Genomic DNA, 144,179 nt, shown 5'->3' with positions numbered 1-144,179 from the left:
GGAGCATGTACATGTAATATAGCCATGCAAGGAGCATGTAATATAACCATGCAAGGACCATCTAAATATTGCCATGCAAGGACCATGTAATAGAGTCATTCAAGGAACATGTAATATAGCCATGCAAGGAGCATGTACATGTAATATAGCCATGCAAGGAGCATGTAATATAACCATGCAAGGACCATGTAATATAGCAATGCAAGGACCATGTAATATAACCATGCAAGGACCATGTAATATAGCCATGCAAGGACCATGTAAGATAGCCATGCAAGGACCATGTAATATAGCCATGCAAGGACCATGTAATATAGCCATGCAAGGAGCATGTAATATAACCATGCAAGGACCATCTAAATATTGCCATGCAAGGACCATGTAATATAGTCATTCAAGGAACATGTAATATAGCCATGCAAGGACCATGTAATATAGCCATGCAAGGAGCATGTAATATAACCATGCAAGGACCATGTAATATAGCAATGCAAGGACCATGTAATATAACCATGCAAGGACCATGTAATATAGCCATGCAAGGACCATGTAAGATAGCCATGCAAGGACCATGTAATATAGTCATTCAAGGAACATGTAATATAGCCATGCAAGGAGCATGTACATGTAACATAGCCATGCAAGGAGCATGTAATATAACCATGCAAGGACCATGTAATATAGCAATGCAAGGACCATGTAATATAACCATGCAAGGACCATGTAATATAGCCATGCAAGGACCATGTAAGATAGCCATGCAAGGACCATGTAATATAGCCATGCAAGGACCATGTAATATAGCCATGCAAGGACCATGTAATATAGCCATGCTAGGACCATGTAATATAGCCATGCTAGGACCATGTAATATAGCCATGCAAGGACCATGTAATATAGCCATGCAAGGACCATGTAATATAGCCATGCAAGGACCATGTAATATAGCCATGCAAGGACCATGTAATATAGCCATGCAAGGACCATGTAATATAACCATGCAAGGACCATGTAATATAGCCATGCAAGGACCATGTGATATAGCCATGCTAGGACCATGTAATATAGCCATGCATGGACCATGTAATATAGCCATGCTAGGACCATGTAATATAACCATGCATGGACCATGTAATATAGCCATGCTAGGACCATGTAATATAGCCATGCAAGGACCATGTAATATAGCCATGCATGGACCATGTAATATAGCCATGCTAGGACCATGCAATATAGCCATGCATGGATATACTGAAGGGTTGTGTGTAATTACAAAATAATTTTCTTCAAATGACCTTGAGTTATCAACTAACAGATCAGAATTACTTGCTCCATAACTATGTTGTAATGGAGAAATATTTGGCAGCCATTTTTTTTTTAGTTGACCTACTTTAAGTGACACTTCGCTAAATCATTTGAATGTGAAAATGAGATTTTTTGGTTTTGACATGGCTTAGGGGAGACTAAAAATCAGTAATTTTGATTGAAATGAGAGTCATGTTTTATATTGCCATTGTTTATGAACCAGAATATTATTAACCTTTTTTGCCTTCACACAGCAATATGAAATTGTGCATGTTTACCTACGAATATTTTGATTTGATAGGCAAGCAGAAACAAGAAACAATGTTCTTGGCATAACCAGACATAACGTAAATATGTTATTTCCTATTGTACTACATGAAGATAGAGTTGACAATGTGTTTTGATGATGTGAAAAGAACAGAAATTTAAGACAATATTTGTGTGCCAAATAATGTACTAAAGATACATTATATAGTAATTTAAACAATGACTGTCATGAAAAAGGGAAGGTATTCAAGATAATATGTAACATAGCTGCAATAGCAGGGATATCAGTCAGTGGAGTGATCAGACAGCTGTGATCAAATATGGAGACAGGTGTCAACAAACAAACAAGCTGAAACAATAATAGCTTCCGTCATGAAGTAAAAATATATGGTAGCTTGGTCAAATTTACAACATCAATTATCAGTTGAATTTTGTAAAATTAAATTTCAACTGATAATTGAGAGAATAAAAGCAGCCAGTAAGCTAACCCAACTCATAATCTGAATCAAGTTACATCAAAGTGAAGTTCAAATCCACCACCAAATAAGAAACATTTTGTGAGAGACTTGCTTTTGCAAGACAGGGAATACACAAAATTATGTACCGGTACAGTGAGTTATCACAAATGCCATGAAATTATCGCAAAAAACTAGTTAAGGTCTTTCAAAAGAGAATAGATAAATTGTTAGAATTACACAGAGGAATGAATAAGTTTGCTTTGCTGGTTTTCACATACACAGCAGTAGATAGATTATGGTTTTCACATACACAGAGCAGTAGAGATAGATTGTATGGTTTTCACATACACAGAGCAGTGGAGATAGATTGTATGGTTTTCACATACATAGAGCAGTAGATAGATTGTATGGTTTTCACATACACAGAGCAGTAGAGATAGATTGTATGGTTTTCACATACACAGAGCAGTAGAGATAGATTGTATGGTTTTCACATACACAGAGCAGTAGAGATAGATTTATGGTTTTCACATACACAGAGCAGTGGAGATAGATTGTATGGTTTTCACATACACAGAGCAGTAGAGATAGATTGTATGGTTTTCACATACACAGCAGTAGAGATAGATTGAATGGTTTTCACATACTGTACACAGCAGTAGAGATAGATTGTATGGTTTTCACATACACAGAGCAGTAGAGATAGATTTATGGTTTTCACATACACAGAGCAGTAGAGATAGATTGTATGGTTTTTACATACACAGAGCAGTAGAGATAGATTTATGGTTTTCACATACACAGAGCAGTAGAGATAGATTGTATGGTTTTCACATACACAGAGCAGTAGAAATAGATTGTATGGTTTTCACATACACAGAGCAGTAGAGATAGATTTATGGTTTTCACATACACAGCAGTAGAGATAGATTGTATGGTTTTCACATACACAGAGCAGTAGAAATAGATTTATGGTTTTCACATACACAGAGCAGTAGAGATAGATTGTATGGTTTTTACATACACAGCAGTAGAGATAGATTGTATGGTTTTCACATACACAGAGCAGTAGAGATAGATTGTATGGTTTTCACATACACAGTGCAGTAGAGATAGATTGTATGGTTTTTACATACACAGCACTAGAGATAGATTGTATGGTTTTCACATACACAGCAATAGAGATAGATTGTATGGTTTTTACGTACACAGCAGTAGAGATAGATTGTATGGTTTTTACATACACAGAGTAGTAGAAATAGATTGTATGGTTTTTACATACACATCAGTAGAGATAGATTGTATGGTTTTCACATACACAGCACCAGAGATAGATTGTATGGTTTTTACATACTGTACACATCAGTAGAGATAGATTGTATGGTTTTTACATACACAGAGTAGTAGAAATAGATTGTATGGTTTTTACATACACATCAGTAGAGATAGATTGTATGGTTTTCACATACACAGCACCAGAGATAGATTGTATGGTTTTTACATACTGTACACATCAGTAGAGATAGATTGTATGGTTTTCACATACACAGCACTAGAGATAGATTGTATGGTTTTTACGTACACAGCAGTAGAGATAGATTTATGGTTTTCACATACACAGCAATAGAAATAGATTGTATGGTTTTTACGTACACAGCAGTAGAGATAGATTGTATGGTTTTCACATACACAGTGCAGTAGAGATAGATTGTATGGTTTTCACATACACAGCAGTAGAGATAGATTTATGGTTTTCACATACACAGCAGTAGAGATAGATTTACGGTTTTCACATACTGTAGAATACTTTATTTTCGCTTGTAATTTATTTTCGCTATTTTCGCTGAAGGGATGTTTCCGTGAAAATAAAATCCAGCAAATATACTTTTTTTCCTATATTTCACATTAAACTCATCAAAAATCAGTGAAAATAAATTCCACACAAAACGCCTAAAAAGCCTTTTCAGCGAAAATTTATTCCAGCGAAAATAAAGTATTCCACAGTACACAGAGCAGTAGAGATAGATTTATGGTTTTCACATACCCAGAGCGGTAGAGATAGATTTATGGTTTTCACATACACAAGGCAGTGGAGATAGATTGTAGTTTTCACATACACAGCAGTAGAGATAGATTGTATGGTTTTCACATACACAGCAGTAGATAGATTGTATGGTTTTCACATACACAGAGCAGTAGAGATAGATTGTATGGTTTTCACATACACAGAGCAGTGGAGATAGATTTATGGTTTTTACATACACAGCACTAGAGATAGATTGTATGGTTTTCACATACACAGCAATAGAGATAGATTGTATGGTTTTTACGTACACAGCAGTAGAGATAGATTGTATGGTTTTCACATACACAGAGCAGTAGAGATAGATTGTATGGTTTTTACATACACAGAGCAGTGGAGATAGATTGTATGGTTTTCACATACACAGTGCAGTAGAGATAGATTGTATGGTTTTTACATACACAGCACTAGAGATAGATTGTGTGGTTTTCACATACACAGCAATAGAGATAGATTGTATGGTTTTTACGTACACAGCAGTAGAGATAGATTGTATGGTTTTCACATACACAGTGCAGTAGAGATAGATTGTATGGTTTTTACATACACAGCACTAGAGATAGATTGTGTGGTTTTCACATACACAGCAATAGAGATAGATTGTATGGTTTTTACGTACACAGCAGTAGAGATAGATTGTATGGTTTTCACATACATAGTGCAGTAGAGATAGATTGTATGGTTTTTACATACACAGCACTAGAGATAGATTGTGTGGTTTTCACATACACAGCAATAGAGATAGATTGTATGGTTTTTACGTACACAGCAGTAGAGATAGATTGTATGGTTTTCACATACACAGAGCAGTAGAGATAGATTGTATGGTTTTTACATACACAGCACTAGAGATAGATTGTATGGTTTTCACATACACAGCAATAGAGATAGATTGTATGGTTTTTACATACACAGCTGTAGAGATAGATTGTATGGTTTTTACATACACAGCAGTAGAGATAGATTGTATGGTTTCACATACACAGCAGTAGAGATAGATTGTATGGTTTTTACATACACAGCAGTAGAGATAGATTGTATGGTTTCACATACACAGCAGTAGAGATAGATTGTATGGTTTTTACATACACAGCAGTAGAGATAGATTTATGGTTTTCACATACACAGAGCAGTGGAGATAGATTGTATGGTTTTCACATACACAGAGCAGTAGAAATAGATTGTATGGTTTTCACATACACAGCAGTAGAGATAGATTTATGGTTTTCACATACACAGCAATCGAGATAGATTGTATGGTTTTCACATACACAGAGTGTTAGTCAAGGTTTTCATATATGTATATGTAGCATTAACATCTCCCACTTATGTATGGTATTTATAAATTCAGAATACCTTAGTTTTCATTCGGTATTGATCAACCACAAATAACGTCAACTGAATACAAATGAATAAAATTAATTGTCAGACAGACAGCATGCAATCACTGGACAGTTAAATTACATCACAGTCAGAATACGGAAGATGGCATGCAGAGCTAATTTCAAAAGTAACTGTCACGAAAATCTGTTAATTGTTTGCATACAAATGCTGATCTCTAAATACGCGACGTGGGCACACTGCACAATAAAAACATCACTCTATCACGCTTTATCCAAGACCTAAATATTTATCATAATTTCTGTGTCTTAATATCGCTGAACTATGTATGACATTAAATTTACAAATTTTGACAAAATACTCACGATTCAAACAAAAAGTTATGGAAGGAAGAAATATTGAATTTGTAAAACAGATACTATAATGTACATACATAATGACAGAGTACAAAAAGTTACAGTAATAAATTGATTGATTGTCAAAATAATAATTTCACTCATCTTTATTTAGTGCAGAATTTAATGGGTTCACACATAATGTACATGATGTACAGTCTAAAAGAAAATGTACACCTTCCACAAATTTAGTTAAATATTCATCAATTAGCTTAAACCTGACATCCTAAATTTCTTCTCCCAAAGTATTTAGACAGTTTTAGCCTGGTTTTAATTCAGACTGGTAAAAGCTCAAATTTAATAAGGTTTCTTGTTTTAGATGAGGTTAAGTTCAGACATGTTTTTTTTACTGTAAACACTATGCAAACAAATTTTATAAAATTTCATTCTTTTGGCAAAAAATTGTTTAGTTTTTAGCATTGACTTATCTCTGGCAAAATAATGTGTATTCTTCCATCAATAACACAATAACACATCAATTTCCGAAAATTAATACGCACACTGTTAAAAAACAGAGCTTTTGTTTTTACCCTGCATTCAATGATGACACATATTAGAGGTTGTTGGCATGGCAATAGTTGTTGTCATGGCAATAATATCATTCATGCCAGGAAAAATTTAGCTTGGTCTTAACATTTTGGCATTCATACATATGGACATACATTTCTGATAATGTTTCACTGTTACTGCCTCGTTGCTATAGCAATATAATGTGCAGTAGTTTAGATAAACCTGAAATAGTTTAGTATTTTACATCACTAACAAAAATAAATTGTTCCATTGTGGATAAAATAACCCAATTGCAAAAATGAGCAGGCTGAGACCAGTATGCACATCAGTCAAGGAATGAAACAAAATACAATTTGAATTATATTTTCATTATTAATATTCTGACAAGCTACCCCCCACACATACATACAAACAAAAACTAGTCAACGCCCCTGCTGTCACAAAAAATGCAATGGTCACTTTTGCAGACACCCCCCCCCCCTCACCAGGCACAAGGTTTTACCTATTCAATGGCCAAACAAGATGGCCGCCACAATTCTCATAAATTCAACAACTGCTACAACAGGAAGCATAAATGCAACTCACAGTAAACAGCTGACATCAATAAACTATAATTACACAGTAATGACTGCCAATCATTTTGTCAATGCAGTCAATAAAATAAAACATTTTTTTAATGAAAATATACATGTAGATGTAGTTTGATCATTGTTTGATACGTAGAACAAAATTCCAATATTAATTACAAATAAATTCTTTTTCCAATATCAAGAATGAACAATGTAGTCTTCAACAATAAAAATGAATTTTATATGTAATGAGTAATGACTAAAAAAAGATGTGCCAGTTCAAGATAAGTGCCAGAAATATCAATGTTGAGGTTTTTCAGGATTTACGTGTATTGTACTGTCTGTATATGTACACCAAGCTGTGTACATGAAATATGTCACTATAAAAGACTTTAACTCAAAAAATGCATTTTTTGGTTTATGTGCATTTTCATTAAAGAAACACTTCTAATCGAGTAAATACAGTAACTCAATAGATATATACATCATTTTATTATTGATCTTGACATGAAAACATAATCATGCAATCATCGATAAGTGAACTTTCTGTGTTAAAATCATGTTGATAGCTTTAACACACTCATGAGAAGGTAACAACATAATGCTAACAAAGAAAGGTCACAGGTAGTTTTTGTTGCGTCAATAACTACTCTAAGCCTCAAATTCAGAACATCAGCCTATCTTCCCTGAAATCGTTGCTAAGCAACAACCATATGAATATATATATATATATATATATTAATAATAGTGATGATTACATAAAAAGTATAAAGCATGTCACATTTTAAAGCTCAATTTTAATTGCAACAAAAAAAAACATTTTTTTTATTGCGTCAAATTTCAAATAACGCATTAAAACAAACATCTTAAGTTTTTTAATTCAAAAATATTTTATAATTTAGTAAATTGACAAAGTGGACATAGAACACATTGGTTTCCATTATTTTCTCAGGTTACCTAGGTAACAACCTTTCATTTTAATTCAGCAAAAAAATACAAGCGAGGGCAAGTTCTATATATTCATGGTTACATTTTGTTGAGATTTTTTTTCTCTCCTCCAGTTGATGTAATATCAATCATTTTATTTTAGACAAGCAACCTCTCGGCTGAGATAGCTCCGCTGTTAGCAATGCACATTTCAATTAAAGAACTGAAGATATCATTAGCAAATGAACAATATGTATATTATCAAAGCAAAGGACCTTGCTGTTTTCAACAAGAATTCAAAAATATCACTTTTCACCAAAAATGACAAAAATAATCATCAAAATTAAGTAATTGAAGATATCACCACGAAATTAACAAGGTCCACATGTAATACCTATATATGTAATATAAAAGCAATCAGACTTGTGGTTTTTAACAAGAAGTCGAAAAGCTCACTTTTTATCAAAAATGACAAAAATATTCACCAAAATTAAAGATATCATTACAAAATGAACAAATCTGAGAGAGGTCCACATGTAGTACCTATGTATGTAATATAAAAGCAATTGGACTTGCGGTTTTCAACAAGAAGTTGAAAATATCACTTTTTACCAAAAATGACAAAAATATTCACCAAAATTAGAGAATTAAAGATATCATTACAAAATGAACAAATCTGAGACAGGTCCAATTGTAGTACCTATGTATGTAATATCAAAGCAATTGGACTTGCGGTTTTTAACAAGAAGTTGAAAATATCACTTTTTACCAAAAATGACAAAAATATTTACCAAAATTAGAGAATTGAAGATATCATTACAAAATGAACAAATCTGAGAGAGGTCTACATGTAGTACCTGTATATGTAATATCAAAGCAATTGGACTTGCGGTTTTTGACAAGAAGTCGAAAATATCACTTTTTACCAAAAATGACAAAAATATTCACCAAAATTAGAGAACTAAAGATATCATTACAAAATGAACAGATCTGAGAGAGTTCCACATGTAGTACCTATATATGTAATATCAAAGCAATTGGACTTGCGGTTTTTAACAAGAAGTCGAAAATATCACTTTTTACTAAAAATGACAAAAATATTCACCAAAATTAGAGAATTAAAGATATCATTACAAAATGAACAAATCTGAGAGAGGCCTACCCAAGGTACATATACACCAAGTATCAAAGCATTCAGGCTTGTAGTTTTCAAGAAGAAGTCAAAAAAGTAAAACATTGACACGGACGACGACGGACGACGACGGACAATCACTCATAAGATAAGCTCCGCTCGACTTTAAGTCGACAGCGGAGCTAAAAATAAATAAAATAAGGTAATATAATCTTAATTGATCTATGTTTTGTTTGTTAAAACAGACATAACATGTTGAATATATTGACAACAAATTTTGCAATTGCAAAAGTTTGAAGCAGTTAAGATTTCTCTGGGGTTCTACGACACAAAGTATCAGTAATTTTAACAAAACTTTGCCTTCATAAATGCCATAAAATCACAGAAATTTCTAGCAGTAAAAATTGAACGATTTATAATATGGACTATTGACTAAGAAAGATACAAGAATTGTCTCTGACAATGGGGTTGTATCCTATCATAGATACATAACTGCACAAACAAGATAAACCTCACAAAGTATTCCCAAAGCAGACTGAGAAAAAATATTTCCTTTTTATAATAATGGTATGTTGTATATTTTTAACATACCAACCCCTGCCTGATGTTTGGTCTAGATGGCATCACCGAATCATCATATTCGAGGTCACGACAAAATCACCTACAACTGAAAAACAAAATCAATAAACGCCTTATTTTAATTTCTGTGCCTCGGAATAATAGAGCATTTTGAACAAGCACAAATGATATTTTTGTCTGACTTTTGTATAAATATTTAGTACAGCTGTTCCTGGATTGGATATTTATGTTCTATACACACAACATAAATATGTTATTGAAGCTAATATTAGGAAGTATGATTTACAGCCATTACATTGTATCTCAATTGCTTTTACACAGCTAATCTTGGATACAGAGATACTATGACAGCTTTTCCCATAGTTGTAACAATTTGTAATGTTTTTCCTGTAATTTCTGTTGACTTTAAAGAAAATAAAACAGGTATTTAGAAAAAAAAACAAGAATTCAGTAAGGGCAGTAATTGACACATAATGTAATTATTAATTGTGGGTTTAATTGTAGTGTTGCTTTCCCACTTATGCCAGACATGTCAAAAAGCTGTTTTACAAATCTGCATAATAATAACAATGTTGATTCCAAAATGTTTGTATGGTTTCAAAGCATATGTTTAGCTTTACAAAAGAGATGTCACAAGGCAATTACATTGAGCTATCATAAAATATAATATTAAAAATTAATTTCCATGTCTCAGCAATTTCAAATTATGCCCAATTAATGGAAAATCATCAGCCTGTATCTCCAAAGTATCAGCCTGTATCTCCACAATATCAGCCTGTATCTCCACAATATCAGCCTGTATCTCCACAATATAAGCCTGTATCTCCACAATATAAGCCTGTATCACACAATATCAGCCTGTATCTCCACAATATAAGCCTGTATCTCCACAATATCAGCCTGTATCTCCACAATATAAGCCTGTATCTCCACAATATCAGCCTGTATCGCCACAATATAAGCCTGTATCTCCACAATATAAGCCTGTATCTCCACAATATAAGCCTGTATCTCCACAATATAAGCCTGTATCTCCACAATATAAGCCTGTATCTCCACAATATAAGCCTGTATCTCCACAATATAAGCCTGTATCTCCAAAGTATTAGTCTGTATCTCCACAATATAAGCCTGTATCTCCACAATATCAGCCTGTATCTCCACAATATCAGCCAATACAAATGTATCAGTACAAAACAGTATATTATACACTATGACATTCATTAACAAAATTAAAAAAATCACCAATAAACATAATGTCAAATCCTTGAATGCATATTTTGATAATCTGACAATTGAGAGACAAGACACCATCACAAGTGAAAAATAATATGAATAGATTCCCTGAAGAGATGTCCTGCAAAGCTGGTTTCATTGCTGGCAATCATTAACAGCTATCAAAACAAATCACTTCCGTAGATGATAGGAAGACTGACATAACAACCAAAATATACCACATTTTTTGCAAGTATTAAATTAATTTGTTTGCATTATACAAAATTAATTACATTATTACATTATATTTAGTAAACATTTCAAAGACTGACTTTCTGTTAACCACACTGATGTCATTGTCTGCTATTGGGATTACATCTTCTATTATTGGAACATAAATTTATGATGCAACAAGTGAAAGCATTCCTGAATAAGTATCAAAAATATTAGGAGCCATCGCTTTAGAAGCAGATGTGTCATCTGATCATGGCAGCCATCTTGGATATTTCAAACTCTTGTCATAGCTGAATTTATGCTCAGCCCTTTAGCACAGTGATCAAATCAAATCCTTTAGCATGACAATCAAACTAAAATCGAGAGAGATGAAAAGTTAAAAGATTTCAGTCTGTTAAATTGTCTAATTCTTGAACAAATTAAAATACTGGAAATCCACTGTAAGCTTGTATTTTTAAATCATTATTTTGTTTCTAACACTTAGTGTATGCCAGATAACTGCCAATATTTCACACTCTGTACAGTGATTAAATTATTCAAATTAAACAGAACACTGATTTGACAGTAAACTGTTGTTTGTTTTTTTGAAAATTATTTTTTTTTAAGTTTAGTACTGGTATATCCACAATCATATATGTTTGATTAAACAAACTGAAATTAATATGTTGATGTTATTCAAAAAAAATTGTTTTATTATGTCAGCCTTATGAATTGTAAATTTTCACATTGAAATTACTCCATATGTTACTGGAGGGCGACTGTCACTGGCCAAAGACTCTGCCAATAAAAGCCACTTGGGAAACAATAATTCTTGTTATTGTCCCTCCAATATGAAACAGTCAATGTTATTGGTCAACGCTTGTCACATGAACATTTGATAAATATTGACATGAGCCTCTTAGCATATTTCTTCCCTCTGGCATTATTTAGTGCATTTGTGGTCTATGATGTTATAACATCCCGATAGTATGATTGTTGCAGACAATAAAAAGATAACTTTTGAATGTGGGTAATTTAGATTTTAAATTGAAAAGTTCTCATTTTTGCTTTGAGTATTACCTTGCTTACTGCCTGGTGTAATTAGTAATTATCCTTGCTGTGAGTCAATATAAAGAATTATCCACAAGTAGATGTTATTGACCTTAGCCTTCAGCTTTGACCAATAGCAGCAACATGTGGATGATATCAGCCTCAGACGAAGCTAATAACTATATAAAATCATAAGTCATAATCAATAATTGTTTTATCATTCAGAAAAAAAAAGAACAAGAACAAAAGTATATGGTGAAACTGTGTAACAAACCAAACCTATGGAGAAATGCAATCAAAATTGCCATCTTGTTATTGTATGCAACAAACTAATCACCCTGGATGTTATATCAATGTACAGTAACACACAAGCATGGGGGAGGCAAGAAATAAGCTTGGAGAGGCTAATATCAATATTTATCAAATGATCATGGGACCACTTTTGACCAATAACATTGACTGTCTCATAATAATAATTGTAATAAACTATTTAGGTCTGTAAGACATTAGGATGATATTATTAGTGTATAATAAGATAGATTGGTTAAACAACTAAGGGGTTTTGTAGTCAATGGTTAAACTCAAAAACTCAACAACAACAAATAGCTATGCCAATAAAGAAATTTAAAAAATTGAATGAAAAAAGCAGACACCTTGCATCTCTTGCATGCACGCTTAGCAACACTGAGTAGGTTTTTAACCAGTGACGTGATTCATGCAACTAGTATCTCTTTCTGGAATAACCAGATTAAGCCAATCAGAAACTACTATATTTGCACAATATGCAAATGAAATTTTGCAGAGAGAAAACTATGATTCGTTTTGTTATTATATTTGCCATTTGTACTTTTATTTTTTAACAGTATGTCAAAGTGTGACTGTAACATAAAACTGGCATTGGAACGATAAGGCTAAACAGAATTTATATAGTGACTATCGACAACACATTGTCAGGTTTGCTAGGTGGTGTGATTTGCTGTGCGTTCAATCACGCCGAGCACAAGGACATACCACAAACTTTGCAAGAAACACAATTCATTGATTCCTTTCACGATCATTCTCAATTTTTTAACCTTATTCATCATTTAAGAAAAAAAATATAAAACTATTTTGTAAGCAAGTCTACATGTACAAATTAATATGTTTACTCTCATCCAAACACTATCATAATTTTTGCATATTCTACACATGTACAATGTACTATCTACATGAAATGAACTTATTATTACCATTTACATAAATCTATAAATGAAACAGGGTTATTATTTCCAAATAAAAGAAGATGATGAGTCTGTGATCCTTCCGGTTACTATTGAATAGGAGATGAGTTAGAATTATTAATAAGTGTCTGAAAACCTACACACATCAAAACTCAGAATTGCCATCCAGGTCAGGTTCAAAACGAGTTTATGTAAACTCACAGCCAAAATATTAGAGTCATATGTTAGAATGGATGAACAGCACTGAATATGATGCTGAAGTAATAGGATATGCAACAGTGGAAATAGACATAATACCAGTAGTAATATTTAGTTTATACATAAGTAATTCAGCACCCCTCTCTATCTGTCTATGCTATGCCACTGAATCAACCCTTACAAATATACCGTCTTGATCTGTCTGTGGTGTCAATCAAATCCTCCCCAATGCTAACAAATGTAATCAACTGAAAATAGGAACAGGAATATATAATAAAGAAAACAAAATATTGAACATTTATGATTAGCCTATTAACTAAGAAGTCTGTCAAACTGAAAACTGACATGAGTCGGTTCAATAGCAAACACTGAAATGAGTTGGCCATTTTGAATCAGAACTTAAAACAAATACCATACATAATATTAATAAGCATAACATGACGTACAATGTACTTATAAAGATTGAGACAAGACTTCAGAACAGCATTCATTTGTACACAATTTTATTTGGCATTTTGAGCCTGATCCAAACGCACACATCAGCAAGAAAAGATATTTTCTTTTCGTTTACATTTCTCTTCATCTATGATATGTGTAATGTTTATATACTCAGCATAATGTCATTATTTTATTATTATCAGGTATGTGGAGTATTATCAGGTATGTGGAGTATTATCAGGTATGTGGAGTATTATCAGGTATGTGGAGTATTATCAGGTATGTGGAGTATTATCAGGTATGTGGAATATTATCAGGTATGTGGAATATTATCAGGTATGTGGAATATTATCGGGTATGTGGAGTATTATCGGGTATGTGGAGTATTGTCGGGTATGTGGAATATTGTCAGGTATGTGGAGTATTATCGGGTATGTGGAGTATTATCGGGTATGTGGAACATTATCGGGTATGTGGAGCATTATCGGGTATGTGGAGTATTATCGGGTATGTGGAATATTATCGGGTATGTGGAGTATTATCGGGTATGTGGAGTATTATCAGGTATGTGGAGTATTATCAGGTATGTGGAGTATTATCAGGTATGTGGAGTATTATCAGGTATGTGGAGTATTATCAGGTATGTGGAGTATTATCAGGTATGTGGAGTATTATCAGGTATGTGGAGTATTATCAGGTATGTGGAGTATTATCAGGTATGTGGAGTATTATCAGGTATGTGGAATATTATCAGGTATGTGGAGTATTATCAGGTATGTGGAATATTATCAGGTATGTGGAATATTATCAGGTATGTGGAGTATTATCAGGTATGTGGAATATTATCAGGTATGTGGAATATTATCAGGTATGTGGAATATTATCAATTATGTGGAATATTATCAGGTATGTGGAGTATTATCAGGTATGTGGAATATTATCAGGTATGTGGAATATTATCAGGTATGTGGAATATTATCAGGTATGTGGAGTATTATCGGGTATGTGGAATATTATCAGGTATGTGGAATATTATCAGGTATGTGGAATATTATCAGGTATGTGGAATATTATCGGGTATGTGGAGTATTGTCAGGTATGTGGAATATTATCAGGTATGTGGAGTATTATCAGGTATGTGGAATATTATCAGGTATGTGGAGTATTATCAGTTATGTGGAGTATTATCAGGTATGTGGAATATTATCAGGTATGTGGAATATTATCAGGTATGTGGAATATTATCGGGTATGTGGAGTATTATCGGGTATGTGGAGTATTATCGGGTATGTGGAGTATTATCGGGTATGTGGAGTATTATCGGGTATGTGGAGTATTATCGGGTATGTGGAGTATTATCGGGTATGTGGAGTATTATCGGGTATGTGGAGCATTATCGGGTATGTGGAGTATTATCGGGTATGTGGAGTATTATCAGGTATGTGGAGTATTATCAGGTATGTGGAGTATTATCAGGTATGTGGAGTATTATCAGGTATGTGGAGTATTATCAGGTATGTGGAATATTATCAGGTATGTGGAGTATTATCAGGTATGTGGAGTATTATCAGGTATGTGGAATATTATCAGGTATGTGGAATATTATCAGGTATGTGGAATATTGAAAACATCTATGCAACAAGTTTCATTGAAATCTTTTGAAATATCGACAGAAAATCATAACATTGGCTAATTACTATGCAAAATTTTCAAACAAACTAGTCAGGCCTGCAGATTATCCCCCAAGCACTTTTCATTGAATTTGGTGATATAAGAATAAACTGACTAAACCCTGACCCTTACCTAAAATACTGTACCATCTAAATATAACACCTCACATGCAAATAGGATTAACGTAAAAGCGACATACAAAAACAGCTGCAAATACAAATTTTCATAAAAGCCAGAGGAAAAAACAATAAATTATATTAGGCAAAAAAAAATTTGGGTTTGCTTCTCATCATCGCACATGATCTTTTGAAACCTACATCTCATGCATTTTTTTGGCAATTTTATGTACTGGCAAAGTGTGCCACATATGTTTTCTGTTTCAGAAGATTTGAAATGGATGAATAAATAATTATAATAAAAAAATAAAAATAATTGAATGAATGTATAAATAATTATTTAATAAATGTTAAATGTTACATCCAGTACCTTTTTGTTTTGTTGTGATATTACTGGTAAATAATTTTGATACAAAAAAAATTAAACCATGTCACCATCATCAATTTACCCTAGGACAGGAAGCAAAACATTTATTTGTTGCCCTTAGACTTAAACTACATTGTACATTCTGAAAGACACTGATGAAACACATCTACATCTACCACCATGTACATGTATTTCCAACATGAAAACCCTCAAATCATAGTGCTATGAGTCAGGCTGAGAACTCAGCTCCAGGGTGGTGGGCTGAGAACTCTGCTCCAAGGTGGTGGGCTGAGAACTCTGCTCCAAGGTGGTGGGCTGAGAACTCTGCTCCAAGGTGGTGGGCTGAGAACTCTGCTCCAAGGTGGTGGGCTGAGAACTCTGCTCCAAGGTGGTGGGCTGAGAACTCTGCTCCAAGGTGGTGGGCTGAGAACTCTGCTCCAGGGTGGTGGGCTAAGAACTCTGTTCCAAGGTGGTGGGCTGAGAACTCTGCTCCAAGGTGGTGGGCTGAGAACTCTGCTCCAAGGTGGTGGGCTGAGAACTCTGCTCCAAGGTGGTGGCTGAGAACTCTGCTCCAGGGTGGTGGGCTGAGAACTCTGTTCCAAGGTGGTGGGCTGAGAACTCTGCTCCAAGGTGGTGGGCTGAGAACTCTGCTCCAGGGTGGTGGGCTGAGAACTCTGTTCCAAGGTTGTGGGCTGAGAACTCTGCTCCAAGGTGGTGGGCTGAGAACTCTGCTCCAGGGTGGTGGGCTGAGAACTCTGTTCCGAGGTGGTGGGCTGAGAACTCTGCTCCAGGGTGGTGGGCTGAGAACTCTGTTCCGAGGTGGTGGGCTGAGAACTCTGCTCCAGGGTGGTGGGCTGAGAACTCTGTTCCGAGGTGGTGGGCTGAGAACTCTGCTCCAGGGTGGTGGGCTGAGAACTCTGCTCCAAGGTGGTGGGCTGAGAACTCTGTTTCAAGGTGGTGGGCTGAGAACTCTGTTCCAAGGTTGTGGGCTGAGAACTCTGTTCCAAGGTGGTGGGCTGAGAACTCTGTTCCAAGGTTGTGGGCTGAGAACTCTGCTCCAAGGTGGTGGGCTTAGAACTCTGCTCCAAGGTGGTGGGCTGAGAACTCTGCTCCAAGGTGGTGGGCTGAGAACTCTGCTCCAAGGTGGTGGGCTGAGAACTCTGTTCCAAGGTTGTGGGCTGAGAACTCTGTTCCAAGGTTGTGGCTGAGAACTCTGCTCCAAGGTGGTGGGCTTAGACTACATAGTATATTTTCACATGTGTAGAAATGAATTACACAACTAATGACATGATTTTCAATAAAAATTATAAAAGTTAGTGGGGTGGTCGATTGTCATTCTCAAATTGAATTATTATTTTTCAAATTTTAAAGAAGTTTTGAAGTAGTCGAGAAATTTGGCTGGTTACCGTACTGCTTACTGGCACATTTTTAACAATTACATCACTCCCGGCCTTGTAAACACAAGGACAGTTACATGCTTTCAGAATGATCTGGTATCTGCATAGAATTTACATGTATCCTCCATGCTGGTCACATTTCCTAGGGACAAAATATTGCTGATATCGCTGTGTTACGGCTCAAAATCACACTTATGAAATAGCAATTATATTAAAATATTCAACAATTCTATTCAAAATGTTTAGCATGCTGTGTTCAGTGTCACACGTACAACAATTTATTTCATTGTGAAGACAAAACTTTTTGCCTGACTGGTTTAAAAAAAGATTGACATGCAGGAACGTCAATTTGGGCATGTCAGCTCAAATTCCTATCCCACATGCTAATAGTGTGCCCCCTAACTTAGTATCTTTTATAAAATAAATACTTTGTTGCGATAACAAATCTGCTCATCACAACAGCCTCCAAAAGCAACTTTTAAGAAAGATTTACAGCATTTAAGGGTTTCACACAAAACTGTGTTAAAATGTCATTATTTCAAAGTTTGTTACAGAACATTTCATTAAAATTATGTAATTCACTAAAAATGTTGGACTATATCAAAACTACAACTGTTGGAGAGACAACCTAATAGATGACCTAATAATGAGCTGAAAAATCAGCTTTGATATCTTTTGTTGTAAAACCCAAGAGTAGTGACATTCATTTAAATGAAATATTGTTTATAAGAAATATAACAGGAGGTCGCTTATTTTACCTGCTCCATGTTTTATCAGTTTTCATTCAAAATGCCTCATTAACTATTTAAATACCTTGAATCTGAATTTGAATGTTAATGGAATATATGAGAACAGTTATATTAGGCCATTCAGCCTCATTTACACCATTCATTGGCTTAGAAAGAGCCAAACTTACAAGCAAACAACTCAAAACAAATCTACTTTTGAAAATAATAACAATTTCATTCATGCTTTAATAAGTTGTTGTTCTTTCAGTGAAGTATCACAATATTATTGTCTAAGATATCACCATGATACAAGACAATACTATTGTCCAAGATATCACCATGATACAAGACAATACTATTGTCCAAGATATCACCATGATACAAGACAATACTATTGTCCAAGATATCACCCTGATACAAGACAATAGTATTGTCCAAGATATCACCATGATACAAGACAATACTATTGTCCAAGATATCGTCATGATACAAGACAATACAATTGTCCAAGATATTATCATGATACAAGACAATACTATTGTCCAAGATATCACACCATGATACAAGACAATACTGACATTCCTACAACCACATATAGCCCACCTAACTTGCTTACGTTTATACGACCACTTATAGGCCACCTAACTTGTTTACATTTATACAACAACATATAGGCCACCTAATTTGTTTACATTTGTACATGTGTCCAGTAACTGGTTTTTAAAAAACAGTTATTCATACCAAAATACAAAATAACTACATTGTTCAGTGCTGTTTTTATTAAATATACATGCATGTGTTGCTGTGAATTTAACAACTCGTGGTAAATATTGGCACATCAGATTTTGATCAAGTCTTGATTTGTGAGCACCATTAGTTATCAGACATTTGCATGGAGGTCAGAGAGTTATCTTATTTGCATGGAGGTCAGAGAGTTATCTTATTTGCATGGAGGTCAGAGAGTTATCTTATACAATAGTATATATATATTAATTATTTGTCATATGACATGGCTACATCATCTACCACAACATATAGACGGCTGATGTTTAAGGTTTTCTGTAATCTAATTTTATAAGTGTTTTTGAACTTAAAAGTATCAACTTCATAATAATAATAAAAACAAAACTGTATGACAATTATTATTTTATAATACATCAAACATGGTATTGCAATTCATATAATTAAACAGTCATATAGATATATACAAGTTGTCTCACAAAACTAAGCAGTAAAAACAATTTTAATCAAGCAGTTTCTATAACAGCAGACAACAGTGCTGTCAGTGCATGATATCAGTTACTTTTCTTATCAGAAAAAATATTTTTAAAATGCTAGGAATTGAAAAATTTCAGGGTCTTTAATTAGTGGTGAGTAAATAAATTTCCTTGAAGTCAATTAGGAGTGTAAACTTTCTTATTGCAGTATTGCGGGTCTGCTACAGACCCTGACTCAAGCTCATCCATGTACCATGCTTATTAATTTTCATATCAGAAAAAGTACGGTAGCTACGAAACATCAATGACTTCAAAGAAAATTATATACAGAACATGAATTACAGGAAGCCAGCTTGTTTGTAGAATTTTAACATAAAGATAACAATTACAAAGGGTTTCTATGCTTAATACTTGGCTAGTGTATAATAACCTAGAGTGACCTGTTAAACAAAGATTGGGCTGCTAAGCTTTAGGGGTGACCACTATAAGCTGAAAAACTCATCACAAGTAAATACAGATACAGTAGAAAAGTATAGACGACCCACCCACACCCCCCAAAATACACATGCATACTCGTACTCTACTACAATTTGATCAGTTATCCAGCATGTGACCGGGGCACCAAACCGTCTCAGTCCAGTGAAGAAGAAGTAATTACTTGGAAAGAGAATGGACAACAATAGACGTAGCGGCTTACATGAGGGGAAACCATTGAGAGTACAACGAAAAGCAGTCAAGCGTATACAATAAGCGTGTATCAAACTATTGTTATAAGTAAAATACCATTGACATGTATGTTGGCAACATCATCCATCCATGAAAGACACTATCAAGTTAGTAAATAATTCCTTCTCACCTTCATAACCAACTCCCACAATAAAACACAAGTTTACGGTTTTTCAGTTTATCACCTTATTTTTTTGAAAGCCAGCTAAAATATATGCACGCATGTTATTGTGACTATGTCCACTAGCTGCTTACAAAGTACAATGTACAAATAATAGGGGAAACTTATCAAAACAGGCATGTTATAACTATTGACATGGAATCTGATTAGGGGAGGCCCTTACACAGGGGGAATCTGTAAAAAAGTTCAACTAATGACACAAAGGTCAAATGCTGCCAGTGAATGGAAAGTACGAGTAAACCAAAGCTGGGAATGAATTAATGACGATGACAACAGCTTCCACTATTACACACCGTCTTCTACTGGATGTCAATGTGGCAACCATGGTTTTTTTTTATTATTGATATGACAAAAGGCAGGAACAAGAATTGGTCGAAACCTCCAATTTACTTGTCTTGCCTTAAAATAGAATGGGCAAGGACGCTTGATTTAGGTTCATTTTGGGGTGAAACATGAATATACTATACAACAAAATATTTATGCAAGAATTTACTTACCAGATGGGCGTTAATTTCATTGGAATCACCGTGTGGGAAGGGGGTCCACACTGCCAGCGCCACACAATTTGCAAAAATTGTCAGTAGAATGAGGTATTCAAAGGGCGTGAGATAAAATACAAAGTTAAGGGAATTACAAGGTATGAAAAATAATTTCACAATATACATTCATTCCAATTTCGTAACAAGGTATTTCGAATATGGTACGTTCGTTCGCTGATATATTTGATGCTGTCCATTGTTGTGAGACGTTTGTTTACAAGATTATAACAACAAAGCTTCGATTCGATGGCAAAGCAAGCGAGAAGCGCACGACAGAATTAATGCCAATCAAAACTAGGCATGTAATGTTAATAACAGTTTTAAAACATTTAAATTTTCTAAAAGATGATGATTCCATATGATGCATATTAAAAAGGATATTTCCATTCGACGATGCTTATACAGAGTCGCCGGAGTGGGTTGTCTAGGGTGAGACACAAACATGCTCTTGGCGGTCGAACCAATGTAACTTGGTGGTGTTTGCTTCTACTTTTTTGGCACGTTTTGCTAGTCATCGTGGCTGCTGTTGTCGTTGCTGCCAACGTCGTTCTCCATGCACTACTAAGGCCTGTGCCTGTCTCTGCTGTAGCCGAAACTGTTGATTTCGGTATGCTATCGGACTGGGTTCCTGGACTAGCCGCGTAAGAGCCACTGCTAACAGCCCGGCTGTCATTATTTAATCCTGAATGCAGAGAATAACAAGAGAAAAAAAATAGAATCGTCATCAACTTCGCGTTATTACAAGACAAAGTGAGGCAGGAGGGACGGACGCGATCGCGAAAACAAACGGAGGTATGAAGCCGGGCATGAAACGCGACAAGCGCTCGATAGCCAACATTTTGCTCCCTTCACTGAGGCGGCCCCATTGAAAATCACACTCATATTGGCATCGCTTCACGCACAGATAATCACAGCAGACGAGATGGACAGATAGAAAATACTCTTTACCCATCGTTCGTATATCCATGGCTGGAACGTGGAAAGAAGAAAAACTGTGATTTCTGAAATACACTCGTTGATTACTCTCTTACGATCTCCATATTTTCCTTCAATCTGACATGAGTTACATCCGGGCACTCCATAATTACGAAAATATTAAGAGTGGACCATTTTAAAATAGGGGTGGATAAACCGATATCATAGTCCACTTTCACTTGTGATATACTCTTTAGTGTGTTTTTTTAAGAACGGAACGTGGTTATTTCAGGACCTTTGTTCATTTTGGACATTCATCTAGTAACGCGTGCCGCGCACAATAGAGAAGGACACTCACACAAAGAGCACGATTCGCCACAATAAATAGAAATGTGCGTCCGCTACACCCCTTCGTTCCAAATGACGGAGACAGTTCCATAATGAAGCGTCGAAGACATCGCAGCGAGCTCTCTCATACTAACAGCGAGCGTACTTATTTACAGCCAAATAATATACCGAAAACTGATTGGGGCCCAGATAACAAGTAGAAAGACGATTTTCAGTGCTCACTGACTCCGTGCAAAATACAAATATTCCTTAACATGCAATTATCATATTATTATAATTTACTTGGCATTTAGAGTGTCATGAAGTGAATTGAGCTGAGAATCTGAGCTCATTACCAATGACTCGCCGTGGTGAGAATCGACCAGACGCATGCGTCTTGAAGCAAGGGGCCCATGTATGTGAAAGCAACGTCTTTTAAGACGGTATGTGTCTTGTCGAGATTAATATGTCACAACCAACAGCTGTGGTGCTGTTGGTGACAAGACTGGTCACTTGCATGACAGCACATTTAAAATAGCGCCATGTATTAGCAAACATCACCATAAAACAAGTAGAAGCTGTCAACACAGATGCAGTCAATGCGAGTATTTTTTCTTCTCGTAATAAAACACGTCTAGCGCAGAATTCGGGATTAGATTTATTTCACGGAGCCGGGATACATCTCTGTGTGTATTTGAAATTTAAAAAAATACCGGCATATTTGGAGACGTTGAAACAGAGGGCGCTAGATCGTTACATTCTCTCGGGATGGCCATTATCCCCAAAGACAATTTGAGATTGTCATAATTAATTCGAAGTAACTAGTTGAGCAGACACAACATATTATATATTTTGTTTTTAATCTGTCATTTTCTCTATGGAACACATGCTAATAATTGACGTAAATGATACAGTCAGACCAATGCATAGCACTGCGCATGTGCACCACACAGACGATTTATTGCTGATTCTGTTTAAAAGGACAATAACATGCTCGCGTTTACAATGGTTTAGATTACTCATATATATAGTTTTCGGTTTATTCGAACATTTTGACAAAACAGATAACTTAAAATGAGAGTAGAAAACCATCTTACTAATCGCAGCGACCAGTCAAGATGGATATTGAAACGCCCTCATAAATTGGCCGTCATCAGAAACGGATAGCTACACTTCGAATTTACATTTATAAATATTTATAAAACAAATTACCGTAAACCACGTCCATGGGTAATTTGAAACCATTGTAAATGTAATACATTGTTTATATTTATTCTGGTTTTAAACCAACACAATATTGTCTTTGTGGTTGGGTATTGTGTTAGGAAACTAACAAATATTTTACAACGTTATGCCACAGTCACTCTACCTACTAGTAGAGTGACTGTGGTTATGCTAAATTTCAACAACAAAAATGTGGGTCTAAGTTCAAAGTTGTCCATAATTTAACCGGTTCTTCTCAACGGGAAATAAAAAGAGGCATTGACGGTTTAAAATGTGTGTGCTTGAAAAACATTTATTCATTGAAATATTTTGTATATAAAGTTCTCCCTGCCTTGATATAGTGCATAATAGTGATTTCAAACCTCGCATTCATAAATATATACATATGACGACATGCCATTCATAGGCGTGAACCATAACGAAAACTGAATAATTGTAATTTGAAATAATCAAAACAAAGGACGACGCCACATGTAACCTAAAGATTACATCTGTCCATCAAAACAATCATGTTATATAGAAACACAATTATACACATTATTACAAGTTAATATATTTACAATCCCGCGTCAACCAAATACAAACACATTCGGTCCTCGATTACCACCACGTACACCTCGTATTCACACCTGGAATTAAATGAATCTCGACTTGTATATATATAATACGCAATATGCACGTGTTCGTGGTCCGTGCTAACACGTGACACGTCATTAGTACAAATGTTTACATGCGAACGTGACGTAACGCGTACATTTGTTAACAAATGATACATAATATATGTACTGTAGAATACTTTATTTTCGCTTGGAATTTATTTTCCGTGTCAATGCACGACACGTTTAATGCATGGCACGTAGTGTGCATCCACTGACAATGTATGGGGAATCATTATAAGCACTCTAGCTTAATGCAACTTTTGGATTCTGCATACGAAAGATTCAGCCTATCACAACGTATATATTTTAGCCAATCAGATCCCCTCCTTATTGACCTATTACAAACATGTAATATATCCTCTTCCCGCCTAAATTCAAGAATGCACCATTCCCCTATAAATGGAGAAATTGTCCTTGCACTTGTCAGATGCTGTTTATTTTAGTGTAATAAACCTCGTTACTTGCTCAAGCCACTGTTATCTCGCCTCCGTTATCTATATCGACCCGAATCTCTTCTATACAATTCTACACACAATGTCTGTAATGTAGACCTAATGGGAATGCATCATACCTAGTGTACATCTATGTTAATGCACGATACCTAGTGTACACCTATGTTAATGCACGATACCTAGTGTACACCTATGTTAAAGCACAATACCTAGTGTACACCTATGTTAAAGCACAATACCTAGTGTACACCTATGTTAATGCACGATACCTAGTGTACACCTATGTTAATGTACGATACATAGTGTACACCTATGTTAATGTACGATACATAGTGTACACCTATGTTAATGCACGATACATAGTGTACACCTATGTTAACGCATCATACCGAGTGTACACCTATATTAATGCATCATACCTAGTGTACACCTATGTTAATGCACGATACCTAGTGTACACCTACGTTAATGCACGATACATAGTGTACACCTATGTTAATGCACGATACCTAGTGTAAACCTATGTTAACGCATCATACCTAGTGTACACCTATGTTAATGCACAATACCTAGTGTACACCTATGTTAACGCATCATACCTAGTGTACACATATGTTAATGTACGATACCTAGTGTACACCTATGTTAATGCACGATACCTAGTGTACACCTATGTTAATGCACGATACCGAGTGTACACCTATATTAATGCATCATACCTAGTGTACACCTACGTTAATGCATCATACCTAGTGTACACCTATGTTAATGCACGATACCTAGTGTACACCAACGTTAACACATGATACCTAGTGTACACCAACGTTAACGGGTGATAGCTAGTGTAAACCAACGTTAACGCATGATACGAAGTGTACACCAATGTTAACGAATGATACCTAGTGTACACCAACGCTAATGGATGATACCCAGGTGTACACCAACGTTAACACATGATACCCAGGTGTACACCAACGTTAACGAATGATACCTAGTGTACACCAACGTTAACGAATGATACCTAGTGTACACCAACGTTAACGCATGATATATAGTGTATACCAACGTTAATGCATAATACGTAATACCGTTGAGGCACCATGTAATGTAAACATGTGTTACGTATGCTATATAAAATAATATAATAATAATAATAATAGAATATAATATAACAATGCGTAATGTGCACCCGTGTTAACGCTTGATACATAATGTATATCCGTGTTAACGCGTGCTACGCAATGTGCAACTGGGCTAACGCGTGATACGTTTTGTGCACCCGTGTTAACTCATAATACGTTATGTGTACCCGTGTTAACTCATAATACGTTATGTGCACCCGTGGTAACTCATAATAAGTTATGTGTACCCGTGTTAACTCATAATACGTTATGTGCACCCGTGTTAACTCATAATACGTAATACGTACCCGTGTTAACGCGTGATACGTTATGTGCACCCGATTTAACTCATAATAAGTTATGTACACCCGATTTAACTCATAATACGTAATACGTACCCGTGTTAACGCGTGATGCCTAATTTGCACCTGAGTTAACGCGTGATACGTTATGTTCGCCCGTGTTAACTCATAATACGTTATGTTCACCCGTGTTAACTCATAATACGTTATGTGCACCCGATTCAACTCATAATACGTAATACGTACCCGTATTGACGCGTGATGCCTAATTTACACCTGAGTTAACGCGTGATACGTTTCGTGCTCCCGTATTAACTGATAATACGTTATGTGCACCCGTGTTAACTCATAATACGTTATGTTCACCCGCGTTAACTCATAATACGTTATGTGCACCCGATTTAACTCATAATACGTTATGTGCACCCGTGTTAAATCATAATACGTTATGTGCTCCCGTGTTAACTCATAATACGTTATGTGCACCCGTATTAACTCATAATACGTTATGTGCACCCGTGTTAAATCATAATACGTTATGTGCACCCGTGTTAACTCATAATACGTAATGTGCACCCGTGTTAACAAGTGATGAACCTGTCAGACAACAGCGCTTTTTTTTAAATTTAGAATAACTTTTACTTTCAATGAGAACAACGATTTCCGCCTCTTTGAATTTGCAATTTATGCTTAATGGCATAATGAGTAATTGCCAAACAATTGAAATGTCTGATTATGTTATTTCTTCATCTTTTTTTAAAAAAAATCATGCTGCCACTTAACAGTTTTAAAATCATAATTTTAGTTTTGTCCTTGTACACAATGAGAAATGGTCTCGACAATGTTGTAATCTTATTGTGCTTTCTGACAGTGCAATGAAAATTTATTTCTAGCGGACTATCAATATGTGGGTCGCAGATATAGGACAAGTCACGCAGTTGCACACAGTCCATCAACAAGGGAGGGGTGTTGGTTACAGTGAGTCAATGCATTCGCTAATTGTTTGCAGCAGTATAGGGACTCAGATACTGGTCATCATTAAAGCTTCAACACGAACGAACTGCCACGATGACATCTGTTCTACAAGATTAATGTTGAGCAGGTGTAAGCAGGTGTTCGTGGAATGGTGACAGGGTGTTCCGGGTGTAGAACTGTTTGCTACGTTGCTCGTTGCGCAATTTTTATACATATCCCATAATTCCATAATTATATAGTTGTTATTGGGCGTTAAAACGGGAGAACGTTTATGTAAATTACAAATGTAAAAATATGATGTAATCCATGCATGACTATACAATCTGTGTATCCAGATACATAGTATGTGTCATACTAATGATATTAGGTAATTATGTTACATTGTCGTAGTTTGCAAAGTACGATGTAAAAGTTTAATCGTCAGAATTGGTATTTGGAGTAATCTGAAAGGTGGGCGGAGGCCCGTCAAGTGTCAGATATTATGAAGGCAATGTGATTCAACAGTGTTCGCTGTCAGGTTTTGCTAATATCGCAAGGCATTGCCGTTGAGGGCGCAACAACTATCAAGCGTACACCGTGACGGCGGTCGATAATTTAATCAATTTCGACGCACATTTCATTAATTCTATATAAGCTCGACTAATTATCTTAACAGGAACTAAAGTATATATTATATATGTGTAAACGTTTGGATAAAGAGTGGAACCTAGAATTGACGTCATACCGGGGGTGGCCAACTATTAATGCGTCATGGATTTATTCAGTAATTCCATGGACTATAACGTATATTGTATCCATCTCATCATTCGGTTTGCTCAACCCGTGTACGTGAGGCAATCGTCTGATACTATTGTTTACATTAATAATTAGTATTTTTTTCTATTCTAATTTTAATTCATTGAATAAATGTTCTGTGAGACTATGCTAAACTGTATTGTGTTCGACATAGAAAAATTGCTCCAGCGTTAAAAAGCTGTGGATGTCATCATGATACATTCACAGCAGCGTTTTGGGCAATTTTAGTTGACAATTCTGGGCCATGAAAAATGTCATAATAATATACATACATATAAACTTGCTGGAACATTGAGCTAATCTATGTGTCACCTAAATTTAGTTTATGACGGCAATGTACTTTGAGGGGCGTTTGTCTGTGTAATACGTGTACATCTGTTTTTATATTACGACGTCGTACGCTTAGTAACCGTGCCTTGAGTTACAATTGTGAACAAGATACTAGTGATGTTGCTTGACTGAAAACTGATCATAAATAAGTTCGCCCAAAATGTTATCACAACTCCCTTTGATACATGTAGCTAGTTACTATCACGAACCACAATTTTCTAAAAATTACAAATCTATCAAGTTTATTTCTAGACATGAGGGCTAATCCTGTGGCATCCTGACTTGATTGTGTCTGATACACAGGGGATATATATATATATAACAAGGCAATTAAGTCTCATGAATATATTATTATCACTTCTTAACTATAACGGGTTCTATTCGGTGCGGTGATTTATAACATATCAGTTCAACTGATTAATGTCAATATTGTCAACTATTATCATTGTTAATTTCTTTGCTCCAGTGAACACTAAAAGTACATTGTATTTTTATTTCATCATTGATTCTTCATGTTGGTATTGTGTCGTCGTGCTCATTGTGTCTGGGCGTTTCATGAAAGAATAAGTTTCGTGTATCTATTTAGTTTGCATCTTTTATTGAACACTGTACTTCTTTAAGAAGTGAATTTTTGATAAGTTTAAATAGATTTGATTAGTTGTTATAATGTCAGTTGAGTGCCTTTCTGATTCGCAGTCGATTTCTGGTACACCATAAATCAACAACAGTTTAAATGTACATCTTCAAGTTCAATCACAGATTCTTCACTACAGACATCACCAATGTAGACATGTATTTGTCTTATCATCTTTTCGAACCTCAGTTTTACTATTAGATTTATTTTAAAAAACACTCATAATTTGTGTATTCAATAATTTCATTTAGATAAGTTATCAAGAATTTGATTTCCAGTGAAATACATCAACGTATATGAGACACTTATCCGTAACTAGCCGTGCATAATATGTTGTTGTTTTCAAGTCGTTGATACATGCGATAAGTGCTGCTTTTACAGTGTGACACTTGTTGTACATTGCGGTATATATAGTTGTAGATGACAGGTTTTCAGGTTTGCTACATATTTTTACTAGAACCAAATTCGCTGTTAAACACAATACCATATTATTTTCATCAACTGACGCTGTTACCCCAGTATTTAATATAATAATAACTAAAATATGCAACAAGAAATTTCCTCTAGTAACTTGAAGGTTTGTTATAGCCTATAATATCTAATCGTGTTTGCATGTTCGGATATCATGTATTTGAAGCATAATTATAATTACGTAGTTTGTTTATTCCAGTAACGGTGTTTATCTCAATTTACACAATCAATGAGATGCATCATGGGTATGCCACCATACCCAGTAAGCTTGAGGTTCAAATGTTCAACTTTAAACTTTTAGTGTGAAAAATAACAGTGTCCCAATCTCCGAATTTCTATTCGTTGTCGTACTTTGGTTGATTCGGTGATAATATTGACTCACGCTACAAGGTATTTACCTAATTTTATTAAAATCAGATGTTGTTCGATTAGTATTTTCATACATTATTTTATTCTCACTGTATTTGTTTATTATTTCTGTATTTGTTTATTATTTCTGTATTTGTTTTAGCTATTACACATATCTTATCGTGATATTGTTTTATGTTATTTTCAACTATCGGTTTCGCGTTACCAATACTTAAAAAAAACGAATGACGAATACAATAGAAAGAAAATAAGAAATAAGAAAACATAATAAATAAAAACATTAAGCTCAAACATATTTGAGTCACGTTGGTAAAGCCCGGTGGTAAAGCTCGCTAATAGTTGTATGTGGGCAATGCATCCAGTTCCTGGCTTTAATGTGGAGACGACGTTTTAGGCTAAAATTGACTACTAGCACAAGAGTGGGCCATAGTCGATTGGTATTGCAGTGCCGAATAGTGATACTAATACATTGATGGATGCAGGTGTTCGGAGGGTGGGTGGCTTTACAATGAGAGTATAGTGTAGACAATACGAGTATTCGAGATGTACAAGTATATCGCCCTCTTGTGTCCTGTTTTTATTTTTTTTTCATTAACTTAGGGAGCCCAAAACACTTTCAACATGGCAGCGATGGCGGAAGGACGTATGAATTTAGCTGCATTGCAGCAACAAGATCCCTATATCACAGACATAGTCGAGACTGCCTCGCAAGTTGCCCTATACACTTTTAACGCAGGAGCTAACGAGTGGGTAAGTGTGACACAAACGACAACACACCAGTCTCATGTTTACTTGTGAAAAAACACCGAATGACTCAAACGTGGCTCGCGGTTCATCTACTAGTATTTTTTGCCAGTTTTGGTTGCGCGTTTCAATCGAAACTTAAATAGCGGTTCTCCGATCAACGCATAAGTTTTAGTTAGGTCTTTTGTGTAACAGTACACAGTATTGGCTGAGATTCCTGTGTATACATAACTGCTAGTCGTACGCTTTGTTATTTCTTGGATATACCTTGAACGAACCCCTGACAAGTAACTCTTTGTTGATAACCACAAACAACACAGCGCCCCCACCGAGTTACTTTAATACTTCTTTTGAAAATAAAATAAACGGTGAGGACCAACTAGAGATTCTTAAACTTAAACTTATACTTGTGTTTTAACATTTGTATAAAATCTGAACTAGTTTTGTATGACCTTGACTTTTAAAATGACAAAATCTACACAACTGATTCGCAATTTCCAGTCAGAAATTAGTGTCACTCTAGAATCATGTAAGCTGGCATGGTATATTTGTATGTGTATCTCCCATAGAGGGAGTAAACTAGCATGGTATATTTGTATGTGTATCTCTCATAGAGGGAGTAAACTAGTGCAGTATAGCAGTATGTTTTGAAACTATATTGTGATGGCACTGTTCTTCTTATTTTTCAAATTGATGTTGAGTTAATTAGTCCCTGTTCGGACGCAGTCCAAAAATGGGGACTTATGTTTTGACCCTTGTGCATCTGTGCTTCCCGTGCGTGGAAATGCCTGGATGAATCATAATCAAACTTCACACATACATCATACAAGATATTATACATATGCACATCAATTTGTTTCACAATCTGATTCAAAATGGCCGAATGGTGGCCATTTTTGTGCTAAAAAAATCATCAAAATCAAGCATTTCTCGGCTGTTTACATATGGATTTTGTTCAAACTTGGTTTATAGATTAGACATTATGGGACCTTGATGCAAACAATTTTATTTTTCAGATTGGATGCAAAATGGCTGACTGGTGGCCATTTTGTTTTAATGAATGGGCTTCTACTAAAACTGATTATGTTCAAATTTTTGCTTTGACTGATTATATTCAAATTTTTAATATTCATTATACATCATGTCATAGATATACAGATATATTGGTTTGACGATCCTCTTTAAAATGGCCGAATGGTGGCCATTTTTGTGCTATAAAAATCATCAAATATCAAGCATTTCTGGCATTTATGGATGGATTTCGTTCAAACTTAGTACATACATTAGACATTACGGGTTCCTGATGCATATCATTTTATTTTTCAGATCGGATTTAATGATTGGGCTTCTAGAGCCTTATCTCTGACATGCTTTGACTGATTATGTTCAAATTTGATATATTCGTTATAAATCATGTTATAGATATATACATGTATTCAAAATGGTTGATTTTGTTTTAATTAATGCTGCTCCCTGCCAATATCCCCCAACATGACAAGTACTTGTTTGACGATCAGATACAAATGTCAATCATTTTAATGTTAAACAATCATCCTAATCATATTCCTGACATGGTTATATTCCAGCTATATTACTATAAACAAAACTATATATCTTAAATTTGATAACTAACTGGGACTGTGCCATGCCTGGCTTGTTAAAAAAAATGTTTGATGTATACACTGATGTATTCACAAGTACAAGGTTTATGGGATGTACATTTGTAGAAACAGAAATTAAGATCTAATAAAGACTGTGCTCCAGACAGTCAATTTTGTCATTACCATGAAGTCTGTTGTATTGTCACTCATTGTTACTTTCTACCTACAATGTACACTTGTGTGTACTTTTCCACTCACATCTCTGTATTGATAGATTGTGTCTGTTGCTGCTAATATGACCTATGGAATGTTTTGTTGTTGCTCTATTCTGTATCTACATTGTATTTATCCACAGTCCTTTTTTGATTTATCCTTTCACTAATGGAAATGAAGAGGGATGCACTAAAGGTCTCATGCCACTAATTAACCAATGGCTGCTCGTAGCTCGTAATTTAAATGCCTTGAAAGAACCAATGAAATTTTTTAAATATTTTTTTTCTCAGGTGCTCCCTGTTTGAGAGCGTAATCACCTGGGTCAGAGGTGAGACCAACATGTGGTCTTTTGTTTACTACATAGCGGCTGTGTACCTGTGGGTTTATTCTGTGTATATTTGGATGTTCTAATCTTGGTGTTTTTCCAGTGATTTCTCTAAGTGCAATCTAAATACAGTAGGTGTGTCTTGTTTACCTGAGATTTGTAAGAGTTTGAGCTGGCCAACATGTTAGTTTTTTTCATATGGTTGATTACTGGCATGTTGATTTCCTATTTTTGAGCCATGTTTTCAACTTTCTTCATCATTTTCATATAGCAATCACGTCATATGTTAACATTGTCGTCTATGAAAATTCAATTAGTGGTATGAGCCCTGAATAGACAAAGGATACATGTTTTCATGGTAATCTACAAAGATTTCTGTCGGCATGACAACCTGATTACATGTTTCATGTGTGCATTGAATAACAGATAAAATTGCAGTTGAAATTATTATGTGAATACATGTATTTCATTACGTCCATTGTTCATGCACAGTCATAGAGGAACTGTGCTTCATGCCATGGTTTTCTCTTTCAAGTTCACTTAAGTATTGAATTCAAAGTAATGAGCCCCCTAGCTTGACTAATATATGCTCATGTGATAATAATTGCTGCATGTACTAATCTGCATGCCCTTGTTTCTTAAGTCATGTTTATTTATTTTTCCCAGTTCCCAATGATGACATTGATAAAAGATCAATTCTATTCATATCAGCACTTGCACATTTTAACTCCTTATAACTAAATCTCTATATGGGAAAGCCACCATATTTCATCTTTTTATTTAAATTTCTTTATCAAAATTGATAAAATACTGCATGCAGATTATAGCAAAAGCTATGGTTGAACTTATGTGATCTTCTGCTATTTAATGCCTTGTATGGTTTGGTGACTTGATAACATGTCAAAGTCTTCTCGCTCACTTTATGACCCAGCATTTGTATGGTGTCTCGGTAACAATACAATCTATTGTTAACACTCATTATTTGCTGAACTGAGTACACGTTGTGTACATATTTCGTTGATGCTATATTTTGATTGCCATTTCTGAGAAGCAATCAGAGAGAACAAAAAATAATATTGTTTTGATTGGTAATGTGTGAAATCCTACAAGTAGAAGTGGATTCTAACAGTGCAGTGTTTTGCATTAAATATCAATATTGTAGCTTTTTGATATTCCAGTTATGGAACATTTTACTGAATGTTGACGTAAATTCGCCCTGGGCTGTTAAACGGCAGTTTGGGTTTATAAAAAATAAAAATGGGACTAAGAAGTTGTTTTTTTAATATTTTGGCGTCATTTTTCGGACATTTCAATCCTTCCTGATGCCTAAAAGAGTCTATTTTTAAGTTTTTATTCAAGGGTATGTTTATTGTGACTAGCGTGAATGGGTAAGCTTCGTTTCGACAATGACCTGTTATCACTGTAAACAATGTTAAATTATTCTTCTAATGGTCAGTTTATCTTTTAAAAACAAACTATTTTTTGATTTGAAAAAAAAATCATGCCGTTTTCCTATGAAAATATAAGCCAAAAGATCATACTACAACATCGGCAAATCTCTTCCACTTTGCATTAATAACATTAACATATTTAACACGTTGGCATCATCCAGCATTTTAATTGGTTAATTAGCGATTTGACCTATTACCGTAGGTCAATTCGTGCAAGAGAACGAACATGGCGGATACCCTACAGCATTGTACATTCAATACTGTGTACATGTACCCCTTGTAAATTCACAGTGACTACAATATAGGTTTAACCACAGACCCCTGTACTAGTAGTGAATTACTTCAATACAGGTACAGTGTTTAACCACAGACCCCTGTACTAGTAGTGAATTACTTCAATACAGGTACAGTGTATAACCATAGACCCCTGTACTAGTAGTGAATTACTTCAATACAGGTACAGTGTATAACCATAGACCCCTGTACTCGTAGTGAATTACTTCAATACGGGTACAGTGTATAACCATAGACCTCTGTACTAGTAGTGAATTACTTCAATACGGGTACAGTATATAACCGTAGACCCCTGTACTAGTAGTGAATTACTTCAATACAGGTACAGTGTATAACCACAGACCCCTGTACTAGTAGTGAATTACTTCAATACAGGTACAGTGTATAACCATAGACCCCTGTACTCGTAGTGAATTACTTCAATACGGGTACAGTGTATAACCACAGACCCCTGTACTAGTAGTGAATTACTTCAATACGGGTACAGTGTATAACCATAGACCCCTGTACTCGTAGTGAATTACTTCAATACGGGTACAGTGTATAACCATAGACCCCTGTACTAGAAGTGAATTACTTCAATACAGGTCCAGTATATAACCACAGACCCCTGTACTAGTAGTGAATTACTTCAATACGGGTACAGTGTATAACCATAGACCCCTGTACTCGTAGTGAATTACTTCAATACGGGTACAGTGTATAACCATAGACCCCTGTACTCGTAGTGCTTTACTTCAATACGGGTACAGTGTATAACCACAGACCCCTGTACTAGTAGTGAATTACTTCAATACAGGTACAGTGTATAACCATAGACCCCTGTACTAGAAGTGAATTACTTCAATACGGGTACAGTGTATAACCATAGACCCCTGTACTACATTTGTAGTAGTGAATTACTTCAATACGGGTATGGTGTATAACCACAGACCCCTGTACTCGTAGTGAATTACTTCAATACAGGTACAGTGTATAACCATAGACCCCTGTACTCGTAGTGAATTACTTCAATACGGGTACAGTGTATAACCACAGACCCCTGTACTAGTAGTGAATTACTTCAATACGGGTACAGTGTATAACCATAGACCCCTGTACTTGTAGTGAATTACTTCAATACGGGTACAGTGTATAACCATAGACCCCTGTACTAGAAGTGAATTACTTCAATACGGGTACAGTGTATAACCACAGACCCCTGTACTCTTAGTGAATTACTTCAATACGGGTACAGTGTATAACCATAGACCCCTGTACTAGTAGTGAATTACTTCAATACGGGTACAGTGTATAACCATAGACCCCTGTACTAGTAGTAAATTACTTCAATACGGGTACAGTGTATAACCACAGACCCCTGTACTCGTAGTGAATTACTTCAATACGGGTACAGTGTATAACCGTAGACCCCTGTACTCGTAGTGAATTACTTCAATACGGGTACAGTGTATAACCACAGACCCCTGTACTAGTAGTGAATTACTTCAATACAGGTACAGTGTATAACCACAGACCCCTGTACTAGTAGTGAATTACTTCAATACAGGTACAGTGTATAACCATAGACCCCTGTACTAGTAGTGAATTACTTCAATACAGGTACAGTGTATAACCATAGACCCCTGTACTCGTAGTGAATTACTTCAATACGGGTACAGTGTATAACCACAGACCCCTGTACTAGTAGTGAATTACTTCAATACAGGTACAGTGTATAACCACAGACCCCTGTACTAGTAGTGAATTACTTCAATACGGGTACAGTGTATAACCACAGACCCCTGTACTAGTAGTGAATTACTTCAATACAGGTACAGTGTATAACCATAGACCCCTGTACTAGTAGTGAATTACTTCAATACAGGTACAGTGTATAACCATAGACCCCTGTATTAGTAGTGAATTACTTCAATACAGGTACAGTGTTTAACCATAGACCCCTGTACTAGTAGTGAATTACTTCAATACGGGTACAGTGTATAACCACAGACCCCTGTACTAGTAGTGAATTACTTCAATACAGGTACAGTGTATAACCATAGACCCCTGTACTAGTAGTGAATTACTTCAATACAGGTACAGTGTATAACCATAGACCCCTGTATTAGTAGTGAATTACTTCAATACAGGTACAGTGTTTAACCATAGACCCCTGTACTAGTAGTGAATTACTTCAATACAGGTACAGTGTATAACCATAGACCCCTGTATTAGTAGTGAATTACTTCAATACAGGTACAGTGTTTAACCATAGACCCCTGTACTAGTAGTGAATTACTTCAATGCAGGTACAGTGTTTAACCATAGACCCCTGTACTAGTAGTGAATTACTTCAATACAGGTACAGTGTTTAACCATAGACCCCTGTACTAGTAGTGAATTACTTCAATACGGGTACAGTGTATAACCACAGACCCCTGTACTAGTAGTGAATTACTTCAATACAGGTACAGTGTATAACCATAGACCCCTGTACTAGTAGTGAATTACTTCAATACAGGTACAGTGTATAACCATAGACCCCTGTACTAGTAGTGAATTACTTCAATACAGGTACAGTGTATAACCATAGACCCCTGTACTCGTAGTGAATTACTTCAATACGGGTACAGTGTATAACCATAGACCTCTGTACTAGTAGTGAATTACTTCAATACGGGTACAGTATATAACCGTAGACCCCTGTACTAGTAGTGAATTACTTCAATACAGGTACAGTGTATAACCACAGACCCCTGTACTAGTAGTGAATTACTTCAATACAGGTACAGTGTATAACCATAGACCCCTGTACTCGTAGTGAATTACTTCAATACGGGTACAGTGTATAACCACAGACCCCTGTACTAGTAGTGAATTACTTCAATACGGGTACAGTGTATAACCATAGACCCCTGTACTCGTAGTGAATTACTTCAATACGGGTACAGTGTATAACCATAGACCCCTGTACTAGAAGTGAATTACTTCAATACAGGTCCAGTATATAACCACAGACCCCTGTACTAGTAGTGAATTACTTCAATACGGGTACAGTGTATAACCATAGACCCCTGTACTCGTAGTGAATTACTTCAATACGGGTACAGTGTATAACCATAGACCCCTGTACTCGTAGTGCTTTACTTCAATACGGGTACAGTGTATAACCACAGACCCCTGTACTAGTAGTGAATTACTTCAATACAGGTACAGTGTATAACCATAGACCCCTGTACTAGAAGTGAATTACTTCAATACGGGTACAGTGTATAACCATAGACCCCTGTACTACATTTGTAGTAGTGAATTACTTCAATACGGGTACGGTGTATAACCACAGACCCCTGTACTCGTAGTGAATTACTTCAATACAGGTACAGTGTATAACCATAGACCCCTGTACTCGTAGTGAATTACTTCAATACGGGTACAGTGTATAACCACAGACCCCTGTACTAGTAGTGAATTACTTCAATACGGGTACAGTGTATAACCATAGACCCCTGTACTTGTAGTGAATTACTTCAATACAGGTACAGTGTATAACCATAGACCCCTGTACTAGTAGTGAATTACTTCAATACGGGTACAGTGTATAACCATAGACCCCTGTACTTGTAGTGAATTACTTCAATACAGGTACAGTGTATAACCACAGACCCCTGTACTAGTAGTGAATTACTTCAATACGGGTACAGTGTATAACCATAGACCCCTGTACTAGAAGTGAATTACTTCAATACGGGTACAGTGTATAACCACAGACCCCTGTACTCTTAGTGAATTACTTCAATACGGGTACAGTGTATAACCATAGACCCCTGTACTAGTAGTGAATTACTTCAATACGGGTACAGTGTATAACCATAGACCCCTGCACTAGTAGTAAATTACTTCAATACGGGTACAGTGTATAACCACAGACCCCTGTACTCGTAGTGAATTACTTCAATACGGGTACAGTGTATAACCGTAGACCCCTGTACTCGTAGTGAATTACTTCAATACGGGTACAGTGTATAACCACAGACCCCTGTACTAGTAGTGAATTACTTCAATACAGGTACAGTGTATAACCACAGACCCCTGTACTAGTAGTGAATTACTTCAATACAGGTACAGTGTATAACCATAGACCCCTGTACTAGTAGTGAATTACTTCAATACAGGTACAGTGTATAACCATAGACCCCTGTACTCGTAGTGAATTACTTCAATACGGGTACAGTGTATAACCACAGACCCCTGTACTAGTAGTGAATTACTTCAATACGGGTACAGTATATAACCGTAGACCCCTGTACTAGTAGTGAATTACTTCAATACAGGTACAGTGTATAACCACAGACCCCTGTACTAGTAGTGAATTACTTCAATACGGGTACAGTGTATAACCACAGACCCCTGTACTAGTAGTGAATTACTTCAATACGGGTACAGTGTATAACCACAGACCCCTGTACTAGTAGTGAATTACTTCAATACAGGTACAGTGTATAACCATAGACCCCTGTACTAGTAGTGAATTACTTCAATACAGGTACAGTGTATAACCATAGACCCCTGTATTAGTAGTGAATTACTTCAATACAGGTACAGTGTTTAACCATAGACCCCTGTACTAGTAGTGAATTACTTCAATACGGGTACAGTGTATAACCACAGACCCCTGTACTAGTAGTGAATTACTTCAATACAGGTACAGTGTATAACCATAGACCCCTGTACTAGTAGTGAATTACTTCAATACAGGTACAGTGTATAACCATAGACCCCTGTATTAGTAGTGAATTACTTCAATACAGGTACAGTGTTTAACCATAGACCCCTGTACTAGTAGTGAATTACTTCAATACAGGTACAGTGTATAACCATAGACCCCTGTATTAGTAGTGAATTACTTCAATACAGGTACAGTGTTTAACCATAGACCCCTGTACTAGTAGTGAATTACTTCAATGCAGGTACAGTGTTTAACCATAGACCCCTGTACTAGTAGTGAATTACTTCAATACAGGTACAGTGTTTAACCATAGACCCCTGTACTAGTAGTGAATTACTTCAATACAGGTACAGTGTTTAACCATAGGCCCCTGTACTAGTAGTGAATTACTTCAATACAGGTACAGTGTATAACCATAGACCCCTGTACTAGTAGTGAATTACTTCAATACAGCTACAGTGTTTAACCATAGACCAGGGATCTAAAACATACAGATAAATGGAAAATGCATTGAAATCAATATTTTATGAGTGTTTTTGTCTGTTGGGATTTTTTATTTTCTCATTCTTTGAAATGATTGATTTTGTTGTGACAGGATGTCAGAACATTGATTTATATGATGGAGTAGTTTTATATGCAGTGTAATTCGTATTTAATGCCCACACAGAAATGGACATGAAATCAGTCTCTTTAGCTTGTTTGAAATTACAACCTACATTGTATAAACCCTAATTAGTAATTAATAATGTTTAAAATACCCTTAAAGTATTGGTGGGTTTAATTTTAGTGGATTTAATGCTGGAAAGATATTTCAATTGTTTTTAATTCACTGATTTGCAGAAAAATCAATACATTCTATACTAGTAGTTAAAATTGCATATTCATGAGTTTTAATTTACATATAAGTGAAAATATAACCAGTATTAATAAGTGTTTCTTGATAGTTGAAAAAAGCTAGCAGTTGTCACGGTTACTAGTAACCGTGCAGTTGTCAAGGTTAGTGTAAGTACATAATGTACTATGGCATGGAATGAATCTTAAGACAATGAATGGGTTCCGTTGTAACCAATTAACTAATTATCTATTTTGTATATCTGCTTGGCTAATATTGCTGTAATATTGGTAAGATGGCAATGAGAAGTTTGCTCTATTGTATGCATTATTACCATGGCAATACATGAATGTGTTTACATGGCCCATGCCCCAAGTGTTTACTGGAGCAGAATGCATATACACGGCCACTTTTGCTGGCTTCAGCTATAGGGCTCTGATAAAATGCTGCCGTGTAAACGCAGAATATATAAATCCAAAATTACATTTGTTGAATATCTAATCATTAAAGAATTGCTTATTTTGACAACACCTAATAATTAAGTCAAGCAAATACAATAATTTCACAATTTATAAGGTTGTCATTCCATAAGAAAGGGGAGGAGTGGGATTTTCAACATACACTCTGGTGTTTACTGTTTAAAGACAGTACCAGGATGATGACGTAACAACGATAAACGCTGTGTTTACTGCATAATCATTGCCTTTTATTTGGAAACTGTTGATCTGGTTAGATTGGCTTTGAACATATAGTCTATGCATTGAATACATTGTGTAGACCAGGCTATTTGTTTGATGTCTGTGAAAAGCTGTATATATCAACAATAAAGCCTTTCTTTGGATAACAAAAACTCACCTCATCATCTCTTGGATTTAAGGAGTAATGAAAGCATGAGACAACCAGTCATCAATACTGAGCACTATAGGAAATTAAATCAGTGTCATCAAATCATGGATCAGTTTCAATCTGCAGTCGTGGTATATTACATAACCAATTTAAAAGGTGTCTACAAAATACAGGAGTCTGCCAGCATAGAATAATGATAGCACAAAAGTGTTTATATTTTATACCAGTTTGACTACTGTTGAATACTTTATTTTAGCTGGAAATAATTTCTGCAGAAAAGAAATTTTGGCTGTTTTGTATAAAGTTTATTTTTACTGATTTTTGATAAGTTGAATGTAAAATATAGGAAAAAAAGTATATTTGCAAAATTTTATTTTTCACTGAACCATCTCTTGAGCGAAAAAAATTCCATATTTAATAGTAATTCTGATTTTAGACTAGAGTGGTCAGTTCTGATTTTAGACTAGAGTGGTTAGTTCTGATTTTAGACTAGAGTGGTCAGTTCTGATTTTAGACTAGAGTGGTCAGTTCTGATTTTAGGCCAGACTGGTCAGTTCTGATTTTAGACTAGAGTACTCAGTTCTGATTTTAGACTAGAGTACTCAGTTCTGATTTTAGACTAGAGTGGTCAGTTCTGATTTTAGGCCAGACTGCTCAGTTCTGATTTTAGGCCAGACTGCTCAGTTCTGATTTTAGACTAGAGTGCTCAGTTCTGATTTTAGACTATTGTTTTTTTTACAAGTCATACGATACACTGTTATGGGAGATGATTTATATGTGAAATTGTTGTATAGAAATTTAAAATGGTAATGGCTGCCTGTCTGTGATGAGTAGACTACAGTGTGATTAGCTGACTGCATCATTTATGTCAGCAGCTCATCCTGTGAGACAGAATGTAGACATTTATCCTTGAGTAGTAGAAATGGGTCAGCTATCAGCCAGGGTCCTGCTTCCCTGGATACTGAAAGCAATGATAATCTCAGTCACAGGAAGGTCAGTAATGAATATCTATCATGACAAAGATTGCTCAGTGATTTAAACACAATTACATGTGAATTAGACACTAAAAAACAATCATCATTCTGGGAACGGATATGCTTGTATGACTCTTTGGTTATTAGTTTTGCCTGAAAATGACAGTAAGTTGTCATCCCATTAAAATTTGAATTTTCCGTTAAGTTTGGTTAGCAACCGGTTGCTAGTCACGTGATACAGGTCAAGCTTTGATTCAAAATGGTGCTAAGTCGTGTTGTGCGTTAAATTCCTGAATGATTTCTTGCATCTGTTTCCTGTTTTCAACAATGACTGACTTCTTTAAAATAATCATGACTCAGCTCAAAGACTTGTCTCGGTAATTTCAGTGTTTCATCATTCAGCTATAAACAGAATTAGCTTCTTGTAATCGCTAAAGCTCTGTGCTCTGATTTGTTACGCCAAAGTCCTAAAACGTTGTCGCAGCAAGACTTATCAAACTGGTTACTCTAGTGATTTAAGTATGCTTATCTTATGTTTTCAACTATTTGACGTTAGCACTCTCTATTAGCCATATTAGCATATACCGGTACATTGTACCATGGAGCTCCATGCATATACTAACTCAAATTTGAAATGGCTGATGTTATAGCCAAAATAACTACTGATAATATAATTTTTTTCATTCATAATAAATTATTATTACAATAACAATTTATATGTAGCTAATGATAACAATGTGGCAAATAACATAACGTGCTAGTCGCTACAGTGGCTAATGATTGTCATGACCTAGCGCTAACATATTATTTAATGTTGATTCGACTGTGACCGAAAGAAGCTAAGGGCCTACAAAGCATTCAGAGATTATTCAAATTATGTTGCGACTGGAATGTGGTCCTGCAGTACACAGCGATTATTGGTTCGGTGACAACCTTATTTTCTGTCATACCGTTTAACTCCAATTGTAGCTCTAAATATCACCGATATTGTCACATGATGCAATGTAGGGCAATGTAGTTGCCACCATATTGAACTGAAAGCTTGACCTGTGTCATGTGACTAACCTGGTTGCTCAGGTGTGTATATAGTGGTCACGCATTATCTTACAGCTTGCAGAAAATGGATTATTGCTGTGCATGCAAACATTAGCTGAGATGTTAATCCCATGTGCTACCATGCAGCAATAGTTGCGTTCACGCACAGCTCCTTAGCACGGGCTAAGAGGTCAAATTCCTTAGCCCGTGCTAAGAAAACGTGCGTAAACGCTTAGCACGGGCTAAGGAATGCTAAGTACGGGTTAAATTTGATCCGAATTTAAGACGCGGTCTAGACCTTAGCACGGGCTAACGAAGTATGCGCGAACGCTTAGCCCAGGGCTAAGCGCCCTCTGCAGCGACCTTTGGGTGTGAAAATTGTCCCATGTTCGTATAACGACAATATTCCACCAGTCATTACTCCGCGCTCGCTTCCACACTGATAGGGTCGCTGTGTAGTAGAGCGTACAGCAGCTCCAATCGTAGACACAATTTGGTTCGCTGTCTACGACATGCATTAATAAAACTCTGTATTCTGTTATGCCGTTGTATTCTGTTTCTGTGCATCCAAATAAGTTGGGTCAGTCTTCTCTCGCGTTCCTGTGCACGTTGCTTCAAAATTAGAACGAAACATGCCAGCAGCAGAAATAGAACCTCGCGCATGTCATCCATTTTTCGTTCGTAAATAGCGGCTTACCAAAGGTCACCGACTAATGGCACCCCTTAGCCCGTGCTATCGACTGGCCCTCCATGTGCGTGGACGCAATTGGGTCTAGCCGAAATGCAAATATGCTAGATAAGCCTAAATCAGCTTAAATCTCAGCCCGTACTTCGTGTAACGTGAACACAACTAATGTCTACTTTTAATCAATGTCATTAACAGTGAAGATTAACATTTTGATTTGATTACGCTATATTTCCTGCTCAATTACCAGACGCTTTGGCCCAGGCCCAGCTCCAGACATTTCTGAACTGGCTTTTTTCAAAGGAATCATTTTCCGTATTTTTTTAATGCTTATGCGACCACAAAAGTATTTTAAAAAATAAATAGGAAATGTTATTTAGGTAGACACAAGTTCAGTCAGTCAAAGTGTCTTGTCTGGTTTTCAGAAAAGACTGCAGTGAAGAACATGTTTTTTTTAAAACATTTGCAGAGAAGTGTTTTCCAGCCCAGTAATTCACTACAAATTAACACATTCAAAGGGTCATTATTCTATGACTGTTTTTATATAAGCTGTAGATTAAGTACATCTGATAAAACACAATAAACAATTGCCGGTAAATATACACTCCATGTGTCTCCAAAAACTAACATTATGCAAAAGCATAGCAATGCTATAGGCTGACATGTAGGTGTGAGTGGCGCCCTCACAGGCTGAACGGCATCAAACACAACTAATGCCTGACAGAATAGTGTAAGTCTCGTCAGCTAGAACAATACAGCGAATTGGCAAAGTTCATGCCTTCTTGAAATGAGTTTCAATGAATATTCATTTTGGTGGTCATAGTAAGACCATCAATCAAAGCTGTGTTTGTATTGTCCGCAAAAATCTGACTGTTTTAAACAAGATGATAAACATTGGGTGGAAGCGTATCACATAAGTTAACAAACAAACTCTGCTGTGAATGGTCACTATTTGATAGCTGTCACTATCTGACGTTCCTGAAATTTGATGTGTACCAACAAGAAATCGTTGGGGGAGGGGAGTGAAAACTATATGTCAGGCATGTTGGGTTTGGAGCACAGCGAAGGGCGCAACTTGCATGACCTTTTCATCAGGATAAGCAATACTAGTTTGTTTAACTATGCCCATTTGAGTAGCTTTTCGATAAAATTCATTTTTTTAATTATCTGTAGTAATTTATCTAATTTTATCTAAGAAAAGTTTTCATGCAGTAAACAAAAAGATAATCCCACTTTTTGCTTACAAATAGTTTTGAGCAATATTCAGTTTTGATGATCCAAAGAAGACAACATTGAATATTGGCTGTTAAGATGTTCATTCTGTTTTGCATGTGCAATAATTAAATTGAGGTCACTGGGTTTTTATTATTGATTCCAAATTAATGAGTTCAATTCACCATCACATGACCACATTTTGTCAAATCAACATGACAATCTTAAACATGAGCCACGTCATTATATTTATCTATTAGAAGCACTTCATATTTATTGACTTAAAAATTAGCTCTCTTTATATACAACAACTGACATTAAACTAAATATCAAGAATACATTATTTGAAATCATTTTAAACAACTCAAAACTCCGCCATTGAAAAACGGCCAAAATTTGCATTCACCACCTGGTCATATTACTGCTACATGTATATGTATATTTCTCACACAGTACTCTTAATAATATCTGGGTTATGCCACACACTGTTATGTACTTCCAATCATTTGCTTTGCTTACAACTTTAATTAAATGTCAACTCTGCCTGGGCAATGTATATAAACTGCCTGGATTGGGTTCTCCAGTTGATTGGTGATTCAAATTAAACTCCTTGTTCACCACATTCTTGTCATCCTGAAGACCTATTTGATTACTGTAATTTGTTAGGTCAGGCATTACATTAACGAAAGACAATTTTCTAAAGAGGCCAGCTCAGCTTCTGCTGGCAATGTCAGAGTTTATTTGAGAGATTGAAACTTGAGTGGATTGCTTTTTTTAAAAATTCAAATCACCTATTTTTTTATGGTGAGATGGTATTTTGAAATTCTTAAAAGTAACAAGCAGCCTCTCGGCTGAGATAGCTCCGCTGTTAGCAATGCACATTTCAATTAAAGAACAGAAGATATCATTAGAAAATGAACAATATGTATAGTATCAAAGCAATGGGCTTGCTGTTTTCAATAAGAATTCAAAAATATCATTTTTCACCATAAATGATTGTAGTTTTTAACAAGAAGAAAATATCACTTTTTACCAAAAATGATAAAAATATTCATCAAAATTAGAGAATTTAAAATATCATGAAATAAACAAATTTGAGAGTGGTTCACATGTAGTACCTATATATGTAATATCAAAGCAATTGGACTTGTGATTTTTTACAAGAAGTCGAAAATATCACTTTTTACCAAAAATGATAAAAGTATTCACCAAAATTAGAGAATTAAAGATATCATTACAAAATGAACAAATCTGAGAGAGGTCCACATGTAGTACCTATATATGTAATATCAAAGCAATTGGACTTGTGGTTTTCAACAAGAAGTTGAAAATATCACTTTTTACCAAAAATGACAAAAATATTCACCAAAATTAGAGAATTAAAGATATCATTACAAAATGAACAAATCTGAGAGAGATCCACATGTAGTACCTATATATGTAATATCAAAGCAATTGGACTTGCGGTTTTTAACAAGAAGTCAAAAATATCACTTTTTACCAAAAATGACAAAAATATTCACCAAATTTAGAGAATTAAAGATATCATTACAAATTGAACAAGTCTGAGAGAGGTCTACCCAAGGTACATATACACCAAGTATCAAAGCATTCGGGCTTGTAGTTTTCAAGAAGAAGTCGAAAAAGTAAAACATTGACATGGACGATGGACGACAGACGGTGACGGACAATCACTCATATGATACATGTAAGCTCCGCTCGACAAAGTCGACAGCGGAGCTAAAAATGTCTTTTTTCAATATCCAAGATTTATTTGGTTTACTCATTTCAAATTAATGAATAGTCATCACGTTATTAATTATTTTAATCATGTTATTAAATTTACCATTAACTGTTTGTTAGCCTAAATTCTTGCTCACTTCCTTTGCTTATCAGCAAAATGACAGTAATTACTTTATTTACTTTCTGCTTTGATTCAGATATGGCTAAAAGTAATAAAATACCGATAGTATATTTGCCCTTTTCAAAGCGCACCTCAAATAGAAATGAGTATAAACCCAAAATTTCAAGTGTAGAATCATTAAACTATGATTTATTTTCCTCATAGAAACCTGTAATCTACATAAGCACATAATTGTTGGAATACTGTTTTGAAGAAAATGGATAGAAAGATTTTCAAATAATGTGAAAACAGAGAATGATGTCATATTAATGTTTTAAAGGATTTTTTTATATGGAAAACATTAAACAAATGAAATAATATTGGTGTGTAAACAGTTGTAGTACTTGACTCAAGATCTATGAAACAGGTCAGTACGACACAGCCTTCTGATTGGTTAATAAGACTTAACCTGTCACATCAGATGATGTTGTTTCTAGTTAAATTGTGCAGAAAAATATCATGGCTTAAGATACTGAAAACTTTTACACAAACCCTATTAATTTTTACATCATAAATTAACATGGTATGTAAATAATATTGTAATCAAATGTACAAGTTTTTTTGAACGTTTTTATTTCTTTTTTCCCCTTTATCTCGCACATAGTGAACGAAAACCGTAATATTGATAGTATTTTGAGTGGGTGTTCATCTAAGCGATGAGTCTTTTTTTTGTGAGTGTGTTAAAATCTTAATAATTTTAATTTTCTGAGGTGGTCCTCAACCCTATATGGTATACACCCACTTCTTACTTTTTCAAATTTTACATGTTTAGCCCCTGGCTCATGATCGGTGGTGGAGTTGGGGGGGCTGAGGGGGGGGGGGGGTATAGTATGACAAACATACACACTGTATTTGTTTTGTAATTCAGCTGAGATTGTAACTTAATTAACAAATGGTATAACTGATTGAGATTTATTCATACTATTTCAATGTCAGACATGCACCAACAACACATTTTATTTGCCTTATAAACAATCGAACAAACAAACAAAATAATCTGATCTGATGCGGTTTAATATATTTTGGTAGAAAACGCCAATCGGTCTTGTTTCGTACCCAAATTAGCTTTTACATAGTATAAATACGTACATTTGCTATAAATATCACTATGGGACTTGCGATTTGACGTGTGTGTATGCATCTATATCTTGGACTGTGGACATACATGGATGATCATGTACAAACTACAATTACATCTTGGGATACATAATGTGTGTTACGATTCAGGATGGCAGAATGGCATCCTATTTCCATTTTTCTATTTTTCCATTCTGAAACCTGAAACTCATAGTCAGATTTTGTTCATACTTGTTACATACATATACATTGAACTTTATAAGACCTTGATGCACACAATTTTGTTTCGCCGATCTACATTATACATTTTTGTTGTTCATCCTGTCACACATTGACATGCACACATTTCAATTTGGGATTTGAGATTGGACAGCAGGGACTGGTCATGTTATGACATGACCTGTTCACTAATGGCTTGAGCTGTACACCCAATCATAACTTAAACAACAATTTTGAAAATACTCAAATAAAAACTGACTAATTTAGAGTACAGACAAAAACAATTTGTCACCTCAATTACAGATATTAATCTCCTTAATAGCCTCGGCCTCCATTGACATGACATACAAGACAATCAGCAAAAGGTTATGGGGTTATGTAATAATGGCTGCATGTAGAAAATGTTTCCTTGTATATGTAGGATGAATGATGTACATGAGAATAATTTGAAATATGTCTGCTATCTGGACTAGACAATCTAACAGCATCGCGGATAAACTGATCTTGACACGGGGTCACAGAAAAATGTTTTAGTCTGCAGTTGTTCTTACTTATGGCATGGAACTACATACTTACTGCACACTAATACGTTCTCACTTATAACAGTCTGCTACTTATTATCAGTAATTTGGTTAAAATTTCAAAGTGTTTCATAATGACTTAATACAGTGATGTAATTTATACAGAATATACTATTATAGTATACAACGATGTGTATCTGTATCATATTCTCTCTTTTAGAATCGCATAGAAATGTATTTTGGAACAGCAGAATTATAACTTTATTAATTTGATCATGGGCACACCTCATTTACATAATCACATGCACTACTAATAGAACAAATACAGTACATGTATGTAGCTCACTAAAGGGAGTTGTATGTACTGTCTTTAATATCCCAGTCACTGCAAGTACTGTAAACATATTAATTATTCAGTGAAAATCGGTAAATGTAGTTTCCTGTTAAGTTTGCTAAAACACAGTGAAATTACTAAAAACATTGAAAAGGTGAAAATAATGAGTTTTACATATAAACACAGACATGTATATGTACCTTCAGACACATTAGCTATGTTCAATTCATGTTACGTGATCTCAGCACGTGCCGAAATTTTTAATCTTTCATGTTTGGATTAGGATTACAGCAGTTGCGTTCACATTATTCAAGACCCACATCGGACTCACTTGGCTCGTGTAATCACGTCCTCAATCGTTGATCTGTTAGTTGACCAAAACATGGAAAACGATATGCATATGATGATTATATCCAATTGTTGTTATGATATTTATTACGAGTCATCGTGCACATGAACGGCAAAGAAGATTCGAAAAACAAATCGTATCAATTGCATTTGCATTGCAAGAAAATACCGATTGCAGCAGCACTTATACATGTATATGCGTCCCTGACGATGGTTTGCGTTCATTTCATTCATTACTACAGCATTCAACCATATATAGTTTTACTTCCCTCCATTGTCATGTCACACTAGTACATGTATCAATCAGTTATATGTTCTCTTAAATTCACCACCAAGGGTGTGATTTTGGTTCATGTCAAGCGTTCAGACAGCAAATCTTGAAACGTGCTGAGTTGCGGTCCCAAGCATCACGTGCCGACTCTGCCTGACCATTCACACACAGGTTTCAGCATGTACCGACTCGGCCCAGAGTCTCAGCACATGCCGAGATATCTACCGTGAGCCCCACTGTGCATAACTGAATACAGTGGATGCGCTTCTCAATTTCCACAGAATTGGACACTGAAAGTAAGCAAACTGTACAAGCCATGTAAACTTAGCAACACTGTGCTAGCTATTAGTGTGTTGTACATGTGAATGCTTTTAGTGATTTCTCTATACTTAACAACCAATCTTGTAACATCTCCAATGTTTACCTTAGAACTCCTTTTACATTCTTTTTATAACACATTATTTTAATTTTGGTGAAACCTGTTTCTGATTTTTGACTCAGTGTGAAACACACAATAACAGTTTTTATGTGTGTTTGCGTATACTAGTATTAATTATATGTATAATAGATAATATATAATACTTTGGTACTTTAGTATTATTATGTGCTTTTATAAATAACAATGGTACATGTAATAGTCATACAAATGTATTTTTGTGATCAAAGATACAATAAATGAAATTTTGGTTTATATGTACTTATAACTATATGAGATGCACTTTTAATAGAGTAAATACGGTAAAAAATATCTGATTAGTATTGGTAGTTTTGTCATTATGGTTCGTCTTACATGTATAATGTTTATATTGTTGTAGCAGGAAAATTAGTGGGTTCAAAGGTCACAGTGATCATTTTTCATCTGACAAATCATTTGAAATCTGCTTATAAACAAGTGATGACTTTCTGAAATGCAGTTTATTTCATCTTAAAATCTTAATGAATTTAGGTAATATACACTGACTATAAAAACATTTAATATTTATACCGGTTTGTTGTGTCTTGCAAGTTGTTGGACTAAAAACTTAAATTGCTTAAATTTCAATGATATTATGCTAGGAAAACATAATGTTCCCAGATGGAAGAGCTCTACAAATGTCGGAAAATGCAATTTACAGTTTTTTTTATATAATACTTTTCATTCTCTAGATTCAAATGTTCTTCAGTATTATGTACATGTAGGCTACCATCTTGATTCTCCAGCAAAGGCTTATGGGTAAAGTATGACATCATATCCACTGTTGTAAAAAAATGAGAAAATGATTTCATCTATAACTTCGAAGTAGGATTTTAAGTTGGCTGAAAGTTTATTATACGGTAGCATATAGGTACTGGTGCCAAACATACATATAAAATAGTTGTCATGGCAACAGAACTGAAAATATTGATTTTTCTACCAAATGCTAAATTCTTCTTGTATTTAAACAATTTATTGATGAGAATATGTTATACAGATTATATTTAACTTGTTAATCACAAAAAGGGACAAAAAATGTAATTCTTATTTCGAACATCACAAATAATGATTTTTACATTTTTGCAATACATTTACTTTTTGTATATTTGAAACATTCTAAATTCCATTTTTATAATTATATACATAATTAATATGCACACCGAAAATTTGAACTAATTCACATCAGTATTTCTCATGTTATAGCTGAAGCTGATTTTCTAAATTTTTCACAACAGTGGATATGATGTCACAATTTACCCACAATCCTTTGCTCGAAAATCAAGATGGTGGACTAGATAATACTTGAATATCTAGAAAATGAGAATTTATCTAAAAAACTGTATTTATGGAGCTCTCAAATCTGGGAGAATTGTGTTGTTGGCCCAGACTTCCCCTTTAAGATGATTCTGGTTTATAACTTTATTGTTGGCCTAAAGCAAAAATTATATCCAACGACAGAAAACTATTTTTTGGTACTTTCACATATAAGAGCTCTTTCTAAGCTTCCTTTGGTTCTCAAAATTTATTTGGCTTCCATTTTCTCACAGACTTGCACCTAATCCGAGCACCTAATATCTTAGCTAATGTACCAAGCAAGCCTCATTATCAACATTCATGCAATATATTAATTCCATTCTAATATGGTGGAAAAATTACAATTTAATTTTGGCGGGAAAATGATTGGTACTGCTACAGTGGGAATCTATAGAAAATGACAGCAGTCTGCTGATATCCATTAGTCTTCAGATGACTAAGTGAAAATGGCTTTTACCAAGTTGACATTACAAAACAAGTTGAAAAGCCTATTACATTGGGAGTCAACACATTTATGGTTGCTATGGAATAAAACCAGCGCAAATTAAACAATTTTCCGCAATTATTTATGTGAAATAAACTGATTGTGAATTAGGTCAGACATGAATAATCTTTACACGATTCACGTAGTGATGAAATTCTACATTACAGTATTGAAATCTTCTAATTACTCCACCATCTGTTATTGTATTCAAAGCTTTTGTTTATATATATATATTTAATTTCTATTGATTTCCAGCAAATATATGTATGTTTGCATGTCTCGTCTTCCAATAGTATTGCTTTTTACATTATTTGGCTGTTGGACAATTTTACGCAATTCGTGTTACATTATTCTATGAGAGACCTTGAGATTAATAAAAAAGATTAAAAGTGGAAATTAGTGTTATACAGTAAAGTATTATTTTTAATTGATATAATCACAATGCCAAACAATCACTGATAAACACATGACAATCAGTCTAGTTTTCATTAAGCAGTGTAAATAAATTCTCCCCATCAAAATTATGTATTTTCCTTGCTGAACATTGCAGAGATATATGCATTTTGTTGTACACTTTTGGAACTTCAGATAAATACATTACATATAATATTGACTGAGAAACAAAATTAATAATTATTTTTAGAAATAATTACTTAGGACCTAATTGATCTTAATATAATACTACTACTGTATAATACTACTGTCTTATTAGGATGAAATGCAAAAATGATTGAACATATTCATTCATCGCAGGACTTTTCTAGTTCTAACAATTCATTGAATGGAAGTATTTCCACTATTTCAGAACCAGACCTTAGTCATATACTTTGAAATATACATGTATACTGAACATTATTAAACCTTAAAGGTGATTACATTTTCAGTTACATAGTCATTTCTTTAACATATTTCTTTCTCTTATAGTTTACTTGCCTCGTTAAAACCTAGCTGTCAATGCAATTTATTAAAATCATATTCATGAACATTGTTACTGGATTTTGATTTGTCATAAGTGTACTCTAGATTTTACTGCTGAATGATGACAAAACAATCTTACAATGTCACTTTTTTACATTGTAAAAATTGCAAGATTCGTTTTACAGTAGCTCTTTCATTAATTGGACAATAAATAAATAATATTAGTTGAATTATTAGACAATTAAAGGGCAACAGTCGTCATGCCGCGTCCTGTTCGATTTGGGACTCATAGTGACGTATACAGCGCGTGTAAAATACACTTTAACTGATATTGTGTTGGTCAGACGTAACATGATTGTAGCATTTAAGGTGTCAATGCTAATTTCAGTAAACAGACAGTATGTGAAAAAAGTAAGTGAAGCATGAAAACAAATACAGAAAGACTCACTACTATGCAACTATAAATATTCATTCACTAACAGATGTGACTTTGGGAGAACCACCTGTGCTTTTGTACAGGTGAGCCTGGTAGAAGCCAGGATAATGCATTCAGTTGTCATGATGGTCAGACTGCCCTGTCACATAGTCTGAAGTATGGAATATGGTTTCTATGGCAAAATGTACTGTATGTTTTCACACACACATAAACAAGACTATGTGGTTTATTTCTTCTTAATATGAAAAAACATCACGGTGGATACAATCTGCATGTGGTCATTTCCTGGCAGGTAGTTGAATTGCTAGAGGAAAATATTGTTTTTTTTTCCAAAAGGTGGTCAATAATGTAGCTGGCATAAACATGACATTAATACTAGATTGTATTCTCCTTCATAATATGATAAATGTGTGACCATACATTGTATTCTCCTTCATATTATGATAAATGTGTGACCATACATTGTATTCAGGAAATAGCCAGTCATAAATTATCCAACTTTTAAGTGCTGTCACTTTCAATTTTGTTCCTTGTCCCAAAAATGTTCTTCAATTTGTTATATTATTATAGATACATGACTGAAATCATTCCAGTCAATTTTAACAAATCATTATTTCTCGTCTCCTGTCAAGTTTTAAATCAAATTTGTGATGATATACAGTGCCTGTAGATTAAGTTTTTTGTGTTACATTCATACAATGCCTGTGGAGTGAACAACATCTATGCAATGTTTATAAAGTGACAATTTGGGTTCAATCACATGCAGTTATGTCCTCATGTACATGTATCAGAGGAATAACTAAAGTTGTGTGCAGGTATTTCTTATTACGCCACTGCTGGTGGTAATCAGTATGCAATTGAGATAACAATGTACTCTGTAGTTGAAGTGAATAAATCACCTGCTACCCATATCAGACCTCAAATAAAAGTGTATATTTTTACATGTAAAACAAGTATCGGCAGAGCTATCCATCAAAACACTGGGAATTTTGATGGGTTGCAACCTTTTTGATTTACCTATTTATGTGCCAGAACAGGGGCTTATAAATTTGGTTCTGTGCATCCATGGCCATTTCTCGGGCATGAATAAACTGATTTCAAAAGACAAAGTCGACACAGCATGGCTGTTCATATTACTGATTGTCCTTCGTCGTCGGCAGCGGCTTCAACTTTACAATTTCAACTTCTTCTTCGAAACCGCAAGTCAGAATGTTTTCAAATTTGATATGCAAGTACCTTGGATGGTTCTTTCTCAGATTTGTTCATTTCATGTCAAAATCTCAAATTCTCTTCTTTTGGTTAATATTTTTGTATTTTTTGGTAAAAAGTGATATTTTCGACTTCTTGTAAAAAAAAACGCAAGTCAGATTACTTTGATATTACATATATAGGTACTATATGTGGACCTCTCTCAGATTTGTTCATTTCATGATGATATCTTTAATTATCTAATTTTGGTGAATATTTTTGTGGTAAAAAATGATATTTTCAACTTCTTGTAGAAAAACCGCAAGTCCGATTACTTTGATATTACATTTATAGGTGGTACTGTATGTGGACCTCTTTCAGATTTGTTCATTTCATGATGATATCTTCAATTCTCTAATTTTGATGATTATTTTTGGTGAAATGTGATATTTTTAAATTCTTGTTGAAAACAGTAAGTCCTGTTGCTTTGATACTATACATATTGTTCATTTTCTAATGATATCTTTTGTTCTTTAATTGCAATGTGCATTGCTAACAGCAGAGCTATTTCAGCCGACAGGCTGCTTGTTAAAAGGTGTAATGGGTAACAGATCATTTGTTTTCTACCTATTCATGTACTAAATTTTCTATCACGCTATATCAGTCATATTTGTAAGCTGTTTGTGTTTTATAATCATATCGCAAGTGATTGAGTTTTGAAGTAAATGTTGCTTTCTGACAAAAATCGGTGTTTTTGTAGTCTCAGATTTTTACTCAAAAAATGCAGTCAAAAATTTGCTGGTTTTTTGTGAGCTTAACTAAAAAAAAAGTTTGCATGTGATTTATTCAAAACTGATACACCTTGCATTTGGATCAAAACTATATTTTAAACCCTAATATTTGTAACTATCCTGTGCTTTATATTACCTGACTGAAGGGTAAGGCTATAGTAGTTTGCCTATGTTTTAAAATTAATTATTCAAATGTTTTTTGATGGTACATAAAAATGCATGTTTGAGTGTGGTATCATTTACTGTGTAGCATCAATGGTTTTATTTTACTTGGTGATATTTGTTGAAAGTTGTGTATCCTGGCTGTATTGCTGTGTCTGCGTACTTTATGTGCTTTATTTAAAATGTACATGTACAGTTTTATTTTTGTACATAATCTGGATTAACTGTATTTACAAAAACATGTGACAGCATTTAGCTGATTATGAATATTTTTTGTAGTACACAGTTTTACATTTATTATAAACTAACATGTTTTTGGTTTTCTCAAATGATTGTCATTGTATAACAGTGGATTTCAATAGCAAGTCCATAAATATATCATACAGGAAATCTCACTGTAAGGTGAAAAAGTTAAGGGTTATAGTATATGCTACTCGCTTCCAGTAGGATTAATATCAACATTACTACTTGTGATTGATATATACCCTAGTATTATGTTATCATACCACATCAGCTACTTTACAGTATACTGGGATATTTATTGCTATATTTTTTTCTTGATGCTTGGCTCAAGAAATTCTACTTAACGTCAATTCAAATGTCCTTGTGTAAATTTTGCATTCATGCTTGGCTGCAAACTGCTTCATGATCTAAACCTTGAAATGCTGCCGCGATAAGCTCTATAAGCAAGTTCTTATGCCATGTATTGTCAGTTTGTGCAACATCTTGTTGCAATTCATTTGAAATTTATTGTTAGTTTGCCTAGTTACTGTAATCTTAGTACCCATTTAATTTAAATTAAACTAAATCACATTTCTACTACATATTAGGGTAACGTATAATGCCTGTATACTGTAAAACGTGTCTTTTTCGCGAGCATGTCTTTTTCGCGAATTTAGAGAGAGAACTGATACGCTAATTCATGATGTCGCTAATGACTTTATTATAAATTCAAAATGGCCGCCGAACAAAGAAATCAACAATGACAAGATAGGTTCGCTAAATCAACATTTCGATATTACGCCATTTTACCACAATTCGCTAAAATTGCATGCTGCTTTTTCAATATGTTTACAGTAGTTTGTATATACATTTATTCTATACTGACTTTAATGGTACATGTACATGTATATACATATCAGGAAGGGTTTCACTACATTTAGTAATTTAGTGATATTTGATAGATGCTAAACTAAAAAAAGAATCTTCATAAATATTAGAATTATTTGGTATTCATTATAATCTATTTGTGTGAATGGTTTACATGAATGGTTGGTACATCATTCTGTCAGCTAAGTAATTAATAGGTTTCAATTGCTCAATATTAGTGTCTGACTGTTACTGAAGACAAGTTGTGAACTTTAAATCTCATTTATTATTCATTCAGGAATACGCCCACCCACCAACTATGTGCAATTGTAGTTCATGTTTGATAATTGGGTTCAGCAGACCTGGCTGCAGAGAGCTTTAAATTGTCATTACCAGTGAACATAGACAGTCACTTGTGTGTGTGGTCTATTAGGCAAGGTCATTGAAGACCTCAGTGCAACCAAGTCACTTCTAGCACAATTGATTTTATGTTCTAATCTCTCGCATATTTATGATATTTGTTTTCTTAAGATGTCCATATCTCCAATTTGCTCAGTTTTACCTTCTATTTCTCTCTAATTTTTTCATTTGAATGTATGCATTATAAATATCTGATTTTTATTTGTGCATGTGACTATAGTATTAAGCATAGTTTACTTGTATTGACAATTATTCCAAAACACAAAATATGTACCTTTTATGATTGTATTCTAATAGAATTGTACTTTTTGATCTTTGACTACTATGCTAGAATAAAAACACAAATACAAATTAAAAGTATTACAGTCAGTGTATGTCTTATCAAATGTTATGCAAAATATTATTAACTCGTTGTTTTATTTTATTTTTTTAATTAATGTTTGCTCAATTAAAAGACAATCAATTATTTGAAAAAAATGATTTGTTTATTTAAGTTTAATTAATATGAATTATTTATAGCCTTGTCTGGATATAAAACACTTAATGCACAATCAGTGTCTTGACTAGTTTTTCACTTTTATCTTTTACAGACAGTGTCTGATTTCAAACATGTCGTAATTTATGCTACACCAATTGCCTTTAAAAGAAAAGGAAATTTATAAAATTTTGCCTTGAAAATGAGTGGCCTCTCAACTGTAAAGTTCAAGCACTGTTATTCATTTAACAAAATGTGAAATAAATATAATTCTGTACAATAAAATCTCATGTCTACATGTCTACAACAGCTGGTGTATGTGGTCATTCACATCTGTGTCAAAGTATTGCTCTATTGCTTGGACATAACAGGATGAAAATATACATATATTGTGTTTATAGCATAAAGTTAAAGCAACACCTTCCAGTTAAGCCTAACCTCATAACAAATTTACTTTCTGGATTAAAATAACAATGGATAACAAAAGATAGATTAACATTGTAAACAACATAAACAATAGTGTTGAGGGATGGTGGTGCAATCCAGAGGATTGAGCAGTTCCCCTTTAACAGACAGTGACTGTGTTTCCTAATACTATGATAAATGTCAAAGCTCTATGTCATTGTTGAGTTGCTTAAAGCTCATCTGCTTACTGATTAATGACTATTATCAGTATGCAAATTATGACATGGATGAAATCCTGATATCAGGTGTATCCGTCTGACTTATCAAATACCCGTCTTTTCATCTCAACCTTGTAAATGCTTTGTCCTTGCTAAGTTGATATAAAAGCGAATCAGCTTTGAATATATTGTTGTGTGTGGTTGTTGAGATGAGACTCCATATTGTCCCTGGTTTGCTACTGACCTACATTACGATTTTCATATCATTTTATGGTTTCTACTCATTATGCACTGATTACTGAACACATACAAAGATAAATGCAATCTGTTTAGCTTCATCCTTTCTAGTGACTTTTCTGTAAATACCATGGAAAGAGGTTTCCATGGTAACCATAGTTTCCACAACGTTTGGCTAACATCAGTCCTCCTTGATGGTTATATCGCCTGTATGGTACAAAAAACCAGTATGTTTGAGTATTCCCAAAGGATCTCTACGTATATGGCTTGTTTCATCAGGATAGCAATCCCTGAGTGGTTTCGTAAAATGATGAGCATTATTTGTAATTGGAATGCATTAATTTCTGTGTATTGATACAGGATTCCTTCAATATTTAAATTTTGTTATTGTCATCTCCTTTGTGGTTTTCTTGGCATCAATTTTTGTACATTTCAATATTATTGCAAATTTTTTTCTATTGTTTTAGGTGCAGCAGTAATTTTGCATTATAATTGTTTTACAGTGGTAATATTCGTAATGGACTTTGATGATAAATAAAGAAATTTCAATTAGGAGCATGCTACTTGAGTATCATCATATTACCCAGCTCTAGTTTAGCCCAACATGGCTAAATCCATGTAGTCTTCATGTAGGCAGCATTCACAAAGAAAGTGAAATTTATCCTCAATCTATTTTTGTGTATTTTTCAGGCTAAACATTGATGATCTTATTTTTTATTGTTATTCATTTTCTGTGATGGGCAGGTGACTGTATATCATACTTAACATAAATAGTATTAAAAATAATGTAATTATGCTATACTTTTCATTCTTATCATTAATACAGCATATCCAAATTTTAATTTTTCACAGTGTCACTTTAAAATCAGTATGATTATTAGAAACAAATATGAAAAGTTGAATGAAATAGTGCCCACTCAGATAAAATACAAGTGGTGGCAAAGACTGGTTATAACATCTATACTTCACTGTTGCTGCAGTTTTAGTTGATTCAAATTACATAAAAAAAATTTTTGATTATAAATTAAAAGTGAGTAACTAACAAATATATTTTAAAATATATAGTATTTAAGTGCCGAGAGATCATTATCTGACAGTGGTTTATATATTCAAATTAATCTCTACATGATGCAACCATTGTAGTGTGTGAATCAATACCATGATCAGCTCACCACACACTGCGTTGATTATATCATATATTTCACTGTGTCTGCATGCTTTCTTTCTGTTCCAATATCTTGCCTTTTTGGATGAGTGGTGAATAAATTCATGGAATTCATGTTCAATTGCTTTTAAAAATTTAAAAAATCTTATATGTTGAGAACATTAAAATTGTAGCCAATTTGTCTCATTACATTTTATTAAAGTATACTTGTAATAATACAAATTGCATTTTAGCTACTTCATTGAGACCCACTTTATTTCCTCATTGACTGTATTAATCCATCCACCATCCATTTTTAGCTTTCAGTGTCGCTTCTTTTTTCCTAATCAATTTGCAAGAGGCTTTGTTAATGGAATCTGCCCAAATGCCTGGCCAGGCACAATGGGAGATGTCTTTTCATCAGTATTTCCACTGACATAAAATAATAATCATTTAATGTAAGCTTCAAGGTCATCCCATGGAGCAGAGTGATGGTATACATGTCAGTTGAATATAAACATGTAGAGAAAATAAAATATTACAGTGTTCGTTCATTATAAATGATGTTTTTCTTTTCTTCTCTGGTTATTTTTCAGGAGAAAACTGAAGTTGAAGGGACCCTGTTTGTGTATACAAGGTAGGCGGATGAGTTGAATGCCAGTGGGCAGAAACATGTGCCCCGCTGACTGCCTCATTAAACAAATAAGAGCACTGATCAGTTTTAGGGGCTCCCTGAAGAGTCACGGGGCTACTTCTCTAGTTATGCTCACAACATTAGAAAAAAACAAACAAAATTTTAACATGCAGAGAAAATTCACTGTTTTCTTACCACATTACATTTAACTAATCTAATTCAGTAATGACAGGCTTTGGATATTTTATTAAATTGGAAAGTCTCCATTTCTCTCCTTCTATTCAGCATCTATTGTGCACAGTGCAAACATTGACAGTGTCAAATATTAATATTAATAATTTGCTTGATTGATGATTGTTTTTTTTAAAGATGGCAGCGACTGTGCACTGTCTATGGTATATTTTTATCACAGTATTTTGTTATCTGAATGTGGTCGTAGTAATTTAAACCGCTCAACCCGACACCATGCCTCGGGCAGTCAAGATTAATTTATTTGTGAATTTTCACTTTTCCCTTGCCACCATACTTTTTCCTTCCCAGCATTGCTAGCATTGTCGGATGACATGGAAATCTGTGATTCACAAAAGGAAAATGATTTTGAAAATGGCTTGATTTTAACAGAAGTTGTTGAACATACCTGAAACAATTGAGCGTATAGCATGCTGGCTACCACACTGTGTATATCCTAGAGATTAGTAGCACTGACTAGTATCCATACTATAACCTTCACAATTAGAAACATCCACAAGATACTCCAACCCCCTGAGGCTCATTTATGCAAATCTGCAAGGGTCTTCTCTTCACCAATCACAAACAACCTACAATTGTTCTATGGCAACCACATCAAAGCATTGTTCTGAATGGGTATGTTCATACAGAGTCTGGGGCCACTATTCTTTATGCTGGCTGTCGTATACCTAAAGTGTGGGCCTACCAGCATGAATTGCGTTTGTAGCATTGCAGATCTTTTGATAGGAAGAAGTAAATATACAGATGGAGGGGCCATGAATATTTACCAGCAGCTTGAGAATATTGAGCTCAGTTATCCTCAGTTAAACTTGTAATAATTCAGCTGTGCTGCTTTTCTGGAGTCTACCGTATGTAGGACATATGGCTGCAGAGCATCAATCCATTTTGCTGTACTTCACTGCTCTCCATAAAATATAGTTTTATTTGGACACAAAGGAATGCCTGCTATTTTGCTCACTATTTCATGTATGCAGACTTAACCCAAGTATCTCTTATCATGTAATTTGTTTGTTTTCCTGCATTTTAAAATTGCCCTTAGGTAAAAATCATGTTAGGTAAATTGACAAATTGGCAAGATAATTAATGGGATAACTAGTATTGATTACTACCGGTATCCTGTGGGTATTGTGCTCAGCTAATGTATTCTCTTGTTCACCTGCAATATATCTGTATTATTTTTTGGCTTATGAGGACTTGATCTAATCTTGTATATAGAAAAATATAGAAAATTTATTCAGAGTTAGATATTGCTGATAAATCTAACTTTATAAATTATGAAAATAAAAATTGGTGTTTGATTTTTATGGAATTTATTGCAATGCTTTTGGCCATTGTTATGGCTGATAATTTTGTTTTGACAGTGTGTAATTTCCTAGTATATTTACAAAACAGTTTGATTTTATACGTTTTGATCAGAACAGCTTGACAAACCAGGATCGACTGCTACTGTCATTCATGCCTGATTGGATGCAAATTAAACTACATCCTCCCCGGAGGCGATACCAAGAATAGCTAATAATTTGAATTTTTATGACATATCAAGTTACAGAATACTGACAGAATATACCCACATATTTGGCCATGTATATTATTACCTAGTTCTTCACCATTATTAATTTTTGTTATCAATTTAATATTTACATTAGACTGATGAATGACCCATAATTTTTCACGTTTAAAATTTTACCTGTTTCTATGTATTTTTTTGATAATTCTTGACCAAATGTTTTATTTTGTGAAAGATAACAACAAAAAGTGACTTTAGTTCTCAAAGATTCAAATTCCACTTTTCTCAGTTAATAATTTTCAATCTTAGCTTGGTCATTGTTTTAAAAAAATATTAAAACAATGAATTTCTTCTTGTTCAATTAGTTGTAAAAGGTCGCAATACAAGACCATCTTATATTATTAATAATTCCAAAGATTTGGTTTAATTTTGTTGAGATAATATTAATGCATAGAAACAAGTGTCAAAGAAAATGATATGTTGTACTTTATGGCAGGATGTCACACGCAACGTAATACTACCGTAATTGGTATAGTACAGGTGTTATGGTTCAAATACCAAAATGGCTACAGTAACATAAAGACTTCCCTGGCGGCGATAACATACGAACACGGAGCCAACAGATGAGGTTTCAACTGGTACTGGTATTATTATACTCTGCAAACATCAAGTACAATAACGTGGTAAAACTCCAAACCTCCAATAACTAGATACTTAAACTCCAACACAATTCAACGAGATCTCCGATCTGAACTCAGTGCTGAACAACTCCCCTATATATACCTCCACTGTCTATAAATAGACTATTACATCAGCATACATAATGAGTCTGGCACTTACTACAAATTTCTAGAATGTTCCATTACCTTCTATTGCCTCCTACAGTGTTATATTACCTATTCAACCAGTTTCTAAAAAAAATCTAGAATATTCCACCCAGACACAGTACGGTTCTAGAACATTCTCAGTGACACGGAAGTGGTAAATAAGTCGTATGTAACACAGGATGTGGTTAATTGTAATACATATGTGTAGTTTTTAAGGGGTGAAAACATTCAAGGTGTCTCAAAATCTGTAATATGTATTCTGGATGAGTCCACAGCAAAATACTGTATAACAATACATTTGTGTGATTTGATTGAGTATCAGGGCCCCCTGGAAAAATGGTCATTGCTTGTACCGTTTGGATGTAGTCTGAAAATAGGAACTTATGATTTCATCTTTGTACATTCATGTGTATTTGTGTTTGTACCTGTATTTCAGACATGCCTGGGACACTGATTTCATTCACACACATATCATACATATGCACATGCATGTATTTCATGATCCTATTCAAGAAGGCTGAAAGGCAACCATTATAGTGCTAAAAATTCATCAAAATCAAGCATTTTTGTCATTCTGCAAATGTGTCTCGGTTGTTTATTTTTTTCAGATTGGATTCTATTTGGGTTGACTAATGGTCATTTTGTTTTCAACAAATGCTGTTTTTTGAGTCATATTGTTAACATAGCTGCACTGATTTTGTTCAAACTTTACACATGCATCATGTAACACATTTGCATGTGCATCTGTTTTCAGATATGATTTGTCCAATTCCAATCTAATTTGGTAGCCAGTTTTCAGATATGATTGGTCCGGTTCCAATCTAATTTGGTAGCCAGTTTTCAGATATGATTGGTCCGGTTCCAATCTAATTTGGTAGCCAGTTTTTCAGATATGATTTGTCCGGTTCCAATCTAATTTGGTAGCCAGTTTTCAGATATGATTGGTCCGATTCCAATCTAATTTGGTAGCCAGTTTTCAGATATGATTTGTCCGGTTCCAATCTAATTTGGTAGCCAGTTTTCAGATATGATTTGTCCAGTTCCAATCTAATTTGGTAGCCAGTTTTCAGATATGATTGGTCCAGTTCCAATCTAATTTGGTAGCCCGTTTTCAGATATGATTGGTCCGGTTCCAATCTAATTTGGTAGCCAGTTTTCAGATATGATTGGTCCGGTTTCAATCTAATTTGGTAGCCAGATTTCAGATATGATTGGTCCGGTTCCAATCTAATTTGGTAGCCAGATTTCAGATATGATTGTCCGGTTCCAATCTAATTTGGTAGCCAGTTTTCAGATATGATTGGACAAATTTTGTTTAACCATGGTACATACATTGCACAGAATTGAATCATTTTGTTTTTGAGGTCAGATTTTGTTTTTAATGAAAAATGAGGCCTGTTCCTTGGCCATATCTCTGACATGCCTTGATGGATCATTTTCAAACTTCACATGTATGCTTAAATTCATTCATCATGCCACATATATGTATACACAAAGATATGCAAATATCACTCATTTTAAAGCTAAATACACATCAAAACCAAATTACAACTTTATGCATAAGTCAGGTATAATTTTTTTTCATTTTGATTCAAGTTTCGATTCAAAATGCTTACCATTGCATTGGGGACTGTGCTTCAGTATTTTCTGTTACACGTTACATGGTAATTTCTGTTACATGTTGCCATACTTCCCCCGAGTATAAGCTCCTTCCCGAGTATAAGCCCAGGGGGTTTTTACCGGGCGTTGACGACATTTATTAAAATATGCTTTTAAAAAGTGTATTTCATTGCATAATAATGGTGATTGGTACAGTAGTTTGGTTCCTGCTTTTACAAGAAAACTCCATTAATTTCAGAGTGCATGGCCGGCGAACGTACGAAACATGTTTCGCACCTTTTCTATTCTGTTATTTACTCACGATGAATCTCGATGTTGCAATACTGAAGTAATTAATCCATATTCTTTTTGAGTAGTGGTTATAGAAACTCCAAAAATGGTCATTGAACATCGTTTTACTTTTCTGAATAATCGTGTCCATTGAGACCTTTGTGAATGGGATGTGAACGAGCAAACTATTCTTCGACATGTCTTGTTGGTGACCGTGAAACGTTTAAATACTTCCTCCACCCTCAGTTTACTTTTTGAAAATTGCGAATCAACAACTTTAGGGGAAAAAATCACTGTTTTTTGTTGAAATCAGATTGCATTTTAACATCACTGTAATTCACTTCCGCATTGCGTTGAAATAATTACTTCGTCAATAATTGGAAAACTTCGTCTGTACAACACAGCATTTTGATTGGTTAACGAAAGACATGACCTATTAGGTCAAAGGAAGTTGTTCAGGTCAAATAATGATGAAAAACACCATGGCGGAAGTGAGTGTGCGAGCGATCAAAAACATTCCACAATGAAGATAATGATCTTGCCTTCAACAGTTTTCCCACAGACCCTACCCATTTTTGCACTATGAATTCAGATGTTATGTAAACCGTATTGTAATAAAATGTGTGTATTTTTATGAACGTATTTGTTTCTTCATTGTAAAAAGTGTCGTGGAAATCAAAAAGATGTAATATTTCTCCGAGACCGGCGCTGTGAATGAAAAATTTAATTTTGATGATTTTTCAAGGTTGGGAAGAGGGTTACAATTTTAAACCCCCCAACAAATTATCTTTTCTGAGGTGGTCCTCGAATATAAGCCCACCCCCTAATTTTCCCCTGGGCTTATACTCGGGAAAGTACGGTACATGGTAATTCTTGTATTTTCCAGCTCATAAAGTCATATTTAATATTGGTTTACCATTGATTTCTGTATAATATTGATTTTGCTTGATGTTATCTTTTTTAACAAAATGTCTATCTTTATGCTATGATTGTGTTGAAGAAAGTGCTTCATATTTTGTGATTATTTTAAACAAAATCTCATGATAGCTCGAGTTTATAATTATAATATTTTATTTTGTCCAGAAATGTGTGTAGCAATTTGCTCCCTATGTATAATGTAAGGGTGGATATTTTGTCAACCACGCTCTGTAAATACTGTAATCATGGTTATTTTGGTATTTGTATACCGGTAGTGTATAATTGTTCTGTATTCAAGTCTTTGTTAGTATGCATTCAGTATTCCCTTGTTAGTCTTCACTATATTTTAAATTATTTAACTATTTCAAATAATTATATTTTCCTAAAGTCAGCTTTGTTATAAATTATTAATTCTGATAGATGTTCATGTTTTGTCTACTGCAATATTTAATACATATAAAGTGGATTTTTACCTGTATTCTAAGGGAAATACCATGTCTTAAATTGTGTTTATGTTCGGCGTCTATTGTATCTTTGTTGCTGCAAGTTCTGCCAACCTTGTTGTTAATATATGCTAAATATTGCAGTATCAATTACCCTATTGATTTTTTTTTTATCTCTTAAGACTACAAACAATGGCATTTATATTAATCCATTTCTTGCGCATCAACAAACCTTTATATGCAATGTGGGAGTGATATTTGTGTCATTGTGCCAGTGATATTTGCATCATTGTGCCAGTGATATTTGCATCATTGTGCCAGTGATATTTGCATCAATTGGCCAGTGATATTTGCATCAATGTGCCAGTGATATTTGCATCAATGTGCCAGTGATATTTGCATCAATGTGCCAGTGATATTTGCATCAATGTGCCAGTGATATTTGCATCAATGTACCAGTGATATTTGCATCAATGGGCCTGTGATATTTGCATCAATGGGCCAGTGATATTTGCATCAATGGGCCAGTGATATTTGTGTCATTGTGCCTGTAATATTTGCATCAATGGGCCAGTGATATTTGCATCAATGGGCCAGTGATATTTGCATCAATGTGCCAGTGATATTTGCGTCATTGTGCCTGTGATATTTGCATCAATGGGCCAGTGATATTTGCATCAATGGGCCAGTGATATTTGCATCAATGTGCCAGTGATATTTGCATCAATGTGCCAGTGATATTTGCATCAATGGGCCAGTGATATTTGCATCAATATGCCTGTGATATTTGCATCAATATGCCTGTGATATTTGCATCAATGGGCCAGTGATATTTGCATCAATGGGCCAGTGATATTTGCATCAATGGTCCAGTGATATTTGCATCAATGGGCCAGTGATATTTGCATCAATGGGCCAGTGATATTTGCATCAATGGGCCAGTGATATTTGCATCAATGGGCCAGTGATATTTGCATCAATGGGCCAGTGATATTTGCATCAATGGGCCAGTGATATTTGCATCAATGGGCCAGTGATATTTGCATCAATGGGCCAGTGATATTTGCATCAATGGGCCAGTGATATTTGCATCAATGGGCCAGTGATATTTGCATCAATGGGCCAGTGATATTTGCATCAATGGGCCAGTGATATTTGCATCAATATGCCAGTGATATTTGCATCAATGGGCCTGTGATATTTGCATCAATGGGCCAGTGATATTTGCATCAATGTGCCAGTGATATTTGCATCATTGTGCCAGTGATATTTGCATCAATGGGCCAGTGATATTTGCATCAATGTGCCAGTGATATTTGCATCAATGTGCCAGTGATATTTGCATCAATGTGCCAGTGATATTTGCATCAATGTGCCAGTGATATTTGCATCAATGTGCCAGTGATATTTGCATCAATGGGCCTGTGATATTTGCATCAATGGGCCAGTGATATTTGCATCAATGGGCCAGTGATATTTGTGTCATTGTACCTGTGATATTTGTGTCATTGTGCCTGTGATATTTGCATCAATGGGCCAGTGATATTTGCATCAATGTGCCAGTGACAGTGATATTTGCATCAATGTGCCAGTGATATTTGCATCAATGTGCCAGTGATATTTGCATCAATGGGCCAGTGATATTTGCATCAATGTGCCAGTGATATTTGCATCAATGGGCCAGTGATATTTGCATCAATGGGCCAGTGATATTTGCATCAATGGGCCAGTGATATTTGCATCAATGGGCCAGTGATATTTGCATCATTGTGCCAGTGATATTTGCATCAATGGGCCAGTGATATTTGCATCAATGGGCCAGTGATATTTGCATCAATGGGCCAGTGATATTTGCATCAATGGGCCACTGATATTTGCATCAATGGGCCACTGATATTTGCATCAATGTGCCAGTGATATTTGCATCAATGTGCCAGTGATATTTGCATCAATGTGCCAGTGATATTTGCATCAATGTGCCAGTGATATTTGCATCAATGTGCCAGTGATATTTGCATCAATGTGCCAGTGATATTTGCATCAATGTGCCAGTGATATTTGCATCAATGGGCCTGTGATATTTGCATCAATGGGCCAGTGATATTTGCATCAATGGGCCAGTGATATTTGTGTCATTGTGCCTGTGATATTTGCATCAATGGGCCAGTGATATTTGCATCAATGGGCCAGTGATATTTGCATCAATGTGCCAGTGATATTTGCGTCATTGTGCCTGTGATATTTGCATCAATGGGCCAGTGATATTTGCATCAATGGGCCAGTGATATTTGCATCAATGGGCCAGTGATATTTACATCAATGTGCCAGTGATATTTGCATCAATGGGCCAGTGATATTTGCATCAATGGGCCAGTGATATTTGCATCAATGGGCCAGTGATATTTGCATCAATGGGCCAGTGATATTTGCATCAATGGGCCAGTGATGTTTGCATCAATGGGCCAGTGATATTTGCATCAATGGGCCAGTGATATTTGCATCAATATGCCAGTGATATTTGCATCAATGGGCCAGTGATATTTGCATCAATGGGCCAGTGATATTTGCATCAATGGGCCAGTGATATTTGCATCAATGGGCCAGTGATATTTGCATCAATGGGCCAGTGATATTTGCATCAATGGGCCAGTGATATTTGCATCAATGGGCCAGTGATATTTGCATCAATGGGCCAGTGATATTTGCATCAATGGGCCAGTGATATTTGCGTCAATGTGTCAGTGATATTTGCATCAATGGGCCACTGATATTTGCATCAATGGGCCTGTGATATTTGCATCAATGGGCCTGTGATATTTGCATCAATGGGCCTGTGATATTTGCATCAATGGGCCAGTGATATTTGCATCAATGGGCCTGTGATATTTGCATCAATGTGCCAGTGATATTTGCATCAATGTGCCAGTGATATTTGCGTCAATGTGTCAGTGATATTTGCATCAATGTGTCAGTGATATTTGCATCAATGGGCCACTGATATTTGTATCAATGGGCCTGTGATATTTGCATCAATGGGCCAGTGATATTTGCATCAATGGGCCAGTGATATTTGCATCAATGGGCCAGTGATATTTGCATCAATGGGCCAGTGATATTTGCATCAATGTGCCAGTGATATTTGCATCAATGTGCCAGTGATATTTGCATCAATGTGCCAGCGATATTTGCATCAATGTGCCAGCGATATTTGCATCAATGTGCCAGCGATATTTGCATCAATGTGCCAGCGATATTTGCATCAATGTGCCAGCGATATTTGCATCAATGTGCCAGCGATATTTGCATCAATGTGCCAGCGATATTTGCATCAATGTGCCAGCGATATTTGCATCAATGTGCCAGTGATATTTGCATCAATGTGCCAGTGATATTTGCATCAATGTGTCGGTGATATTTACATCAATGTTGGAGTGATATTTGCATCAATGTGTCGGTGATATTTGCATCAATGTGCCAGTTATATTTGCATCAATGTGTCGGTGATATTTACATCAATGTGTCGGTGATATTTACATCAATGTTGGAGTGATGTTTGCATCAGTGTGCCAGTGATATTTGCATCAATGTGTTGGTGATATTTGCATCAATGGGCCAGTGATATTTGCATCAATGGGCCAGTGATATTTGCATCAATGGGCCAGTGATATTTGCATCAATGGGCCAGTGATATTTGCATCAATGGGCCAGTGATATTTGCATCAATGGGCCAGTGATATTTGCATCAATATGCCAGTGATATTTGCATCAATGGGCCTGTGATATTTGCATCAATGTGCCAGTGATATTTGCATCAATGTGCCAGTGATATTTGCATCAATGTGCCAGTGATATTTGCGTCAATGTGTCAGCGATATTTGCATCAATGGGCCACTGATATTTGCATCAATGGGCCAGTGATATTTGCATCAATGGGCCAGTGATATTTGCATCAATGTGCCAGTGATATTTGCATCAATGTGCCAGTTATATTTGCGTCAATGTTGGAGTGATGTTTGCATCAGGGTGCCAGTGATATTTGCATCAATGTGCCAGTGATATTTGCATCAATGTGCCAGTTATATTTGCGTCAATGTTGGAGTGATGTTTGCATCCGGGTGCCAGTGATATTTGCATCAATGTGTCGGTGATATTTGCGTCAATGTGCCAGTGATATTTCTGTCAATGTGCCAGTGATATTTGCATCAATGTGTCAGTGATATTTGCGTCAATGTGCCAGTGATAGTTGCATCAATGGGCCAGTGATATTTGCATCAATGGGCCAGTGATATTTGCATCAATGGGCCAGTGATATTTGCTTCAATGGGCCAGTGATATTTGCATCAATGTGCCAGTTATATTTTCGTCAATGTGCCAGTGATATTTGCGTCAATTTGCCAGTGATATTTGCGTCAATTTGCCAGTGATATTTGCGTCAATTTGCCAGTGATATTTGCATCAATGTGCCAGTGATATTTGCATCAATGTGCCAGTGATATTTGCATCAATGTGCCTGTGATATTTGCGTCAATTTGCCAGTGATGTTTGCATCAATGTGCCTGTGATATTTGCATCAATGTGCCTGTGACATTTGCATCAATGTGCCAGTATTATTTGCATCAATGTGCCAGTATTATTTGCATCAATGTGCCTGTGATATTTGCGTCAATTTGCCAGTGATGTTTGCATCAATGTGCCTGTGATATTTGCATCAATGTGCCAGTGATATTTGCATCAATGTGCCTGTGACATTTGCATCAATGTGCCAGTATTATTTGCATCAATGTGCCAGTGATATTTACATCAATGTGCCTGTGATATTTGCGTCAATTTGCCAGTGATGTTTGCATCAATGGGCCAGTGATATTTGCGTCAATGTGTCAGTGATATTTGCATCAATGTGCCAGTGATATTTGCATCAATGTGCCAGTATTATTTGCATCAATTTGCCAGTGACATTTGCATCAATGTGCCAGTGATATTTGCGTCAATGTGCCCGTGATATTTGCATCAATGTGCCAGTGATATTTGCATCAATGTGCCAGTGATATTTGCATCAACGTGCCAGTGATATTTACATCAACATGCCAGTGATATTTGCGTCAATGTGCCAAGATGACTCATAGTGTTTATACACCATTATATTGTCCCTCATGGATTATAAATAAATATTAATTTGCATTATTATAGATAACTCACTTCATACATGTATCTACTGTCCTATTAGGGACAAAATACCAGGTCTGACTTAATAAGTAGATTTACTTTGTTAACTGGACAGAACCTATATTTTAATAATGTTTAGTGATGCTCTTTTTTTTTTAAATTTTAATTTGCTAAATGGGTCACCTTTTAATGTGTGATGACCTTGGTGTCAAAGACTTTTTTATAGATGTGTTCCATCATGGCTGAACAGTTGTTGGTTATGTACAGTGTACTGGAATGTTGTCAGCTATGTCTGCTATGTCACCAATGTGATGATGTCATCAAGAGCAGCTCAGATTCAATTCTTAAGTTATCCATTTCATTCAATTTGTCATAATAATTATATTAATAATTTGATTCTGTCTCCTATGAAGAATTTTAACTTCAAGTTGGTTTTTTTATAACACAAGTTATAAAATATTAAATAAAGAAGACTATTGTTTTCAATAATATTATGTAGTTCTGTTTTTTCTGTATTGTATTGTTAATAATTCAATTGAAGTTATTTCAATTGTCATCAAATCCTAACCTATGTAATACTAGTAATATATTGTTATAGTGGTTGAAATAGGGGGACCTGGAACCTTGCAAGCTCCCTCGGTTCTTAGCTTTACTTGTCAAAAAGTTGGTTGCTTTTCTATGCTATTACACTTCTGTCACTTTTAATTTCTTTTTTCATATTTCTTTTCCATCATTTGTTATCACTACTTGTGGTGCCTCAAGGGGTACAGGGTATGAGTGATTGGTCACTTGTGGTGCCTCAGGGGATACAGGGCATGAGTGATTGGTCACTTGTGGTGCCTCAAGGGGTACAGGGTATGAGTGATTGGTCACTTGTGGTGCCTCAAGGGGTACAGGGTATGAGTGATTGGTCACTTGTGGTGCCTCAGGGGGTACAGGTATGGGTGATTGGTCACTTGTGGTGCCTCAAGGGGTATAGGGTATGGGTGATTGGTCACTTGTGGTGCCTCAGGGGGTACAGGTATGGGTGATTGGTCACTTGTGGTGCCTCAAGGGGGTACAGGGTATGAGTGATTGGTCACTTGTGGTGCCTCAGGGGATACAGGGCATGAGTGATTGGTCACTTGTGGTGCCTCAAGGGATACAGGGTATGAGTGATTGGTCACTTGTGGTGCCTCAGGGGATACAGGGCATGAGTGATTGGTCACTTGTGGTGCCTCAAGGGGTACAGGGTATGAGTGATTGGTCACTTGTGGTGCCTCAGGGGATACAGGTATGAGTGATTGGTCACTTGTGGTGCCTCAAGGGGTACAGGGTATGAGTGATTGGTCACTTGTGGTGCCTCAAGGGGTACAGGGCATGAGTGATTGGCCACTTGTGGTGTCTCAAGGGGTACAGGGTATGAGTGATTGGTCACTTGTGGTGCCTCAAGGGGTACAGGGCATGAGTGATTGGTCACTTGTGGTGCCTCAAGAGGTACAGGGCATGAGTGATTGGTCACTTGTGGTGCCTCAAGGGGTACAGGGTATGAGTGATTGGTCACTTGTGGTGCCTCAAGGGGTACAGGGTATGAGTGATTGGTCACTTGTGGTGCCTCAGGGGGTACAGGTATGGGTGATTGGTCACTTGTGGTGCCTCAAGGGGGTACAGGGTATGAGTGATTGGTCACTTGTGGTGCCTCAAGGGGTACAGGGTATGAGTGATTGGTCACTTGTGGTGCCTCAAGGGGTACAGGGTATGAGTGATTGGTCACTTGTGGTGCCTCAAGGGGTACAGGGTATGAGTGATTGGTCACTTGTGGTGCCTCAAGGGGTACAGGGTATGAGTGATTGGTCACTTGTGGTGCCTCAAGGGGTATAGGGTATGGGTGATTGGTCACTTGTGGTGCCTCAAGGGGTACAGGGTATGAGTGATTGGTAACTTGTGGTGCCTCAAGGGGTACAGGGTATGAGTGATTGGTCACTTGTGGTGCCTCAAGGGGTACAGGGTATGAGTGATTGGTCACTTGTGTTGCCTCAAGGGGTATAGGGTATGAGTGATTGGTCACTTGTGGTGCCTCAAGGGGTACAGGGTATGAGTGATTGGTCACTTGTGGTGCCTCAAGGGGTACAGGTATGAGTGATTGGTCACTTGTGGTGCCTCAAGGGGTACAGGGTATGGGTGATTGGTCACTTGTGGTGCCTCAAGGGGTACAGGGTATGAGTGATTGGTCACTTGTGGTGCCTCAAGGGGTACAGGGTATGGGTGATTGGTCACTTGTGGTGCCTCAAGGGGTACAGGGTATGAGTGATTGGTCACTTGTGGTGCCTCAAGGGGTACAGGGTATGAGTGATTGGTCACTTGTGGTGCCTCAAGGGGTACAGGGTATGGGTGATTGGTCACTTGTGGTGCCTCAAGGGGTACAGGGTATGAGTGATTGGTCACTTGTGGTGCCTCAAGGGGTACAGGGTATGAGTGATTGGTCACTTGTGGTGCCTCAAGGGGTACAGGGTATGAGTGATTTGTCACTTGTGGTGCCTCAAGGGGTACAGGGTATGAGTGATTGGTCACTTGTGGTGCCTCAAGGGGTACAGGGTATGAGTGATTGGTCACTTGTGGTGCCTCAAGGGGTACAGGGTATGAGTGATTGGTCACTTGTGGTGCCTCAAGGGGTACAGGGTATGAGTGATTTGTCACTTGTGGTGCCTCAAGGGGTGCAGGGTATGAGTGATTTGTCACTTGTGGTGCCTCAAGGGGTACAGGGTATGAGTGATTTGTCACTTGTGGTGCCTCAGGGGATACAGGGTATGAGTGATTGGTCACTTGTGTTGCTTCAAGGGGTACAGGGTATGAGTGATTGGTCACTTGTGGTGCCTCAAGGGGTACAGGGTATGAGTGATTTGTCACTTGTGGTGCCTCAGGGGATACAGGGTATGAGTGATTGGTCACTTGTGGTGCCTCAAGGGGTACAGGGTATGAGTGATTGGTCACTTGTGGTGCCTCAAGGGGTACAGGGTATGAGTGATTGGTCACTTGTGGTGCCTCAAGGGGTATAGGGTATGGGTGATTGGTCACTTGTGGTGCCTCAGGGGATACAGGGTATGAGTGATTGGTCACTTGTGGTGCCTCAAGGGGTACAGGGTATGAGTGACTGGTCACTTGTAGTGCCTCAAGGGGTACAGGGTATGAGTGATTGGTCACTTGTAGTGCCTCAAGGGGTACAGGGTATGAGTGATTGGTCACTTGTGGTGCCTCAAGGGGTACAGGGTATGAGTGATTGGTCACTTGTGGTGCCTCAAGGGGTACAGGGTATGAGTGATTTGTCACTTGTGGTGCCTCAAGGGGGTACAGGGTATGAGTGATTGGTCACTTGTGGTGCCTTAAGGGGTACAGGGTATGAGTGATTTGTCACTTGTGGTGCCTCAGGGGATACAGGGTATGAGTGATTGGTCACTTGTGGTGGCTCAAGGGGTACAGGGTATGAGTGCTTTGTCACTTGTGGTGCCTCAAGGGGTACAGGTATGGGTGATTGGTCACTTGTGGTGCCTCAAGGGGTACAGGGTATGAGTGATTGGTCACTTGTGGTGCCTCAAGGGGTACAGGGTATGAGTGATTGGTCACTTGTGGTGCCTCAAGGGGTACAGGGTATGGGTGATTGATCACTTGTGGTGCCTCAAGGGGTACAGGGTATGAGTGATTGGTCACTTGTGGTGCCTCAAGGGGTACAGGGTATGAGTGATTGGTCACTTGTGGTGCCTCAAGGGGTACAGGGTATGAGTGATTGGTCACTTGTGGTGCCTCAAGGGTATGAGTGATTGGTCACTTGTGGTGCCTCAAGGGGTACAGGGTATGGGTGATTGGTCACTTGTGGTGCCTCAAGGGGGTACAGGGTATGAGTGATTGGTCACTTGTGGTGCCTCAAGGGGTACAGGGTATGAGTGATTTGTCACTTGTGGTGCCTCAAGGGGTACAGGGTATGAGTGATTGGTCACTTGTGGTGCCTCAAGGGGTGCAGGGTATGGGTGATTGATCACTTGTGGTGCCTCAAGGGGTACAGGGTATGAGTGATTGGTCACTTGTGGTGCCTCAAGGGGTATAGGGTATGAGTGATTGGTCACTTGTGGTGCCTCAGGGGATACAGGGTATGAGTGATTGGTCACTTGTGGTGCCTCAAGGGGTACAGGGTATGGGTGATTGGTCACTTGTGGTGCCTCAAGGGGTACAGGGTATGAGTGATTGGTCACTTGTGGTGCCTCAAGGGGTATAGGGTATGGGTGATTGGTCACTTGTGGTGCCTCAAGGGGTACAGGGTATGAGTGATTGGTCACTTGTAGTGCCTCAAGGGGTACAGGGTATGAGTGATTGGTCACTTGTGGTGCCTCAGGGGGTACAGGGTATGAGTGATTGGTCACTTGTGGTGCCTCAAGGGGTATAGGGTATGAGTGATTGGTCACTTGTGGTGCCTCAGGGGATACAGGGTATGAGTGATTGGTCACTTGTGGTGCCTCAAGGGGTACAAGGTATGGGTGATTGGTCACTTGTGGTGGCTCAAGGGGTACAGGGTATGAGTGATTGGTCACTTGTGGTGCCTCAAGGGGTATGGGGTATGGGTGATTGGTCACTTGTGGTGCCTCAAGGGGTACAGGGTATGAGTGATTGGTCACTTGTAGTGCCTCAAGGGGTACAGGGTATGAGTGATTGGTCACTTGTGGTGCCTCAAGGGGTACAGGGTATGGGTGATTGGTCACTTGTGGTGCCTCAGGGGGTACGGGTATGGGTGATTGGTCACTTGTGGTGCCTCAAGGGGTACAGGGTATGAGTGATTGGTCACTTGTGGTGCCTCAAGGGGTATAGGGTATGGGTGATTGGTCACTTGTGGTGCCTCAAGGGGTACAGGGTATGAGTGATTGGTCACTTGTGGTGCCTCAAGGGGTACAGGGTATGAGTGATTGGTCACTTGTGGTGCCTCAAGGGGTATAGGGTATGGGTGATTGGTCACTTGTGGTGCCTTAAGGGGTACAGGGTGTGAGTGATTGGTCACTTGTGGTGCCTCAAGGGGTACAGGGTATGAGTGATTGGTCACTTGTGGTGCCTCAAGGGGTACAGGGTATGAGTGATTGGTCACTTGTGGTGCCTCAGGGGGTACAGGTATGGGTGATTGGTCACTTGTGGTGCCTCAAGGGGTACAGGGTATGAGTGATTGGTCACTTGTGGTGCCTCAAGGGGTACAGGGTATGAGTGATTTGTCACTTGTGGTGCCTCAAGGGGTATAGGGTATGGGTGATTGGTCACTTGTGGTGCCTCAATTGGTACAGGGTATGGGTGATTGGTCACTTGTGGTGCCTCAAGGGGTACAGGGTATGAGTGATTGGTCACTTGTGGTGCCTCAAGGGGTACAGGGTATGAGTGATTGGTCACTTGTGGTGCCTCAAGGGGTATAGGGTATGGGTGATTGGTCACTTGTGGTGCCTCAAGGGGTACAGGGTATGAGTGATTGGTCACTTGTGGTGCCTCAAGGGGTACAGGGTATGAGTGATTGGTCACTTGTGGTGCCTCAAGGGGTATAGGGTATGGGTGATTGGTCACTTGTGGTGCCTCAAGGGGTACAGGGTGTGAGTGATTGGTCACTTGTGGTGCCTCAAGGGGTACAGGGTATGAGTGATTGGTCACTTGTGGTGCCTCAAGGGGTACAGGGTATGAGTGATTGGTCACTTGTGGTGCCTCAGGGGGTACAGGTATGGGTGATTGGTCACTTGTGGTGCCTCAAGGGGTACAGGGTATGAGTGATTGGTCACTTGTGGTGCCTCAAGGGGTACAGGGTATGAGTGATTTGTCACTTGTGGTGCCTCAAGGGGTATAGGGTATGGGTGATTGGTCACTTGTGGTGCCTCAATTGGTACAGGGTATGAGTGATTGGTCACTTGTGGTGCCTCAAGGGGTATAGGGTATGGGTGATTGGTCACTTGTGGTGCCTCAAGGGGTACAGGGTATGAGTGATTGGTCACTTGTGGTGCCTCAAGGGGTACAGGGTATGAGTGATTGGTCACTTGTGGTGCCTCAAGGGGTACAGGGTATGGGTGATTGGTCACTTGTGGTGCCTCAAGGGGTATAGGGTATGGGTGATTGGTCACTTGTGGTGCCTCAAGGGTTACAGGGTATGAGTGATTTGTCACTTGTGGTGCCTCAAGTGGTACAGGGTATGAGTGATTAGTCACTTGTAGTGCCTCAAGGGGTATAGGGTATGAGTGATTGGTCACTTGTGGTGCCTCAAGGGGTATAGGGTATGGGTGATTGGTCACTTGTGGTGCCTCAAGGGGTACAGGGTATGAGTGATTGGTCACTTGTGGTGCCTCAAGGGGTACAGGGTATGAGTGATTTGTCACTTGTGGTGCCTCAAGGGGTACAGGGTATGTGTGATTGGTCACTTGTAGTGCCTCAAGGGGTACAGGGTATGAGTGATTGGTCACTTGTAGTGCCTCAAGGGGTACAGGGTATGAGTGATTGGTCACTTGTAGTGCCTCAAGGGGTACAGGGTATGAGTGATTGGTCACTTGTGGTGCCTCAAGGGGTATAGGGTATGGGTGATTGGTCACTTGTGGTGCCTCAAGGGGTACAGGGTATGAGTGATTTGTCACTTGTGGTGCCTCAGGGGATACAGGGTATGAGTGATTGGTAACTTGTGGTGCCTCAAGGGGTACAGGGTATGAGTGATTGGTCACTTGTGGTGCCTCAAGGGGTATAGGGTATGGGTGATTGGTCACTTGTGGTGCCTCAAGGGGTACAGGGTATGAGTGATTTGTCACTTGTGGTGCCTCAAGGGGTACAGGGTATGAGTGATTGGTCACTTGTGGTGCCTCAAGGGGTATTGGGTATGGGTGATTGGTCACTTGTGGTGCCTCAAGGGGTACAGGGTATGAGTGATTGGTCACTTGTGGTGCCTCAAGGGGTACATGGTATGAGTGATTGGTCACTTGTGAGGCCTCAAGGGGTACAGGGTATGAGTGATTGGTCACTTGTGGTGCCTCAGGGGGTACAGGGTATGAGTGATTGGTCACTTGTAGTGCCTCAAGGGGTACAGGGTATGAGTGATTGGTCACTTGTGGTGCCTCAGGGGGTACAGGTATGGGTGATTGGTCACTTGTGGTGCCTCAAGGGTATGAGTGATTGGTCACTTGTGGTGCATCAAGGGGTACAGGGTATGGGTGATTGGTCACTTGTGGTGCCTCAAGGGGTACAGGGTATGAGTGATTGGTCACTTGTGGTGCCTCAAGGGGTACAGGGTATGAGTGATTGGTCACTTGTGAGGCCTCAAGGGGTACAGGGTATGAGTGATTGGTCACTTGTAGTGCCTCAAGGGGTACAGGGTATGAGTGATTTGTCACTTGTGGTGCCTCAAGGGGTACAGGGTATGAGTGATTGGTCACTTGTGGTGCCTCAAGGGTATGAGTGATTGGTCACTTGTGGTGCCTCAAGGGGTACAGGGTATGAATGATTGGTCACTTGTGGTGCCTCAAGGGGTACAGGGTACGAGTGATTGGTCACTTGTGGTGCCTCAAGGGGTACAGGGTATGGGTGATTGGTCACTTGTGGTGCCTCAAGGGGTACAGGGTATGAGTGATTGGTCACTTGTGGTGCCTCAGTGGGTACAGGGTATGAGTGATTGGTCACTTGTGGTGCCTCAGTGGGTACAGGGTATGAGTGATTGTTCACTTGTGGTGCCTCAAGGGGTACAGGGTATGAGTGATTGGTCACTTGTGGTGCCTCAAGGGGTACAGGGTATGAGTGATTGGTCACTTGTGGTGCCTCAAGGGGTACAGGTATGAGTGATTGGGCACTTGTGGTGCCTCAAGGGGTACAGGTATGAGTGATTGGTCACTTGTGGTGCCTCAAGGGGTATACGGTATGGGTGATTGGTCATACGGTATGGGTGATTGTGGTGCCTCACCTTCTAACTATGAATCTCCCCCAGTTTCTATTTCATCCTATTTAATCCTTCCTTTCGTTTAAATTTTGTCTGCTTGTTTCTTTGTATTTTCTTTAATTCACAGGCTACTGTAGTTGTATAGTCACGCAGGCAACTGGCTCCAAAATTCTTGTTCGAACGCAGTCCAAAAACGAGGACTTATGTTTTGACCTCCGTGTGTGCGTTCGAACCTGTATCTTAGAAATGCCTGGACCAATCACAATCAAACTTCACACATACATCATACATAATTTTTCGGCTGTTTACAGATGGATTTTGTTCTAAACTGGTATATACGTTAGACATTATAGGATTTTGATGCATATCATTTTATTTTTCAGATAAGATTAAAAATGGCCGACTGGCGGCCATTTTGTTTTAATGAATGTTTAAATATCCATTATAAATCATGTCATAGATTTACAGATATATTGGTTTGACAATCCTATTCAAAATGGCCGAATGGTGGCCATTTTTGTGCTAAAAAAATCATCAAATATCAAGCATTTCTGGCATTTATGGATGGATTTTGTTCAAACTTGGTGCATACATTAGACATTATGGGTTCCTGATGCACGTCATTTTATTTTTAAAATGCCCGACTGGTGGCCATTTTGCATTAATGAATGCAGCTCTAGTGCCATATCTCTGACATGCTTTGACTAATTATGTTCAAATTTTATATATTATATATTTATATATTTATGTATTCAAAATGGCTGATTTTATTTTAATTAATGCTGTTCCAGAGCAATATCTCTCAATACTCGTTTGACGATCAGATACAAATGTCAAACATTTTAATGTTAAACAATCATCATATTCCTGTCATGTTTATGTTCCATCTATATTACTATAAACAAAACTATATATCTTAAATTTGATAACTAACGGGGACTGTGCCATGCATGGCTTGTTTTATTTGTTTTCCTTTTTATTGAATTTTACTTAAATGTCACTTACATTTGTTCCTTCCAAATGTTTTTTGGCCTAATTCTGTGACATTTTTGGCCTGATTTCATGCATATATATTGGCTGGATTTCTTGGCTATTTCCTGGCCAAGTTTATTGGTTATTTGCTCTAACTAAGCACACATGTGTACCTTTCTACATAAGCTAAAAGTGAATATACTTGATTAGTATTATCATGCTGAGAATACAAGAGATAAGCTTGTTTTATTTGACATAGTAAACAGCAATGGGATTATGCATGCATTATTGATTGGTAGGTTCAGTCAACAATGTTCCATCAATTATTGATTAGGATATATACGATTTATCAGCTACTTTGATTGTTGCAAGTCATTAATTTACTTTTGACACACACATCCATGAATATTTAATGTCACAATTGTGAATGTTTATCAACTTGCCCTATAATTTCAGATTGTTGGCAAATTAAAACAAGAACATGAAATGTACACTGGTAATTTAAACAAGTATAATCTTAATTGTTATTACTTGGTCATAAATGTACTATATGGGATCCATGTATGGAAATGACTGGATGATAGTCACAATAGATGGTGGTGCAGGACATGCAGGATTGGTCATTTGTAGTGCCTGAAGGTGGTACAGGGTATGAGTGATAGGTATCTGGTGGTGCCTAAATGGGTACAGGGTTTGTGTGATGGATCACTGGCAGTGCTTCTGTATGTTCAGGGAATGTGTGATGGGTCACTGGCAGTGCTTCTGTGTGTTCAGGCTATGTGTGATGGGTCACTGGCAGTGCTTCTGTATGTTCAGGGTATGTGTGATGGGTCACTGGCAGTGCTTCTGTATGTTCAGGGAATGTGTGATGGGTCACTGGCAGTGCTTCTGTGTGTTCAGGGTATGTGTGATGGGTCACTGGCAGTGCTTCTATGTGTTCAGGGAATGTGTGATGGGTCACTGGCAGTGCTTCTATGTGTTCAGGGTATGTGTGGTGGGTCACTGGCAGTGCTTCTATGTGTTCAGGGTATGTGTGATGGGTCTCTAGCAGTGCTTCTATGTGTTCAGGGAATGTGTGATGGGTCACTGGCAGTGCTTCTATGTGTTCAGGGTATGTGTGATGGGTCACTGGCAGTGCTTCTATGTGTTCAGGGTATGTGTGATGGGTCACTGGCAGTGCTTCTATGTGTTCAGGGTATGTGTGATGGGTCACTGGCAGTGCTTCTATGTGTTCAGGGTATGTGTGATGGGTCACTGGCAGTGCTTCTGTGTGTTCAGGGTATGTGTGATGGGTCACTGGCAGTGCTTCTGTGTGTTCAGGGTATGTGTGATGGGTCACTGGCAGTGCTTCTGTGTGTTCAGGGTATGTGTGATGGGTCACTGGCAGTGCTTCTATGTGTTCAGGGTATGTGTGATGGGTCACTGGCAGTGCTTCTATGTGTTCAGGGTATGTGTGATGGGTCACTGGCAGTGCTTCTATGTGTTCAGGGTATGTGTGATGGATCACTGGCAGTGCTTCTATGTGTTCAGGGTATGTGTGATGGGTCACTGGCAGTGCTTCTGTGTGTTCAGGGTATGTGTGATGGATCACTGGCAGTGCTTCTATGTGTTCAGGGTATGTGTGATGGGTCACTGGCAGTGCTGTGTTCAGGGTATGTGTGATGGGTCACTGGCAGTGCTTCTATGTGTTCAGGGTATGTGTGATGGGTCACTGGCAGTGCTTCTATTTGTTCAGGGTATGTGTGTTGGGTCACTGGCAGTGCTTCTATGTGTTCAGGCTATGTGTGATGGGTCACTGGCAGTGCTTCTATGTGTTCAGGGTATGTGTGATGGGTCACTGGCAGTGCTTCTATGTGTTCAGGGTATGTGTGATGGGTCACTGGCAGTACTTCTATGTGTTCAGGCTATGTGTGATGGATCACTGGCAGTGCTTATATGTGTTCAGGGTATGTGTGATGGGTCACTGGCAGTGCTGTGTTCAGGGTATGTGTGATGGGTCACTGGCAGTGCTTCTGTGTGTTCAGGGTATGTGTGATGGGTCACTGGCAGTGCTTCTGTATGTTCAGGGAATGTGTGATGGGTCACTGGCAGTGCTTCTGTGTGTTCAGGGTATGTGTGATGGGTCACTGGCAGTGCTTCTATGTGTTCAGGGAATGTGTGATGGGTCACTGGCAGTGCTTCTATGTGTTCAGGGTATGTGTGGTGGGTCACTGGCAGTGCTTCTATGTGTTCAGGGTATGTGTGATGGGTCTCTAGCAGTGCTTCTATGTGTTCAGGGAATGTGTGATGGGTCACTGGCAGTGCTTCTATGTGTTCAGGGTATGTGTGATGGGTCACTGGCAGTGCTTCTATGTGTTCAGGGTATGTGTGATGGGTCACTGGCAGTGCTTCTATGTGTTCAGGGTATGTGTGATGGGTCACTGGCAGTGCTTCTATGTGTTCAGGGTATGTGTGTTGGGTCACTGGCAGTGCTTCTATGTGTTCAGGCTATGTGTGATGGGTCACTGGCAGTGCTTCTATGTGTTCAGGGTATGTGTGATGGGTCACTGGCAGTGCTTCTATGTGTTCAGGGTATGTGTGATGGGTCACTGGCAGTACTTCTATGTGTTCAGGCTATGTGTGATGGATCACTGGCAGTGCTTATATGTGTTCAGGGTATGTGTGATGGGTCACTGGCAGTGCTTCTATGTGTTCAGGGTATGTGTGATGGGTCACTGGCAGTGCTTCTATGTGTTCAGGGTATGTGTGATGGGTCACTGGCAGTGCTTCTATTTGTTCAGGGTATGTGTGATGGGTCACTGGCAGTGCTTCTATGTGTTCAGGGTATGTGTGATGGGTCACTGGCAGTGCTTCTATGTGTTCAGGGTATGTGTGATGGGTCACTGGCAGTGCTTCTATGTGTTCAGGGTATGTGTGATGGGTCACTGGCAGTGCTTCTGTGTGTTCAGGGTATGTGTGATGGGTCACTGGTGGGGTCTCAAGGGTATAGGTGTTGGGTCACTGGTTAGTACCTCAAGGGGTACTCGGTATGGTGTGGGGTCACTGGTGGTGTCTCAAGGTCTGGTACTGGGTATGGCTTTGGTTACTTGTGGTGCCTAAAGGTAGTATAGATCATATTCAAAATATAGAGACAGATATTATAACTAGAATGATGTAATAGATTTTGAAACAAATGTAAAATATGCCAGTTCTTTCAGTGAAAGTGATGTCTACCAATTCATATTATATATTGATTCAGTGACATAGTTAATATATATTAAAATTTGATACAGTAAACATATGCTGGATGGTAAATACAAAAAAAACAGGAGCTAATCCAAGAGCAGTTTAATAAATGGAGTTTTATTTTCTGATGGAGATGGTGTGCTTTTAGTAATATATTACCTAGTTATTATAAATGCCAGAATCTATTGGAAAATTGACATTGTAGAATGAATAGAGGGCAATACTAATGGTATGATGAGTGAAATTCACATTAATGATTACAGGTAGGAATTTTTGTTCTGCATTGCCATGGCAACAACATTCTCTTGCTGTTTGTATGTATTGTGGACATCTGTATCTGTAAATACTGTATGTACATATAACTGGGAACCCTGCACAAATTGGTTTAATGTTGTACCATGTTGCTGCATTTATTGTACGTCTCCATGTATAACAAAATGACTCAATAAATATAATTAATATTTTAATTTTCTGAATATCACAATTTTGAAAATTCTTGTTGTGTCCTGTTCGATATGGGTCCTATAGCGACATGTACATGTGTTAAATACATTGTTTGTTTACACAAAATTTAAAAACATGTTGGGTGACAGCCATCAAAAGGAAGACATTTTATACATTTATGTTTTGAAGCATTTTTTTCTATTACATTTGTATTGAACATCAGGTGTCTTTATGTCTATCTGATTTGGTGATTAATACAATAGACAAATGTTCTTGATTAAAATAGTGTAAATGCAATAATCGCTGGTTCTTAATTTCGCTATTTACAAGAAGTAAATTCGCTAAATTAAATCCACATCAACTTGTACTATGCTCAATATAAGTCATTGTTTACCTGTCAAGTTTATGTACTTAAAACCTAGTGAAATTAAATGCATATAAAAATAAATATCTTGCACCAAAGACGTAATTTACAATTCTGCATTCATTCCAAAACGTATAAGCATTGGTTAGAAGGTTCAAATGTTTCCTTTAATGTTGAGAGTTTACCAACACTGACACATTTGAAATTATTGACATCACATTCAAACGTTTTATTTATTTATTTCGCTAGTATTTATCAGTTTAAAGATGTATATTACCCACTCATACTACTTGTATCATTCTGAAACACATTACAGAAATAAATAAATTCATTTAACTGAACACAAACATTGACACATCAAATTTAGACTTTTATCTCTATTATCACTACAAGCAGGTCTAAGGCATAATAAGATTAGCTCAGTGATTGCATTCAAGCAGTACAGTAATGTATCAACCTTTATTCTGTATTGGTTGGTATGATTACAATACAATGTCCTGCCTTTGTGCATACTGTATATTCACATGATAACCTCGTAATATTTCCAAAAATATTAAACTTTTTGCCAGAAAGCCAATGCTTTGCTTCATAGTGTTCAAATTGAACACATCATGCCAGCTTTCAACAAATAGTTTTAGTGATAGTTTTAGCCCCACTGGAAAGGTTGAATGGGGTGTAAATTTGTAGCTGTCTTCTTATCTTTAACTTGCACATGGCAAACAGTGGGTTTTTTGTATGAACAACGCTCATTTGGGGTAAAAACAATGTTTTCACTGGTATTTGAAATTGTCCTGAAATTCTACTGACAAATAGCAGACAAATATTAGTTGTCAAGCTTCTTGTTTCTAAAGGCTAATTTTCAACTTTCAATTTATTTTAATGCGTCTCAATATTCACAATACTTCAGCATGCAGGAGTTCTTTCTAAATTTTCTTTGATGTCCCTTTGCCAACTATGTGCAATTTCATAAAGTTCTAAAAGTTTTGTATCACTTTGAGATACCACTTTGTATTTAAAAATAAAAAACATATTTATCTGTAATTTGACTGACTGACAAGTATTCTGCTATGTATTAAAAACAGTATTAAAAGCATTCTGTATTTTGGGGTACAAAACAAAAGAAATCCTGTTACTGACTCTAGAGGGAGTTTGTAGCTTCAAAGCAGTGAGGCATCCTTCACAGTTAAGGGTGATTCCACATGGTGATTTCTGATGCATTTAAGTGTGGAGTATATCCATCGCAAATCTCTGTAAACTTCATTGTGTTTTTCTACATTTTCTCTGTATTCTTGATTGTAGCATTAACATTCACTGTACTAGCTCGACTGTTACTAGGATATGTAAACATTGCCGAGCGTCTTGGACATACAGCATAATTCATTAATTTCTTGTGAAAATTGTACTAATTAAACAGTTCAAAACATTTATGAAATGTCCTGGAATTTAAAGGCCTAAGTGTTCTATTGTTCAGTGGTTGATTGTGGTGATGTGAAAAATGAGATTTTTCTTGTTTTACAACTTAGGAGTTAGGATGCAAAGTTACCAGGTTTCTTTTTGTAAGCTGAGATTTATTTATCACCCCTATAACTAAATTCAGTTTAAACTGAACATGTCTACTTACTACATACATGTATTACTGTCAGGATTGACCAAATATGATTGAATCTCATTACTGAAAACCCATAGACAATATATGTTAGTTCTTAGCAGAATTTGGAGCCAGTGCTTAAGAACAAAAATGTTATTTACTATAAATTTGTATTGACAGGTCTGCCTCTCCTAGCAATGGCTACACTATAATGAACAGGCTTAGCATGGATAATTTAACAGAACCAATTACCAAGGATTTAGAATTCCAGGTCAATGACCCTTTCCTTCTCTATAGAAATACTAAAGGTGCAAGTAAGTGTACAGTGATTACTGTTGTTATCTTGTGCATATAGACATAGCAGTCTAGTTATTACCATTGTAGTGATGTAGGTGACATAAACAATGCAATGCAAAGACCTCATGGCCCATTAAAGTATTAATTTTATTCTAATTTGTTTGTTTTCCTTGCAGCTATATATGGTATATGGTTCTATGATAAAGATGAGTGTGCTCGTATTGGTGCAGTTATGAACAGGTGAATCACAAAATAAAAACACATGAATAGAAAAGTGCCCAGCACCAGTCAATAATTGAAGTGTACATGTATATAGCATGTTGACTGTTAGACATGTGACCTTGTTGACAGATGCAACTGACACATGTAGATGACAATTTATGATGGAAAAGTATTGGCGTTTTTTTTGTTGATGAAAACATAATTCTATTAATAGATTGTAAATAGAGCTTTTATTGGTGCCATACATTATTACAATGGCACTGGTTGCCACATTGCACAACAATTTGATTCAGGTCTAATACCTTGTTCCTACCTCACACTGAATCGGCCCTGTTCCTACCTCACACTGAGTTGGCCCTGTTCCTACCTCACACTGAGTCGGCCCTGTTCCTACCTCACACTGAGTCGGCCCTGTTCCTACCTCACACTGAGTCGGCCCTGTTCCTACTTCACACTGAATCGGCCCTGTTCCTACCTTACACTGAGTCGGCCCTGTTCCTACCTCACACTGAGTCGGCCCTGTTCCTACCTTGCACTGAGTCGGCCCTGTTCCTACCTTGCACTGAGTCGGCCCTGTTCCTACCTCGCACTGAGTCGGCCCTGTAGCCTACCTCGCACTGAGTCGGCCCTGTTCCTACCTCACACTGAGTCGGCCCTGTTCCTACCTCACACTGAGTCGGCCCTGTTCCTACCTCACACTGAGTCGGCCCTGTTCCTACCTCACACTGAGTCGGCCCTGTTCCTACCTCGCACTGAATCAGCCCTGTTCCTACCTCGCACTGAATCAGCCCTGTTCCTACCTCGCACTGAATCAGCCCTGTTCCTACCTCGCACTGAATCAGCCCTGTTCCTACCTCACACTGAATCAGCCCTGTTCCTACCTCACACTGAATCAGCCCTGTTCCTACCTCGCACTGAATCAGCCCTGTTCCTACCTCGCACTGAATCAGCCCTGTTCCTACCTCGCACTGAATCAGCTCTGTTCCTACATGTACCTCGCACTGAATCAGTCCTGTTCCTACCTCTCACTATACACATTATGCAGAATTGAATTTTTAAATGGGTATGCTCTGTATGCATTTATTGTACATGGTAAAAAAATTTCTACCATGTTTTTGTGTTTCAATCATTGACTTTCAAATCATCTATTTGTTCTCTCTTCATCATGTGATCTATTACAGAATGTCATGTGAATCGTCTCACAAGGACACAGATGTTGCATCAAACCCTAGTGTAGGTTCTACAAAGATTGTCCTCACAGGCAATAAAGCAAAGAGTCAGGTTGATATAATGCAAATGTTGACAAAGGCCCAAGATGAGTATGTGAAAGGAGGTGGTGATGGACAAAAACACTCATCAGAAGAGTGCAATCAGCAAGAGACAAAGAAAGAAACTGATATTATGCAGTTATTAAATAAAGCACATGTTGAGTATGCAAAGGTAATTTTAAGCTGCACTGAATGGAAAACACTGTAACAATAATATGTTGTGTGCCTAGGAGACTAATTCACTACAGGAGCCAATATAAACTGATTATGAAAACTGCTATTTCCCAGTCAATTTGTCTTGCATCATTGAAGTAATCCTAGTTTGTAATGCTTGTAGCAACTTCTCCTTCAACCATAAAACATAAAGAGTCGTACTAAATTCATGTTTGAAATTAAATTGTAGAAGAGTGATCAAATACTATGTTCAAATTTGTTGGATTAAGGTAGCAACTGAGGAAAATGGAGCAGGCCCGCTATTTTAACACTTTCCATCACATGAATAACCTGTGAATTTTGTTTGCAGTACTACCAAATAACTATAAACATGCAATCAACAACATTTTTAAAAAAGACAAAAGTGTTTCATGTTTATGACAAAGTAAATTATCTCGCCTCACCTTTGCTGGTGATGATGTTATTGATAAAAGTAGACAAATAGTGTGTATACAGACTCAATGGGAAACCAAAGCTACTGTATCCTGTGTGACTGAGTAACTGACCTAATGGGGGGAGGGGGTCTAAGCCACTGTACCCCAGGTCACCAACCTAATGGGAAGGTCAAAGCCACTAATTATGATTCTTACATTTACATTTTAGAAAGTAAACAGGATCTTGAGTTCAAATAGTAGTTATTAATTGCCATTTGAAAGTGAGATAGTCTTGACATTGTGTATGGGTAATACTTGGAATGGTAATAAACAAAAACACCCAAATATTGGATGGCTGTCTACTGCCTAAGAGGTTGATTTTTTGAGTGCTAGAGTCCTTAATAAAATAAATTTTGATTGAGACTTGTAACCAAATGAAATTAAGCAGAGTTAAATTATGTCCTTCAACAGTTGTTAAACCTGATGTACACCAGTGTTAGGGGAATTATGTCCTTCAACAGTTGTTAAACCTGATGTACATTAGTGCAGGAGAATTATGTCCTTCAACAGTTGTTAAACCTGATGTACATCGTTTAGGGGGATTATGTCCTTCAACAGTTGTTAAACCTGATGTACATCAGTGCAGGAGAATTATGTCCTTCAACAGTTGTTAAACCTGATGTACATCGTTTAGGGGAATTATGTCCTTCAACAGTTGTTAAACCTGATGTACACCGGTGTAGGGGAATTATGTCCTTCAACAGTTGTTAAACCTGATGTACACCAGTGTAGGGGAATTATGTCCTTCAACAGTTGTTAAACCTGATGTACATTCGTGCAGGAGAATTATGTCCTTCAACAGTTGTTAAACCTGATGTACATTAGTGCAGGGGAATTATGTCCTTCAACAGTTGTTAAACCTGATGTACATTAATGCAGGAGAATTATGTCCTTCAACAGTTGTTAAACCTGATGTACATTAGTGCAGGGGAATTATGTCCTTCAACAGTTGTTAAACCTGATGTACATTAGTGCAGGAGAATTATGTCCTTCAACAGTTGTTAAACCTGATGTACATTAGTGCAGGAGAATTATGTCCTTCAACAGTTGTTAAACCTGATGTACATTAGTGCAGGAGAATTATGTCCTTCAACAGTTGTTAAACCTGATGTACACCAGTGTAGGGGAATTATGTCCTTCAACAGTTGTTAAACCTGATGTACATCAGTGTAGGGGAATTATGTCCTTCAACAGTTGTTAAACCTGATGTACATTAGTGCAGGAGAATTATGTCCTTCAACAGTTGTTAAACCTGATGTACATTAGTGCAGGAGAATTATGTCCTTCAACAGTTGTTAAACCTGATGTACACCAGTGTAGGGGAATTATGTCCTTCAACAGTTGTTAAACCTGATGTACATCAGTGTAGGGGAATTATGTCCTTCAACAGTTGTTAAACCTGATGTACATTAGTGCAGGAGAATTATGTCCTTCAACAGTTGTTAAACCTGATGTACATTAGTGCAGGAGAATTATGTCCTTCAACAGTTGTTAAACCTGATGTACATTAGTGCAGGAGAATTATGTCCTTCAACAGTTGTTAAACCTGATGTACACCAGTGTAGGGGAATTATGTCCTTCAACAGTTGTTAAACCTGATGTACATTAGTGCAGGAGAATTATGTCCTTCAACAGTTGTTAAACCTGATGTACATCAGTGTAGGGGAATTATGTCCTTCAGCAGTTGTTAAACCTGATGTACACCAGTGTAGGGGAATTATGTCCTTCAACAGTTGTTAAACCTGATGTACACCAGTGTAGGGGAATTATGTCCTTCAACAGTTGTTAAACCTGATGTACACCAGTGTAGGGGAATTATGTCCTTCAACAGTTGTTAAACCTGATGTACACCAGTGTAGGGGAATTATGTCCTTCAACAGTTGTTAAACCTGATGTACACCAGTGTAGGGGAATTATGTCCTTCAACAGTTGTTAAACCTGATGTACACCAGTGTAGGGGAATTATGTCCTTCAACAGTTGTTAAACCTGATGTACACCAGTGTAGGGGAATTATGTCCTTCAACAGTTGTTAAACCTGATGTACACCAGTGTAGGGGAATTATGTCCTTCAACAGTTGTTAAACCTGATGTACACCAGTGTAGGGGAATTATGTCCTTCAACAGTTGTTAAACCTGATGTACACCAGTGTAGGGGAATTATGTCCTTCAACAGTTGTTAAACCTGATGTACACCAGTGTAGGGGAATTATGTCCTTCAACAGTTGTTAAACCTGATGTACACCAGTGTAGGGGAATTATGTCCTTCAACAGTTGTTAAACCTGATGTACATCAGTGTAGGGGAATTATGTCCTTCAACAGTTGTTAAACCTGATGTACATCAGTGTAGGGGAATTATGTCCTTCAACAGTTGTTAAACCTGATGTACACCAGTGTAGGGGAATTATGTCCTTCAACAGTTGTTAAACCTGATGTACATCAGTGTAGGGGAATTATGTCCTTCAACAGTTGTTAAACCTGATGTACACCAGTGTAGGGGAATTATGTCCTTCAACAGTTGTTAAACCTGATGTACACCAGTGTAGGGGAATTATGTCCTTCAACAGTTGTTAAACCTGATGTACATCAGTGTAGGGGAATTATGTCCTTCAGCAGTTGTTAAACCTGATGTACATTAGTGCAGGGGAATTATGTCCTTCAACAGTTGTTAAACCTGATGTACATCAGTGTAGGGGAATTATGTCCTTCAACAGTTGTTAAACCTGATGTACATCAGTGTAGGGGAATTATGTCCTTCAACAGTTGTTAAACCTGATGTACACCAGTGTAGGGGAATTATGTCCTTCAACAGTTGTTAAACCTGATGTACACCAGTGTAGGGGAATTATGTCCTTCAACAGTTGTTAAACCTGATGTACATTAGTGCAGGGGAATTATGTCCTTCAACAGTTGTTAAACCTGATGTACATCAGTGTAGGGGAATTATGTCCTTCAACAGTTGTTAAACCTGATGTACACCAGTGTAGGGGAATTATGTCCTTCAACAGTTGTTAAACCTGATGTACACCAGTGTAGGGGAATTATGTCCTTCAACAGTTGTTAAACCTGATGTACACCAGTGTAGGGGAATTATGTCCTTCAACAGTTGTTAAACCTGATGTACACCAGTGTAGGGGAATTATGTCCTTCAACAGTTGTTAAACCTGATGTACACCAGTGTAGGGGAATTATGTCCTTCAACAGTTGTTAAACCTGATGTACACCAGTGTAGGGGAATTATGTCCTTCAACAGTTGTTAAACCTGATGTACACCAGTGTAGGGGATATAAGTATTTCAATACCAGCTTCTTGATAAAAATTATATCATTAGTTTTATACAAAAACTTTTTTCTCTTCATCTTCTTCTTTATATTTTTGCATCTTGAAAATTTTATTTTTCAGACTCACCCAACCCCTAAGAAGGAAGAACCTAAACACATGACGAAAGCGCCACCTGAAGGGACAGCTACTACAGGAAATCTTGTGGTGAAGCCAGTAGCCTTGAAGGCAGACTCTCCAAAGAAAGGTGAACAAGTCACTACTCCACCTCATCAACAGAAGATGCATCCAAAGAAACAAAAACAGAGATTACATCATGCTGAAAATAAAAATACTGGTTATGATGGGACTATGCCATCCCAAGCAGTGCTGCCTCGTAGCGATGGCAGCATGTTTCAGCAGCTTGCAACTAAACAAGCATCACATAGTATGCAGTCTGCAGGACAGTCTAGTGGAGAGCTGCTACAACAACTGCAGATACCACAGCAGCAAGATATTGATCTGTTGCATCAATTGAAGTTAAAAACGCAGCCTGTTTCCATTCCTTCCAGACAGCAACCACAAATGATATCACCAGCTTCACAATCTGTTGTGCTTAGTTCTTCCACACATAATAATATTTCCATACCTATGCTTGGTATGCAGACTACAGTAACGCCCTCTGTGTTGACAAAGACTGGACAAACTGGCACCAGTACTACAGTGCAGCCCTTATCAATTGTAGCAAGTAATGCTTTAATCCAAGGTTTTACCACCAGGCAGAGCAGTGCCAATGTTGTAAATAAATCCAGAACCTCTACTTTGGTAAGTTGTTTTGAATTACTTATGGTCACCACTTCTTTTGCAACTGCATACAAAAATAATGGGATTACTGTGAAATATGAAATGTCACAAGTATGCTGCTTGAGGGCGCTGTACAGTTACTGGATCCATGGGTATTTTTCACCTAATTGTGCTCTGAAGTTAACTGCATTCTTCTTCAAGAGAGCAACACAATATTTAAGGTGAAGACAATACTGCAAAAGTATGACATTGTACTTATTGAAAAAAGAGACAATCATATGATGTGCTATTAAGATTAGGACATGCACACATAAACAAAAAGTAGCAAATTGAATGTAATGTGATAAATGGTATATCAAAATTGTTTTGTAATTTTCATATGATTCTTGCTAAAGTCTCGAAATATGTGAAAATTACTAATTTCAATTGTTCAATAAATTTGATATCATGGGTTACTCTCTCTATATATATTGGGGTAAACTATGTCACTAATGTTATTGACGTTACCAACGTAATTGACGTTACCAACGTTATTGACAACACTTTCCTTTGTTTAAATGGGATGCAGATGTGATGAAAATAGAACTCACCAAATACAAACATTTGCAAGATGTTTTTGTTGGAATTTTCGTATGTTATTTTATTAAATTATTACCACAGAACAGAAATGAATTGTATCTTATTGGATTCTTGTTATTATAAACTTGACATTCTTCATTACAACAAGTTTGTGTAATATAGATTTAATTCAACTAAAATTTTGAAAATCTAGTATTACTATAGTGTAAATAACTTGTGTGAATTACACAATAGTTTATTCTTTTACCATGGGTATAGTGCTAATGTCATGCATAAGGCTTGTTTAGTGTAAATTGCACAACGAAAAGTAGAATACTTTCACAAAAATGAAACAAAACAGCACAGATATGTACTTCTGTATGTGAATGTTATTACACGGTAAGCGCATTAGTGTATTTTGGAAAGTGTTTTAACCAACATTGACACTGAAAAATAGATAAATATAGATTTTCCTAATTTTTCTCTCAAAAATACAAACTTCAGTAAATGATTTTGGAACCTCACCCAATTTTTGGTTTTAAAATGCTATGACATTCAATCATGAATTTGAGACATGTTCATTATTTTTATGAATAATCATTAATTACCACACACATTTGTGAAGTCTGACCAATTTTGCCATTTTTGAGACCTAAATTTTGGACTTAAATCAGAAAAAATCATAGAGCAATCCATCCTTAATACAATTTTGTATGGATGTCTGTATTCAACATAAAATGCCATCTAGTTGTCAAATTCAGTGTGCAAAACGATACGATACTCTTAAAACACAAAATTCATGGCAAGTATCTGTGTTATGAGACAGATTCGTATTATTATTTTATATATTAACACATATGATATGTGTTTGAGACAGATTTGATATCATATCCAATTATTATTTTATATATTAACACATATGATATGTGTTATGAGACAGATTTGATATCATATCCAATTATTATTTTATATATTAACACATATGATATGTGTTTGAGACAGATTTGATATCATATCCAATTATTATTTTATATATTAACACATATGATATGTGTTTGAAACAGATTTGATATCATATCCAATTATTATTTTATATATTAACACATATGATATGTGTTATGAGACAGATTTGATATCATATCCAATTATTATTTTATATATTAACACATATGATATGTGTTTGAGACAGATTTGATATCATATCCAATTATTATTTTATATATTAACACATATGATATGTGTTTGAAACAGATTTGATATCATATCCAATTATTATTTTATATATTAACACATATGATATGTGTTATGAGACAGATTTGATATCGCATCCAATTATTATTTTATATATTAACACATATGATGTGTTTGAGACAGATTTGATATCATATCCAATTATTATTTTATATATTAACACATATGATATGTGTTTGAGACAGATTTGATATCATATCCAATTATTATTTTATATATTAACACATATGATATGTGTTTGAAACAGATTTGATATCATATCCAATTATTATTTTATATATTAACACATATGATATGTGTTATGAGACAGATTTGATATCGTATCCAATTATTATTTTATATATTAACACATATGATATGTGTTTGAGACAGATTTGATATCATATCCAATTATTATTTTATATATTAACACATATGATATGTGTTTGAGACAGATTTGATATCATATCCAATTATTATTTTATATATTAACACATATGATATGTGTTTGAAACAGATTTGATATCATATCCAATTATTATTTTATATATTAACACATATGATATGTGTTATGAGACAGATTTGATATCATATCCAATTATTATTTTATATATTAACACATATGATATGTGTTTGAGACAGATTTGATATCATATCCAATTATTATTTTATATATTAACACATATGATATGTGTTTGAAACAGATTTGATATCATATCCAATTATTATTTTATATATTAACACATATGATATGTGTTATGAGACAGATTTGATATCGCATCCAATTATTATTTTATATATTAACACATATGATGTGTTTGAGACAGATTTGATATCATATCCAATTATTATTTTATATATTAACACATATGATATGTGTTTGAGACAGATTTGATATCATATCCAATTATTATTTTATATATTAACACATATGATATGTGTTTGAAACAGATTTGATATCATATCCAATTATTATTTTATATATTAACACATATGATATGTGTTATGAGACAGATTTGATATCGTATCCAATTATTATTTTATATATTAACACATATGATATGTGTTTGAGACAGATTTGATATCATATCCAATTATTATTTTATATATTAACACATATGATATGTGTTTGAGACAGATTTGATATCATATCCAATTATTATTTTATATATTAACACATATGATATGTGTTTGAAACAGATTTGATATCATATCCAATTATTATTTTATATATTAACACATATGATATGTGTTATGAGACAGATTTGATATCGCATCCAATTATTATTTTATATATTAACACATATGATGTGTTTGAGACAGATTTGATATCATATCCAATTATTATTTTATATATTAACACATATGATATGTGTTTGAGACAGATTTGATATCATATCCAATTATTATTTTATATATTAACACATATGATATGTGTTTGAAACAGATTTGATATCATATCCAATTATTATTTTATATATTAACACATATGATATGTGTTATGAGACAGATTTGATATCGTATCCAATTATTATTTTATATATTAACACATATGATATGTGTTTGAGACAGATTTGATATCATATCCAATTATTATTTTATATATTAACACATATGATATGTGTTTGAGACAGATTTGATATCATATCCAATTATTATTTTATATATTAACACATATGATATGTGTTTGAAACAGATTTGATATCATATCCAATTATTATTTTATATATTAACACATATGATATGTGTTATGAGACAGATTTGATATCATATCCAATTATTATTTTATATATTAACACACATGATATGTGTTTGAGACAGATTTGATATCATATCCAATTATTATTTTATATATTAACACACATGATATGTGTTTGAGACAGATTTGATATCATATCCAATTATTATTTTATATATTAACACATATGATATGTGTTATGAGACAGATTTGATATCATATCCAATTATTATTTTATATATTAACACATATGATATGTGTTGTGAGACAGATTTGATATCATATCCAATTATTATTTTATATTAACACATATGATACGTGTTATCCAGCCAAAATAATAATTCATTATAAGTTTTGAGTATAAAAAGCCATCAAAAGTTTAAACAGTGTTTGGCAGGCCAACTAGATTGCATATCATAATGATAGACCATAAAATTATCAAGTATCATGTGACCAATTTAAAGTATGAACTGTATACATACGTACTATGTATGTACAGTACAGAAAAATAATCACTGTGAACCCAGTGACATGATTCAACAGTTTGCATATGCTAGATATTTTTTGTCATTGACAGACTTAGCATTTTGTAATGGTTTGTATGTACTTTTATTGTCCCCTGTTATATTGCCTGTACTGATGATTAACTGAGTTATTATTTATACTTTGCAGCCTTCAGGAGGTACTGTAAAACCTGGCACTGAACTACTATCCCCAATGGTATTCCAAGCCACTGCATCACTACATCAACAATTATCATCTTCACTGCCAAACAATCAAACCAGCACTATGATGGCAGCAGCTGGCAGGTTACCAGGCAACCTAACACAGTTTATGGGTAATACCCCTGGCATATCTTCAATGTCTCATCAACTGCAGATGTCCCATCAACCTCATCAGATGATGTCACCATTGACAAAGGAACAACTCAAACAGACTCTTCTCTCTCTAATACAGGTATGTAACTGACAATCAAATAATAGATTAAATAACTCTCCAAATTTGACCACGTCACAAATTTAGGCTTCTGTTTCTCAGCTACAATGTGTATGAAGAGGTAAATCTGAAAAGCATTTTTTGTGCCTAATTTTCATGATTATTTCACTATCAAATTTGTTATCAGTATCGTTCCAGCCTAAATTACTTTTCCTTATTTCTTTTCAGACTGATGATGACTTCGTTGGAAAGATACATGAAGCATATTTGTTGTCTCTTCGCAAATCCTAGTTCTCCTGTACCATTGAGCTTGATCACCAACCAATGTATTAACAGTGGAGCAGATACTTAAAACCAGCATCTGATCCACAATCAAACTCATCATACACTATATTGTATTTTTCTCGTTTTGTTCAGCTAAGATTACTCTGGTCTGCTGATCTTACTCTGGACCATTGATTTTACACAGAACCATTGATTTTACTCGGGTCACTGAGTTTAGTCTGGACCAGTGAGCTCACTCTGGTCCACATCTTTTACTCTGGTCCAGTGACCTCACACTGGTCCACATCTCTTACTCTGGTCCACTTAGTTTACTCTGGTCCACTTAGTTTACTCTGGTCCACTTAGTTTACTCTGGTCCACTGACATGTCTGTCAAGAAAAAAAAGAAATGCAGTATTATAATGCAGATTTCTTTATCTGTCGTTAGTTATAAAGTCTATATACCAGCTTCAAAACGTGTGGATTCTTCAAAGTATATATATATGCAATGCAACCATTGCCAGCCTGTCTCGGCTGCTGGTTTTGAGATGCCAGCCTGTCTCAGCTGCTGCTTTTGAGATGCCAGCCTGTCTCAGCTGCTGCTTTTGAGATGCCAGCCTGTCTCAGCTGCTGCTTTTGAGATGCCAGCCTGTCTCAGCTGCTGGTTTTGAGATGTCAGCCTGTCTCAGCTGCTGGTTTTGAGATGCCAGCCTGTCTCAGCTGCTGGTTTTTAGATGGCAGCCTGTCTCAGCTGCTGGTTTTGAGATGGCAGCCTGTCTCAGCTGCTGGTTTTGAGATGTCAGCCTGTCTCAGCTGCTGGTTTTGAGATGCCAGCCTGTCTCAGCTGCTGGTTTTTAGATGGCAGCCTGTCTCAGCTGCTGGTTTTGAGATGGCAGCCTGTCTCAGCTGCTGGTTTTGAGATGGCAGCCTGTCTCGGCTGCTGGTTTTGATATGGCAGCCTGTCTCGGCTGCTGGTTTTGATATGGCAGCCTGTCTCGGCTGCTGGTTTTGAGATGGCAGCCTGTCTCGGCTGCTGGTTTTGAGATGGCAGCCTGTCTCGGCTGCTGGTTTTGAGATGGCAGCCTGTCTCGGCTGCTGGTTTTGAGATGGCAGCCTGTCTCGGCTGCTGGTTTTGAGATGACAGCCTGTCTCGGCTGCTGGTTTTGAGATGGTAACCTGTCTCAGCTGCTGGTTTTGAGATGGCAGCCTGTCTCGGCTGCTGGTTTTGAGATGGCAGCCTGTCTCGGCTGCTGGTTTTGAGATGGCAGCCTGTCTCGGCTGCTGGTTTTGAGATGGCAGCCTGTCTCGGCTGCTGGTTTTGAGATGCCAGTCCGTCTCGGCTGCTGGTTTTGAGATGCCAGTCCGTCTCGGCTGCTGGTTTTGAGATGGCAACCCGTCTCAGCTGCTGGTTTTGAGATGGCAACCCGTCTCAGCTGCTGGTTTTGAGATGCCAGTCTCTCTCAGCTGCTGGTTTTGAGATGGCAGCCTGTCTCAGCTGCTGGTTTTGAGATGGCAGCCTGTCTCAGCTGCTGGTTTTGAGATGGCAGCCTGTCTCAGCTGCTGGTTTTGAGATGCCAGCCTGTCTCAGCTGCTGGTTTTGAGATGCCAGCCTGTCTCAGCTGCTGGTTTTGAGATGCCAGCCTGTCTCAGCTGCTGGTTTTGAGATTCCCGCCTGTCTCAGCTGCTGGTTTTGTGATTCCAGCCTGTCTCAGCTGCTGGTTTTGAGATGCCAGCCTGTCTCGACTGCTGGTTTTGAGATGCCAGCCTGTCTCGACTGCTGGTTTTGAGATGCCAGCCTGTCTCGCCTGCTGGTTTTGAGATGCCAGCCTGTCTCGGCTGTTGGTTTTGAGATGCCAGCCTGTCTCGGCTGCTGGTTTTGAGATGCCAGCCTGTCTCGGCTACTGGTTTTGAGATGCCAGCCTGTCTCGGCTGCTGGTTTTGAGATGCCAGCCTGTCTTGGCTGCTGGTTTTGAGATGCCAGCCTGTCTCGGCTGCTGGTTTTGAGATGCCAGCCAGTCTCGGCTGCTGGTTTTGAGATGCCAGCCAGTCTCGGCTGCTGGTTTTGAGATGCCAGCCAGTCTCGGCTGCTGGTTTTGAGATGCCAGCCAGTCTCGGCTGCTGGTTTTGAGATGCCAGCCTGTCTCGGCTGCTGGTTTTGAGATGCCAGCCAGTCTCGACTGCTGGTTTTGAGATGCCAGCCAGTCTCGACTGCTGGTTTTGAGATGCCAGCCAGTCTCGGCTGCTGGTTTTGAGATGTCAGCCTGTCTCGACTGCTGGTTTTGAAATGCCAGGCTGTCTCGGCTGCTGGTTTTGAGATGCCAGCCTGTCTCGGCTGCTGGTTTTGAGATGTCAGCCTGTCTCGACTGCTGGTTTTGAAATGCCAGGCTGTCTCGGCTGCTGGTTTTGAGATGCCAGGCTGTCTCGGCTGCTGGTTTTGAGATGCCAGCCAGTCTCGGCTGCTGGTTTTGAGATGCCAGCCAGTCTCAGCTGCTGGTTTTGAGATGCCAGCCAGTCTCAGCTGCTGGTTTTGAGATGGCAACCCGTCTCGACTGCTGGTTTTGAGATGCCAGCCAGTCTCGACTGCTGGTTTTGAGATGCCAGCCTGTCTTGGCTGCTGGTTTTGAGATGCCAGCCTGTCTCGGCTGCTGGTTTTGAGATGCCAGCCAGTCTCGACTGCTAGTTTTGAGATGCCAGCCAGTCTCGGCTGCTGGTTTTGAGATGCCAGCCAGTCTCGACTGCTGGCATTGAGATGCCAGCTTGTCCCACTACTGGCTTTGAGATGCCAGCCTTTCTCGGCTGCCAATTAAGAGATGCCAGGCTTGCAAGCTGGATCAACAGATGATTAATATAGCTGTGTGACAGATTACTACGGAGCAACTATGAGATCATTGTATTCTTCAATGAGATGTTTTTAATTTAATCCACTTAACATGATCAGTACTAAACACTGAGCAAGTAATTGCAGCTATCAATTCTTGAAGCTAGCATATTGTTTTGCCTTTATGTGCAATATGATTATTTAGTAGATAATTCATTGTGTTGGATTACTGTCTGCTAATTCTTTCATGTGTACAGTCAGTAGAGTTTTATTTTTACCACTGACTGCCAACTTTTTAAACTACATATTAACTGTATAGCATTTTCTTAAAAAAAAACAGAAATAACTGTTGATAACTGTACTAAATGTGTTTGCTTAGTTTATCCATATATTCTTGTGGTTTGCGATTTTTCTGTCAGTATTTATAGTCAATGCCAAGATCCCTTCCTTCGAAGTATATTACTATGTGTACCTAGCTCAGTTCAGTCCAAGCAGAAGTTTATGTGAGAGTCCATTTTATCAATGACACAGGGACAGGCAACTGCAGTATTTCTCTTGAATTGAAATGTAATTTTGAGTGTTCGGTGTGCAATATTTGAATATATAATCTTTATTCATTGATTCTTTGCCACAGTACATGAGCAGTAGTGCCTAAAATAGTCTGTTGTGAAATTATTTGGTACAGCATGTTTTTAAAAACTGGTTACAAAAACTACTGGAAAGGGGTTACTAAGTATATGGCACTTGTGGATTTGTTGTGCTCATCCAAACGCTTAACAGAATGCACAAAACATTGTTCTATTCCTTGGATGTTTACTGCTGTTGCTTGTCTCTGTATTCTTTAGTTTTTGTTTTTAGTTGGCTTTCACTCCCCATAAAGCGGATACCATTGCCATTTGTAGTATTCACAAATATTACTAAGATTACTCCCCAAGTTTAACCAAACTGAATGTTGTGCTCAGACTTTTCAGTATTTTATAGTGGCCTACATTAGAGAAACCCATTTGGTACTTTGTTTACAGAATCTTTTTATAATTGACAAATTATGCAGTACAAGTTTTCCAGTCTTGAGCACCAAAACAATCTGAATAAGACAGGACCTTGGTTGATTGAAACAAAATTCATGTTTACTCTTGTAAATAATGGCATCATAAAGTAATTGTGTTTTGTAATGTTGCAGAAGATTGTGTTTTAGATTGTTGGTGACCTTGTTGCTATCTGATTGATGGCAGTAGTTGTGGCAATCATGAACGGGCTGTTCATATTGAACAAATGCTAACTATAGGGAGGAGGTTTACTGGGGCTGAGATTTGTTATTACATAATATCATATTCATTCCAAGTGATTAGATTATTTATACTTTTGTTCAAAGTGACCTTTGGTTTTTTGTCGAGTTTGCAGAGTGTTCTAATTGAACCACAACTTCAAATTGTATTGTATGATTTTACATCCATTTTGTGACCGTTTTATACTGAACATCTGTCTCAGAAATTCAGACTCATATAAGAACAGATTGGCTGATATTATTCCAGACTTGATTGACAACAGACTGACTGTTTCATCAACACTTGATATTATTCCGGACTTCATTGATAACAGACTGACTGTTTCATCAACACATGATATTATTCCAGACTTCATTGACAACAGACTGACTTTCATCAACACTTGATATTATTCCAGACTTCATTGATAACAGACTGACCGTTTCATCAACACTTTATATTATTCCGGACTTCATTGATAACAGACTGACTGTTTCATCAACACTTGATATTATTCCGGACTTCATTGACAACAGACTGACTGTTTCATCAACACTTGATATTATTCCAGACTTGATTGATAACAGACTGACTGTTTCATCAATACTTGATATTATTCCAGACTTCATTGATAACAGACTGACTGTTTCATCAACACATGATATTATTCCGGACTTCATTGATAACAGACTGACTGTTTCATCAACACATGATATTATTCCAGACTTCATTGACAACAGACTGACTGTTTCATCAACACTTGATATTATTCCAGATTTGATTGACAACAGACTGACTGTTTCATCAACACATGATATTATTCCGGACTTCATTGATAACAGACTGACTGTTTCATCAACATAGATATTATTCCGGACTTCATTGATAACGGACTGACTGTTTCATCAACACATGATATTATTCCGGACTTCATTGATAACGGACTGACTGTTTCATCAACACATGATATTATTCTGGACTTAATTGATAACAGACTGACTGTTTCATCAACACATGATATTATTCCGGACTTCATTGATAACGGACTGACTGTTTCATCAACACATGATATTAATCTGGACTTCATTGATAACAGACTGACTGTTTCATCAACACATGATATTATTCCGGACTTCATTGATAACGGACTGACTGTTTCATCAACACATGATATTATTCCGGACTTCATTGATAACGGACTGACTGTTTCATCAACACATGATATTATTCTGGACTTCATTGATAACAGACTGACTGTTTCATCAACACATGATATTAATCTGGACTTCATTGATAACAGACTGACTGTTTCATCAACACTTGATATTATTCCAGACTTCATTGATAACAGACTGACTGTTTCATCAACACGTGATATTAATCTGGACTTCATTGATAACAAACTGACTGTTTCATCAACACTTGATATTAATCTGGACTACATTGATAACGGACTGACTGTTTCATCAACACTTGATATTATTCCAGACTTCATTGATAACAGACTGACTGTTTCATCAACACTTTATATTATTTTGGACTCGATTGATAACAGACTGACTGTTTCACATGATATTCCTTTAATTTTAACAGCACAGTGTTTTATTAAAATTAGCTTTTTTTTTGGACAGCCCTTCAAGACAAAAAAATAGATTCCATCGAAATCCTCAGGCGCCCCTAAAGGTAATGGAGCAGTTACTCTTTAAAGACAATAAGTTACACCAAGCTCAGTTTGGGGTCTGTTCTGTATTGATGGCTTGGGCAATATAATTTAACCTGTGTGTTTATTTTCAAAGAAACGATTGCTTTCTTGTTATTTTTCTTTAGACTTTGAAATAGTGTATTAAAAGTGCACTTTAGTGCATGTAAAACAAAATCAAAAAAAGTAAAATTTCACTGAACCAATAAAAGTAAGCTTACTTTTGCCTTAAATGGCTATGTTCAGTAAGATAACAGCTACAAAAAAAGTTGTAGCTGCTTTATTTTCAAGTTTCTATATTCACTTTTATTTTCAGCAGATTCAGTAATATGTACATCTGCAAAGATTTTTACTGATGTGTTTATTCCAATGTTGTAGTCAGTAAAGGTGATAACCTTTGCACATTCATGAGGACCAACCTCAGCTCTTTCAAATGTATTACAACTAGTTTGGTTGAAATTATATTTGTAAATTTCTATATTTAAAAGTTTTTGGCTAAAAAGAGTAAAGCTGTACTACTTTGTGTAAAATGTAAATTTCAGAGTTTTTAAGACATTTTTTGCTTTGCAATTTATCGATAGTGTAACTTTAAGCATCTGCATTTTTTAGATGGTTTTTACATTTTTTAATCTTGAAAAGTTGTTCAAACTAAAGGTTAATTTTAAATGAAACACAAATTTACTACAGGTTTGTTTTTAAAAGATTACAAGTCGTCTCATGTATTAACGTTATGTTTCTAACTTACAAATTGATTTATTTTTGTAATAAAGTTTTGTTTTTTGGTGTTCTTTAACACCATAATACCTCTTTGTATTATTTGTTTATGGGTATTTGATGAGTATAGACTCCTGTAACTGGTTTAGTGTAATATATTGGTAAACAATGGTACAGTATAGTTCCTTGTAACTGGATTAGTGTAATATATTGGTAAATTCTGGTACAGTATGAATCCCTGTAACTGGTTTAGTGTAATATATTGATAAACAATGGTACAGTATAGTTCTCTGTAACTGGATTAGTGTAATATATTGGTAAACATGGTACAGTATAGTTCACTGTAACTGGTTTAGTGTAATATAATGTTAAATTCTGGTACAGTATGAATCCCTATGACTGGTTTAGTGTAATATATTTGTAATTAATGGTATAGTATTGATCTCTGTAATTGGTTCAGTGTACTATATTGATGAACAATGGTACAGTATAGTTCCCTGTAACTGGCTCAGTGTAATAAATTGGTAAACATGGTACAGTATAATTCCCTGTAACTGGTTTAGTGTAATATATTGTTAAACAATGATACGATATTGATCTCTATGACTGGTTTAGTGTAATATATATTGGTAAACAATGGTACTATATAGTTTTCTGTAACTGGTTTAGTGTAATATATTGGTAAATAATGGTACAGTATTGATCCCTGTAACTGGTTTAGTGTAACATATTTGTAAATAATGACACAGTATTGATCCCTATAACTGGTTTAGTGTAATATATTGATAAATAATGGTATAGCATTGATCCCTGTAATTGGTTCAGTGTAATATATTGATAAACATCGGTACAGTATAGTTCCCTGTAACTGGTTTAGTGTAATATATTGGTAAATAATGGTACAGTATTGATCCCTGTAACTGGTTTAGTGTAACATATTTGTAAATAATGACACAGTATTGATCCCTATAACTGGTTTAGTGTAATATATTGATAAATAATGGTATAGCATTGATCCCTGTAATTGGTTCAGTGTAATATATTGATAAACATCGGTACAGTATAGTTCCCAGTAACTGGCTTAGTGTCATATATTGTTAAACAATGGTATAGTATGGTTCCCTGTAACTGGCTTAGTGTAATATATTTTTAAATTCTGGGATAGTATGAATCCCTGTGACTGGTTTAGTGGAATATATTGTTAAACAATGGTACGGTATTGATCTCTGTGACTGTTTCAGTGTAATATATTGGTAATTAATGGTTTAGCATTGATCTCTGTAATTGACTCAGTGTAAAATATTGATAAACAATGGTACAGTATAGTTCCCTGTAACTGGCTCAGTGTAATATATTGGTAAACGATTGTACAGTATGGATCCCTGTAACTGGCTTAGTGTAATATATTGGTAAACAATGGTACAGTATAGTTCTCTGTAACTAGCTTAGTGTAATATATTGGTAAAAATGGTACAGTATTGATCCCCTTAATTGGTTTAGTGTAATATATTGGTAAACGACAGTACAGTATGGATCCCTCTAACTGGCTTAGTGTAATATATTGGTAAACAATGGTACAGTATAGTTCCCTGTAACTGGCTCAGTGTAATATATTGGTAAACATGGTACAGTATAGTTCCCTGTAACTGGTTTAGTGTAATATATTGATAAATAATGGTACAGTATTGATCCCTGTAACTGGTTTAGTGTAACATATTTGTAAATAATGACACAGTATTGATCCCTATAACTGGTTTAGTGTAATATATTGATAAATAATGGTATAGCATTGATCCCTGTAATTGGTTCAGTGTAATATATTGATAAACATCGGTACAGTATAGTTCCCTGTAACTGGCTTAGTGTAATATATTGGTAAACAATTTTACAGTATAGTTCCCAGTAACTGGCTTAGTGTCATATATTGTTAAACAATGGTATAGTATAATTCCCTGTAACTGGTTTAGTGTAATATATTGTTAAACAATGGTACGATATTGATCTCTATGACTGGTTTAGTGTAATATATATTGGTAAACAATGGTACTATATAGTTTTCTGTAACTGGTTTAGTGTAATATATTGGTAAATAATGGTACAGTATTGATCCCTGTAACTGGTTTAGTGTAACATATTTGTAAATAATGACACAGTATTGATCCCTATAACTGGTTTAGTGTAATATATTGATAAATAATGGTATAGCATTGATCCCTGTAATTGGTTCAGTGTAATATATTGATAAACATCGGTACAGTATAGTTCCCTGTAACTGGTTTAGTGTAATATATTGGTAAATAATGGTAGAGTATTGATCCCTGTAACTGGTTTAGTGTAACATATTTGTAAATAATGACACAGTATTGATCCCTATAACTGGTTTAGTGTAATATATTGATAAATAATGGTATAGCATTGATCCCTGTAATTGGTTCAGTGTAATATATTGATAAACATCGGTACAGTATAGTTCCCAGTAACTGGCTTAGTGTCATATATTGTTAAACAATGGTATAGTATGGTTCCCTGTAACTGGCTTAGTGTAATATATTTTTAAATTCTGGGATAGTATGAATCCCTGTGACTGGTTTAGTGGAATATATTGTTAAACAATGGTACGGTATTGATCTCTGTGACTGTTTCAGTGTAATATATTGGTAATTAATGGTTTAGCATTGATCTCTGTAATTGACTCAGTGTAAAATATTGATAAACAATGGTACAGTATAGTTCCCTGTAACTGGCTCAGTGTAATATATTGGTAAACGATTGTACAGTATGGATCCCTGTAACTGGCTTAGTGTAATATATTGGTAAACAATGGTACAGTATAGTTCTCTGTAACTAGCTTAGTGTAATATATTGGTAAAAATGGTACAGTATTGATCCCCTTAATTGGTTTAGTGTAATATATTGGTAAACGACAGTACAGTATGGATCCCTCTAACTGGCTTAGTGTAATATATTGGTAAACAATGGTACAGTATAGTTCCCTGTAACTGGCTCAGTGTAATATATTGGTAAACATGGTACAGTATAGTTCCCTGTAACTGGTTTAGTGTAATATATTGATAAATAATGGTACAGTATTGATCCCTGTAACTGGTTTAGTGTAACATATTTGTAAATAATGACACAGTATTGATCCCTATAACTGGTTTAGTGTAATATATTGATAAATAATGGTATAGCATTGATCCCTGTAATTGGTTCAGTGTAATATATTGATAAACATCGGTACAGTATAGTTCCCTGTAACTGGCTTAGTGTAATATATTGGTAAACAATTTTACAGTATAGTTCCCAGTAACTGGCTTAGTGTCATATATTGTTAAACAATGGTATAGTATGGTTCCCTGTAACTGGCTTAGTGTAATATATTTTTAAATTCTGGGACAGTATGAATCCCTGTGACTGGTTTAGTGGAATATATAGTTAAACAATGGTACGGTATTGATCTCTGTGACTGTTTCAGTGTAATATATTGGTAATTAATGGTTTACCATTGATCTCTGTAATTGACTCAGTGTAAAATATTGATAAACAATGGTACAGTATAGTTCCCTGTAACTGGCTCAGTGCAATATATTGGTAAACAATGGTATAGTATGGTTCCCTGTAACGGGCTTAGTTAAATATATTGGTAAATAATGATATAGTATGGTTCCCTGTAACTGGTTCTGTGCAATATATTGGTAAACAATGGTATAGTATGGATCCCTATAACTGGCTTAGTGTAATATATTGGTAAACATTTATACTATATAGTTCCCTGTAACTGGCTTAGTGTAATATATTGGTAAACAATTTTACAGTATAGTTCCCTGTAACTGGCTTAGTGTAATATATAGGTAAACGATCGTACAGTACGGATCCTTGTAACTGGCTTAGTGTAATGTATTGGTAAACAATGGTACAGTATTGATCCCTGTAACTTGTTTAGTGTAATATAATTGTAAACGATAGTAGAGTATGGATACCTCTAACTAGCTTAGTGAAATATATTGGTAAACATTGGTACTATATAGTTCCCTGTAACTGGCTTAGTGTAATATATTGGTAAACAATGGTATAGTATGGTTCCCTGAAACTGGCTTAGTGTAATATATTGATAAATAATGGTACAGTATTGATGCTTGTAACTGGTTTAGTGTAAAATATTGATAAACAATGGTTCAGTATAGTTCCCTGTAACTGCCTTAGTGTAATATATTGGTAAACATGGTACAGTATAGTTCCCTGTAACTGGTTTAGAGTAATACATTGATTAATAATGGTACAGTATTGATCCCTGTAACTGGTTTAGTGTAACATATTTGTAAATTATGGTACAGTATAGTTCCCTGTAACTGGCTTAGTGTAATATATTGGTAAACAATGGTACAGTATAGTTCCCTGTAACTGTGTAATATATTGGTAAACATGGTACAGTATAGTTCCCTGTAACTGGTTTAGTGTAATATATTGATAAATAATGGTACAGTATTGATGCTTGTAACTGATTTAGTGTAACATATTTGTAAATAATGACACAGTATTGATCTTTATAACTGGTTCAGTGTAAAATATTGATAAACAATGGTTCAGTATAGTTCCCTGTAACTGCCTTAGTGTAATATATTGGTAAATATTGATATAGTATGGTTCCCTGTAACTGGCTCTGTGCAATATATTGGTAAACAATGGTATAGTATGGTTCCCTATAACTGGCTTAGTGTAATATATTGGTAAATAATGCTATAGTATGGTTCCCTGTAACTGGTTTAGTGTAATATATTGGTAAACAATTTTACAGTATAGTTCCATGTAACTGGCTCAGTGTAATATATTTGTAAACATGGTATAGTATGATTCCCTGTAACTGGCTTAGTGTAATATATTGTTAAATTCTGGCACAGTATGAATCCCTGTGACTGTTTTAGTGTAATATATTGGTAATTGATGGTTTAGCATTGATCTCTGTAATTGGTTCATAGTAAAATATTGATAAACTATGGTACAGTATAGTTCCCTGTAACTGCCTTAGTGTAATATATTGATAAGTAATGGTACAGTATAGTTCCCTGTAACTAGTTTAGTGTAATATATTGGTAAACGATAGTACAGTATGGATCCCTCTAACTGGCTTAGTGTAATATATTGGTAAACATTGGTACTATATAGTTCCCCGTAACTGGCTTAGTGTAATATATTGGTAAATAATGGTAAAGTATTGATCCCTGTAACTGGTTTATTGTAATATATTGTTAAATTCTGGTACAGTATGAATCCCTGTAACTGGTTTAGTGTAATATATTGTTAAACAATGGTACAGTATAGTTCCATGTAACTGGCTTAGTGTAATATATTGGTAAACAATGGTACAGTATTGATCCATGTAACTGGCTTAGTGTAATATATTGGTAAACAATTGTACAGTATAGTTCCCTGTAACTGGCTTAGTGTAATATATTGGTTAACAATCGTACAGTATAGTTCCCTGTAACTGGCTCAGTGTAATATATTGGTAAACATAGTACAGTATAGTTCCCTGTAACTGGTTTAGTGCAATATATTGGTAAATAATGGTACAGTATTGATCCCTGCAACTGGTTTAGTGTAATATATTTGTATTTAATGGTACAGTATGAATCCCTGTAACTGGTTTAGTGTAATATATTGTTAAACAATGTTACAATATAGTTCCCTGTAACTGGCTTAGTGTAATATATTGGTAAACAATGGTACACTATAGTTCCCTGTAACTGGCTCAGTGTAATAAATTGGTAAACATGGTACAGTATAGTTCCCTGTAACTGGCTTAGTGTAATATATTGGTAAACATGGTACAGTATAGTTCTCTGTAACTAGCTTAGTGTAATATATTGGTAAAAATGGTACAGTATTGATCCCTTTAACTGGTTTAGTGTAATATATTGGTAAACGACAGTACAGTCTGGATCCCTCTAACTGGCTTAGTGTAATATATTGGTAAACAATGGTACAGTATAGTTCTCTGTAACTAGCTTAGTGTAATATATTGGAAAACGATTGTACAGTATGGATCCCTCTAACTGGCTTAGTGTAATATATTGGTAAACAATGGTACAGTATAGTTCCCTGTAACTGGCTTAGTGTAATATATTGGAAAACGATTGTACAGTATGGATCCCTCTAACTGGCTTAGTGTAATATATTGGTAAACATTTGTACAATATAGTTCTCTGTAACTGGCTTAGTGTAATATAATGGTAAACAATTTTACAGTATAGTTCCCTGTAACTGGCTTAGTGTAATATATTGGTAAACAATGGTATAGTATGGTTCCCTGTAACTGGCTTAGTGTAATATATTGTTAAATTCTGGGACAGTATGAATCCCTGTGACTGGTTTAGTGGAATATATTGTTAAACAATGGTACGGTATTGATCTCTGTGACTGTTTTAGTGTAATATATTGGTAATTAATGGTTTAGCATTGATCTCTGTAATTGACTCAATGTAAAATATTGATAAACAATGGTACAGTATAGTTCCCTGTAACTGGTTTAGTGTAATATATTGATTAATAATGGTGCAGTATTGATCCCTGTAACTGGTTTAGTGTAACATATTTGTAAATTATGGTACAGTATAGTTCCCTGTAACTGGCTTAGTGTAATATATTGGTAAACAATGGTACAGTATAGTTCCCTGTAACTGGCTCAGTGTAATATATTGGTAAACATGGTACAGTATAGTTCCCTGTAACTGGTTTAGTGTAATATATTGATAAATAATGGTACAGTATTGATCCCTGTAACTGGTTTAGTGTAACATATTTGTAAATAATGACACAGTATTGATCCCTATAACTGGTTTAGTGTAATATATTGATAAATAATTGTATAGCATTGATCCCTGTAATTGGTTCAGTGTAATATATTGATAAACATCGGTACAGTATAGTTCCCTGTAACTGGCTTAGTGTAATATATTGGTAAACAATTTTACAGTATAGTTCCCAGTAACTGGCTTAGTGTCATATATTGTTAAACAATGGTATAGTATGGTTCCCTGTAACTGGCTTAGTGTAATATATTTTTAAATTCTGGGACAGTATGAATCCCTGTGACTGGTTTAGTGGAATATATTGTTAAACAATGGTACGGTATTGATCTCTGTGACTGTTTCAGTGTAATATATTGGTAATTAATGGTTTACCATTGATCTCTGTAATTGACTCAGTGTAAAATATTGATAAACAATGGTACAGTATAGTTCCCTGTAACGGGCTTAGTTAAATATATTGGTGAACAATTTCACAGTATTCTTCCCTGTAACTGGCTTAGTGTAATATATTTTTAAATAATGGTAAAGTATTGATCCATGTAACTGGTTTATTGTAATATATTGTTAAATTCTGGTACAGTATGAATCCCTGTAACTGGTTTAGTGTAATATATTGTTAAACAATGGTACAGTATAGTTCCATATAACTGGCTTAGTGTAATATATTGGTAAACAATGGTACAGTATTGATCTCTGTAACTGGCTTAGTGTAATATATTGGTATACAATGGTACAGTATTAATCCATGTAACTGGTTTAGTGTAATATATTGGTAAACGATAGTACAGTATGGATCCCTGTAACTGGCTTAGTGTAATATATTGGTAAACATTGGTACTATATAGTTCCCTGTAACTGGCTTAGTGTAATATATTGGCATACGACCGTACATTACGGATCCCTCTAACTGGCTTAGTGTAATATATTGGTAAACATTGGTACTATATAGTTCCCTGTAACTGGCTTAGTGTAATATATTGCTATACGACCGTACATTACGGATCCCTGTAACTGGCTTAGTGTAATATGTTGGTAAACAATTGTACAGTATAGTTCCCTGTAACTGGCTTAGTGTAATATATTGGTTAACGATCGTACAGTATGGATCCCTGTAACTGGCTTAGTGTAATATATTGTTAAATTCTGGGACAGTATGAATCCCTGTGACTGGTTTAGTGGAATATATTGTTAAACAATGGTACGGTATTGATCTCTGTGACTGTTTTAGTGTAATATATTGGTAATTAATGGTTTAGCATTGATCTCTGTAATTGACTCAGTGTAAAATATTGATAAACAATGGTACAGTATAGTTCCCTGTAACTGGTTTAGTGTAATATATTGATTAATAATGGTACAGTATTGATCCCTGTAACTGGTTTAGAGTAACATATTTGTAAATTATGGTACAGTATAGTTCCCTGTAACTGGCTTAGTGTAATATATTGGTAAACATGGTACAGTATAGTTCCCTGTAACTGGTTTAGTGTAATATATTGATAAATAATGGTACAGTATTGATCCCTGTAACTGGTTTAGTGTAACATATTTGTAAATAATGACACAGTATTCATCCCTATAACTGGTTTAGTGTAATATATTGATAAATAATGGTATAGCATTGATCCCTGTAATTGGTTCAGTGTAATATATTGATAAACATCGGTACAGTATAGTTCCCTGTAACTGGCTTAGTGTAATATATTGGGAAACAATTTTACAGTATAGTTCCCAGTAACTGGCTTAGTGTCATATATTGTTAAACAATGGTATAGTATGGTTCCCTGTAACTGGCTTAGTGTAATATATTTTTAAATTCTGGGACAGTATGAATCCCTGTGACTGGTTTAGTGGAATATATTGTTAAACAATGGTACGGTATTGATCTCTGTGACTGTTTCAGTGTAATATATTGGTAATTAATGGTTTACCATTGATCTCTGTAATTGACTCAGTGTAAAATATTGATAAACAATGGTACAGTATAGTTCCCTGTAACTGGCTCAGTGCAATATATTGGTAAACAATGGTATAGTATCGTTCCCTGTAACGGGCTTAATTAAATATATTGGTAAATAATGATATAGTATGGTTCCCTGTAACTGGTTCTGTGCAATATATTGGTAAACAATGGTATAGTATGGATCCCTATAACTGGCTTAGTGTAATATATTGGTGAACATTGGTACTATATAGTTCCCCGTAACTGGCTTAGTGTAATATATTGGTAAACAATTTCACAGTATTCTTCCCTGTAACTGGTTTATTGTAATATATTGTTAAATTCTGGTACAGTATGAATCCCTGTAACTGGTTTAGTGTAATATATTGTTAAACAATGGTACAGTATAGTTCCATGTAACTGGCTTAGTGTAATATATTGGTAAACAATGGTACAGTATTGATCTATGTAACTGGCTTAGTGTAATATATTGGTATACAATGGTACAGTATTAATCCATGTAACTGGTTTAGTGTAATATATTGGTAAACGATAGTACAGTATGGATCCCTGTAACTGGCTTAGTGTAATATATTGGTAAACATTGGTACTATATAGTTCCCTGTAACTGGCTTAGTGTAATATATTGGTATACGACCGTACATTACGGATCCCTCTAACTGGCTTAGTGTAATATATTGGTAAACATTGGTACTATATAGTTCCGTGTAACTGGCTTAGTGTAATATATTGGTATACGACCGTACATTACGGATCCCTGTAACTGGCTTTGTGTAATATGTTGGTAAACAATTGTACAGTATAGTTCCCTGTAACTGGCTTAGTGTAATATATTGGTTAACGATCGTACAGTATGGATCCCTGTAACTGGCATAGTGTAATATATTGGTAAACAATGGTACAGTATAGTTCCCTGTAACTGGCTCAGTGTAATACATTGGTAAACATAGTACAGTATAGTTCCCTCTAACTGGTTTAGTGCAATATATTGGTAAATAATGGTACAGTATTGATCCCTGTAACTGGTTTTGTGTAATATATTTGTATTTAATGGTACAGTATGGATCCCTGTAACTGGCTTAGTGTAATATATTGGTAAACAATGGTACAGTATAGTTCCCTGTAACTGGCTTAATGTAATATGTTGGTAAACAATGATACAGTATTGATCTCTGTAACTAGCTTAGTGTAATATATTGGTAAACAATGGTACAGTATTGATCTCTGTAACTAGCTTAGTGTAATATATGGGTAAACATGGTACAGTATGGATCCCTGTAACTGGCTTAGTGTAATATATTGGTAAACAATGGTACAGTATAGTTCTCTGTAACTAGCTTAGTGTAATATATTGGTAAAAATGGTACAGTATTGATCCCTTTAACTGGTTTAGTGTAATATATTGGTAAACGACAGTACAGTATGGATCCCTCTAACTAGCTTAGTGTATTATATTGTTAAACATTGGTAGTATATATTGTTCCCTGTAACTGGCTTAGTGTAATATATTGGTAAACAATGGTACAGTATAGTTCCCTGTAACTGGCTTAGTGTAATATATTGCAAAACGGTTGTACAGTATGGATCCCTGTAACTGGCTTAGTGTAATATATTGGTAAACAATGGTACAGTATAGTTTCCTGTAACTGGTTTAATGTAATATATTGATAAATAATGGAACAGTATTGATCCCTGTAACTGGTTTAGTGTAACATATTTGTAAATAATGGTACAGTATTGATCCCTGTAACTGGTTTAGTGTAATATATTTGTAAACAATGGTACAGTATAGTTCCCTGTAACAGATTCAGCGTAATAAATTGGTAAACATGGTAGAGTATAGTTCACTGTAACTGGCTTAGTGTAATATATTGGTAAATAATGGTAAAGTATTGATCTCTATAACTGGCTTAGTGTACTATATTGGTAAACAATTTTACAGTATAGTTCCCTGTATCTGGCTTAGTGTAATATATTGGTAAACAATGGTACAGTATAGTTCCCTGTAACTGGCTCAGTGTAATATATTGGTAAACATGGTACAGTATAGTTCCATGTAACTGATTTAGTGTAATATATTGATTAATAATGGTACAGTATTGATCCCTGTATCTGGCTTAGTGTAATATATTGGTAAACAATGGTACAGTATTGATCCCTGTAACTGGCTTAGTGTAATATATTGGTAAACAATGGTACAGTATAGTTCCCTGTAATTGGTTTAGTGTAATATATTGGTAAACATGGTTCAGTATAGTTCCCTGTAACTGATTTAGTGTAATATATTGGTAAGTAATGGTACAGTATTGATCCCTGTAACTGGTTTTGTGTAATATATTGGTAAACATGGTACAGTATAGTTCCCTGTAACTGGTTTAGTGTAACATATTTGTAAATAATGGTACAGTATAGTTCCCTGTAACTGGCTCAGTGTAATATATTGGTAAACATGGTACATTGTAGTTCCCTGTAACTGGTTTAGTGTAATATATCGGTAAACAGTGGTACAGTATAGTTCCCTGTAACTGGCTTAGTGTAATATATTGGTAAACATGGTACAGTATAGTTCCCTGTAACTGCCTCAATGTAATATATTGGTAAACAATGGTACAGTATTGATCCCTGTAACTGGTTTAGTGTAATATATTGTTTTATTCTGGTACAGTATGAATCCCTGTGACTGGTTTAGTGTAATATATTTTTAAACAATGGCACGGTATCGTTCCCTGTAACTGGCTTAGTGTCATATATTAGTAAACAATGGTACAGTATAGTTCCCTGTAACTGGCTCAGTGTAATATATTGGTAAACATGGTACAGTATAGTTCCCTGTAACTGGTTTAGTGTAATATATTGGTAAATAATGGTACAATATTGATCCCTGTAACTGGTTTAGTGTAATATATTGGTAAACATGGTACAGTATAGTTCCCTGTAGCTGGTTTAGTGTAATATATTGATAAATAATGGTACAGTATTGATTCCTGTAACTGGCTTAGTGTAATATATTGGTAAACAATGGTACAGTATAGTTCCCTGTAACTGGCTCAGTGTAATGTGTTGGTAAACATGGTACAGTCTAGTTCCCTGTAACTGGTTTAGTGTAATATATTGTTAAATTCTGGTGCAGTATGAATCCCTGGGACTGGTTTATTCATTCACAGACTCTAAGTAACTAAGTTTGCTCTGATAGACGAATTCATTACTTATAGGTGCACAAGAAAAGAGTTTACTTTTTTATTGTGTAGCCTATGAATACGAGGGAAAATCGACGATTAACATTGTTTACATAAGTATCGATGAGGTGGTGGATTGACGAACATCTTGCCGACTGAGGGCAGTGTTACATTAGCTAACTAAGTTATATTCCGTGTTAATTATTTCAGGTGTAATCAGGACAGAAGTATCCACGGAAGCAATATACGAATCTGAGTTCGAGAAAGCAAAAGTTGACACAGCATAACATTGTATCAGTCTCATTATTCTACAACAGAAATCACTATCTGTGTAATTTCTTTCACGCATTTTTTCAATAAATAGATCACGTTTCTGTAACAAATCGTTTAGATTATTACATGTTCGAGCATACCGAATGGTTTCACCTTTGATAAATTCATTTGAATACTGATGTGGAATGACAAAAATTACGTTTATTGAAATATTGAAACGTTTCCGTTGTCTTGCGTTAGGGAATATTCAAATGTGAGCCGGTATTTTTTATGAAGCATGTTGGCTTCCTTAACAAATGTGTTTAATTCTAGTACTAACATGAAGATGTCATTTCGAAAGCGGTACAAAGTTTTGATATTTTGAGCACTGAGTAGTAAAAATCGATTTTCCAGTGGGTGGAATGTTATTATGTAAGCAATCTCAGGCGAAGCTGGTGATCCCATGCTAATTCCGCATGTTGGGGTAGGTATAGAATAGGTTAGAATAACGTGCCATAGTTTGAAATTTATGAAAATAATGGTTTCAAATACTCAATCCATATTATCACGGCGCACCTTTAAACTCGTACAGGACAGGACTGACACAGACAATACTCTAACTCATGTATAAAAATTAGATCACTGTGTGTCCTTTTCGAGACACAATATATACAGATTTTCACTCAACGTGAATCACTATGATGCACGTTGTTGTTCGTAAATCAGAAGAAAATCAGTTCAGAAAATAAGTGTTGACACCGTTATTGAAATGTACAAAATGTTATCTATACAGATATGTTGAATAAATTGAAATACACTATTAATAGTAAAAATGCATTGCTCATTTTAAAAAGTTAAAGGCGCATGTTAATTACGTATATTTCCATAACTATATATATTTCCATAATCTTTGTACAGAAAACTTACTTTCTGACCTCAGTATGTAGCATATTTGTATCGGGTCTGTGGTTACGCTCACTTGTGAACAGTTTTCCGTAACGAATACGACGACCAACACTCGTTTGTCGAAATAGGGTGGTCCTATGACATTGGTGCTAAAGTGTTTTTTGTTTTTTCTGGCCCTGAAATCACCACCGTAGGGTATTTGTGTCGGATAATTATATATTTCGCATGGTTCATTCATTTATTCACATTTTTCTGCAAAAATTATCGAAAACGAACAATTTAGGCCCAAATTTATACTGTGAAAAATTATTATATTGTTTTCAATGTTTATTGTGCTAAGGAACATTTTACTACAAACATTTTCAAAATTGTCTGTAATTGTGTCGATTTTAAAATAGCGTTCGCTAGCTTCACCCTAGTTGCTCTACTATTGAGGTCGGTATGTTAGGGCATTGAAACAATACTAAAATGAAGCCCTTAAAAGTTTCCCAATTTAAAGTGCTAATCAGCACCGGCTTGAGATCATTCATATAGAAGTAAACCGGACCATACCGTACCGAGCGTCAAAATCCTGGCGAGCGTCGGTTGAGTAAGTCGCTCGGGGTTAGATCGAAGTCACAGTAGAGGGCGCATCGCTCTGTAATAGAACGCGCTGTAGTGGAACAGCGCGTTCTAATAGAATGGCCGGAGCCAACTCTATTTGACCAAAACAGCTTAGAATTTGTTTGAGGCGACATAAGGTTAGCTCTTTGGTTTTCTAAGTATTCACGTTTTTTGTTCCTGCATATATTTTTGAATTTGTTGCGAACAATCTGGTATTCGCGTAAATGGTCAACATTATTTGTTTGTCGGAATCTTCGCAATAGCTTATATTGTTTCTTTTTATATGAAGTGCATTCTGTATCAAACCATATTGGCTGATCACGCTTAGTACTTTTATTCGATCTAATCATGTGACATTTCCCAGCTGCGTCCTTTAACATACTATGGATTATCTTAGCACAGACTGTGTTTTCAATATCTGGAGTTTCTAGAATAGTATTTAGATTATTTATTGTGGCCTCTGAACAGATAGTTTGCGTGAAAGAAATTGCACGGTTTTCCACCCAGACACATTTTTTCAAAGTACCGACTTTATCAGAGATTTGAACTTTTTCATTCTGCCTGCTGCAGCATGGCAAAGTAAAGGTCAAAAGCAAATGGTCAGACTCCACCCGAGTATCAATAGAAACATTTAGCACCTTATAAAACAATGACGATGAGACGAGAACATAGTCAACAGTGCTTGTCCCATTGTGTGTGATACAGGTGTAGTCTCCTACACCTTTATCACTCCCCATTCTTCCGTTTAGCATATGAATACTAAAAGTACAGCAGAGATCCAGAAGTGAACGACCAAATAGAATAATTTCTTTATCTTTTGATACACGTGGTGCTTGGAAGAAATCTTCCACATAACCAACCGAACTGTCTACCACAAATCTGGAATTATCATCTAAAATGTGACCAATTTTATTTGCGGTTCGCCCGTTAAAATCACCGCCGATAATAATATGTCCAAACTGTGGTAGACGGTGGATGTTTGTGGCGGAATATAAACACTACAATAGAGGACTGGTTTAGTGTAATATATTTGTAATTAATGGTATAGTATTGATTCCTGTAATTGGTTCAGTGTAATATATTGATAAACAATGGTACAGTATAGTTCCCTAACTGGCTTAAGGATTTGTCAGTTACTTCGGCCTGGGGGGGGGGGGTCGGTGGATCAGTAGGTGGGGGGTACCCTGTTTTTGATTGTGCGAATAGGGGGGGTCACCCTGTTTTTGATATCATGTTTTACAGAGTTCACACACGCTCATGCATATATTTTTAAAAATTTTATTTCAGAACAAACGATAAAAAAGTTAATCATACAAATGTGTTCTTAATAACTATTACCTATATTGCCTATAAATTTGTTGATGCAAAAAATGTTATAGGCTAAATATTTTGAGGTTAAAGTTGCCAAATAACTAACAGATTATGCAATGCGGCTAGAACCCCAATTATACAGTTAAGTTTTAAACACACGTTGGGTGCAATGCTTTTATACTGACCCGGTGAGCTGTGTAATGAACAGGGGTGAATCAACTGGATTTTTCGGCCTTTCTAGGGGGGTTAGACAAGGAGACCCCCTATCCCCAATACTGTTTATTTTGTCTCTGGAGCTTTTGTTACTTAATCAGAAACACAGTGACGGGATTAAAGGGATATCTATTGGTGGACAACAAATTAAAAGCTCAGCCTATGCCGACGATCTTACCTGCTTTGTCGCAGATGTAAAATCGGGCGAAAATCTTCTCTCTCTTTTTAACAAATTTGCACTGATTTCAGGGTTAAAGGTCAATTATGACAAAACTGAAGCAATTTGGTTGGGCAGATGGCGCTTCCGTCAAGACAGACCGTTCGGGGTGAAATGGCCTATGTCTCCTATGAAAATTGTGGGTGTCTTCTTTTCCTATGATGCTAGAGCAGCATATGAAATGAACATAAATATACCAATAAAGTGCTTAAATAGTGTGTTGCAATGCTGGTCTAGACGTAGTTTGACAATTATTGGCAAAATTCAGATTATTAAAACTTTTGTTATTCCAAAATTACTATTTATTTTCAACCATATTCCAATTCTACAACGGGATATTAAACTCATTAATACTAAAATATATACATTCATATGGCAAGGACACGATAGAGTAGCACGCAGCACACTGATAGGAGACATAGGCCACGGAGGTTTGGGTACGATTGATGTACATGCAATGCAAAAAGCCATTAATGTTGGGTGGGTAAAACGATACCTATCTCCTAAATTTCACCCTTGCAAAATTATTTTTTACCAATTACCTGAAATATGTGGGAGGAGATTTCATTTTTAAATGTAATTTTTCTGTTGACTTACTCAATGTTAAACTCCCATTATTCTATTACACTTTACTAAAACAGTGGAGTGAAGTTGGGCCTAATAAAAACATCTCGCATGAATATGAAATCATATGGAATAACAAAAATATCCTCATTCAAAATAAAAGTATCTTTTACAGAGCGTTTTTTAATGCAGGAATAATTTATATTGCAGATATATTTGACACAAAAGGTAAAATTGAAAATTGGGCTAATTTCCAGGCACTAGGGCTCAATTATGTTCAGCTACTTCAGTGGTATGGCATTATCTCTGCACTGCCATTAGACTGGAGGAATAGTCGTGCAATTCGTGTACGTCCAGAGCCTCCTATTAGTCTAGTCACCGGTGAACAAATAATTATACTTGAAAATACCACCCAAAAGCAATTACGTAAGCTGTTCACCTCCCATGTTTTTACAACACCCAAAAGTCAACTCTTTCTTAATACTTTGTGTAATCTGGATAACAAGGATTGGGAATTTCATTATTCCATGCCTTTTTTTGGTAACTCTATGAAGCAAACTACGGATGTTTCAGTGGAAATTAAACTACAATATCTTGTACACAAATGAAATGTTATTCCATATGAATTCACCATTAGTATCGTCAGATTTATGCTCATTTTGTCATGGTACCACCGAGAACCTAGTGCAACTTTTTGTTGAATGCGAGTCTATTAAAGTCCTCTGGACATCAATTTTTAATCTATGGGGAACAAAACTAGGATGCCCAAGAACATTGTCAGCAAAACAGAATATATTAGGAGACAAGGACTTCTCCCCTCTACTAAACCATATAATTTTAATTGTTAAAAGAAATATCTATACGTGTAAATTAAAAAAGGAACTACCATGCCTTAATCTCATAAAATCTGACATACGTTACACGCAAAAGATAGAGTTAGAAATTTCAAATAGAAGACATACAATGTCCAATTTCCTGGACAAGTGGGGAGACTTCAATTGTTAATGGGTATTCAGTGTCTATTTTGTATGGGTTATACTAGCTGTGACATTTGTTGTATGTTGACATTGTGCTGTAAAGAATTTCTATTGTATGGAATAAAAGATAGTTAAACCAAAAAAAAAAAAAAAAAAGTTTTAAACACATCCCAAGTCCATGTGCTGCTGATATCAGATTATTTTATTTAAAGTCTGAAGTCACCATTGTATAAGATATTTACTGGATTTATCCAATTATAACAGGAGACGGAAAGACAACACAGCAATTAGTACAAAGAGAAGTGACAGTTTTTGTTCAGCAATCCAAATAAGTTAAATTTGTGAAAATGCTGATATATAAATTAAAATAAATGATGAAAAAATAAATACATAGTTTTTTTTTTTTTTTAACTTTTAAATATGCATATTTTGCTCTGTAAAATAGCAAAATCCAACACAAATTTAAGCAAAAATCAATGTTTCCTTTGTTTTCATAAGCACAGACTGTGCTTCGGGTGTAAAGATTTCCTGGTCTATAAGATATGAAAGATATTTTAAATCCAACTTAGTTTTCAAAGAGTTCAAACCGCCTCGATTCAAATCCTCTTTTCATATCTTAAAAGGGTGTTTATCGAGTGAGTACTCCACAGCTTTGCTTTTATTTACTATCTTTAGCAGCATAGATTTCCCTCCTTCCTGCAGCTTTTTCTGTAGTTATTTTTTTGTCTTTATGTCTTTATGCTTCCCCTTCCCTCCTAAGGTCTATAAATGCAAACGCTAAAAATTATGTCAAAATTATGGCAAACCATGATATTTTCAGGGCACATATAATACATTTTGTAATCATGTCAGAGCCAAAACTGTTAATGTTTCTTTGTTTTTTTAGGGGGGTCAGCATGTTTTAAGTTTTGAAATATAATGTTGGGGGGGGGGTCACCCACTTTTTTTTTATTTGATAAGTTCGGACCCATACAATAATGATCTGAGAAACAACTGCTATAGTCTGAAAAAGAAATACAAACAAATGGTTAAGAAAACGAAAAGAAACTATAAAAAAATATACTAAATAAACTTGAAGAGATGGGTAATTCTTCTCCAAAGGAATATTGGAATTTGATCAAGGAGCTTAGAAATGGTCAAATTAATAATGACAGTGAAAACATTGAAGACCAAAAATGGTATGAACATTTCAGACAATTAAATGCAATAAATAATACTGATGAAAGCACTTTAAACGAAGAGATTGCTAAGCTTGAAAAGGAAATTAAACCTATTACTGAGCTAGACCAAAATATTTCACAGTTAGAAATACAAACTGCAATTAGCAACTTGAAAAATAAAAAATCTCCAGGCATTGATAATATTAGAAATGAGATGATTAAAACAGGGAGAAATGTGCTCATCAAACCTCTACAAAAAATGTTCAATCTCATCCTAACGAGTGGCCATTTCCCTAGCTCTTGGAATTTGGGCATTATCACTCCAATATTTAAAAAAGGGGAAAAATCTGATCCAGGCAACTACAGAGGTATAACTCTCTTAAACAGTCTTAGCAAGCTCTTCACAGCCGTATTGAAACAAAGGTTGACCAAACATGTAAAAAGCAATAATATCATAATTAAAGAGCAAATTGGTTTTCTTCCAAAATTCAGCACAGCGGACCATATCTTTGTTCTCAAACAGCTAATAACAAAATATCTTAATAAAGGAAACTATTTATTTGCATGTTTCATCGACTTTAAGAAGGCGTTTGATTCCATTTGGCACCTCGGTCTTTTATATAAACTTCACAAAAACAAAATCTCAGGAAAATTTCACAACATAATTAAATCTATTTATCAGAATGCCACTGGCTGTGTTAAACTAAAAGGTGGTTTGACTGCTAGCTTTCCAGTTCAAAGGGGTATCAGACAGGGAGATGGTTTAAGCCCACTCCTTTTCAATCTTTTCATTAATGATATCAAATGCCAGATAGAATCATCCAATAATGAACCCCCTTTACTTGTAAACAATCATTTGTCATGTTTGATGTATGCGGATGACCACCTCCTCCTATCACAATCTAAAAATGGTCTGCAAAATGCAATACGCACAGTGGAAACATACTGCAAACAATGGAAACTAGATATCAATGTGTCAAAATCAAAAATTATCATTTTCAACAAGCAAGGTAAAATATTAAGTAAGTTCAGATTTCAAATCAATAGCCAAAAATTGGAAAACGTCTCATCATACTCCTACCTTGGTGTTAAAATCAATGCTACTGGTAAACTGAACAGAGCTCAAGAAGACCTTAGTCACAGAGCAATGAAGGCACTTTTTAAACTAAAACAATTACTCTATGCAGACCCAAATATTCCAATCAAAACACATCTGAAATTGTTTGATGCTATGGTTAAACCAATTTCACTCTACTGTAGCGAAATCTGGGCAAGCGATATTATTAATATGCACTCAACAGACTTGTTTAAACAATCCTTGCCTATGGAAAAATTACATCACAAAATGTGCAAGTACCTACTACAAGTAAACTGTAAAGCCACAAACTTGGCATGTTTACTTGAACTGGGAAGATATCCACTTATCATCTCAAGCATCAAACGTATGATTAACTACTGGCAGAAAATAAAACATATGGATGAAACCACTCTGATCTCTGAGGCCTACAAACTTGGCACCAATTTGGACAAAGAAAACGTCAGTAATTGGGCCACAGGCATAAAAAAATTACTGAACCTTTTAGAAATTAGTGATGTTTGCGAAAAAACCAGTATTATCCCATTAGCTACAAAAAAAACTAAAAAATATGTTTGAGAAACACTGCACAGAAACAATGCATAATGACAATAAAGGCACTAATCACAAAAATAAACTTCGTACCTACAGACAGCTGAAAACTGATTTTGCACTTGAAAAATACCTTGAAATTATTAAAAACCCCATCCACAGATCATCTATGACTAAACTGAGGATGAGTGCCCACATACTTCAGATTGAAGTTGGGCGATATCACAACATAGATGTCTTAAATAGAACATGCCCTGTCTGTGACTCCAATGAAATTGAAGATGAAGAACACTTCCTCTTCAATTGTAACCAGTACAAATTTGAAAGAGATGCTTTGTTTGAAAACGTAAACTTATCCGGTAATCTGAAAGCACTTCTCAATAACAAAAATTCTGAAACCGTCCAAGCAATTGCCAAGTTTATCAGCGACTGTTTCAATAAAAGAGAGAATTTCATGAAAAGCAATTTACCAGCTGCCTCAAAATAACACCAAAAAAATATTTATATAATAATATTTTCACAGTATTACTATATATTTCTTTATTATTATTATTATTATTATTACTTATGTATTTTATTGTTCCTTATATCCTTATTGTATTCTAATCTAGATCCCAGAAGGGATACGATATCAATAAAGGTTGTTATTATTATTGATAGGGGGTGGGTCAACTGAGATTTACAGCTAGCAAAATGGAATCTGCCTACCCCCCCCCCTTGGCCGAAGTAACTGAACAATCCCTTAGTTAATATATTGGTAAACAATGGTACAGTATAGTTCCCTGTAACTGGTTTAGTGTAATATATTGGTAAATAATCGTACAGTATTGATCCCTGTAATTGGTTTAGTGTAATATATTGGTAAACGACAGTACAGTATGGATCCCTGTAACTGGCTTAGTGTAATATATTGGTAAACACTGGTACGGTATAGTTCCCTGTAACTGGCTTAGTGTATTATATTGGTAAACGGTGGTACAGTATGGATCCCCGTAGACTGACGCAGTCGGGGCGATTAATTTGTTTTTTGTAGTTTAAATAAAATTAAAAAAATCGCGAATTGTTATGACCTTCCATGTAACTTGTAGGACCTCACAGGCAATACTTACTACTTTTCAGGCAACTCAAATGACATATTCATCTTTAGAATTTGTTCATGTCACTTCTATTACTCCTTTTCATGCAAATTCCTGTACCAACTTTAACAATATTTACGGCTATCCATGCAACTGTTATGACTTTTAAGGCAACTTTTACAGCTTTCTTGAAACTTTGCTGACAAGTGTTTTTTTTTTTCTGGGATCATTCAAAAAATTATAGGCAATTTTTACGATTAACCAAATGTTACAACATGTTAGTTGACAGGTTTTTGTTTTTCCTTTTGACATTTCAGGTGACATTTACGACTTACGTGTAACTTTTGCAATTTTCTCAATTTGCTCATCTATAATTTCCACACAGAAATTACAAATGGTATTTACTCCTGGGATGCCACGATTTGAAAGGAAGGCAATCTGAAGGACGGCGATAGAGGGCGTGATTTCGTCCTGGTGTGTTTACACGGCTGGGCCATGTCGGGGCTCAACCCTATCAGAGCTTAATCCCGATATATAAAATATTATCGTTTGTAATTTATGTGCGGAAATTGTAGATGAACGAATTACATCATCTCGATCGCAAATGACTTTAGTGTTGTTCGTCGACGCCAATGTTTCATTCGTGATTTTGGTGGAGTGAACTGTACTTCAGTTTTGCTTTGTCCTAAACAATAACATTAGCTTATGTTTTTTTCTCGTTCCATAATTATATGTATTTAAAGTGCTATTTGTGATATTAGTTGTGTGAAGTATTATTTCTGTTTTTGTTTTACAAGCATAAAATTACTCTCTGTCGTAGATTTTCGTGTTGATAAAATTATTATTATTATTATTGGCACAAATCATTTGGTGAATTCGTACTTGTCTACTCTGAGCTTACTGAGATTCTCAAGGAATGTAAATCATGTTATTACAGAAAATCACAGATGGTCATCGGGTACATCAATATCTAGGCGATGTTGTTGTCTGAGCGTATTTAGCCAGGAACAACCACTGGTGGCGCTGTATAGTTTTGAAATCCTTAGTGGCTTACAAAAATAGACTTACTGGTATAGTATAAAGAGCAGCAGCACTGGTTACCAATTTAGTATGGTAGAAAGCGTGTACAGTCTTCTAATAACCACAAAAGATAGGGTGGAGGCCAAGGCCGAAAATATGGGTTTGGAGAGTTTCGTAATAAATTGCACTTTAAAATAATATTCGTTGGATATGTGTACGTCATAACCCCATTAAAGTTATTAGCATATTGTGTACGCAGTGCGCATGCTTCAGGTCGTTCTCGTGTAGCCTATAACGCATGCGTGACAGTGCCGTGGTATAGTTGGTAAAAAGTGTTCGTCGATCTGGAAAGGGTAATGCCACATACCCACTGTAAACTGTGGGTCATTTATCAGTGTCTATGTATATACATATACACACGCTTACACCTAGTGAGAGAATCATTTGAACGTCATGTTCAATGGATCCTTTCACTATCAAAGTCTGACATCACCACCCACTCTTTCATAACATTCGCCTTCTTCAACACCAGGGGCAAATTCCGTCTTTCCTTTAAAAACAATCAACATGTATTAAATAATCCATATGAACCAATTTCTAGTTCTGGTTCCCATAACTCAAAACTGATTCTCAAAATGTGTAATATACTGATTCTCAAGTGATTGGGGGAGTTGTTCCGCTCGGCTCTCAACGAACCAGACAGACCTCCACTTTCGTTCGGCCCAACAGTAAATTCGCATGTTATAATATGCCATGGTTAATCGGTGGAAGGAGCGAAAGTTTAGCTGTCGTCTAGACCTTGTACTACACTCTGAGATAATGCACACACCTGATTAAGTTGTACCTGAAATTCGAGCGTATTAGTTACATACTTTGTAATTATTCAGCCAATTCTAGGTCTTCTCCTTCTACATATGTGTGTTCTTACGTGATTATAGTTGAAACTGTGCACTTCAGTTACCTAATTTGCATAAATTTAACAATTTTCGGATATCTCAACAACCACTTACCAGATTTTAATTTAACTTAGTGTATATTTGCTTTGTGATAAATCACACTGCAAACCACAGATGTGAAATACAGATGTAAAATACGACGGATTTACTATAATATTCTTCTTTTTTATTATTTTAAAGTTATATAAACTTCAATACTTTGAATCAGATTGTTTTCACATTGTGCATCTCAGAGAAATGAGAGCAGGGATGTATTAGTCTCTATGCTTTGTGTATAAAAGGCTAATCATAACTTTTTTAATTAATTTTAAATATTCTCTATTTTTACTTCGTACATACACTATAGCGGCAATTATTTTTAAACTTTTGTTCCAGGCCACCTTTATGACTTCAACGCATTCCATGTAACTGGTACAACAATCTCGCCAAGTTATCAATCTTTGTGCCCGATTACAACATACGCTTGTGAAACTTTCCACTAACAACAAAGAGGGCGAGAAAAAAACTACATCCAATAAAATTGTACATTATTCGAGCAAATAACATATGATTTTGAAAATACATGATATTTTAGTAATTAAAGCCTTGTTTTCGTGTTCTTACACATTTATATATATATATAAATACATAGCAAATAATATGTCTTTACATGTAATCAATTAAATATATTGTGTTTTAAGATACAAAAGTTTATTTGTGTAGTGTACTCAACGCCATCCAAACTAACTCTTGACATGTAATGACACCAGAAAATATTAGTCTGTTTGATTATTAGGTAAAAAGAGAAATGTGTTTATGGTTTTTATTTACCTTGTTTGGTCTCTTTATATATTCATATATTTATATACATGGGCTAGGGATGTATATATATTTGTCATCGCAGTGCGAAAGGAGTGACGTCTGAAGAGAGACGAACAAAAACAAGTCCGACGTTGTCTCTTAGTGTTCGGGCCATACGCGGTTGGCTACACTGTAGCAGAAAAACAGAACGTTTGTTTCAAATCATAAGCGGCGCAATAACTACTCTTGGCGCAACAAGATTATTCCTTCGTCTTTATAAATATTTATGCAATTCAAATTTCAATGGCGATTGAATTCAACGAGCCAATCAACGAGGGAAGTGCGCAACGACGTTCCAATGTCATTCAAATTGCCAACAGAAACTTCTCGTTTCAGTTTGTAGAATTTATAAATATTTATAAAGATGAAATGAATGCCTTTGTTGCACTGATAGTAAATTACAAAGAAACAATTCTTTGGTTTAATGAAGCGCATTTGATTGGGTGTTGCCAGTTCAACAGAAATCTGAAAGCAAACATCTATGTATTATCGTGTTTTCTAAGAGAGAGACTATATCCGTCCGCACAACCCTCCCATGGGTCTATGTCACGTCGTGTGACGTCAAGGGTGAATACTCAATTGTTGGGTGACTAAAGCTAATAACGTAGGAAATTTGAGATACAATTGACACTGGGTTATTCAAGGTGTCTGTGGCCATAATTTAATATCATGGATAAAGTAATTGCGTATTGTTGTGTTAAAATTTAACGATACACACGAGTAGACTATATCGCTTGTTTGGTGGTAGTGCGCCAATTATACTAAAGGCTAAAGGCGACGTGACAGAAACAGAAACCACTTCTATAATAAACCGTGCATGAATGTTCATACCCAGTAAGAGGAGCCCAGGGCCAGGGTTATCAACACAATCACTCAAGGTCGATCTTAAACCGAGGCTAGATAAGAGGTGAGCAACATTTGATGACAAAAGTTTGCAAGCTTGTGCTCACCACATTAAATAAAAATCTGTGTAGAAAACAGTGAGCAAAGATTTTTCTTGAAACATATTAAGGGTTTTCTATTTGAAATGGGAGGGGGGTCGGTTCACGTACATATATTAAGAACTTTTTGTTTACACTTTCGTTTTCCCAATATAGCACTATATGTATTTTCAAAATACGTGGTGAAGAACTCACCGACTTTTAAATATGATTAGTATACCCCATTATGCTATCAATAATTCAGATTCACACATTTGCCAGTCAATATATTTATTATATATGTCCAATTTGGCATTGATTGAACGCGATCAATAATGGAAATCTGGAGACTCGATTTAAATTTTGCGCATGCGTCGTTTTATCTTCTTTAAAAAATATCGTCTGCCACAGAGCCAAATGTTCTGTTTATAATTTGGTAATTTGTTCGGTATAATAAACATATACAATGTTTTATTATACCCCAGTATCCGTAAATATTCAGTTTTGGTCAATATTTGCCTCTGTGGGTAATTAAAACTGAGTGCTGATCTTCACTTCGGCAACTCTTTGTTTATCACTAAATTGCAACTGACCTTTCAATTTATCACATTAAATTTAAAGTGTGCGCTCGTAAATGTTTCAAGATAAAATTTTGCTCAAATCCTTTGTAGCAAGGATTCCTTATAATAAGTAATAATAATAATAATAATAATAATAATAATAATAATAATAATAATAATAATAATAATAATAATAATAATAATAATAATAAGACATATTAATATTTTCAAAATCAAATATTGACTCAAAAGAAAAGTACCATAAATATGATGAACTGAGCAAGGAGCAAGCCTGCAACAGAAAATGCTTAAAAGTAAATACTTTGTGAGAACGTAATTCCGGTACAGTCTAATTTAGTTTTGCTCGTAATTCCACGGGATGGTGTTCATACAATTTCTAAATGGTTGTCAATTTCATGTCTGATTTGGTGGGAACAATCGCGGATTTGTAGAAAATCTTTGCCAGCATTCTACAAATCGCCGCGTACCATGCCCATAGTCGGTATATATATTGAATTATCACCCAATGTAATATCGTATTGATATTCTAGAATCCACGCTCATTTATCGAGCTTGCCGTGGGCAGCTCTTCATAACCCCACCACGGTAAGACCAATCCAAGCGGAGACTAGTCATAACATGAACGTATTAGTACTTATTGTTTATATTTTTAATATCACACATAAGCACTTAGTATGCGTTGTGACAATGAGACGTCTTATTGAATATGTTTAATCAGCAACATCAAAATATTATTAGGATTTATATCAGTAATATTATTCAGACTTTTCAAGCTAATATTCTAAAACTCAAGATATTGTAAAATATTTTCGCCGTAGAAATCAGTGCACTGAATATTTTGGGATTCCTAAATTGTACGGTGGCACTATATAGATGATAGGATATATGGTGCACACCTACTTACAATGAATTAGCACATGTAATTTTGTTCTCTTCAGTACACATGCAATATAATATTGTTGATACATACTCAAACGGGTTTTTTTTCCTTTCTGTTATAATTTGGCATCATACACAATTATGGTGACTTTGTCAGAGTGCACACGAAACAGGGGAGGGCTATTCTACTAGATATACAATGAAAGTTATGAAATATAGACAATAGTCGGATATTTCGATCGTTTGATCGTTGAAAGTCAATATTATCGATGGTTCTAATGATAAAGTTTAAATCTATCAACTCGATGTTGTATATTTTGTGATCTGATTCATTTCGTGTTATTGCATGTTGGCGCAAGTACCAAAGTTACGCTTTTGTACGTGTGGTCGTTGTTGATTGATACATCGTTAATAAATGAAAACGATATAGAGTCCAAAAATCGCTGCCTATAGCGGGAATTACGCTGCAGTGCTCGTAGACAGAGGGCACGTCACATTAACAATGTGCTCCACTGTTGCCACTTGATTAGCCCTGAAAGACCGCTTTTTACCAACCATTGTTGGGCTATTATGTCGGCTATCTTTCTCTCTGCTTGCCCTACTGGCTAAACAGCTTACTCGCTGTCACCTAGCCACAAAGGTGCATTGGCGATAAGACATGCCGGCATTTTACCAAAATCGAGTGAACATTTTACAGGACAAAAGAAAGCTTTTTTTTTTGATTTTGAAAATACGGTGATTGTTTGTGTCGCCAGATTTAAAGACAGGCGACTGGATTCGTCGGCCATTTTGGACTGAATCTTGCAACATCGACAGGAGAAGAGCGAGACGCAGATTTTTGTTCTTCAGCCGTGGTGCCTACCTGCCAGAAAAAAACACGAACGAGTTGTCTCTGACCACGATGCTCTACTGATTTGTTGGTCGGTGACAGAATAGAACTCCGAGATATGAACACAATATCTTTCCAATGATGTCATCGTAAGGTTTATGTATGTAAAATGTCGCTGTAATGTTCAACCCACTATGCAAGGGCCAATCAGATATGAATAAGTCGTCAGATATTAGCTGCATATCTATATTTAGTCTTGCTTATCTAGGCTGCTCCGATTTGCGAAGATTTCGCTGAAATATGGCATCCAGGTAACAGCAATTCGACTCAGGTCCAGCACCTCTTTTAAGGTTAGGTAAGTAAATACATATCTCCGGAAAGACACTAGGCTATCGCCACAAACACATTGCATCCTATATGTCTTGCCAAATTTACTGTTGATGCAAGATAGGTACAGTTTTTTTTTTAATTGGAATCAAAAAAGCTATACGTACCGACACCTGTTGTTCCACTATCCGCCATGTTGTTTGCCGATTTTTGTCAGAATATCGTACAACTACGAATCTCTTGACGTTTTTTTCAGAATTGCAGCCTACCGTTAGAATTAAGCGCCTGTATGACAACATTGTGTGTAATTTACAGTGTGACTTTATCTGTTTACCCGTATCGAGTCTGTATATTCGTTGTTTTTACAGAATATTTGAAGCGTGAACAATCACAATGGTTGGAACAAATTGCCGGCGTCCAATCATGTAAAAAATATTTCCGTCTAACAAAGTGGGTTTGATAACAGATTTAATAAAATATCACCGAAGACGTTTAGAATAAATGACTAAAACTGCATTAAAACATGTATTCCACGCATTTAATGAATTGAAGCAACTACAAACCATAAGTTAACCAGGTTTGCTTTCAAAAAATACCACCCGTTTTTATTTCTATTGCGACTGATTGTTTAGCGAAGCATCTCGGATGTGTGTTAATTTTAAAAGTTTACCCCAATTCATTTGTAATTTTGCTGAATCCGGTTACTTTCGTTATCTGTTCATATTACAAGTACTGTATTAGTAAAGAAATCGACGGCAACGAAATGAACCCAGATCAAAATGACTGGACGTTTAATAACAGTATTGAAACTAACTAACTAATGAACTGACTAATGGACCAACAAAATAATAATAATAAATAAATAAATAAATAAATAAATAAATAAATAAATAAATAAATAAATAAATAAATAAATAAATAAATAAATAAATAAATAAATAAATAAATAGATAAATAAATAAATAAATAAATAAATAAATAAATAAATAAATAAATAAATAAATAAATAAATAAGTTTTGCGTTCGATAAACACGAGTGAAAATTATAAAAAACGAAGACGCGTATCTTTTCTAACAAGATGTGATCAAAGTACCGACACTAACATCTGTTCCTACAGCTCTAAAGCGGTAAATGCAACCATTCAAATTTTTTAACAAATATTTGGGGGACTTTTTTTAAGTTGTTGAAGCGACGCTTGTCTAAGACTAGCACTTTGTCGATGCTAGGGGCTGCTATCGTACATCTATTCATACACTACAACAATGGAGAACATTTCGTAGCAAAGTTTGCCATGAGGTACTTCCAAACATGACCCCCTATTCTGTTAGGGTGGATGGCCTTGTTTCTTCGCGAGGTCACAGAGTGTTATTGATACGATGGTGTGCCCGGATGTACCTAAAGGTGTAGGCGGCAACTTGAATTAAATTGGACCCCTGTTATACATGCGTTTCATTTAGCGTTATACAATAGACAACGTTGCAGTGATAATGTAGGTGGTTTATGCCGAGAACGGATCGGCCACTCGACTGGAAAACAATTAACAAATAACAACATTAAACTAAGCACAACATTATTTGAAACCATGCATTTACTAGTATTTCATAAACGCTATTAACGCCATTATTTAATTTCAACTGAAAATGTCGTGATACGACATAACAATGGAACAATCCTCACTATACTCCATTACATGGAAGCATGAATTTTGTTTCTTTACAAAATTGCTGTATTATACCACCGGCATTTTTGGTATGCATGACAGTAAATTGACCAATGGATGAAAGAAACCCTAACAGACTCATGGGTAATGGGCGTTACCAAATGGCTTATATGCCCAATGAAAGCAACGATAGTCGTTCATTGTGAAAGTTTTTTTCAATATCTTATAAATTTCATTTTAAAAAGCCATGCCTTTATAAAACAGAGTGTACCACTAAGCACATTACTTTGTACACATTTCCTAAGGGTAAGTTTACAGTATATATCACGAACTATTCACATTATTGCAAAATCCACGAGTGTGAAAACTACTGTCTCGGGGTCTGAGATTAAAGTTCTATATGACTTATCAAATATTGACGCGGTAACCGTAGTAACAGATTATGCACTGACGCCATATTATCCTCTGGTTGTCCCACTGGAACATGTTTGTCCCATGTGGACTGGATTATGGGCCAAATAACGCTTCTAGGGTTGACGCCTTTTTTCTTTCAACACACACACACACATCTTGCAGTATTGTCAGCTCATGGCGCCGTATTCTTAGTCAGTCCATCGCTAAAACGGGTTCCAGCATGATGTTGGTTGGGTCGTATTATATTGGTTAGGGACGTTTCCGAAGAGGATGGGACGCGATGTGTCACACAGAGAAGGGACCATATGATTGTTACACACATTCTTATTCACGATATGCATGGTTTAACCATAAAGTACGTACCCATTTTTAATATCGCCATAGTGTCTATCGTTTAGCTTAATACAAATTATATGGTTGAACATAATAATACTGGTTTATGTAATCATGCTGTCCATGGTTGAACGTAATACTTGTTTGTGTAACCATACTGTCCATGGTTGAACGTAATACTGGTTTGCTTAACCATACTGTCCATGGTTGAACGTAATACTGGTTTGTGTAACCATAATGTTCATGGTTTAACGTAATACTAGTTGTTGTAACCGCTCTGTCTGTGGTTTATCATAGTTACTTCGCGGAACAGTATTGTCTATGGTTTAACACAATACTAGTGAAACCATGATGTCTATAGTCTATCATAGTATTACATGATGTAACCCTGAAATTAATTTACCCAATTTACAGATATTTTAAAAGAATCGGGAGAAATTATGCAAAACAGATTCCTAACAAAAGATTATCTTCACACCGACAAAATAAACAACCATGGTATGATGAGGAATGTGGCATGGCAAAATTATATAAACTTTCCCGTTTACGTCGATATCGTGATGCTGGTCGTGAGATTGATTTAAATAACAACAGAAGTGCCCGTAATTCATTTCGCTCACTGGTGAAAAAAAAGAAACATACATATAACGAAAAATTGCAGGATACAATTAGAGAAAACATAACAAGTGAAAAATGTATCTGGGAAACTAATAGAAAGAATAAGAGTAAAAATCAAACATCTATAATCCCATTACAAGATTGGGTCATGTACTTTGAAAAACTGTATAACCAGGATTCATGTAACAATAACATAGATCGAGAGCATCTTACTGAAGTTAAAAACTTTCTGTATAGTTTTGATCCGCATTCTACAGAATTTGATGAAACTGACACAACATTGAATGTGCCAATAACGAATGAAGAAATTATTCAGTCAATACATAAACGTAGAAATGGCAAATCTGCAGGTCCTTTTAATCGCTGATTTTTTAAAATTTTCATGTGATGTGTCGATAACATTTTTGAATGCCCCTTTTAACTTAATTTTTAATACTGGTATTTTTCTAGAAGGTTGGTCAAAAAGTATTATTATTCCTATGCACAAGAAAAACAGTCGAAATGATCCCGGTAACTATAAAGCTATATCACTCATGAGTATATTTGGAACAATCTTCACCAGTATCATTGAAGCACGACTATCAAAATGGGCAAGGGTTTTTGATATAATCCCAGAGACACAGGCTGGATTTAGGGAGGGCTATTCAACTATTGATCAAATATTTACATTATATGCCATAATTCAGAAACAGTTAGTCAGAAGGCATTCGACTCGGTTAACGGGGATTTTTTTATTGTTTAGACTGGCCAATAATGGTATCAACGGAAAAATGTATGTAATTTTACAAAGTATTTATAAAGATGTCAAATCATGTGTTCGTGAAGGAGGGGTCACTTCGAGATTCTTTGAATTGAAGAATGGGGTTCGACAAGGGTGCATGATCAGCCCTATTTTATTCTCATTTTACATTAATGAGCTACAAAGCATGTTGGATGACTCTGAGTATAGAGGAATACAATTGATCCCAAACGACATGTTAGAGTTGTTTTCATTATTGTATGCTGACGACATTGCTTTATTTTCAAATTCTATTCTGCGCTTGAAAAGACTAATAAGTATATTGTATGAGTTTACAAACAAGTGGGATCTAAATATCAACTTAAATAAAACTAAAATTGTAGTATACAGAAATGGGGGATATCTCAGTAAATATGAAAAGTGGTATTTCGAGGACAAGCAAATTAGTACTGTTAGTTCTTACGAATTACCTGGGGTTGGTAATGTCATGTAAATGCTCTTTTAATATTACCACAAAAGATTTAGCTACAAAGGACAAAAAGAAATTGATTGCCATCAAAAGATACCTAAGCAATATGCAATGTTTTAAAGCAGACTTGTATTTTAAGATTTTTGACAGTTTAATTCAACCTGTACTTACATATGGGTCTGAAATCTGGGGATATGATCAATATCAACATTTAGAAAGTGTACATACATCTTATTGTAGGCAATACCTCGGTGTAGGTGAAAATGCTCCAACTTGTACTGTATTAGGGGATTGTGGGAGACTACCTCTTATTTTGTTACCATGTTAAAATATATGAAATATTGGTTAAAAATGACTAGCATGGATGAAAACAGATTAACCCAAAACGTTTACCGGATGCTAGTTTCACTGGACGAAAAAGGACAACGGTCATGGGCCACAGAAATGAAAGAATTGCTATTTAAATATGAATTTGGTTATGTCTGGTTTAATCAAGGGGTGGGGGACTCTGATATGTTCTTGTACAAATTTTGTGAACGGGTCAAAGATACTGGAATTACAGATTGGTATATAGACGTTTGTTCTGGCGAAAAAACCGCAGTATTATAGGCAATACAAAACAAATTTTGGGATTTTGTCATTACCACAATTAAAATTGCATAATAATATCTCTAGGGAGGGCCGTATTTGTCATTTGTGCCTGCAAGAAATTGATGATGAATATCATTTTTACTAAAATGCACTGCATAGGACACAATCAGGAAAAAATATCTCCCAAATGAGACATAACCCCAAATTTGAATACTCTAGTACAACTATTAAGTTCCTCTAAAAGCCAAATCATTACCTCGTTAGCTCTATTTATTTATAAGTGTTTTTTAATCAAAGATCAAATGAAAATAACTTAATAAGCTTGTATGTATATATATATAAATATCCCCATCACATTATTATATAGTGCTTATATTATCTATTGACACCCTCTTCATCTATATTTTCATACATATTTTGTAATGTAAATTTATTTCTTGTCAACAATTAATTTGTATGATTGTAATGGGAGGCCATTATACAATTAATAAAAAATATTAATAGTTAATAGTAACATGATGTAACCCAGTCGTCTGTAGTTTGACGTATTAGTTGATTTCACCATACTGTCTCTGGTTACCATACTGTCTATGAGTCAGGTGGGTTCTGAATAAATTCGTGTCCATGGCGACACGTTTAGCGCCCTCTATCACCAACTTAGATATTTTAATTGTAGAATACATATTTACTTACCAATCCAATGATGGTACGTGTATCTGGTGACCTGTTAATAACACCGCCATCTTGTTTCTCATCTATCGTGAGTCGTTCTAGTTATATTACAATTACGATCAACTTGTCTAGTCTTTGCGTGTCTTTTATTTGAATAAAATAGATAGTAACATTGTAATAATAATTTCCATGATTGATCAATTAAATTCTACTTTCTACCTTAGAAGTCAACACTGTTCTGACTTTTCATTTCATATTTTTCCTAGCGATCATGGTCTAAATTGAATAAACTATTATTATTACTATTAACTGCTAACGAAGTGAGAAAATCACACAAATTGAGAATTGCGTGACTCGGAATATTTACGTGCTGATACGGGGCACACAGATCCGAGCTATTTTATTACGTTTTGTGTTCCTCTCCTTATATTATTGTGCATCACCTTTTTTAAAGTAATGCCGAGAGATGATAATAAGTTATTGCTAACATTACAAACATACACCGAACACTGACCCACGTATACGTACGACGCTACAGGTGACTGAGCGTATATTACTCAGTATGCATAGTAATCACATAATATGCATAAAAATAACATAGTATGCATAGTAGTCACAATATATGCATAATAATCACATAGTATGCATAGTAATCACATAGTATGCATAGTAATCACATAGTATGCATAGTAATCAATATATGCATAGTAATCACATGGTATGCATAGTAATCACATAGTATGCATAGTAATCAATATTATGCACAGTAATCACATAGTATGCATAGTAATCAATATTATGCATAGTAATCACATAGTATGCATAGTAATCACATAGTATGCATAATAATAACACAGTATGCGTAGTAATAACATAGTATGTATAGTAATCACATAGTATGCATAGTAATCAATATTATGCATAGTAATCACATGGTATGCATAGTAATCACATAATATGCATAATAATAACATAGTATGCATAGTAGTCACAATATATGCATAATAATCACATAGTATGCATAGTAATCACATAATATGCATAATAATCACATAGTATGCATAGTAATCAATATTATGCATAGTAATCACATGGTATGCATAATAATCACATAGTATGCATAGTAATAACATAGTATGTATAGTAATCACATAGTATGCATAGTAATCACATAATATGCATAATAATCACATAGTATGCATAGTAATCAATATTATGCATAGTAATCACATGGTATGCATAATAATCACATAGTATGCATAGTAATCACATAGTATGCATAGTAATAACATAGTATGTATAGTAATCACATAGTATGCATAGTAATCACATAATATGCATAATAATCACATAATATGCATAGTAATCACATGGTATGCATAGTAATCACATATTATGCACAGTAATCACATATTATGCATAGTAATCAATATTATGCATAGTAATCACATGGTATGCATAATAATAACACAGTATGCATAGTAATCACATAGTATGCATAGTAATCACATGGTATGCATAATAATAACACAGTATGCATAATAATCACATAGTATGCATAGTAATCAATATTATGCATAGTAATCACATGGTATGCATAGTAGTCACAATATATGCATAATAATCACATAGTATGCATATTAATCACATAGTATGCATAGTAATCACATAATATGCATAATAATCACATAATATGCATAGTAATCACATGGTATGCATAGTAATAACATGGTATGCATAGTAATAACATAGTATGCATAGTAATAACATAGTATGCATAGTAATCACATAATATGCATAGTAATCACATGGTATGCATAATAATAACACAGTATGCATAATAATCACATAGTATGCATAGTAATCAATATTATGCATAGTAATCACATGGTATGCATAGTAGTCACAATATATGCATAATAATCACATAGTATGCATATTAATCACATAGTATGCATAGTAATCACATGGTATGCATAGTAATAACATGGTATGCATAGTAATAACATAGTATGCATAGTAATAACATAGTATGCATAGTAATCACATAGTATGCATAGTAATCACATGGTATGCATAATAATAACACAGTATGCATAATAATCACATAGTATGCATAGTAATCAATATTATGCATAGTAATCACATGGTATGCATAGTAGTCACAATATATGCATAATAATCACATAGTATGCATATTAATCACATAGTATGCATAGTAATCACATAATATGCATAATAATCACATAATATGCATAGTAATCACATGGTATGCATAGTAATAACATGGTATGCATAGTAATAACATAGTATGTATAGTAATTACATAGTATGTATAGTAATCACATAATATGCATAATAATCACATAATATGCATAGTAATCACATGGTATGCATAGTAATAACATGGTATGCATAGTAATAACATAGTATGCATAGTAATAACATAGTATGCATAGTAATCACATAATATGCATAGTAGTCACAATATATGCATAATAATCACATAGTATGTATAGTAATCACATAATATGCATAGTAATCACATGGTATGCATAGTAATCACATAGTATGCGTAGTAATCACATAGTATGCATAGTAATTACCCCGCCATGTATTCAGTGTCGAAATATGTCTGTGATCTTCAGATATAATATGAAAGAGAACATGTAATTTTAAGTATTGTAGGTTGATACTGTATATTACATTAGTATATGATTATCATGAACTGAAACCATTGCCTTTGCGGCACACACTGAATACTCGTTCGATAAAACAATGGCATTCTCTAATAGCATGTGCACTGGTGGTTGTTACGATATAATGCTGTTGTGTGTCCTGTAATCGACTCATTTTTAGTTTATTAGCTTATGATTAATCATAATCCGATTTGGTATAGATTATGAATTGTCAAACAACAATATTAAAAAAATAATGTTATCGCTCATCTGTATCTTTAATCTTGATGTATCTTTATTATCAAGATGTATCTTGATGTTCTTTCTTATGCAATTTAATTTTAATGATGAAATGGAAAACGCAGTCATTCAGTTTGTAGAATACATCCTGGATTATTACATTGGTGGCGCTGTTTAATGACACGTCTCACTCGAACCTCACTCTAATGTGTTGCGTAGGCGTTGTGCACAGTGACGTATTACATAATTCCTGTGCATTTCTCCCATGCATAGCGTTGAAGTGAAATGTCATCATCATGGAGCACAATGGACACCATCCGAGTACTGCTGGTTGGCAGATCACATTCAACGAAATCTACATTCATAAATCAACTGACAGGCAGATTCCAATGAATGAGTGCTACTATCATAACAACACTGATTAGCAAATCCCATCAAAAGAGTTATACTATAATAAAACAAAGGGTATTCATATCTATATATTCTTTTCTATAGATGCAATAAAAATACTTTAATGATGAGTACTACAATCACAATACCACTGACAGGCAGATCCAATTCAATGAGTGCTACAATCACAATACCACTGGTAGGCAGATCCAATTCAATGAGTGCTAGAATCACAATACCACTGACAGGCAGATTCAATTCAATTAGTGCTACAATCACAATACCACTGGTAGGCAGATCCAATTCCATGAGTACTACAATCACAATAACACTGGTAGGCAGATCCAATTCAATGAGTACTACAATCACAATACCACTGACAGGCAGACCCAATTCAATGAGTGCTACAATCACAATACCACTGGCAGGCAGATCCAATTCAATGAGTGCTACAATCACACTACCACTGACAGGTAGATCTAATTCAATGAGTACTACAATCACAATACCACTGACAGGCAGATCCCATTTAATGAGTGCTACAATCAAAATACCACTGACAGGCAGATCTCATTCAATGAGTACTACAATCACAATACCACTGACAGGCAGATCCCATTCAATGAGTGCTACAATCACAATACTACTGACAGGCAGATTCAATTCAATGAGTGCTACAATCACAATACCAATCATAGGCAGATCCCATTTAATGAGTGCTACAATCACAATACCACTGATAGGCAGATCCCATTTAATGAGTGCTACAATCATAATACTACTGGTAGGCATATTCCATTCAATGAGTGCTACAATCACAATACCAATCATAGGCAGATCCCATTTAATGAGTGCTACAATCATATTACCACTGGTAGGCATATTCCATTTAATGAGTGCTACAATCACAATACCACTGACAGGCAGATCCAATTCAATGAGTACTACAATCACAATACCACTGATAGGCAGATCCCATTCAATGAGTGCTACAATCATAATACCACTGGTAGGCAGATTCCATTCAATGAGTGCTACAATCACAATACCAATCATAGACAGATCCCATTTAATGAGTGCTACAATCATATTACCACTGGTAGGCATATTCCATTTAATGAGTGCTACAATCACAATACCAATCATAGGCAGATCACATTTAATGAGTGCTACAATCATAATACCACTGGTAGGCATATTCCATTCAATGAGTGCTACAATCACAATACCAATCATAGACAGATCCTATTTAATAAGTGCTACAGCTACAATCATAATACCACTGGTAGGCATATTCCATTCAATGAGTGCTACAATCACAATACCACGGATAGCCGATTCCATTCAATGAGTATTACAATCACAGTACCACTGATAGGAAGATCTCATTCAATGAGTGATACAATCACAATACCACGGATAGGCCGCTTTATTCAATGAGTGCTACAATCACAACACCACTGGCAGGCAGATCCCATTCAGTGAGTGTTACAATCACAGTACCACTTGTAGGCATACCCAATTAAAAGAGTGCTACAATCACAATACCACTGGTAGGGAGATCTCATTCAAAGAGTGCTACAATCACGATACCACTGGTAGGCAGATCCAATTCAATGAGTTCTACAATCACAATACCACCGATAGGTAGATTCCATTCAGTGAGTGCTACAATCACAATACCACTGGTAGGCAGATCTCATTCAATGAGTACTACAATCACAATACCACTGATAGGAAGAACCCGTTCAATGAGTACTGCAATCACAGTACCAATGATAGGCAGATATGAGTCAATGATTTTTACAATTGCAATAACACTAGTAGGCAGATCGAATTCAATGAGTGATACAATCAAAATATCAATGGTAGGTAGATCCAATCCAATGAGTGCCACGATCACAATGCCACAGGTAAGCGGATCGCAATCAATTAGTGCTACAATCACAATACCACTGGTAGGCAGATCCAATTCAATGAGTACTACAATTACAATAACACTGGTAGGCAGATCCAATTCAATGAGTACTACAATCACAATACCACTGACAGGCAGATCCAATTCAATGAGTGCTACAATCACAATACCACTGGCAGGCAGATCCAATTCAATGAGTGCTACAATCACACTACAACTGACAGGTAGATCTAATTCAATGAGTACTACAATCACAATACCACTGACAGGCAGATCCCATTTAATGAGTGCTACACACAAAATACCACTGACAGGCAGATCTCATTCAATGAGTACTACAATCACAATACCACTGACAGGCAGATCCCATTCAATGAGTGCTACAATCACAATACTACTGACAGGCAGATTCAATTCAATGAGTGCTACAATCACAATACCAATCATAGGCAGATCCCATTTAATGAGTGCTACAATCACAATACCACTGATAGGCAGATCCCATTTAATGAGTGCTACAATCATAATACCACTGGTAGGCAGATTCCATTCAATGAGTGCTACAATCACAATACCAATCATAGGCAGATCCCATTTAATGAGTGCTACAATCATATTACCACTGGTAGGCATATTCCATTTAATGAGTGCTACAATCACAATACCAATCATAGGCAGATCACATTTAATGAGTGCTACAATCATAATACCACTGGTAGGCATATTCCATTCAATGAGTGCTACAATCACAATACCAATCATAGACAGATCCTATTTAATAAGTGCTACAGCTACAATCATAATACCACTTGTAGGCATATTCCATTCAATGAGTGCTACCATCATAATACCACTGGTAGGCATATTCCATTCAATGAGTGCTACAATCACAATACCATTGGTAGGCAGATCCCATTTAATGAGTGCTACCATCATAACACCACTGGTAGGCATATTCCATTCAATGAGTGCAACAATCACAAAACCAATCATAGGCAGATCCCATTTAATGAATGCTTCAATAAAAACACCACTGGTAGGCAGATCCCATTCAATGGTACTACAATCACAATACCACTGGTAGACAGATCCTATTCAATGAGTGCCATACCCACAATACCACGGATAGGCAGTTCACATTCAACGAGTACTACAATCACAATACCACTGATAGGAAGATCTCATTCAATGAGTGCTACAATCACAATACCACGGATAGCCGATGCCATTCAATGAGTATTACAATCACAGTACCACTGATAGGAAGATCTCATTCAATGAGTGATACAATCACAATACCACGGATAGGCCGCTTTGTTCAATGAGTGCTACAATCACAACACCACTGGCAGGCAGATCCCATTCAGTGAGTGCTACAATCACAGTACCACTTGTAGGCATACCCAATTAAAAGAGTGCTACAATCACAATACCACTTGTAGGGAGATCTCATTCAAAGAGTGCTACAATCACGATACCACTGGTAGGCAGATCCAATTCATTGAGTTCTACAATCACAATACCACCGATAGGTAGATTCCATTCAGTGAGTGCTACAATCACAATACCACTGGTAGGCAGATCTCATTCAATGAGTATTACAATCACAATACCACTGATAGGAAGAACCCGTTCAATGAGTGCTGCAATCACAATACCCATGATAGGCAGATATGAGTCAATGATTTTTACAATTGCAATGACACTAGTAGGCAGATCGAATTCAATGAGTGATACAATCAAAATATCAATGGTAGGTAGATCCAATCCAATGAGTGCTACAATCACAATGCCACAGGTAAGCGGATCGCAATCAATTAGTGCTACAAACGCAATACAACTGGTAGGCAGATCCAATTCAATGAGTACTACAATTACAATAACACTGGTAGGCAGATCCAATTCAATGAGTACTACAATCACAATACCACTGACAGGCAGATCCAATTCAATGAGTGCTACAATCACAATACCACTGGCAGGCAGATCCAATTCAATGAGTGCTACAATCACACTACCACTGACAGGTAGATCTAATTCAATGAGTACTACAATCACAATACCACTGACAGGCAGATCCCATTTAATGAGTGCTACAATCAAAATACCACTGACAGGCAGATCTCATTCAATGAGTACTACAATCACAATACCACTGACAGGCAGATCCCATTCAATGAGTGCTACAATCACAATACTACTGACAGACAGATTCAATTCAATGAGTGCTACAATCACAATACCAATCATAGGCAGATCCCATTTAATGAGTGCTACAATCATAATACCACTGGTAGGCAGATTCCATTCAATGAGTGCTACAATCACAATACCAATCATAGACAGATCCCATTTAATGAGTGCTACAATCATATTACCACTGGTAGGCATATTCCATTTAATGAGTGCTACAATCACAATACCAATCATAGGCAGATCACATTTAATGAGTGCTACAATCATAATACCACTGGTAGGCATATTCCATTCAATGAGTGCTACAATCACAATACCAATCATAGACAGATCCTATTTAATAAGTGCTACAGCTACAATCATAATACCACTGGTAGGCATATTCCATCCAATGAGTGCTACCATCATAATACCACTGGTAGGCATATTCCATTCAATGAGTGCTACAATCACAATACCATTGGTAGGCAGATCCCATTTAATGAGTGCTACCATCATAATACCACTGGTAGGCATATTCCATTCAATGAGTGCAACAATCACAATACCAATCATAGGCAGATCCCATTTAATGAATGCTTCAATAAAAAAACACTGGTAGGCAGATCCCATTCAATGGTACTACAATCACAATACCACTGGTAGACAGATCCTATTCAATGAGTGCCGTGCCCACAATACCACGGATAGGCAGTTCACATTCAACGAGTACTACAATCACAATACCACTGATAGGAAGATCTCATTCAATGAGTGCTACAATCACAATACCACGGATAGCCGATTCCATTCAATGAGTATTACAATCACAGTACCACTGATAGGAAGATCTCATTCAATGAGTGATACAATCACAATACCACGGATAGGCCGCTTTATTCAATGAGTGCTACAATCACAACACCACTGGCAGGCAGATCCCATTCAGTGAGTGCTACAATCACAGTACCACTTGTAGGCATACCCAATTAAAAGAGTGCTACAATCACAATACCACTGGTAGGGAGATCTCATTCAAAGAGTGCTACAATCACGATACCACTGGTAGGCAGATCCAATTCAATGAGTTCTACAATCACAATACCACCGATAGGTAGATTCCATTCAGTGAGTGCTACAATCACAGTACCACTGATAGGAAGAACCCGTTCAATGAGTGCTGCAATCACAATACCAATGATAGGCAGATATGAGTCAATGATTTTTACAATTGCAATAACACTAGTAGGCAGATCGAATTCAATGAGTGATACAATTAAAATATCAATGGTAGGTAGATCCAATCCAATGAGTGCTACGATCACAATGCCACAGGTAAGCGGATCGCAATCAATGAGTGCTACAATCACAATACCAATCATAGGCAGATCCCATTTAATGAGTGCTACAATCATAATACCACTGGTAGGCAGATTCCATTCAATGAGTGCTACAATCACAATACCAATTATAGGCAGATCCCATTTAATG

General features: G+C 36.0%; 3 protein-coding genes and 1 non-coding gene across 5 annotated transcripts; 3 read left to right on the top strand and 1 right to left on the bottom strand.

The window, feature by feature from the left end:
* Positions 1–21,210: 21,210 nt before the first annotated feature.
* Positions 21,211–21,896, bottom strand: LOC102808406 (uncharacterized). The gene is made up of 2 exons (XM_006824587.3): positions 21,791–21,896; positions 21,211–21,524 (listed from the first exon to the last, which is right to left on the bottom strand). The coding sequence occupies exons 1-2, from the start codon at positions 21,807–21,809 to the stop codon at positions 21,211–21,213; spliced, it is 333 nt and encodes a 110-aa protein (XP_006824650.1). The 5' UTR covers positions 21,810–21,896.
* Positions 21,897–30,034: 8,138 nt separating this feature from the next.
* Positions 30,035–91,194, top strand: LOC102808292 (mRNA-decapping enzyme 1A-like). The gene is made up of 7 exons (XM_085496654.1): positions 30,035–30,166; positions 59,341–59,381; positions 85,049–85,182; positions 85,342–85,405; positions 86,569–86,827; positions 90,704–91,114; positions 91,180–91,194. Exons 1-7 carry the CDS (start codon positions 30,038–30,040, stop codon positions 91,192–91,194), a joined length of 1,053 nt encoding a protein of 350 aa, XP_085352780.1. The 5' UTR covers positions 30,035–30,037.
* On the top strand, positions 91,150–114,915 carry LOC146747460 (uncharacterized). 2 transcript variants are annotated; one of them, XM_085496740.1, is made up of 3 exons: positions 91,150–91,384; positions 95,562–95,846; positions 114,743–114,915. In XM_085496740.1, exons 1-3 carry the CDS (start codon positions 91,211–91,213, stop codon positions 114,746–114,748), a joined length of 465 nt encoding a protein of 154 aa, XP_085352866.1. In that variant the 5' UTR covers positions 91,150–91,210; the 3' UTR covers positions 114,749–114,915. The 2 variants fall into 2 exon arrangements, with proteins under 2 accessions (XP_085352866.1, XP_006824649.2); XM_006824586.3 differs by lacking the exon at positions 114,743–114,915 and adding an exon at positions 96,054–96,498.
* A 23,482-nt stretch (positions 114,916–138,397) lies between these two features.
* On the top strand, positions 138,398–138,498 carry Mir242 (microRNA mir-242). The gene is given in 1 exon segment (NR_037551.1): positions 138,398–138,498. It is a non-coding gene; the product is annotated as a microRNA mir-242 (primary transcript).
* The last annotated feature ends 5,681 nt before the right edge of the window (positions 138,499–144,179 follow it).

This window comes from Saccoglossus kowalevskii, chromosome 3, assembly GCF_978046115.1.
Source record: "Saccoglossus kowalevskii chromosome 3, keSacKowa6.1, whole genome shotgun sequence".
In the NCBI taxonomy this organism is placed as follows: Eukaryota; Metazoa; Hemichordata; class Enteropneusta; family Harrimaniidae; genus Saccoglossus; species Saccoglossus kowalevskii.
Note: the sequence above shows the minus strand (reverse complement) of the source record. Positions and strands in the feature narration are given on the sequence as shown.

Coding starts and splice junctions, on each gene's coding strand:
- LOC102808292 (XM_085496654.1), top strand. CDS start 30,038: ATGGCAGCGATGGCGGAAGGACGTATGAATTTAGCTGCATTGCAGCAA. Junction 59,382..85,048: donor ACCCTGTTTGTGTATACAAG/GTAGGCGGATGA, acceptor TTGTATTGACAG/GTCTGCCTCTCCTAGCAATG. Junction 85,183..85,341: donor TAGAAATACTAAAGGTGCAA/GTAAGTGTACAG, acceptor TTTTCCTTGCAG/CTATATATGGTATATGGTTC.
- LOC146747460 (XM_006824586.3), top strand. CDS start 91,211: ATGCTTGGTATGCAGACTACAGTAACGCCCTCTGTGTTGACAAAGACT. Junction 91,385..95,561: donor AATCCAGAACCTCTACTTTG/GTAAGTTGTTTT, acceptor TATACTTTGCAG/CCTTCAGGAGGTACTGTAAA. Junction 95,847..96,053: donor CTCTTCTCTCTCTAATACAG/GTATGTAACTGA, acceptor ATTTCTTTTCAG/ACTGATGATGACTTCGTTGG.